Source organism: Electrona antarctica, assembly GCF_951216825.1.
Source record: "Electrona antarctica genome assembly, chromosome: 1".
NCBI lineage: Eukaryota > Metazoa > Chordata > Actinopteri > Myctophiformes > Myctophidae > Electrona > Electrona antarctica.
In genome coordinates, this window is record NC_136806.1 from 12,575,133 (window position 1) to 12,694,239 (window position 119,107).

Genomic DNA, 119,107 nt, shown 5'->3' on the forward strand with positions numbered 1-119,107 from the left:
ATGTTTTCATCGATTCGGTGGTGAGGATCGATCTGTCGAATGAATATATACACTGCACATACAACATACATGCTTTGACGTTTATCAGGGCCTATAGTCATCACCCTATATATCTCTCACTTTCCCAGTGTCCCTCTCACCAGCTTGAAGGTTAGGCTAGGACTCGTGCCCATAAGCTCCTCTCGTGTAATCATCACCAAGCTATACACATTCTTCAGATTTATCTGTTTAATATCTGCTGAGATCTGGCTTGGGGCTGATGCACTGAGCTTGAGCCACAAACATAGATGAGAGCCAATAAACTACACCCATGACACACTAGAGATCTCTGGAGTGATTTCTGGAGGACTCTATTTGCTGTAATGTGACTTGAATTCATGTCTGTCTGTTTGCCAAGTCTCGGGTCTCACTCACCCCTCAGTATGGCTAGCCTTTGGCCAGCGTGTTAATGATAATAATGAATTGCATTTTATAGTGCTTTTCCATGTGCTCAAAGCGCTTTCCAATGGTTCATTCATTCATGCATTCATTGGGAGGTTAAGCGGCGAACAGTTAACGCCAGCGTCCTCACTTCCCACATTCACACACCAATGGTGGCAAGCTCGCACCGACCAACTCATTGGAGGCAATGTAGGGTTCAGTGTCTTGCCCAAGGACACTTCGACATGTGGACAGGAGGAGCCGGGATTCGAACCGCCGACCCAGGGATCATTGGACGACCTGCTCTATACCTCCTGAGCCACAGCGGCCCTGTTAAGGCAATACATCTTGTAAAGGTACGTTTTCAGATATAATTGAGACAATATTTATGGTAGTTTTCTAAGTAAGACTGAACACAAGTTAATAAACTGCCCCCTCTTTACTGAACACAATCTCACCACATAGTTTATTATGCATAACCATCACCTGAAGAATTGATGTACTGTATTTGAAAGACTAGACATTGATTAGAAAGCTGGTGTTGTTTACAAAAGAATTTATTCATACAAATCTTACAACACGTTCATAACATTGAGAAATGTAACCCATTGACCATTTTCACATGGCAGCCATTTTCCCCTTACATCATATTCGTGGGATGGGACATAAAAGCAAAATGGACAACGTGTGAATATGGTCCATCCTGTGTGTAGAATGATGATACTTTTACTAAGTTCACTTTTTAAAACACATTGTTTTCAGATAGTAAGAGATCAACACATTGAAGTAAGGCGTTTGGCGCTTTCAGAAATATCAACAACAGGCGTTTTGCTTGGATCTGTTTTACAAGTCCATCAGGTTCAGAAATCAGTCCTAGGTGTGGAGATGCACATAACCATAACTTATGGATGGGGGATATCTTCTAATTAATCAATTACTGACCAATATTAAACAATCAACAACACCTCATAATCAACATCAATAAACACTGGTCATTGGTTCAACTTCACAACTCTCACAGATAATGAACACACACACACACACATACATACATACATAGAGACCTGCGGATGGCGGATTTAGCCGCGGTTGCCGCGGATAACCTCAGTTTAGGGTGGATTTGGGAAATAAAGGGAAGGAAATTAAATTAATTATAAATTGGAATAATTAATTAATGCGGTCGGATAACGGGTGGATTATAAACATGCACACGATTCGCAGGTCTCTATACATACGTGCGTACATAGGTACATATATACGTACATACGTACATACATACATACATACATACATACATACATACATACATACATACATACATACATACATACATACATGTTGCCTGCTCCATGGATTCTACTCTTTTTTCTCTCAATGAACATTGGCCATGCTTTAAAAACAAACAAACAAAGAAGCCTAGTTCTACTACTCTTGGGGCGGACCAAGCCAAACGTTTTTAACCACTTAAACCCCAGCGTCCTTATTGTGGGGAAGGCTTTTGCGGACAGTAGCATATCGGCTATTCTCAGCTAAAGCCTTCCCCACAAGCAGAAAACAGAAATGACACTACTAGCCCTGAGGCGAGCAGTTAATCAGAGTAAAAGGAAGTTTCATCGTAAGCTAATGGACTGCAGCATCATAGGGCCACTAAAATTGCCATCTTTCAAATGTGGCAATTTATTTGATTTTTTTTACTCATGTCGAAGCAAAAGGCACCAAAGCCAATCCACTTTTACATGCATTCACATTCAGCCACTCCTTCGCACAGACACAGACGTACGTGTACTTATACGCACACGCGCACACGCTCTCTCTCTCTCACACACACACACGCACGCACCCACCCACCCACCCACCCACCCACACACACACACACACACACACACACACACACACACACACACACACACACACACACACACACACACACACATCCACACACACACACACACACAGATATCCACTCCAGCACACATGCATACACGAAGCCTGCGGGAGAAAGCCAAATTGAGGAAAGATCGTATTGATACTTTGCGTGTGGCCATGGATTGAATTGCAGGAGTGCATAAAGCTGCATTTGCATTAATGTTGAATAAATACATGAGATATCTCTGTAGGCTACAGATATATAAGATAACTCAATATAGTGGCCAAGTCCAGCTGCTCTATTTTATCACCTTGTGCACATATACTGTACCAGTGCTCTCGTCAGAAAGGCCAAGTGAAGCGATTTCAAAGTTTAATGTCAGATACGGTTCTGATATCAGACCCATTGTCCCTGATCTCACTCTGTCAAGTGAGGTGAGGTGATCCCTTACAATTGCATGTGTCTCTCTTTTTGTGTGTGAGGATCTCTCTCTCTCTCTCTCTCTCTTTCTCTCTCTCTCTCTCTCTCTCTGGTTTGTCACTGCTGGAACTCATCTCTTATGTAACAGGCTCATTCATTTCTCTACCCTACCTTTTTCCTCTTAAGCTCACGCTCTCCCTTTCTCTCTAGCAGGCCCTGTCTTTCACTCTGACATTCATCTTCTCTTTTACGCTCTTCGTCGTTTGCTTTTTTTTTCTTCCTGTCTCACAGACACAGACACAGTCACTCACTCGCTCTCTCTCTCTCTCTCTCTCTCTCTCTTCTCTCTCTCACACACACACACACACACACACACACATGCTTGTGTGGATGCATGTGTGCGTGCGTGTGCGCATCTACTCTATTCCTCTCCCTATCTCTCCACACATGGACAGTTTCTCTAATCTCTCTCTCTCTCTCTCTCTCTCCCTCTCTATCTCTCTCTCTCTCACACACACACACACACACATACATATTCTGTCACATCGTCATTGCACACACTCCATGCATATAACTTAGGTCAGCGTTGTCAAAACGATAAAAGCCACACCACTGTGAAATCATCACACTACCACAGCGACCTGTACAGCGACTCTAAATCATAAGCGCGACTACCGGGACGACAAAGGCAATCTGCAAAGGGTGGGTTGGGGTGGGCATAGTGTCTCCTTCCCCATCATATCAACCATTAAAAATGATGGGAGCAGGGAAGTGAAATTCAACAAGTCAGTGCAGTACCAGTTTCCACCACCACCACCCGGATAACCCTCCTCAACTCCTTGGTCACATGTCCAGCACATCTGAGGGTGGGTCAGCGATGTTACAATACAGTTTGAGCACAAGATCACCACCCAGACATCATGATCCAAAACGGCACAAGAGCATGCTGTTACTAAGCAAAACAAAAAGTAAATCTCCACATGCACCGGTATAAGTAATTCAAATTATAGACACAAGTACAAAAAAAACAAGACTGGCAAGATCTTGGTAACTCTCCTCGATAACCTTAGCCCAAAAACGTCCTTCCCTGTATCTTAGTCTTGTGGATTCTGAACACTGGTAATACTGCCCAAATATAACCGGATATAACAGTTGAAATGTATTCTGTTTACAGAACACAAAAGAACATTGAGATGGATATGGACACTGTGTGTGTATATATATATATATTTATATATATATGTTTTTTTTTTTACACTTTACATACACACGCACACATACGAAACATTCTTCATCTGATGTAGCTGCTTGAACTCAAGTAAATGACAAGTAAACGACTGAGGCAAGTGAGCACGCATGCGTCATTGGGGATTTGGGGCACAGACTCGCAGAGTAAAATCTACATTGATGATTTTATGTGGCTATAAATATACTGCATGAGGTGACCTTTCCAAAGTCTACAACCAAATGTATGCCTATCCCCAAATAACCACCCTGATTTATTCTCTTTTTTTATCATGACCAGTTCCATGAATGACCATCCAAGTCAATCAGTCACCCATCAGATGAGAGACCCTCAGATCCCCCAGAATGGGAAGCAAGCCCACATTAAGGTCCCATTAAGGCAGTGGTTCCCCAAGTGGGGTCCAGGGACCCCCAGGGGTCCTTGAGTGAGTTGCAGGCGGTCCCCAGCTAAATGATAGTATAGGAACCAAATGGACCCTTATGGGTCTGTATAACTCAGAAAGTGTACAAATAGAACCAAATGGACACTAATGGTTCCATTTGGTTCCATTTGTACATTCTCTGTGTTAAAATAATATTGATTTTTTCCCCCCACTATTTTTACAATATATATTGGGGTCCCAGAGATAGAAATCCCATTAAATGGGGGGTCCGTACATATAGCCTAATTCATGTAAAACTGGGGGTCCTTGAAATTACAAAATAGTTGAGGAAATTGAGAAAATCTTCTCTCATGGGGGTCCCTGGCATATATTTTCAAATGGGGGTCCGTGGGCTAATAAGTGTCAATTTGGGAGTCCTTTTGAGAAAGTTTGAGAACCACTGCCTCAAGGGCATGAGGAGAGGGGGGGACATCTATCATTTTAGGAGAATCTGTGGATAATGCCTCACATGCGCATGCTCACTGCTTCTTTGGGCCTGTTTTCGAAAACAAACAACACTAAAAAAATATAGAACGTTGGTTACAAAAATAAGTATAACATTCAATACTTTGATTGTCTTTTTAAAATCTATTTATTTTCTGCATATAGATGACCTTAAGAGTTTTCAAGCGCATAACGTTGAAGGTGCACACTTATCTTTTTATTGTTTTTTTTTCTAATTTACCTTTTTATCTTTTTGTTTAGTTTTTCATTTCAACATGTTGACACGAAAATAAAATATTGGTCCACAAAGTATATAGGCTATAACTGTGCAGGTATATCAAGTGCTTTTTTTGTTGTTGTTTGTACAAAAAGAAAAAAACGAAAAATATTATTAAAATATTCATTTTTAATGGCTTTACTTCATACATAAATACATGTTTAAAAGAAATACACAGGCGCATATCCACTGTTTGGTCAAGGTATAATAATCTGTTGAGTTTTAACGACTTGATATTATATACACATCATTCAGGATCGAGGGGGGGGACTTTTGGGGTGGGGGGGGGGGGGTGGCGCTCATTGGGCTCACACAGAACGGTTGAGTTATTATAGGGCGCTACAAATAGGCGAGTCGACGTCCTTTGTTCCTAACCCTCGTTCTGTACCTTCGTCCCAGGACGGCGGCGAGGTATTTCTTGACGGCCATCTGTTTTCGATAGCGACTGTAGCTGTCGGTGAAGATCCCGTCCGAGTGCCTCTTGGACAAGGGCTGCTCCGACTGCGCCTGCGAGTCTTCCTCCACGCTGCTCTCCTCACTGCATGCGTGTGCACACACACACACACACACACACACACACACACACACACACACACACACACACACACACACACACACACACACACACACACACACACACACACACGCACACACACACGCACGAGGAAAAAAGAATGCGCGTCCGCCCCGCGTTAAAAAAAGGCTCGTTTACAAATATATAGGCTATACTTTCACTAGTTGCGTCGGTGGCGCTGCATGGCTGCCTGTCGGGCTCGCTCGCTGCAGTAAATAGCAGATATACAAGCTCACAACGCGTCACGTTCGTAACGCGTTGTGAGCTTGTAGATCTGCTGTTTACTGCACGCAACACCGCCAGGCATGCAACTAATAAGTAGGAAGTCGTGCAGGCTTTTATAACCTGTGTTAACTCAACACATAACTGCACTGTAGGTAGAATATATATATATATATATATATATATATATATATATATATATATATATATATATATATATATATATATATATATATGAGAAGATTACAACGGCATTTTAGTCCAGTTGACTCGACGCTGCTTTTGGAATTGTATTCCATCACAAAGTTATGTCTACAAGCGTTAAATTTGCTTATTTGCTTATTTATGTATAGGCCTACATGTGTGCATGAATTTATTTCGTTCGGCAAAAGGCAAAAAATAGGCCTTTAATGTCGAACAAAACAGTGGCTTAAGCCTTTAAATCGTCCGTTATAAATGATTAATTCACAGTGCATTATTATAGCCTATAGGCTACATGGTTCTTTGTTCTTTGCTACATTTATTATTTGGCTAATATAATTATTAGCCTGTTAATAGCTATCAGAACAATGTCTCTCTCTTGAAAGGGCAAGTATAATCTTGAACGCAACAATGCCAACAAAGAAAGTGTATATATGCGGAACACAGTATGTGCATTCTGTGGGTTCTGAGCGGGAGGGGGGGGGGGGGGGGGGGGGGGATCACGAAATTAAAAAATAAAAACACTCACAGAAATGAAACTAGACAAATGTATGTTAATTTCTAAGGACACATTAGCGCAGCAGCAAACCTGAACTTAATAAGGGGCGGCGGACAAACTAAAGATGATGCACGGACGGAGGCAGGTATAATAATATATATTAAACGCTTATATTAAGATAAATGCCCTTACCCTACTGTCTGTATTGTCATCAGAGAATGCAGATATTGCCTCGCTGTTAACTGCCCCAGGATCTCCCTCAAGGCTCTATCTAATTCCTTCTCTGCATGCTGCACTGTTCTGAGATGATAAAACGCCACAAACAACACATGTAGATCGTCAGTGATGGTGATGATGATGATGACCATAATAAGAAGCGCAAGACACACACAGACAATGATCAAACAAAAGTATAGCCTAAAATTATGTGCCCACCCCTCTCTCAAAGTTATACACGACGAAACAAAATCTATATAGCCTATAGTCTCTGCTGCTGCTCTGTGTACGCATGTGCATGTATGTATGTATGGGCTAATCACATTTTAGGCTGCTCATCGATCGTCTTGGGCTATTTTTGCATCGACATTTTTAGGCTACTGAATATGAAAATAACACTGAACAAATAAAACTCTGGGCGGAAACACAAAGCAAGCACATATATACACATTATGGCGACGCACATCAGCAGAAAGTCATCCACATGGATTTGCCCTGGTGTATATTATGTTAAATCAAATATATATATAGCCGAACTCACCTCTTTTCTGGTGGGTAGTAAAGCGTATAAACGTCGTCATCTAAGGACGGTGGGCTTCGTATAGAAATCTGATCGCTATCAAAACCCATTTCGGATAACGAGTTCCCAATGTTCCCATCCTCATCGAACGCGTCGTTGTCAAGCCTGCAATGCAACGGGGGAAATATAAATCATTAATGAGAATATGGAATCCTTTCATAAACCATTACATCATTTTTTTAGTCTGCATTTTGGTACAGACGTCTTATACAGCATTTAACTTAAGACCATTGAGACGTAAAATAAAATAAAAAGAAATAGGCTAAATAAATAAAAAATAACAAATGTGAATATGATACGCACATGTGACTAGTAGACTATAGAGAAATTAACGAAAGTTTGTATTATTGAAGGATATTGACTTATAATTACCATCGAATTATATAGATCAATTTGTGTTTATGAATAATTGAATATACTTTCAAATGGGATGCTATTTTTATTTATTTATTATACGGACCTCATTCATTATTTATAGGAATCGGGACAACGGATGATGTGAATATTTAGGATATTTATAGGCCTTCATGCACCAACATTTAATAAAAGATGATTTCAGTGAAAATTAGAGTCGGTGAAAAAAAAAAAAAAAAAGCCACGCCTATAAATTAAGAGCTTTCAATAGGAAAGGGAGGGGGGCATGTTAATGCATCTCATATAGAATGGAGCATTCCTATTGGTTTTTGCCTCGCCTCTCCATTGTGACGCCATCCCACCGTCATCCCGTCATGGGGCTATCCGTTGACTCTCATTTTTTAATAAGGGGACTTCTTCTACCTCTGTGAGCATGCCTGTCCCATCGGACACACAGATATATCTAGGCTATATATATACCACTATATGCAATCTCTCCACTCACTGGCATTTTCCACATTAGGCCTACCCAACCAACACATCGTGCAATATATTTTCCACGGACGGTACTATATATAGGCTAAAGGCTAAATGTTTGTTTAATGCTATATTTAAACGAATGTGCGCGCACGTTGTTGCATGTAAAAAATAAAATAAAATAAAACTATTACCGATCTTCTCACAACAACAATAATAAGAAGAAGAAGAAGAAGAAGAATACAAATATTAGTAGTAATAATAATAATAATAATACTTGAGATTATTGTTCCAACTATACTTGATTTTGAATCAAATCTCCATCGTTAAAAAAATAATCTTGTTTAAAAAAAATGCAATTCTACACACAAGACATCCACCCACCTAATCTTGGGGTAACTTAGTCCGATAGGTGTGCAGTAGACGCTGAAGTGCATTATGATCCCATAGATGAGCAAGACTAAAGTCGCTCTGCTCGACCTGGCCATGCTGTTAGAACATGAAAGAAAATAAAAACACACAAAGCAGTGTTATACAGGGAATTCCACTCCATCCATAACACTCACATGCACGCTTAATACAAACAAATATATATAGGCTATTGGCTATCATCCATATAGCATATACTATATGAGTTCAGTTTATTCAGTTTATAGGCTAACCTTTAAAGGCAATTATAGCTTAACATTTCCATTAGTGCTGAAATCACATTTTGTTTGCCCTGCTCTATTTCAGCCCAATTCCATACAAAAGTTTAAAGATCGAATGCGACACGAAATCCGTTTCCTTTGGGCACAGACAGTGGTAGCCTATATAAAAAAAAGAAGAACAAAAAAGAAAAAAAGGAAATTGGGTCCGCGCAAGGAAAAAAGAAGAAGAAGAAGGAAAAAAAAGAATTCCACAACTTAATCTTGATTGAGCTCCCATTTCTCCGAGTTTTTAAAAAAAGGAAAAAAAAGCAATTCCTGTTTGTGAAAGAAAGAAGCTGCAGAGAGAAGCACACAACATACCTAGAGGAGGAAGAAGAGAAGAGCAGCTGGTGCTGGACGAGATACGTGCCGCCGGGTGCGGTTGTGTTGTTGGTATAGTGTGTGTGCGTGAGTGTGTGTGAGTGCGTGTGTGTGTGTGTGTGTGTGTGTGTGAGTGTGTGTATGTATGTGTGTGTATGTGTGTGTATGTGTGTGTGTGCGTGTGTGTGAGAGAAAGATAGCGATCTTTCTCACGGCACCTCTCCTCCTTTCCTGGGCTGAAGGAAGCGCCTCCGCCGTCGGTTCCTTATAGTGGTCCCCTCAGTGCTGCCGGTCTTAGTTTTATAACACAACTATGTGACTAAACCAGTCGATTGCGCAAAAGAAGAGGTACGAGAAAAGAAACGCCGGTTGGTTCGTCTACATAGCTTTGTTCTAAACTTTTTTTTTGTGTCCTGCGAACTGATTGCCTTGGATTTTTATCCATGACTCGGTGAGCCTTGCCTTTTTTTCTCCTCTCCAATAAGTCACATTAGGGATGGTTATAGACGTCATCAAGCCTTCCTCCCGGAATATAATAGCGCGGTTGCTTCCTCATCGATGCCCCCCCCCCCCCCCCCCCCCGCCCGCCATACCTCCCCTCCCACCCCCAGAAGATGGAACTTTTACATAGAAACTTTTTCCCCTCCCTCCCTTCCTTCCTCCCTCCCTCCCTCCCTCCATCAAATTCTTTTGACAGGAGGTGAGTGCACACGTGTATGCACTTTAGTTTACACAAGAGGACGTGACGGTCAGCATTAATATTTTTTCTCCCTCACCACATGCATGCACCACCACGACCAGTGCGCGCGCCTCCCACGCGTCATCAATAACTCCTCTAATTAGGCCTTTATGATTATGGGCTAAGCTGGGAAATTCTAATCTTTTGGAGAAATGATGACCGTGGTTCCTTTTCTGTGAACCACGAGTGGTGCTGATGGGAAAGCAAACCTATCAGACCTCTAGATTAGAAGATGATCGGAGTTCAAGGCCCGTTGGGAGCTATCCAGTGCTGAAAACGAGTCGCCTTGGCAAGCAGCTTATTTTATTTTTTTGAAACCACGTTCATTTCACGAAGCTTTACTTTATATGCCTATATTGGAAATGGCTTTGAATAATGACCACCGTTTACTGGATATACCCAACGTAATATAGCCAGTCTAAACTGCACACAATCTGATCTGAACATTGCTTGCTGTGAGTGACGCATGCAGGAGGAAGAGAGCTCTAAAAGATGTGCATTTTTCTGGCATAGAATGAATATCTCCTGATGCTGTATACAGTTTTTTGTGTAAGGAGAACATTAGTGTGTTAGGCTATACGGAAAAGGAATTGGGCTATATAACCTATGGGCCTGTGAGAACTGATCAATTAATATTAAGAGTGGCCTATTTATAATTAAGCGACTGTAATTGATTGCCTTTTCCCATCAATACGGCTGAATCCTCATGTCAAGACGCCGGGAACTCGGGAAGCCACGGACGCGCCCATGCACCAACCTCAGGTCCAGGTTGTCCAATACCGTAGTCTAGTAGCCTAATACCTGCCATGCTATAGGCTACCCATACCATACCACAAAACGTGTTCGATGACCGATTCATTCACGTCATTATTTTTTGTTTAGTCTTCTCTGACGCAATATGACGAACGCGCAGAGTCATTGTGGTGGGGGGCCAATCCCCAAGTTTTGCTTGGACGTGATTCCAATGGAGAAAAAAAATCATCTAAACCCCATGTTGTGTTTTAAACTAAAATAGGCTGTTGATATCATGGCCCGATCACGGACTGTGCAAGTCTGATCAAACGGCGCCATCATGTGGAGAAGAGAATACCATACAAGATCCAGCTTTCTAACCTGCTGCTGTTTTTTCAACGAGCCGAAAAAGTATAGGCCTGCCTACTCAAATATTTTACTAGTAAAGTAAAAATACCAATACTAGAAATACTCCGTTACAAAAGACTTCAAACTTGCTAAAGTAACCCCACAAGAAAGGCAGCAAATTAGACCTTCCTTATAGGCTCCATCTCGAAAGTGATGGAAAAAATAAAATAGTCTGCACAGCTTGAAAAGTATCTTGCCAATAATAATAATAATTAAAAAAAAACGAATATACGAATTCCAATCTGGCTTCAGAACATCCCACTCCAATGACACATGCATGCCTCCTCTGAGGTGGATGCTGGAAAATACTGTGGCATGGTGGCTTTTGACACCGTAAACCACTCCATACTGATTAACAAGCTAAAAGCTATTGGTTTTGATGCACATCAGTGAGCTGGATGCAGGAAGGAAGTATATACTATAGGGCCTTTACTGTTCCTAATATATGTAAACAACATGACATCAGCTTGTGACTGCAATTGTTCCTGTTTGCGGATGACTCGGCACTGCTGGTCTTGGACAGGAACAAACTGCAGTTTGAAAAGTTCCTCAGCTCTGAACTCGATAGAATCTGCGCCTGGCTCGCTAATAACAAACTATTATTACACCTGAGAAAATTCAAAATGTAGTAAATTGAGTTTTTACTCAATACTTGAGTTTACTTGAGTTTTTACTCAAGTAAATTTGAAAGTACAAAAGTAGCTTATATTGGTATCAAAATGTACTGAAAGTACCAAAAGCAGATCTACAAGCTCACATTCTGAGCTTGTAGAACGGCTATTTTCAAATGACCGAAATGTATATAGGGCTGTGTTTAAGTGTTGTAAGTGTTTCAGCCTATTCAACATTTATATATATTTTTTTTATATTTATGTATATTTGTTTCTGTTCTTTTTTTCCCCACCTAAACAACATCATTGATGTTCATTGTTTATAGTCTTACAATGCCATTGGTCATGATGAGAGAAGGAGGCACTGGAGCAGCTCAGACAATTTAGGCCCTGCAGGGTACAAGTAAAAAGCGACGTTTTGATGTTTCAGTTACATCTTCGTCAGGTCATGAAGTAACTGAAACATCGAAACGTTGTCGCTTTTTACTCATACCCTGTCAATAAATTAAAGGCCTAAATTGTCTGAGCTGCTGCAGTGCCTCCTTCTCTCATGATACCTGTCCTGCTTCTGAGATGCACCAGACTGGCCTGCCATAGGCTAGAGGCGCGGTTGGAACTCCCTTCTCCATTGGTCATGATATTTGCATGATATTCCCCCACAGAGGCAGAAATCCACACAACTTCAAAATCTCTTGACTTTTTTAACCTTTAACCCTGAAAAAAGTAAGTAAAATGCCTGTAATATATATTTTTGAGTGGTGCAACCACTCCATTACGGAGCTTTGTGTGTCCCTGGGTCTGGGTCCCTGGGTCTGTCCGAGCACAAAAATAGCTTGGTTGGTTTTCACCATTTCTCAACCGTTTCGGACGCGGGGCGGCTTGCCGGAAACGGCCCGGGCCCGGGCCGGCCCGGCCCTCTGGGCGCATTCCTGGGGGTCTGGATGTTCCAGGGACCCCCCAGGGACTCCCGGGGACCCCCACACGGTAACTGTCATTTTTCGACCGTTTTGGACGCGGGGTGGCTCGCCGGAACCGGGCCAGCCCCCTGGGCACGTTCCTGGTGGTCTGGATGTTCCGGGGACCCCCCGGGGACCCCCAGGGATCCCCCGGGGACCCCCAGGGATCCCCCGGGGACCCCCATATGGTAACTCCATATTTGGGGCTGCATTGTGAACTCCTTATTATTATGGTTATGACCAGGCACGTGCAGAGAGTGTTAGAGGGGCAGGGGCTGAAATCCCTGCATAAGAGGCTGCATAAGAGGCTCACAACGCGTTGCGATGCGTTGAGAGCTTGTAAATCAGCTATTTTCCAGGCGCAACCCTGCACTCATTATCTACTGGAGATTCGGTGAATGTACGACATGGATTTCGAAACAAATTAGTTCAATGCAAAATGCTGCGTTCAAGTTCAGGAGATTCTCCTGAATGCTGCCTTCCAGCATGGCATGGAAAGGAGAGGAGGGCATTTGCATTTCTTTCACCATATAGTAAATGCTGCATTCGTGGTCTGGAGAGGGCAGTTGTTTTACAGACGGGTAAAAGGGCAGGTCAAAAAAAAGGGCAGGACCAGCTCAGTGGCCCTGTGGTTAGAGTGTCCGCCCTGAGACTGGGAGGTCGGGGTTCGAACCCCGGCCGGGTCATACCAATGACTCTAAAAATGGGACCCAGTGCCTCCCTGCATGACACTCGGCATCAAGGGTTGGATTGGGGGTAAGTCCCTGCGACATACTAGCGTCATGTCCAGGGGGTGTACTAAACTTTTACATCAAGCTGCCTCACGCTACAGAAACAGGAGATAGGCTCCCCTATGGGCCTCATGGCTCGGCAAGGCTACTTAAAAGGGCAGGGGCTGAAGCCCCCTTTGATATCTATGTGTGCACTTCCCTGGTTATGACATATGATGTCATATGATGGTGCCCTGGCCCTCCCGTAGGGCCCTTGCACTGAGTCATATGATGGTGCCCTGGCCCTCCCGTAGGGCCCTTGCACTGAGTCATATGATGGTGCCCTGGCCCTCCCGTAGAGCCCTTGCACTGAGTCATATGATGGTGCCCTGGCCCTCCCGTAGGGCCCTTGCACTGAGTCATATGATGGTGCCCTGGCCCTCCCATAGAGCCCTTGCACTGAGTCATATGATGGTGCCCTGGCCCTCCCGTAGGGCCCTTGCACTGAGTCATATGATGGTGCCCTGGCCCTCCCGTAGAGCCCTTGCACTGAGTCATATGATGGTGCCCTGGCCCTCCCGTAGGGCCCTTGCACTGAGTCATATGATGGTGCCCTGGCCCTCCCGTAGAGCCCTTGCACTGAGTCATATGATGGTGCCCTGGCCCTCCCGTAGGGCCCTTGCACTGTGTAAAATTGTAAATCCTATATAAACAGGTCTCTGCAGGTGCTCTCTTGACCTATATAAAATGCCTTATAATCTGAGTAGGCCTATGTGTGGTAGGGGTGGCCCGTGGACGTGGTCGTCAAATCAAATTGATAAATACAACAAAATATCTTCCCTCATGCTGTTGCACCTTCTTATGCCTTTATAGGCATATCCAGAAGAACTGCCAAACGATCATGGCCATACGGGACTGTGTCCGCAGCTTCAAACTCAATATGTATCACCAAAAGACCTTATTGCAGCACGTAGTTTACCCAGGATGTCGGGTCGGATCTGCGGACGCCTAAAATATAGATGAAACCACGAATCGCCATCTATGGAGCACACTGATATGATCAATATGACATCATAGGCCTCACTCACACCTAAGGCCTCACTCAGACCTACTGCATTGCTGTATGCTTGTTGGATGAATGTTGTGTAGTGTCATGGCCGCCCCAATGCATTTCCAATGGGAGTCACATGGTTTGACACAACATTTGTGTTGTATGAGGGGGAGGGGCGCAGTCGAAACACAGCCGAAAGCCATACAACAGCTTGTAGTCCAAAATGTGGACTACAAACCATGTGACTTCCATTGGAAATGCATTGGGGCGGCCATGACACTACACAACATTCATCCAACAAACATACAGCAATGCAGTAAAGGTCTGAGTGAGGCCTTAGACACACGCAAGACACTTGTGTCCTGTGTGTTCTGTGTGTCATGGCCGCCTCAATGCATTTCCAATGGGAGTCACATGGTTTGAAGACACAACCTTTGTTGCATGGGGGGAGGGCAGAAGACAGCCATGCAACAAGGTTGTGTCATGAAACCATGTGACTCCCATTGGAAATGCATTGAGGCGGCCATAACACACAGAAGACACAGGACACAAGTGTGTCTTGCGTGTGTCATAGGCCTCACTCACACGGTCGCAACACTGCATTGCTGTTGTGAGTGTCATGGCCGCCCTAATGCATTTCCAATGGAGGTCACATGGTCTGTTGTATGGCTTTCAGCTGTGTTTCAACTGCGCCCCTCCCCCTCATACAACACAATGTTGTGTCAAACCATGTGACCTCCATTGGAAATGCATTGGGGCGGCCATGACACTACACAACATTCATCCAACAAGCGCAGTAAAGGTGTGAGCTCAGCCTTAGGTGTGAGTGAGGCCATAGACTGACCTTTTAGGCTCCAAATTAATGTTCCCGACTAAATTGTTCCTCAGCAATATTCCTTACTCCTAAATACAGGTTTAATGTTTGTTTTTAGTTAAACAAACATTAAAAACGCCATTGACAATGGACAGAGTTTAATGTTTGTTTAGTCGCTAACACAAACATTAAATGCCATTAACAATAAAGAGAGTTTGTTTGTTTTCCTTGTGTTTGTTTTACATCACCATTACATCACCTAATCATAGCAACATGAGTTAGACTTCATAATATTAGCGTCCCTCACTTCACACAGGTGTGATTTTATTAAACTAAGGTAGCTACAGTATTACTATTAGTATTTTAGTAATATAGTGTAAGTGTGCTCTTTAGTCAGTAGGGGTCAGCAAATCACTTTGAAATTATTATGTTTGTAGAATGACTATATTTTGTTCATCGAGTACAATTACAATTTAGTCTCTCTCTCTCTCTCTCTCTCTCTCTCTCTCTCTCTCTCTCTCTCTCTCTCTCTCTCTCTCTCTCTCTCCCCGTTTAGTAACAGTGTGTCTCTCCAATAAGCTGAATTTACAGTTTCAGGTCAGGATGCCAATTTCATCAGGAGAATGATCGAACTACACTACACTCTCAATAGGTAAAGATCTAAAGGTCTATTTGGGTAACAACTCTCCATCATTTAGTTGCGGACCACCTGGAACCTCCTCAGGGACGGACCACTGGTTGAAAACCACTGGAGTAGACCAGCACGGTAGCAGAAGGCCTCTAGAGGGCGCCAAATGTCTGCACATTGCACAAGAAATTGGAGAAGGTTCAACGGTTAAGTCACAATGTGGGTATTTGTCTGTATATTGTAGGTGTAACCTAGTAATCTTAGACTTATTATAAGATCGAATGCTTTAGTTTGCATCATTACTTAACTATTCGAGGGTAACGCTCATACAAATGACCAAATCTCAGTCTGTAATGTAATGTCGGCCATATTGGACTAGTTGGGCATGGGCACAAGGGAAAACCATTCAATAGGGAATGATTCCGCCTTTGGTCTCATCGGCTCCTCGCTGTAGGCTACTAGGCTGAAGGTGGCTGGCTGGCTATTGTTATGTTGCTCTCAATGCAACCGGCTTCCACACTCGCCGATCTCGGGCCGTGATTTGTTTGACCATTTTTGCGCGGCCTTTATTCCCCTATCATGTGGATATAGCGTTGTCAATTGGAATTATATGCGGATTTAGTGGATCTCGATAAAAGATTCGGTGTATGGAGCTGGGAGTCGGTATGGGACAGACCGAGGACTGATCATTCAACTGCTTGTGTCGGTCGGTCGGTCGGTCGGGGTGATTCCTTTCGGATTGCACGATAACAATACGTGGAAGAAAAGACCTCGGAGGACGCATGTAGCCCAAACACAACACAGAAAAGTTTGTTTTTTAAGGTAAGAGACACTTAAAACACATATGTGTTATTTCTTTTCGTGAGTTACCTTTACAGGGCCTTTCTACTACTACTACTTGGGGCAAACGAATCGGAGAAAGTTGGGACAAAGATCAAGAGTTCTCACTCTCACAGCATGTTAGCGTACTTTGTAACAATGTAACAATCTTTGTGTTTTCAAAGCGCGAAGCGTAGGCTACTATGGTGATTCCCTTGGCTTCTGATAATTGTGCGTGTATGCTTAGCCTATCTACGTGTTTCTTCAGTTCCACACAAGTTTAAAGTCAACACACAAGGATGTGCTGATGCAGGCCCTAGTTGTGGTAGGCCACAGAATCAAGATATCATTCATTGCTCCTGGGGCTGGCTGAAATGAATAAGTAAGATATATATATATATATTAGGCCATGCAACTGTCTATAGCATTCTAGTAAATACACCATTCTAACTAGCAACATACCCATGCCCAAGTAAAACAACTCTTCAACTGAAATGAGCGATTCAGTCCACAGCATTTGAGTGGGGGTAGAAATAGTGCAGGACTAGGTCTGTAATGTTTACACGTAGCTTGCAACACTGTATCCGTGTGTGTGTGCGCGCGCGCGTGCTTGGGCTCATGTGCCATAGTAATCCCTCTCCATGGTGGTAATCCTACAGTAGTAGGATACACACAACCTGCATGGGATAGTCCCTCGTCTGACACACACACACACACACACACACACACACACACACACACACACACACACACACACACACACACACAGCTGGAGTGGAGTGGATAGGATGGTGAGTGCTGACTGGAAGCCTTTCTGGCACAGTGAAGTGAGGAGCCCTAACAGGTGGTGTTTGGCTGGGCAACAGGGACTATAAAGCCTCCGAATGGAGTCATGATTCACAGTCGTATTCTCGTCAGAACACCACTTTTGGGGTCACGGTGGCACAGTTGGTAGTGCTGTCGCCTCACAGCTAGAAGGTCCTGGGTTCGATTCCCGCTTGGGACGCTGTGGGCGCTGGCGGCGTGTCCTCTCCTCCGTGTCATCAGTGCCCATACCCGAGGTGGGGTTGGCGAAAGGGCCTTTCTGTGTGGAGTTTGCATGTTCTCCCTGTGTCCCCTAGGGTAGGTACCCTCACAAAAAACATGCAGTAATCCTGGTCTCTAAACTGCCTCCCCCTGGCCAGCCCGGGTGCCCGATGGAGGGGAAAGGAACTGGTTGGAATAACGTGTTCCTTCCACGCGCTACGTCCGACCAGGGATACTCCCCCCTGTCAGGTGCAAAAGAGCGACCTGGACACTCATGCATGAAGGAAGCAAGAGTTCAAGTCCGTTGCTCTCCCCAGGTTGGCAGAGGGTGTGTAGAGCCCAGGATCACATTAGATAATTGACACAGGGGTGAAAAATGGGTTACAAATTGGGATTGGGATAGAAAAAGAACACCACTTCTGTGTGTGTGTGTGTGTGTGTGTGTGTGTGTGTGTGTGTGTGTGTGTGTGTGTGTGTGTGTGTGTGTGTGTGTGTGTGTGTGTGTGTGTGTGTGTGTGTGTGTGTGTGTGTGTGTGTGTGTGTGTGTGTGTGTGTGTGTGTGTGTGTGTGTGTGTGTGTGTGAAACAACAAGCAAGGACAACAATTTATATTATAGGCATTTAGCAGACGCTCTTATTCCAGAGCGACTAACGGTAAGCAAGAACAACACGTGGTATTAGTAATACATCAAATACACACACTAGTAATCAACAGGCCTCTTAAAACAGTGTATCATGATCACAGTGCTCTGCGATTCATTACCGCCAATGGCTATTGGCACCCATCATTCTATTTTATATGAAAAAGTGCATGGTTGGCCATCTCTCGCAGTTCGTAGAGGGCAGCGCATTCTATTCGTTTATGGCCTTGTGTGGCAAGCTTCCTGTGCCTATCCTTGCTTTTAGATCCAAAAGTCACTGGACATTCAACCCTGCTCTAGTTCTAGTAGTCTACAGTACAGTGAGTACACACAATGGAACAAACTTCAGGACTCTGTGAAACTGGTTCGATTGGTGCTTCTTGAGGGCATGACTGCACCTGTTTCATGTAAATACTATATTTATTTGCATCTGTGACGTTGTGCTGTGGTTCAAATGTTTATGATCAGGGCCTCCTTGAAAAAGAGAGCTTGCTCTCAATGGGCTTCACTGAATAAAGGAAAAAAGAAAGGGACTCATAATGCACATTTGAACTATAATATGGCAGACACAACCAACATCATGTAAGTCGTTAATAATGTCAGAATGAGAATTTGTTTGTATTCATATGTATTGATGTAATTCATTTAGATATATCTTGTCCCTCTTCTGTGCTGGTTTAAAGAAATGAGAGGATAAAGGAGGCCTTTTCTTTTTGTATGTTGAAGATGGCTCTGCCTTAGTGCTTAATTTATATACTGTGTCACACTAGCACAAATTAGCAGATCTACAAACTCACAGCGCATCGCATCCGTGAAGCTTTGTAACCCCGTAGATCTATTTTTGGCACAGGACAAGAACAAATCAGGCTTTCTCTCGCTAGGCTTTGACAGGCACAGCAGGTGGCCCCTGAGTTATGAATGGGATCGGAAGGAAGTCCCCCCCCCCCCCCCCCCACCAGCCCCCTCTACTTACTCAGATAGGCAGAGATGGCAGGCTGCCCTGACGATAAGGCCGTACTACTGTGCCATGGAGAGTGTGCCAGTCAGTCAGAGGGTGATTACTGAGTTACATTGTGGGGCGGCTGTGGCTCAGGAGGTAGAGCAGGTCGTCCAATGATCCCTGGGTCGGCGGTTCGAATCCCGGCTCCCCCATGTCCATATGTCGAAGTGTCCTTGGGCAAGACACTGAACCCTACATTGCCTCCAATGAGTTGGTCGGTGTGAAGCTCGCCACCATTGGTGATGTGTGAATGTGGGTGAGGAAGTGAGGACGCTGGCTTCGGCTGTTCGCTGCTTCACCTCCCAATGTATGAATGAATGAACCATTGTAAAGTGCTCTGAGCACTTGGAATAGTGCTATAAAAATGCAATTCATTATTATTATTATTATTACTGCAGCCCTTATAGTCACTAAAAAGGCTGCTTCGCCAAAATGTATAACTCTAATCTCACTGGCTCAGTGGCACTATAGACGATATTCAGACCGCGGCCATCTTGCCAGCAAGGTGCTAACTAGGTGCAACTTCCCATTGACAGCCCATTCATCCAAACGGAAAAGTCCTATCTGATTGTATTAAACAACGTCAAACTCACCAACATTGCAAGCTTGAATTATCCTCTTTCTATCTGCAAAGTGATTGTTTCATAAAAATCCACCGTAGACATGTTATGTGCTACTTAACTTCCTGTCAAATAATTCCTTGCAGGTGATTTTTTTTCCCCTTGTTTGGAAGCACTCATTTTTAATAAAGCAACATCCTGCTGCCTCCTGTATTCTGTGCAAATTCAAAACAGGTGGTACGCAGGGCAGTTGAGTGATATCCAACGAGCACTCCCAAACTCTGTCACTTAAAAAGAAATATCATGCACAGAATTTCTTGACAGGAAGTAGCTCATAATATGTCTACGGTGGATTTTTCGGAAACAAAAACTTAACAGATTCTAAGAGGATAATTCAAGCTTTCCGTACAGCTGCAATGTTGGTGAGTTTCTTTTTGGATGAATGGGCTGGGAAGTTGCACCTAGTTAGCACCTTGTTGGCAAGATGGCTGCGGTCTGAATATCATCAATAGGCCTAGCCCCTCCTATAGTTGGGGAAACCTGATTAAAGCTGCTATAAGCAATAATATGTCAAAGTTTTAATGAAATTTTATTTTTTTTGGTATTCAGACAGCCAGCAATGGGTTTTTTCCTAGAAGCTTTGTCATTGGTCGATTTGCCTGTCTGCTTCCTGATTGGTTAGTCATTGCGACCGGCACATCTCCTTTAAATGTTCACTTATGTTAATCCCTGGAGAAGAAGAAAAAAGTCCTTATGCACACCTATGGGGGACAGGTGTGTCGGATAAATGAAGTAAAAGATTAGGAAAAGACTGGAATCCCACACTGTCTTCACTTACAGAATTTGAGCAGCAACGTTTCGGTCGGTCAGACCTTTGTCAGACATAGAGATACATATGATTTGATTTGATTTGATTGATTCTTTTTTTAAGTGTCATGCTTCCGAAGAAGCCCAGCCCATATGGACTTACAGGACACTTTTTACAGTTTACATAAACAATTACAATAAACCGACATGACGGTTTGCAAACAATGATCAAGTGAATACCAAACTGACACTCCAGATCCTTACGAGGCAGATTACATAATATACAACAAAATATTACATAAGATTACATAAAATACCATAAAATAAAATACACCATTAGGCCTACATCTCTGGAGAAGACCAATTTGGTTGAAATGTTGGTTTCTTATATAACATTGTGCAACTTATTCTTTCCAATTTTAATCCTTTGCACCAGTGAAGCCTGTTTGTTTGGCACTAAGACTGCTAATAGTTTCTGTCATAATGCACAAGTTCATTTTCAAAAGCTTTCAAGTCAGTATTGGATTCACAACCAGCCAACAACGGCTGGTGTACAGGACGTCAAAATGGGAGGAGGTATAAGTTCTGTCCTGACTCCTGACTAACTGCAAACATTACACAAGACGTAATTATGCTCAAAGGTTGCACGGCCTCTCCCTGCAGAACACCCAGAGGTTGCAACGTATCTGATTTAGTCAGAATGTGGGCTCGAGTCATGCTTGTTCTTGTTGGGAGGCTCGCACAAGCCTGCCAAACTGTATCCCATTAACTAACTCACTGCACCTCCTGTGCTATTAGATCTCCAAACCCTAAATAGCCGACCTTCAAGCTCAGTTGTGAGATTGTTAGATCCACTTTTTTTTATATACAGGTTTAATTTTGTTTTAGTTCAATGTTTGCTTTAAAAACGCCGTTGACAATGAAGATAAATTAATGTTTGTTTTGTCCCTAACACAAACATTAAATCCTTTTAACAATAAAGATAATTTGTTTTGACACCGTTTGTTTTACATCATCATTACATCACCTATCTATCCTGTTCTTGTAACCGCCCCCTTCTGATCATATGTGATGATGTTGCTATTTTTGACAACATGAAGACACAGTATTTTCAATCCAAAAATGTGAAGCTTTTTTTTTTGGACTGAAAATCTGGGCCGAGACACACACAAGTCAGTCCTGACCTTACAATGGCAGAACCGATTTTAAACCAATGACTTTAAAGGAATGTTTAGATTAGAGTCTGTATTTTGTTTAGTAATGCATATAGGCTATCGTTGTAAAATGTTTCACTATCAAATGTACTGCTGGCTGTCATAGTTGTGTCTAGTTGTGTGTGCCCACTGCCCACATGTGAGAGAGGGAGAGAGAGAGAGAGATTGAGCAAATTGCAGACGGCAGTCTGCTACATCGTCAGACTTTTGTGAAATAAATGTATAGGCAACAACGGTCAAAATGTATATAATCTAGTGACGACAGCTGTCGCTAAATGCTGACACTGACGCTACACATGTCATGCCTGATGCGTCTGATTATTATGGAACGCTGGAATGTCACATCGATGACATGTATAAGAACCCGTGGCTTTGTTTCTGTGTAGGCCTGCAACCATCGGTTATCTTCTTGGCGATTATCCAATGGATTACTTTTTTATATTATATTAATAGAATAACTGAAAAAAGGGCGTTAATTTTTAAACCACTTGAAACTCTGCATCCATATTCTGGAGAGCATCGGTTTGTTTTGATGGGCCAAAACAAATACAGCCCCAAACAAAACATCCCAGTCTAGTCTACCAAAAAAAAGAAAATCTGCAGGTAAACAACACCGGTCTGGTGGTGGTGTTTGCCTGCAGATTTTCTTTTCTTTTCAGTCCAGTGGCTGATAACTGCTGGTATTTAGAGGGAATTGATTTGTAAAATAAAATTATGTATTGTTTTGTTGTGCAAACACAGGGAAAGGTTACATAATATGCACTTAAGCCCTATTTTTACCGTGTCGCACAATGGTGTGATTTTACTTGCACATCCTTGTATTTATTCTATTTATTGTAGTGTAGGGTTTTATGGGGGTGGGGTGTTGAGCGATACCCCAGAAAATCTCCCCTTTTCACAGCCTAATGTTGGAAAGCATGAGATACCGGTTTCTGAATGACTAACAGCTGTCTGTGGAGACATCTGGGTAAGAAGAGTACTTGGGATTGATCAAAGGACTGCTCATTTACTGTTACTTTACATGACCCATTTGGGTGCCTCTGGCAATAGGCGGACTCATTAACATTTCAGATGTAGCATTAGCATGTGCATAGATTCAACAGTCCAGGCCAGGAAGGGAGAGCTGTTGGGAGTGCCCTGCTACATACAGGGGAATACCCAATGTCACTGTCATGTTAAATCCTTATCTTTTGTTGAGATGAATGGCTTTTACCAAAAGCCTGCTTCTGTAGGGAAAATGCTTGTATCTTATTTCTCAGATGGAAACTTTCTTATTCTTTTATTCAAAGTAATCGCCATGTTGAGAAAATTGGGATTGATTAATGACTAGCAACACTTGAGAAGACTGTGGTGACAGAAAATGTAAATCAATGCAGTGCTTATTATGGGAAAGAGCCAGAGGGGTGCTTGGGGTCAGCATACCATAGAGGCTACTAGGCTAGAGACACTGACAAAATGTCAACCTCCGCCTCAGAGGAATCTCCTTTTGTTCACTCCATGGTTCTCTGTGAAGACTGAAGACTATGTTGTTCACTCGCCATGTTTGCAGCATATCATTTGAGAGGAAGTATTTCAAAAAGCCTGGTTGGTAGCCATTTTTATCAATGGCAGTCTTGTTGTCTTATGAATGAATCATCATAATGCCCCAAGATAAATTGTGCATTTCACACCCGGCCAGCCCTTGGACTATGCCAAAGTAGTTGGCTAATGCCTGCCAAGATGATCATAACAGATCGACAATTTTAGCAGCTAATAATATTAAAGTAACCAAATATTTTATATGCAGAAAAGTAGAGTAGTGGATTTTGCAACCATATCATGCTTCAATCATGATTATCCTACAGTGCATGCAAATAAATCCTTTTATTGATTCAGCAAAATGGTTTCATGCCAGACAACACTTCAACAAGTTAATTGCCTTCTAAGGTAGTGGATGGAATTTACGTGATGATTAATAGTCCTAGAAAAACCTTAAAACCGGTATTACCCTTTTCATGTCACGCACCCCCTAGCACTAGCATGTCTGAGAGGTAATTTTGACCGTTTTTTGAGATTTTGAAGTTAATTATCTTTGCTCATGAAGCTTTCAGAATGTTCCCCATCCATGACCATCATCATCCATCACCATTCTATCATCTCAGCATTTTTTGACATCTGAAACATTTTCTAAATAAGCACATGCTACTTGTGTGACGTGTCTCATTTTACTTCAGTCATGCTAGTGCTAGCGACAAAATGTTCTACACCTGCCAACCCCGATGTTGAGGCTGTGTATGGGGCCGTTTAGCCACCCGTTGCCAAAGTCATCAATGCAATGAAATGGACAAAATCACGTTTAATCAGAGAGCATTCAATGCTGACCTACCTACCAGATCTCAGTAGGCTGCATTATGTGCGGTTGATCACGGCACACCCAGCGTCTCAGCTGACTACGTGGCCAGTTAAAACTGATATGACGTTAGGGGACTTACATGGCCGGTTAAGACTGAGGTTAGGTTTAGGGTTGGATTTAGTGTTAGGGTTTGTAACAGTGTTGTTTTCGTCGACTAAAACCATGACGAAAACTGAATAGAAACAAAATGATTCAACTAAGCTATGACGACTAAAACTAAGACTAAATATATTGACAATTTCGTCAACAAATAAAAACTAGACTAAAATGTTAGGAAGGGACTAGTGGACAAGTGATCCAGTATAAGTCATTTTACACTTGGTTGCATGCTGAAAATAGCCGATCTACAAGCTCACAACGCGTCGCCGGTGAGCTTGTAGATCGGTTATTTTCAGTAAATCTGTCATTACGACAGCATCAAAGCCCCGCCAAACACTTTTTGTTTGACTAAATCAACTGTAGAATTAGTCGACTAAAATCTTATGACATTCAGTCGACTAAAACTAGACTAACACTAAAACGTTCCAGGTGACTAAAATGTGACTAAATGAAAACCATTCAAAAGACTGACTAAAACTCAAATCTAATTTTGCTGCCAAAAACAACACACGTCACAATACAACGTTTCACGCTGGAGACGGTTGCGGTAGGTCAGTAGAGCATACTGGAGCATAGAATGCTCTGATTAAACGTGATTTTGTCTTTCAATGCATTAATGGCATTCAAATCCGCTAGTTTAGCTACAGTGACATGCCCTAATCAATGAATAGCATAGCATGGAAAGGTTGACAAGACAGGGTCAAAGGTACTGTTCAGGTTAGTACTAGTTTATTTCCTGAAGTCAGTAGCTTCTGTTCTGGTTTAATTTGTTACCATGTGAGTGTGACCTTAGTTTGCAGAAGTAATATGAAGGCAAGCACTGATAACGCATTGTGTCAAGCATTCCATGCTGATAAGTCCTGGGGCAACATGTTCAGATAGCCTACATGTTTATGCTTTCTCTCATTCTACTGGAGTCTTATTTGTGGCACGATGGTGTTTGCTGAAAATGACAGATTTTCAGGCTAGCTTGAAAAACTGAAGCATTTAGGGCTTTAGCGGTTAAGATGTAGTTGACAGATGGGCACGGTTCTGTAGTAAGCAATGTTACTATTTCCAGAAGATGTATCTGTTAAGTTTTCTTTTCTGAATAATTATTTATTTAAAAATAATTGAACAATAATCTTGTTTTAGTGAAAGCCACCCGCCCACCCTATGCCATTCTGGGCGGGAACCCCTTTTGGTGTTTATAGCATTATGTTATACTTTAGCTATTGAAAGCTCATAGCGCGGCACCGAGTGCCGCACTACAAGCTTGTAGTTCTGCTATTTTTTAAAAATCGTGAAAATGTGGCCCAAATGTTTGAATATATTCTTTCAGAGCGTTCGTTTTTAGCTCAAATCTTTGCTTCTGGGGGGTCCCTGGAACAACATATTTTCAGATGGGGGTCGGCGCTGCTCGGGGGCCAAATACATATAATTCTAGGGGTCCTTGACATTAAATAGTTTGAGAACCACTGACATAGAAACAGGGTTTTTCAGAAAACTGTCAGGATTTAGAAGGCATTTGTAGAATTGTCCTCGGGTCTAAATGGGTTAAAAGCAACCCATGCCTATTTTCTAATTGCAATAAGATTCAGGGTTAGTGGTCAACTGGTCACATGCTGTCAAAACAACGTAACCTTGAATAGAATGCCAGACCAAAGACAACCCCGTGTGTAGTCGTGTACTGTACATATTGTTAATTCGCCTGTACCACTGGGACAATGTACTGTACACATTGCTAATACTCTATATATGTACTACAGGGGCAGCGCTGCTTTTGTGTGCAAACAATCACAACATCCGCAGATGGCTATCGGTCTGCAATCTCACTTTCTCACATTTCAACCCACCACGTTATCTTTTACCGTTAATCCTCCCCTCCCCCAATATCTCTCTCTCTCTCTCTCTCTCTCTCTCTCTCTCTCTCTCCTTCATTACTCCATTGATTCCCACGCCTTTACTCACCCTGTCCCTTTTTAACCCACATCCTCTCCTCCAGTCCTTTATACCATTCCCCCCCCCCCCCCCCCCCTCTTCATCTCCCTCCATTTCTGCTGACTCAGCAATTGCTTTTCGGATCAATATTGTGTTGTGTTGAGCTGAAAGTTCATCAATAAACCATCCAGCTCAAATAACTGGATTTATAGATTGACGGCTCAGTGCATATGGTTGTATTAGAGTCGCGTTCTTCATATTAAGCCAAGTTGTGGTTCCGGTAGTGACCCAGACGCATAAACTTTATTTATTCATTTATTTTGCCTGTGTGCTGCATATTAAAACTTCCATATTTCTCATTTGTTCAGCTTAGGCACTGTGCACAACTAGGTGCTACGCTGTGTCCTAAGTATTATAGTGTTAGGGAAAACCCAGATGGTGGGGACCGGTCCATTATTTCTCCCTGCCTTAACATCATCCCATCTGTTTTACTGTTTGCACTCTAAAGTATGAATGAATGCAACCTCTCACCCCCTCACCAGTCAACCTTATCGTAGTGGAACTGTTGTAACGTGAGTCATCAGAAATGGGGATTGCCGGAAGGCTTTAGCTCATCTGTCACGAGCTGGCAGGCAGGCGTGTTCTCTAAGGTTATCAATAGACACACAGGTGCGTGCGTGCGTGCGTGCGTGCGTGCGTGGGTTGAGAATGCGGTGCACAAGCTCTGAAGTCGTGTTCACCAGGGTCATGTCTGAAAGCTGAGTCACCACATTGCTTTGATCACTGTGACACACACACACACACACACACACACATAAAATTCATTTTTAACCTATTATCATAAGTGTGCTGAACAGAGGTGAAACGTTGAGAGGACCCAGCGCCGAGTCAAAGATGTTGTGAGAATATTGGCGGTCCGTCCATTGAGATAATTTTGGATGATTACTTGAATTCCAATTTTAACAGCGGGCGACAGCCAAACAAAATTTCCGGAAGTTCACTATTTGTCAATGGGTGGGACTACTGGCGATAGCAGGCGAACCTTAGAGTATATATATTAATAGAGACGGAAGGAGGAGTGAAATCGCCTCATGCGCTTTTGAGCAACTTAATGCAAGGGAGGAGAAATCCGGTGACGTTTCGAACAGGCAATGGTCAAAAAGTGGGCGGAGGAACGTCGCCCGAAAATACGAAAATAATGTATCTTTTGGGCGTCATGGTCGGGCGATTTAATAGGTGATAGCCAATGAAATTCATGTGTCGCTCGCCGTTGTTCTCCCGCTGTTAAAACCCAGTGCTGAAGCCTTTGCGTTAAGACATTCTGGGCGGGAACCCCTTTTGGTGTTTTAATTAAGTTATTCTTTAGCTATTGAAAAATAGCAGATCTACAAGCTCGGTGCCGCGCTACGAGCTTGTAGGTCTGCTATTTTTGAAAAATAGTGAAAATGTGGTGCAAACCTTATATTCTTTCAGAGCGAACGTTTTTAACTCAAATCTTTGCTTCTGGGAGGTCCCTGGAACTACATATTTTCAGATGGGGGTCGGAGGCCAATTACATATAATCTTGGGGGTCCTTGACATGAAATATTGAGCACCAGAAACATACGTACCAGAAAAATAGGTATTTCAGAAAACTGTCAGAATTTAGAAGACATTTTTTTAATTTTGATGTCCGGCCTAAATGGTTTAAAACGCACTGTCACACCCAGTGCTGAAGCCTTTGTGTTAAGACATGTCACAGAGCCTTTCATTCATTCTCAATTTAACCCAACCATAAACCCTTAACTTTGCCAACACAATGTATGGAGAGTTGTTCCTCCTCAACTTCCTGCCCTTGTGAAATCAATTTGTAATTGTTGTGAACACTCTCAGAAAAATAGGCAATTATGGACAATCTTTTACAAAATGAATTGACCATTCCGCATTTCAGTTGCTGAGCTCTCTTGAGTGAGGCTCCTGGAACACGGTGGGGCTTGTTAGTTATGCTGCTCTGATCGTTGTTGTGGATGGGATAGCTAGCTTGATCTGAGGGACAGTTGAAATTGCCACGAGGCTGTAGTATGATGATATAGTTTCAGTTTGGCTGACTAAGCATTTGAGTCATGTGACAGAGCTTCAGCCAGACCAGTTCAGTCTAGACTGAATTGGTCGGCAACAAGAAGCTCGCCAATAACACAAACATCCCTTCACGGAGTTCACGCTGCCTTTGAGTGTTTCAGAGCTTGTTTAATTTTCAGCTCATATAAGCCCACTTTCCCGGTGTGTTACTTTAAGACAACTTTAAGACGATTTATGTTATTGCGTGGGTGAAATCGTCTCTCTCCCTCCCTCTTTCTTCCCATCCTCCTCTCTCCTTAATCTCTCTAGCTGTGTTTCCACTGGAATGCCTTCTAATAGATAACATATTTGAATGCTGTCATACATGACTCATGTAGGCCTACCAGACCAATCCTGCTAGTGTTTCAGTAGCGTCAAAAACACAGCTTTCATTGACAGCCTGCTCAAGCATGGAGGAAAGTTGTACAGTTGTACAGAATCAGAATACCCGCTCTAGTTGGAGAACAATCTATGATGTCATTAATATGTGTTATATCATGAGTTGCCCGTACATCTAAGTCTGTGTAGTTGAACTTGAGATACAGTGTACTTGATATGTGTACTGCCTGTACTGTAGCATACTTTATAGATGGGCTACGAGAGACATCTCAGCGCCAGCAAGGTCAGCATTGCTGCATTAGGCACGTTACTTTGTCTCATATCTTATTGTCACGTCATTATGATCCAGCACTATATATGTTCCTATTTGTGTAATAAACTTTGTGAACCTTTAGCCTGATACTGTCTCGTGTCGCGTTATTGTTCTCCCGGGCCCGCCGCCGCAGTCACCGTACCAAAGGAATAATTCAACCGGATTATCACCACCCAGCCTGCACACACTACCCGTCTGTCAGAACCAGACGAGGGTCCAGTTTAGAGAACACATATTTAACATTGATTGACAACAATATTTAATATTGATTCCGTCAGGAATCTCCATACATGGCATAAAAGGGAGTCGGGACAAAGACAGACCGATGCAGAGATCGCCCCATGTATTGGCAAAAAAGGCACAGACTTATAGAGCTTTGGGGATGTATAGATTTCTGAACAAGCCACCAAACCGACCGACTCTACTCTAGTGCTGCTCCAATTCATTTTAGTCACTCTTGTTAGAAGAGAGACTTTAAGAGAGGTTTAAGTCATGCACTTTGATGTTGTCTGTTTAAAGTTATAGTATAGTTGGCTCCAGGTGCAACATTTTTTTTTTCTTCTTTTTTTTTGTGGCTTTCGCCTTTTATTTTATATATTTTATGGAGGGACAGACAGTAGGCTGACAGGAAATGGGGAGAGAGATGGGGGGAAGACATGCAGTAAAGGCCGTCGGGATCGGGAGTCGAACCCGCGGCACACTGCCAGACCGGATTACCAGCCAAGGTGCCTGGACCACTGAGCCATGGCCCAGGCCCAGGTGCAACATTTTTAATGTAGTAATGTTCAGCAACTACATTATCGAGATTCACATTTTGAGCAAGAATCATGCAGCACTACTCTACTCCCTCGGGTCCTTCGTGATACACTTGCCAAGTGTGAAGTCGATTGGTTGGACAGTTCTTGAGATACGCTGGGGAAACACGGATAGAGAGAAACGACAGACACAGATTTTGCACATTTATACATTATTACCAGCCTGCCCTTTGCTGCCAGGGTTGGGTTGCATTCAATGCATTGACAACATGTCATCATCAATGTCCAGTCCAGCTATGGGCATTCTGTGTGTGCCCGCAACAGACGCACAGTGCAACTTTGACTTCATATAGCAGATGCACAGTAGAATGTATTGAGGGGTTTGTGTATCGTGTAATTATTCCACTTGTATATATGACTAATCTGGTGAAGCTAATGTTCCCCATCCGTCCTCTCTCCCAAGGCTTGAGGATGGGCTGTGTCAGGAGCAAAGAGGACAAGGGCCCGACGCTCAAGTACCGCCCAGACAACTCGACGGCCACACCGCTCAGCGCTCACATGGGCCACTATGGGCCGGACCCCACCCTCATGGGGCACTCCCCAGCCATGAAGGGCCAAAACAACAGCTACAATAGCCACGCTGCCGCTCTGACGCCTTTCGGAGGGGCTTCGTCGGTCATGACGCCGTTTGGTGGTGCCTCCACTTCCTTCACCTCGGTGTCAGTGAGCAGCCCCTTCCCTGCTGTTGTCGCAAGTGAGTTTTATTTTTATTTGTATTTGTTTGTGTGTGTTTGTTTACTGTGGGTGACACACACATTGGTGGCTCTTTTCTTATTAATTAGAAGTGGGAACTTGGCATTCCCAAGACACAGATTGGAGTGTTTAAACCGAAGTTTACGATGTCACATCAACATTGCTGTGCTCACCATCATAGTAGATGGCATGCTTTTGAGAACACATTTTAGTTTGTGCATGGTATGAGAGCAGGCAGCTTAAACATACAATATTACAATATAAAGTTACTTTCTGGTGCTTATGAGCAACAACAAAACTCGCACTATACTTGCCTGCAGCATTACGAGTACTAAACAGTTTATTGTGTTCCAAAGCCTATGGAGGGAATAAACTGAATGTGTGCTATCTGTTCTGAGACCTATGAAGTTACTCGACTAATGTATTGATTGGGATTTATCTGATTAAAATGGCGCAAGTACCTAACATGGTGCCAAAACCGATTCTAGTATGGTATCGGTTCTAGGTACTCAACCCCCCTCAGAGAACACTGAGCACATGCTACTTGGAGTTGCAAGGACCCAAGTTAAAATCGAACTACTCCCATCATGTAATGTCTCACATGTCTGCCCTCTCACTGCCTTATTAACCTCGCCTCACCAGGCTTTCCACCTCGGAGGAAAGCCTGGTCTCTGTTCTGTTCCCGTGTGAACCGGTCTGGAACGGATGATACCGTTACGTCATGTTGTAGTATTGTTTTGTAGTCATCGGGCAGGAACAAGGAACTTTTCCCTCAAACCGGAAGAATAACAATAAAAGCTCTCGTAGCCTGCAGCTTCGGTTTGAGGGAAAAGGAAGTTCCGGAAGATTACAAACTACAAAACAATACTCCCGACCGATCATGATCCCGAAATGGAATGGTGCCCAGGCTACTGCCTTATAGGTTTTCTGTCTCTCTATACTTAATTAAACCATATAATGCCCCCCAAAAGAATCTTGTAGAAAAATAATAAGAAATGCGTTATGAGCAACAGCTGTTATGCAAATTAGACCTTTGAAACAAGACAACAATACATACATCAAGACAGTTCTACCATCAGAACACCTGGCATAGTGTTTGGCAAAAAAGCTAATTGACCTGCATTGACTGATTAATCGGTGATGGTAATAAAGTGGTGCAGAGAAAATGGCTGAAATATAAAAAGCGATTGTATATAATAATAATAAAACGTTATTTGTATAGCACCTTTCATGACATGAAAGGCAGCTCAAAGTGCTTTACAGAATCAGATATGATGTGGTCCCTGTCCTGAAATGAAGAACAAATGCAATTGCTGCAACAAATGTCCAGACACAGAAACTTCTGTGTTTTGTCTCTGTCCATCTTCCTCCCTGACCCCTAATCTGATCCTGGGGGGGGGGCTGTTTAGATCCAATTTCCTCCTTCAGACAAGCATCAGACTTGGGTTGTCATTCTGCATTCTGTCACTCCATAGACACGTCACACGTTGATGAGAAGTATCATCTCTAAGCTTCCCTTGTGTCATTACAGCAGTGGTTCCCAAACTGGGGGATGGATGGGACCCAGATTATTTTTGGGGGTCCCCTGATGATCATTAGCTTAATGAGGTTAATCGTGTTCTCACTCAACAGTAAGCAAACCAACATGCAGTACAAGTGTATTCAGGGTATCTACTATCTGCACATTTTTAAAGTTACAATGTGTAATGACTTCTATATGACCTTTTTAATTCCAAATTAGAATTATCAAAGATTACAAAAGAAAGAGGCGTTGTGTACTTGTAGTTCTGCTATTTAGTATTTTCCCAACATTTATCGTCAAACTTAATTCCAAATTAGGGCGAATTATCAAAGATTACGAAAGCAAGAGGCGTTGTGTACTTGTAGTTCTGCTATTTAGTATTTTCCTAACATTTATCTGTGGAACGGAGTCAAACTAAATGTAATGCCTATAATTCCAGTGTTTGTGGGGACCGGGGTTCAAATATGATTCTTTTGTGGGTGTCTCTGCCTGAAAAGTTTGGCAACCCTTGCATTATGCACGAGGTTGTAGTAGTGACCATGTTGTCTTTTTAGTTTCCAGGACATTCTTTGTTCTTCTATGGACTTTGCAATGAAGTCATTTAAATGTCAACAGGCATTTAACAATGATACACCTTATCTCTTTATTTAAAAACATACTGAAAATGGTAACTTGTTTCCAAACCGATATATCGAGCCAAGCAACAGTGAGAAGGAACATCTGGACAAGTACAGTTCTTTGTGCTCTATTTAGTCTTCATACTATTAAGATTTACAAGCTCTATCAAAGTCATGCATACCTATCGTACCATCTCTAAAGGGTTATCCACGCCAAGCACTATAACTTATTTTAAATCACATCTTTTCCTTCATGTATTTGCCAGTTTATTTTTGTATTTTTGTGTATTATCATTCATGACTTTTCACCACTTTTGTCGTTTTAGTTGTGCTGTGGACTCTGCCGTCCACTTGAGTTCAAAACATTTCAAATTTATAATCAATATACATTAGTTCAAGTGCTTGCCTTGGCGTGAACTGCCCTTAAGACATCCTGTCTGCTTTTCAGGTGGAGTAACATTTTTCGTGGCCCTGTACGATTATGAAGCGAGGACGACAGACGATCTTTCATTCAACAAAGGAGATCGCTTCCAGATTATCAATAATACGTGAGTACATTAGCTATTCCTACTTGGATGAATAATATACCAGAACATGTACTCTATGCACCATAATACAGTGCTTCTCAAAGTAGGGTCTGGGTACCACCAGGTGTCCAAATGGACCCTTACCGGGTCTGTAACTCTCTTTTGTTCCAATTGTACACAAATATAATCAAATGGGTTCAGATCTGAGCCAAGTCTCCTGAGGGAGGGGGGAGAGAGAGAGAGAGACTGACACGGTGGGAAGGCGATATGGGACGGCAAGCGACGGGAGCTTGTCGCCACGAGTCTCCTGCCGACATGCTTTCAAACTGGCCGACAGCCGACCTTCTGTACTGTCTGGAGCTGCCTTTAAGAAACAAACTTCGAAACATGTTGGTTTAATAAAGTATTTTTCCTTTTTTTACTCTTGAGTGCCCGGATCTCCTCTTTTTTTTATCTGATGTTTTGTCCCGCTTGATCCAGGAGCACTTTTTTTTTAATACTATTTTAACCTTATTTATGACTTAGGTCTCCGGTGAGCACCTGGTCGTTTCATTGTCTCTAAATTGTAAAACAGCTTTATAATTTTTTTCTTAGTGTTTTTGATAGCATTTTACACTGTGTACTTTTTATTTATTTTCCCAGGAACCAGTTATTTGTTAGATGTGACTGTGTGCGCCGTGAAGTCCAACCAGTGTTTTCCTCTCCTGTCTTTCCAGGGAAGGTGACTGGTGGGAAGCTCGCTCCATCAACTCAGGACAGAAGGGCTACATCCCCAGTAACTATGTGGCCCCTGCCGACTCCATACAGGCTGAAGAGTAAGACCTTGTTTCCTTTCTCTATTCATTATTATTATTTTTATGGGGTGCTAGCCCCTCCTATGTCCAGCTTTCCAGGGTTTTGTATAAACCGTGAACATTTAAGACAAAAGTGAAGACGGAAAAGTGAGCACGCAACTTGTGATTGGCCGGCGTGATTGGGTGGGAGATGTGCCATTGACACCCGTTGTGTATATACAGGTGGCTGGTAGAGAGATGTCAGACATTGCGAAATACTCAAGAGATAAAACACTTGGACCTCTTAAGCTACGCCCGTGGCTGATGATAATAAGAGGATTGGCTGATTTTGGCTTTATTGTGAGGACGCAAATTGTGATTGGCCAGAATGAGCTGATGTATGATGATCAGAGCACCCTTCACTACACACGGGTGTGATGTCTTTTCTTTCTTCCTATCAACAATTCTTGGTTTAACTAGTTGTACCCCTTACTATCCATTTCCTCTCAGCCCCTTTTGAAGTCACGTCTCTCACTGTCTCTCTCGCTGTCACACTCACTCTGTGTTTCTCTGGCTGTCTCGCTGCTCGCCCGTATCTCTTCCTCTTGTCTGTCTCTCCCATCTCTTCCTTTTCCTCATCGCAGTACAGTCCCTTATTATTGAGTCACGCAGCTCTATCGGCTCGTGTCTAATTACAGATGGCATGATGGAGGCCTGGACGGTCACACATTGTGACTTACCCGCCATGCACACACATGAACAGGGGGACATAGAACACGAGACAATGGAGCGCTGTGCTGTTAGCTACGGCTGAGGGCATCCCCATGCCTGCCCAGTGCTGCCCACCCAGCGTGGCAGGGTGGCAGTGGACAGGCATCCCCATGCCTGCCCAGTGCTGCCCACCCAGCGTGGCAGTGGACAGGCATCCCCATGCCTGCCCAGTGCTGCCCACCCAGCGTGGCAGGGTGGCAGTGGACAGGCATCCCCATGCCTGCCCAGTGCTGCCCACCCAGCGTGGCAGGGTGGCAGTGGACAGGCATCCCCATGCCTGCCCAGTGTGGCCCACCCAGTGTGGCAGGGTGGCAGTGGACTGTGATGGTTTGGGGATTTCTAGCCTTATTTCTCATTGACTGGCCCTTTTTCCTCTCTCTCTCTCCCCACAATGATGCCTGCTGTTTTTCCTACAAAATGAATATAATTTTGTTTTTGGCCTGCAGTGTGACCTTGACTTTTAACCTTTTGTTTTGATCCAAAATCCTACTGATCCTTCCCACCAAGACAAATTAAATATCACCAAGCCGTTCTTGGTTTTGACCTTGACATTGAGTGTGACCTTGACCTTAGACCCTTTTTCTTCAAACTTTTTTTTTTTTTTTTTACTCAAAATGTAATCATCTCTCCAGGTCAGCATATTGATCATTCCCACCAACAGTCGTGAATATCTGCTAATTGGTTCTCAAATTTGTTCAGAGAGATGGGGCTGTTTTATAATTTCCTGCCACACATTGCTGCAGGCAGGTTGAATGGCTTGTAAAAGAGCAACGTTTCTTACAGTGTACGTTTTGCTGTTTGAGGTCTTTATGTAATAGAAATGCACTATTTATGAAGCTCAGTGGTGGAATGTAGCATTTACTCAAGTAGTACTGTACTTAACCCATTCTGGGCGGGAACCCCTTTTGGTGTTAGCATTATGTTATGCTTTAGCTATTGAAAAATAGCAGATCTACAAGCTCATAGCGCGCCTCCGAGTGGCGCGCTACGAGCTTGTAGGTCTGCTATGTTTTGAAAATTCGAAGAACGACTGACATAGAAACGTAGCTTTTTCAGAAAACTGTCAGGATGTAGAAGACATTTGTAGAATCTGATCTCAGGTCAAAATGGGTTAAGGGGTCGCCCAAGCTGAATGGGTAGAGAGGTTCTCCTCTGTGGGCAGCACTCGCCTGGGTGCAGCTGAATGGGTAGAGAGGTTCTCCTCTGTGGGCAGCACTCGCCTTGGTGCAGCTGAATGGGTAGAGAGGTTCTCCTCTGTGGGCAGCACTCGCCTTGGTGCAGCTGAATGGGTAGAGAGGTTCTCCTCTGTGGGCAGCACCCGCCCGGGTGAAGCTGAAAACCATACATTTTGTTTGACATACATTCATTTTGTCCAATTTTGAAAAAAACAAATTGTGAAATAAAGAATGCTTTTCCTTTGGTAGTCTCAGTATATTTGAATGTGATTACATTTGAAATATAGGACATTTACTTGCAATCCCGTCTCTTTGTATATTGTGGTATTGCTACTTTTACTTAAGTAAAAGGTCTTGAGTAGGCTACTTCTTCCACCACTGACAAAGCTGAGATCTAATGTAGCAAGATCAAAGCTCGCTGCCTAGAGCCATCTGTCTGCCATTTGTTTTGAATAGTAGCTAACGGCTACATTATGCAGTCTACTTGATTCAAATCTCACTTGAATTAAAATATTAATCTTTACATTTGCCCTAGTCAAATTACCTCATCTCTTGACTGTGTCTTCTAACTGGTCTCTTGACTGTGTCTTCCCGCCTTTTGACAGATGGTACTTTGGTAAAATGGGCCGCAAAGATGCTGAGCGTCTTCTGTTGGTTCCAGGAAACCAGCGAGGTACTTTCCTGGCACGGGAGAGCGAGACCACAAAAGGTATTCTTCTACACAACCAAGACCATAGCGAAGCACCATCATACACAATAGGCTTTAGCATTGATAACGTCTGTAACTGATGGCCATGGGGCAGCTCTATTGTAATGGGATTAACGCATGAAAACCACCTCAAGGAAATTAGCGCTACAATAATCTTTATTCATATTATCCACTTTCAGCCTGGAATCCTTTTTGTGTTGTGTTACACATTTTAAAACCTTGTTTAAATCGCACACAGAAAGAACACAGAAAAAAGGGGCAATAGTCGATCTAGATGGAAGCTGTAACTTTTCACTATTTTTTAAACATCATCATATGACAAACTGTAAAATAGGGCCTAAGTGGTTATGTAGTGTTCGCCATCACTGTGGACTTTCCCTGCCACTGACGTGACAACCTCTGAGCAAAACCTTATTTTAGAGGAATTACGTACCACCTAATCTGATTTGGTCTTTATTTTGTTTTCATGAAGGTGCCTACTCTCTCTCTATCCGGGACTGGGACGAGATGAAGGGAGACAACGTGAAGCATTACAAGATCCGTAAATTGGACAACGGTGGCTATTACATCACCACGCGAGCCCAGTTTGAGCATCTACAGAAGTTGGTGAAACATTACACAGGTATGCACATATATTAACCCAGTTACGTGACCTTAACGCTTAGTACAATTGCTGTTTACAACTGAACAGACATTCCGGCTTCCAGTCACCTTGTCAATTATTGAGGCTTATTATTATTTGAGTGCACCGTCCAAACCAAACATGTGTACTGCGAGCTAATGGACTGTTTGATAATGGCAGGCGCCTGGAATGTATCCGCGACAATGTTTAATGTTTGTGACTTGAGCTTCATTTTATGGTTCACTCACTGTTGTTGCATGCTGACTGTGTTTTTCACAGTTCAGCAGTGTAATGCTCAATGTGAAATAAATAAATAAATGAAAATGCATTATTCAACTGCAAATCTACCACCGCTGAATATTTTTATTTTATGCTGGATTTACTTTAATCTTTGTGATGCCCACCATAAAATAAAAATAAGCCGCACCATGTGGGATTAAGAAGAAATGTACAGAAATAAAACGTTTTTTATAAAATAAATATATATTTTAAGCCTGTCGTAATGTCTAGGATGACACTTAGGCAGTTGTGCAGGAAAACAAAGCCCACATTGTTACAGAAAAGCCACAAGTCTTATTGCTGTAAACAAACATCTAATGGCATGTCTCTGTGAGAACATAGTTTCTCCCACCAACTACAGTATGGGCTTAATAAACAACTGGCCGTTTGTTAAATTGACTCATCACATAAACATAATTTGAGGTTTCGAGTTGGCGTGGCCTTGTTTTGATTCTTTGCAACTTCATGTTGTCGTTCCCTCTGGCATTAATATGTTTGTAAAGTGTATGTAACTGAAGAGGTCATTATTACAAATATCGCTGTCTGGCGGAAACCATAAACTGTATCTATCTGGTGCATTCATTTTGTTTTTGCTGTATTTCCGTTTAGAGAAGCACTGTAATGACAACAGAACTATGAGATGTGTTTGAAATGAACGTGACTTTAATTGTGCATCATGTTGTGTTCTTTAAACACTACAGTACATAATGGCAATAATCCTACAGTGATTATATCAAGTGTATATTAGACCATGTTAAGCCTACAATTGAAAGTCTGATGTAAAGAACAATCGGTGACGGTGGTTAATCTTGTCCTTGTATATATGTACTAGAACATGCAGATGGACTGTGCTACCGGCTGACCTCCGTTTGCCCGACCGTGAAGCCTCAGACCCAGGGCCTGGCTAAGGATGCCTGGGAGATTCCACGGGATTCACTTCGCCTGGAGCTCAGACTGGGCCAGGGCTGCTTCGGAGAGGTCTGGTGTGGTAAGCTACTACTACAATGCCACATCTCATACATTCCACACATCATGTACTCTGCCCAAAAGTGACTGGCGTGACGTGCTAAAAGAACATTTTGAGCTGGCTTCAACTTTTTTTCAGCGCTCCAGTGGTGCGAAAATGTCTGGTGTGAATGCAAGAGAGCGATACGTTTCCCACATTTCGAGCGGCGGGATTCCTTTTATCCCATCTAGAGTGAAAGAACCTTAAACGCACGCACACGCACGCACGCACACACGATATATGGGATATGGAATGAAATATTCATACCCTGAAGAAGACAACCTGAAACGTTGGTAAAATAAAACGTTTTTTGGCATCGGGACTACGAGTTTTTGCGACCTCTCCTTTCCTTTTTAAAATATATCTCCCGTGTTCAGCACCTCCCTACCCTTGGTGTGCGCTCCTACCTCTTTGATTGCATGGAATTAAATATTAGCATACACAATTATTGTTTAGGTAACAACATTAACCGCCTTCTATACTTCCACATAAAATGTCCCTGTTTAATTATTCATTATTTATAGTTTTGAGTAATTGTGATATCACTAGGCCTGTCACAATTATTACATAATTGCCTGATCGCAATTGTTTTACATAAATCACAATTATTTAGCATAATCGTCGTAACACACAAAACAGCTTAATCGTCGTAACACACAAAACACAAACCGCTCAGTAATTACTGGTTAATTACCGCATGCTGGTATTCTGACCAGCCTGGAAGGCGAGGGCTATGGTGAGCACGTCACCTTCTTTCTTCACCAACTCTTTCATTAAGCCTGGTCTCCAGGCAAGCCCAAACCTGCCAGACCCTACTATGAAATCCCAGGAATTCCTTGTTTTCCCCTCTACTTGTTTCAAAACAATGTCTCCTTCAGCCAACCTCTCTACTGGTATTGGTTATCTATCTATCTATCTATCTATCTATCTATCTATCTATCTATCTATCTATCTATCTATCTATCTATCTATATATGCTGTGCATAGTGATGAATTGGCCTATTTATGTCTACTCAATGCCCTATCCTGTTTAGTTATTAAATAATTCATAGATGTATTGGTCGATTCGTGCATGTAATTGCTCCCGAGCTGTGGTCAAATTGATTCCTGCTTTCTCAAAGATTCCTCTGCTTCTTGAAGATACCATTCGCACGACTTCTCTCGCCAAGCCATAATGTTGGATCGCGTCATCGGTGCCCTACTTTGTCCTTCATTGTGTGCGTGTGTGTGTGGTGATTTCTTCAGCATGATTCATTCACGTAGGTCAGCCTCATGACGGAAGCGACAGATCTGCTGCTTCAGCTCTCTATGGGCAAGCGGGGCGTGAATAAGTGGCTCTGAACTAGGAAGTGACTGATTGTTTAGCCAGCATACAGTGTCCTTTCTCTCCTGAACAAACACTAAATGACAGTTACTTTATTTCACATGCTGTCACTCGATGCTGAAACGTCTCAGAAATGTGACGACGGTGTTTATCTTCTGTCCAGGTATTGTGGCTTTGGACTTTGTACTAACTTGCCTGCTATTGTTTGCTTTTGAGGCTGGCAATCTAGTACATTTACAGGAAGTGTGTTGGTCTGTATGGATAAGAGCCGCTGGCCAATGTGTAAATTGTCAAGATAAGTTGCAGTAAAAGGCAAAACAACTGTTTTTATGTCTACGTCATGGCTAGGGTATTGATTTTTTTACACAATATACTGTACTATAGTATTTGCATAACTCTTTTGACACAGGACATTGGAGGTCATATGTATTAGGGCGATTATCTTGAATTCGTTAATCGCAAGAGAAAAAAAAACATGACAACAGGATATTGTTGCCTCCTTGTTGCATTCCAATGCAACAGAAATGTGGTAAATGTTACGTCCTAATCAGTTAAGAATCATCTCTTGTTGTCCCATCAACCTTTTTTTTCAGGGTTCTTTTGTGCACGCTCCATCACATCGTGTGGTTCTAGACAGTGACCATGGAAATCCACAACACATTCCAGCAACACACTCATGCATTATCAACTGAAAACAAAAAGCAGAACTGTCCTGGCTGGCGGCGTTTTCTCCCACAATCTAACAAATGTACAAGTTATGATAATGAACCTGTGTTTACATACATAGTCGGGGCCATGAGAGCTGTGTCATAAACTACGGATAGGCCAAATGACACCCCCCACCACCACCACCCTTTTCCCAACCTCACTCCAGAACCCCACCCAACCACAACACTGACAATGCATACTTGTTGATATTATCATTATTGAAGGCAATGCACCAACCTCATTTCCCCACAAATTCCTGTGCACATAATTGCTAAACTAACCTTTTCCCTAATTTTGTCTGTCAATCTACCCATACAGTATTTTTGTTGTAATATAATCTGTAAAACCAATTTTTCGTGTTTATTTCATTCAGGCACATGGAATGGCACCACCAAGGTAGCGATCAAGACCCTGAAGCCAGGCACCATGTCCCCAGAGGCCTTCCTCCAGGAGGCTCAGATCATGAAGAAACTCCGACACGACAAACTGGTGCCTCTTTATGCTGTGGTGTCTGAGGAACCCATCTATATAGTCACTGAGTACATGGGGAAAGGTAAGGACAGCTATTAGTCACAGCCACCAAGTGGCCATCTACAAAACATATGCTTTGTTGTTGTATTGAACCACCTAGCAACTGAACACCCCTCTAGTGTTTTTTCTTTTCTTTGTTTTTTTCTTTTGTTTGAGTTTGGTGAAGCGCCAGCGCCAACAAATTGAATCAAACTGATCGTGATATAACTTTTCACCATCTTGTGCATGTGAAGTGTACTGAGTGCTTATGAAGTGGAGCTCAAAATGGCTCCTGCATCAGCCAGAATCAAATCGAATTAACACGTTTGCTATGAATTATTTATTTTTAAATAAGTGAATATATAAGTGAAAGCAAAGTGATCATGTGACTGGCAAGACCAACATGTAAATTAACCTGAACATTGAACAACACACTGATTCTTATCCTGACTGACATCCCCTAAACTAAGGGAAAGCGAAATGTACTTAATAGCAGAGTACTCGCTTGTACCCGCTATTGGAGTACCCAGTGTGGTACATGTTACCACAGTACTAATTCCATTTGATATTACAAACAATGGGTGATTTATAATCATGCTTGCTCCATATGTTTATGCAATTCTCTTCCACCCGCTTCGATTGTTTCAACCTATAATCGCCAGTATGTTCTTATCAAGGCCATTCAATGCAGCCAGTATTGACATTTCCTACATACTGCCTTGTCTGCCTACCACGAGTAGGTGATTAGGAAATGCAGAAGTGAAATGACTGCCGTCGTAGCGAAAACATCGTGAAACTGACTTACATGGCTGGTTAAGACTGATATGGGGGAATTAGGGAATGTTAATGTTAAGACTACGGTTAGAGTTGGGGTCAGATTTTGCCGTTCCGTTAGTAATAGTCACCACGTCGGACAATGACTGGCAAACACATCAGTATGTGAAAATGTCCATACTGACTTCATTGAATGGTGTTGATAACGACTGATGGCCGTCATTAAATACGGAGATAACATCCAAAACCGCTCAATTCTCCTTGTCAAGTTGGACTACAAACCTAGTTTAACCCATTCTGCGTGGGAACCCCTTTTGGTGTTAGCATTATGTTATGCTTTAGCTATTGAAAAATAGCAGATCTACAAGCTCATAGCGCGCCACCGAGTGGCGCGCTACGAGCTTGTAGGTCTGCTATTTTTGAAAAATCGAAGAACGACTGACATAGAAACATAGCTTTTTCAGAAAACTGTCAGGATGTAGAAGACATTTTTAGAATCTGATCTCAGGTCAAAATGGGTTGGTGGTAAACTGACAGCATGGATTTTAATTCCTGTGTTCACAGGGAGTTTACTGGACTTCCTGAAGGAGGGAGATGGAAAATACCTGAAGCTGCCCCAGCTGGTGGACATGGCAGCACAGGTAGGAGAACTTGGCACCGCCTCAGACAGAGACTCAATACTTCTCAGTGGAATACTAACTAGAGCTGGCACAGACCTGCCTCTGCACCCGCCACAGCTGCTCTGACGGCCTGCGTGCACGGCTGCTCTGACGGCCTGCGTGCACGGCTGCACGCGAGTGAGGAAGATGCAGAGAAGGAAAGAATCAGAGCAGAAAAGGGAGACCTAATGATGGAGGGCATGAAGGGGAATATGAGGGAAAGTGAAATGGATATAAGGAAGAGGAACAGGTAGAGAGAGGAGGGCAGATGGAGAGAAAATGATGATGCAAAAGAGGCTTCACCAGCAGAGGCCGTGTGTGGGGGCTATTTGTTTATTTATTTCCCAGTTGTGTGTGTGAGCGAGAGCGTGTGTGTGCGTGCATGTCTGTCTGTTTGTTTGTTTGTATATGCGCATGTGCACACATTTGCATAGGTGTGTATGACAGGATTTACTCAACCGTGCCAGGTCCAGTGTGTTGAGGATTCCGTTTTGTTCTCCATCTGGCTGCCATGTTAATTTAATATCCTGGTCTTGCATAATCTGTACCTAACGCGTCTCCGCCCAGGCGCCCACCGACACTCTCACCCCCCCTCCTTTTGGCTGTGGGTCCTCTCACGCTCCACCACTCATCTGCCTCAAGCACTTCAAGCACTACTCCTCGGGGGCCACTTAGGCTCGGCGGGTCGACCGCGAACTCTGTGATCTGCGCTTAATACGCCCCTCCATAGAAGTGTCAGGGAATTAGAGGACAGAAGACTCGGGAGTGCCTTTCAGGGAGTTTGTAGACGGTCGTGATGCTGCGAATGTAGATTTCATTTAGAGATTCGTGTGCATTTGCTGTCACTGTCTGCTCCCTTCACCTGAATTATGTCCCTGTTTTTTTGTCAGTCAGTGATTATGTTTAGCATTTGCCGGGCCATTATTGTAAATACTTTTTTTTCCTTCTTAATTATTTGGTTAAATAAAGGTTACAATTAGGTTTGGCATGTGGGATCATTTGGATGATGAGGTATTTATTTAGTTGAAGGAGATTTTGAACATGTCAAAGTCAATCTAGGTTTCTTTTGTAAGTGGTTCTCAATTTGTGACACTGATACACATCTGATCTGAATTGCCCTGATGTATAGTCTGCAGTGGAACCCTCCCAATCTCTGCTTAATCCCTGCTCAACCACTTCAGAAGTAATAGTAAGCTATTAAGCAATATTACACAAGAGCGTGTGCTTTACCCTGATGTTTGGCACGACGGTGATGCGGTCAGGAACGGTGTGCTTTACGCTGATTTTTGGCACGACAGTGATGCGGTCAGGAACTCGAAGCATCAACTGTGACTGAAGTGCCAATAATCAAGGTAAAGCACACCCTCAAGTGTAATATTGCGATTATACAGTTACCAACGAAACACATCTAAATGTATTCATATTGTGGGGCAATTCACATTCAAAATAAAAAAATAATGTTTCAACCTATGTGTCCCTGTAAATGGTACCTTTATCCAAGGCGCTTTACATTGATTGTGCATTACATTCACCCAGTCACACACACATTCATACACCGATGACGGCGGAAACCATGCAATGGCACCAACCAGCACACCAGGAGCAATTATGGGTTCAGTGTCTTGCTCAAGGACACTTCGACACTAACTCTGGGGGAGCCCGCGTTCGAACTGGCAACCTTGCGGTTACCATCCAGCCACTCTATCCCTGAGCCACTGCCGCCCACTAAATAGAGTTCATTAACTTCATTTGACTGAGACATTAATCCCTGTTGATTCAAAGTAGCAGCGCAGCGCTCAGCTGTCACAGAGGCGCCGTCTCACTAATCAACGCAGCTGAGCTGAAAATTTTTGTTGTTCTCTGGTGCTTGCAAGCTGTTGTTGTTTTTGGTTTTTCCTCCAGTAGGCTAGGACAGTGCGGCGCAGCCAGGCGCGCAGCTGTGCCATATATGGTCTGATCAGGTGTGGACTGTGGAGTGATTTTATGAATGTGATTAGGCCCAGGGCTAGGGCATCATGTTGGTTTAAGCACGGGTAGCGGGCCTATTTCAACCAATCAGATTGCTTGGTCGGAACTACCTGTTGTATATTTGCTAATAGTATTGGCAGACAACTATTTGTGGTTGGTATGATCTATCCCAGCTGTTAGATCCCAGCTCAGCCTTTTGTGGATCAGGGGCCACTTGAAAGGTGTTTGTGGCGGCTGTTCACAGTTAATAAGTGGTCAAATGGGTTGCATTTCACCAGTCAATCGACTGGTTCAATGGAACTAACGTAGTGCACATGCAGAATATCATCGTCCACCAGTGTGATGGGCCCACAGGTTGAGAATCACTGATCTATCCCAAATTCCAATTTAAGATTGCCAAGATCCAAATCTGGCTTAAACCAATCGGACCCCTCGGCCCTCTGACCCCGCTGGTAACCCTCTGATGTTTTTTATTTTTATTTTTTTATCTCAAGAACGATGGGTTCACAGATTGGTTTGTTTTAACCCATTTTGGGGCGGGAACCCCTTTTGGTGTTTTAAGCATCGTTATACTTTAGCCATTGAAAAATAGCAGATCTACAAGCTACGAGCTTGTAGGTCTGCCATTTTTGAAAAATCGTGAAAATGTGGTGCAAATTTGGAATACATATTCTTTCAGAGCGACCATTTTTAACTCAAATGTTTGCTTCTGGGGAGGGTCCCTGGAACAACATATTTTCAGATGGGGGTCAGGGGCTAATTACATATAATTTTGGGGGTCCTTGACATGAAATAGTTTGAGAACCACTGATATTAACCGTGCATCCGTGTCTGTCCCAGATTGCAGATGGAATGGCCTTCATAGAGAGGATGAATTACATCCACAGGGATCTGAGAGCTGCCAACATCCTGGTCGCCGACAACCTGGTGTGTAAGATCGCCGACTTTGGCCTGGCCCGACTGATCGAGGATAACGAGTACACCGCTAGACAAGGTCAGTCACACACACGCATACTGTACACACACACACACACCAGTGTTGTTTTCGTCGACTAAAACTAAGATGAAAAATGTTCGTCGACTACCTTTTTTCACTGACGAAAACTACATGAAAACTAAGCTATGATGTTTAAAACTAAGACTAAATATACTGACAATTTCGTCGACAAATAAAAACTAGACTAAAACTGTTAGGAAGGGACTAGTGGACAAGAGATCCAGTATAAGTCATTTTACACTGGGTTGCATGCTGAAAATAGCAGATCTACAAGCTCACTACGCGACGCGTTGTGAGCTTGTAGATGTGATATTTTCAGCAAGTGTAAAAAAAAGTCATTACGATGGCATCAAGGCCCATGCATTTTTTGGCCCTTTTTGGCATCAAGGCCCACCAAAAAGATATTCCAGGTGACTAAAATGTGACTATTCAAGAGACTATGACTAAAACAAAAATTTGCTGCCAAAAACAACACCTTCACACACACACACACACACACACACCGTTTTGCTTGTATTACTACTTGTGCTGTGAGGATGTCTGTTGACTGTTTGTTCCCCCATCTATTAACATGTGATGTTTTCCAGTATACGCCTAACCGTCAACGTTAATATAATCCTAATATCTTAACACAAACTAAAATTATTATTATTACTTTTATGGAGAGACATTTAAGGGCGCACACCACATACACACACACCCACTCGAGCGAGCGAGCACCACGCGCGCACACACACACAGCATTTTAATGGTGATTTTCTGAAATTGATCCATGACCTTTAATTTATTTTATTTTTTTGCACATCACGACTGTATGAATGATTCATAGAGCTGGGACTCCCTCCTCCTCAATGACATTTGCTTTGCTTTTCCAGGTGCCAAGTTCCCCATCAAATGGACAGCCCCTGAGGCTGCTCTATACGGACGCTTCACTATCAAGTCGGATGTCTGGTCATTTGGAATACTACTGACTGAACTGGTGACAAAGGGCAGAGTGCCCTACCCCGGTAAGAAAGAAGAACAAAATGGGGAAATACTATTCAGAATATGCAGCGAACATCATTGGCTTGTGAGTTTCCATGGATGTTTCTGGCTTCTTAGGAGTTCCTGGTCAAATTGGTCAATCTTGAGCACCGGATATCTTCATGTGGAAAAGTTGTTGTACAGACATGTCCCCTGTATCATTTTAGCCAATAGGCCTATGCTATTCTGAGCAAGAATGAAAATGTAAAATGACAACTTGCATTTTATCACACTTGAGAATAGAACCCTGCAAGGCACATGCGAAAGCATGTGAAAGCACTACTGTCCCTCCCAGTATGTGATTTGGTCATGGCAAGTCCAGGTCACTCATGGCCTATACGGCATGTCTGTCACCTCACCACTGACACCTGCTGCCCAAGAATGTCAATGCAGCGAGTCTGCGACCAAGGTTCCATATCGAGTGACTAGCACTGATTACAGGGTGTGCCATATGGCAGTCCTAACAGTTAGCACTTGTACTGTACCATCTGGCTCTCTGTGGCCTGCTTGGCTCTCAGCATGCAGCCTTCAGTCTAATTAATGCACCCTGAAGCTGGCTGACTGATTGAACCTCCTCTCCGAGTGTGGGTTGGGCATGGCGAGAGCATGTGCAGGCTCCTGCCATCATGCCATCTAGCCTTTTCGGGAGTTGATTTAGCATCATAGGAACCTTTTTATAGCGCAAGGGAAAAAAGGGAAACGACATGCACATCCCCAACCCAAACTTGGGCAGGTGCTGAGCGACGGACATTAAGCAGAGAGACATAAACACTCTGAGGGCTCCAACGCGACAGATGCTTTACTGCACCACCAACAAAAGCTGTGATGTCTCGAGCTCAAAGCTCTTCCTCAGACCTTTTATAGCGCAAAATAAATGGGAAGGGAGTGCACTTGAGTGCATTCATTGCAAGGCATCCTAATAGGAATGCTATTTTCGCCCATTTGGATGGATGAACCGATATGTTATGGGAAGCGAGACATTCACTACTCGTTGGACATAACCCATGCCAAGTTGCCAACACCTCGGCATCCGACATACCGATACCCCTGTCTCAGACTTGGCCGCTAAGCAGTTGCTCCAGTGTCCAGACCCCTCTCCTCTTTCAGTGTGTGTGTGTGTGTGTGTGTGTGTGTGTGTGTGTGTGTGTGTGTGTGTGTGTGTGTGTGTGTGTGTGTGTGTGTGTGTGTGTGTGTGTGTGTGTGTGTGTGTGTGTGTGTGTGTGTGTGTGTGTGTGTGTGTGTGTGTGTGTGTGTGTGTGTGTGTGTGTGTGTGTGTGTGTGTGTGTGTGTGTGTGTGTGTGTGTGTGTGTGTGTGTGCGTGCGTGCGTGTGTGTCAGAACCTCTTTTAGCTACAGAACAGCTCCCCAGGGGACCATGCTGTGTGTCATTGGGGTCCCCAGGGGACCATGCTGTGTGTCACTGGGTTCTTCCTGTTCTGGAGGCGTATGTACGTACTCTGTCGTACACTGTGCTTTGTACAGGTCTGAAGAGGATCCATTAGGGTAGACGGTGAAGTCATAATGGGGTTTGATAGTGATGTGTACGGTAACATGAAAAGGATATCTTATTACGGCGCTCTAGGGGACAAGCCTTCTAGGAAAGGGTCTGTGTCGACTCGATCAGTGCCGGATGTCTTGTGCACGCCAAGGAAGTAACTCCCTGCACTGTTTCCACGTTTTATATATTTGATATATTTAACTAATGGAATTCGGTGGTGGGCATATCCGGCTGAAACCATGAGATCACTGATGTCTGCATTATGATGTTATAATGTCACAGTAGACTCAACTCAACATCATAGACTGGCTGCATGATGTCCAACATCCACATTGAAGCCACCTTAGTTATTAAATGGTGCATTTATATAGCGCTTTACATAAGATTGTGCATTACATTCACCCATTCACACACACATTCACACACCGATGGCGGCGGAAACCATGCAAGGCACCAACCAGCACATCAGGAGCAATTAGGGGTTTAGTGTCTTGCTCAAGGACACCTCAACACTAACTCTGGGGGAGCCCGGGTTCGAACTGGCAACCATGCGGTTACCATCCAGCCACTCTACCCCTGAGCCAAGCTGCATGCTTGTTTCTAAATGTGTTTTAGCCCATTCTGGACGGGAACCCCTTTTGGTGTTTTAACTAAGCATTATGTTCTACTTTAGCTATTGAAAAATAGCAGATCTACAAGCTCATAGCACACCACCAAGTGGCGCGCTACGAGCTTGTAGGTCTGCTATTTTTGAAAAATCGTAAAAATGCGGCACAAATCTTTGAATATATATTCTTTGTTTTATTTCGACGTCAGGCCTAAATGTGTTTTAGTATCCAGCGCCTGGTCAGGATGTTGAACGTATTCTGATGGCCCATCGTTCAATCTTATCTTCCCGCTGTCTTCGTTTGGCCAGGCATGGTGAACCGGGAGGTGCTGGAGCAGGTGGAGAGAGGCTATCGCATGCCGTGTCCCCAGGGCTGCCCTGAGTCCCTCCACGAGATGATGAGGGTGTGCTGGAAGAAGGAGGCGGACGAAAGGCCCACCTTCGAGTACCTCCAGTCCTTCCTGGAGGATTACTTCACCGCGACGGAGCCGCAGTATCAGCCGGGCGACAACCTGTAGCGCCACTGTGATGGATACGTGGCAGTAAACTCTTAACCTAACCGTACACTACCGTACACTACACACAGGCATGTCAACAGAGGGCCAGGTTTGGGACAATAAGATAATAACCACCACCAGGCCACTCTAATGACCAACCCCCCCCCCCCCCCCCCCCCTGCAGGCTGAACTGTGGATCAAGCCATTTTAGTGCTAGAAAACTACAAAGTTAGTCGCCAAATCACTACGCACACACACACACACACACACACACACACACACACACACACACACACACACACACACAGATAAATGGTTCTCTTCCTGTTTTGTGTCCCAGTCAGCATTCGAGGACACAGAGTGGTACTAGTAGTAGAGTACGTCCTTTGGAACCCTGTGTAAGTTTATAGACTTAACCTGAACACTGTGATTAATTCAAGGAGGAGGAGATTGAATCCCGAGTCTGTGGTTCATTTGCCACTGCACAGATTTTGTTTCTTTTTCCCCCACATGTTCCTCCTTGGGGTGCAGTCACACAGAACCTTTGCCTATGAGGCCAGATTCTGCCAATGCTTTTCAATGGGGATGGACCGTTTATTTCGCATAATGGCAACAAACCATTCCCATTGAAAAGCATTGACAGTAACTGCCCTCATAGGCAGAATTAAAGTACTATGAGACCGCACATCCGCACCCTTAACCTTATTTTTATTATATTGTCTTTTCCCACTTCTAAAATAATTTGAAAACTATTTTGAACAAAACATTTCGTTATTGTACAGGATTTGGTTTGGTTTGTGGTATTTAGAATGATAGTGGGGTTTTTTTATTTCTTTTTTTTTTATTGACCAATAACTGTGTCTGAAAAGTATGTGCCACGACTGTAAAGCTTGATGGAGAGAGCTCTGGTAGAGAAAGAGTAATTGAACAGGATGTATACTATAGTATGTATTTGAGAATGTACCAAGTGAGAGATAAAGTAGCAAAGCATATACGGTATGTAAGAGGACATTTATTTTTGAGCATGTATGGTCAGTCTGACAAAAGTGAGTAATGTAAGTGATTTGTGCGTATCTTTTAATGAGGTGACTTGAATGGCAAATCATGTGCTTTTATTGTGCTTTTTTTTATTGTTAATTTTACCTGTGGGGTTTTAAGTTGTGAACTTGAAATCAGAAGAGGCATTTTTAATTATTTTTTAGGGCAAAGAAAATTCTGTAACATTTTATAAATGTTTTTAAACAGAGACATTGGAGCTGTGAACATTTCAAGTGACGAGATTACATTCATCAATGTCTGAAATTTGCATTTTGTCTTTTGTTCAGTCTAGAGCTTTTTTTGTGGAATATAGCTCCTTCTTTGTTGCATACATCTGCTTAAATTTAACTTTGCACCAACCAGAGATAAGATTTGTTTGTTTGTCATTGTTTTGTAGTCATCAGGCCGGAACCCTCTAAACCAGAACATCCTTTCCCTCAAACCGGAAGAATAATACCTTCCCAATAAAAGCCTTGATGTGGCGTAGTGCAAGTCACGCTTTTATTGTGGAAGGTTTTATCAAATCTTCCGGTTTGAGTGAAAGGAAGTTCTGGTTTAGAGGGTTCCGGCCTGATGACTACAACATGACTTAAACGATATCATCCACTCCCGACTGGATCATGAACCCGAAAAGGAATGCTGCCCAGGCTAGCACAGAGCAGACATTGAATTGAAAAATTCTACCAGGTAATGAGAGAGAGCGAGAGGTTTAACTTTGTACTCATCAGATATGTATGCAAGTGGGGCCTAGTGCCGGTGGCCTAGTGGTCAACCACATATAGGCTCTAATGCAGTCTGACAGTGAGTCGTGGGTTCGATTTCCGAGCCCGATGATCTTTGCTGCGTGACACTCCGTCTCTCTCCCCGTTTCCTGTCTACTGTGTTGCTAGTTGCTGAGAGAGTGAGGTCTAGCCAACACCAACTCGGGATTCCTAGATCGCTGCCCTCCACAAATTCCTATCCAACATCAGGTTCTTGAGCTCTTCAGTGTTGTCAGCCAAGCTGTCGCGCCGCAGCACGTCTACATAGGTAGTAGGCTTCTTTCCCCTCCTGGCTTTGCCCTGGGTTGGCTCCCATAGGGTCAATTTACTTGCCTCACGTTCTGGGTGCCTGACGCAGTGCCCTGCCAGCCTCATCCTTCTCTCTCTGACTTTGTCCGTGACGTGTGGTAGGTCCCCATAGAGGTCCACATTTCTGATGCGGTCCGTCCATGTGACACCTAGTGCCATTCGTAGCATTCTTGTGTAGACTCCATCCAGGGCTTTTTCCTGTTGTACTGTGAGGGTCCATGTATCGGCCCCATACAGCAGTACTGACTCCACAGTAGCTATGAACAGCCACCTCTTAAGGTCTTCTCCGATGTGTGTAGCAGAGTGGCTCAGAGCCTCAGCCGGATGGCCTCAAAAGTTAAGATAGTGGACTTTCATGCGGGAGACTGAGTTCAAGTCCTGGGCGTTGCATATCCAAGTATTTTGGGAAAAAAAGAAGCTTGATCCTGATTCAAAATAAATTCTCCACATTTAAACTATGCAAATCTAGTGGGGATCGAGATAATGAATGTATTACTTAGAATATAAACTAATGTGATTTTGTACAGTTAAAATACAAACAATACATGTTTTACAGTACTTTTCTAGCAATCACAAACTGATTTATCGCTAATGACGAACGCCACAGAAATCAGGAATGTACAAAACAAATATTTTAAAGACCAATTTATTTTTGGATCATGTTGGTGTCATCACTTTGATCTACGACTTTCATGTGAATTGAAGGAATAATTCATACATACATGCATGAACACAATTTGACAACATCTGATAAAATACAGAATCACATTTCATTGATAAAATACTATACAGTAGGTCATAATACAATACGATGACATTTGATGGAGACTGCACTGATGGAAGGATGTTTTCCACAGACCTAATTATCTTCATGCCTGTAAAGCAAAACAAAAAGTGTCAGAAGTGTTGACCTGACAAAAATGGTGTCAGATGTAGGTCTCTGTGTGAATCAATATCACATCAATGTTAGACTTGTGCCTTGACCACAACTTGGTGTGAGTTTATGGATTAGCCTCAGAAACCCAGACGTTTTTATTTCCACTTATGGATTGGCTAATTTCACACTCCTGAGTAGGCTACTTTTTAAAGTACATTTAATTCATACCAATACTTTTGTACTTTTGCTCAAGTCACTTTTGAATTCTGGTCTTTTTTACTTTGTAGCAGTGTATATTTCTACATTGCTACCGGTAAATGCTTTTCATACTTAGGTAAAGAAATGTTGAGTACTTTTCCCCCAGTACCACTGATCATCATATTACCTGACCATCTCCTTGTACATGGCCAGGGCCTCCAGGGTGACGTACTGGATGAAGGCGGGGTCATCGAGCTCCAGATCCCCCGGGACGGAGAGGACCAGTGGGGGAGAGTTGAGGATGTTCACCTCTACCTTGGTCTCGGGTACCGCATTCACCACATCATCATCATCATCGTTATCACCACTGTTCTTTGGCGCCACCTGGTGGAGGTGAACGGTCATAATAATTTATTTGTATTTATTTTTTGGTTGGTTTGTTTCTCATTCTCATCATCTAACGTTACATTACTTATAATAAAACCGTTCCCATGTTATGAACTGTCTGTGACTACGGATGGTGGCATTGTGGCACATCAGGATGGGAATAGTAGGCCTATGTGTCAGTGAGGTGAGTGCACCTTTTTATCTGTATTTGAGTTGTACAGTATTTTTGTTATATATAATAGGCCTACTTTTTCCATTTCATTGTGTTTATTTTCTTACTTATGAGATTATTTAGCTGACCATGGCCTGCACTAAAACACAATCCATGCCAGTACACTACAATAGAAATGCAGACCAGTGGCCAGCGTTTCTATTGTAAAAAAAAAGTTTTGAAAAAAGAAAGAAAAATTAAACCTTTTTTCTTTTTAACGCAAAATTACGTCCTGGCACAGGGGGTTATAGTGCTTAAAACGTAACCTGTCGTTCCTTGGCTTGGATTGGGTTAAGACAATAATTAACTAGAAAATGTCCATCTGCAGAACAATAATAAAACCACAGTGTGTATATACAAATCAAATCCACAATAACAATTTGCCCATCTGTAAATGGCAAATGGTGCATTTATATAGCGGTTTTATCCAAAGCGCTTTACATAGATTGTGCATTACATGCATCAGGAGCCATTCGGGGTTCAGAGTCTTGCTCAAGGGCACTTCAATACTAACCCTGGGGGAGCCCGGGATCGAACCGGTTCCCCTCCGGCTGCTCTACAGGCCACTCTATCCGCTGGGCCACTCCCATCTGTGCTACAGTTACTCTGTGAACGTGCATTCTGTCCTCTCTCCTACAACACACACACCACCACGCTGGGCACAATGAACGCTGAAGAGTGCATTGCTGGAATTTGGCGGAAGTAGCAGGAGTTTGGCGTTGACGCTTTTTGACGTTGATGCTTTACAAATCTGTTTAAATCCTCTGTGTATGAAACAAGTGTTGTGATTGGTCGAAAAATATCGTATCCGGGGGAAATAAATCTGACGGATGTCTCCGGCCCGACATTTCCGGCTATGCACTCTATGCCTTATATTGTGACCAGGCTTTTCTCTTCACAGATGAGTAAGCCTGTATAGGGACCGAGGCTATAACAACACACCCTACTCACCCCACTACTACTACTAACTTCCACTTACCGCGGCGATGTGGAAGAAGTTGTCGTGGGTGGTGAGGGTGACATTGCTGCTCGCCAGCTCGGCCACCCAGCTGAACTCGGCGGCCATGTTGCTGAGCCAGTCGACGGTCTGGTCGGTGTGGCGCTGCACGATGGACAGGATCTCCTCGTACTGCTCCTTGGCCACGTCCTGCAGCTGGGACACCTCGTCAAGCTCCACGTGCAGCTCGCGCACGCTGGGGCACTCTGGGAACAGGAGGCGTAGCGTTAAGGGCCTTTCAAACGGGAAGCGAGGAGCACAGGCGTTGTTGACCCATTGACCCCTGTCTGAGTACAGATCCACGCATAAGACCCTTTGACCTATGCAGCTGGGCATTCACATTGAGCAGGGGTTGATTGGTGCGCACGCACGCACGCACACACAGTAACTAACAATATGTTTCTTGTTGATACTGCATTTGTTATTCCACATTAATCCACAACTGGAAGTTTCAGTAGTTATAGATGATGGTGTGTTTGTGCTTTTGCTGGTCTAACTGACCTCTCTGCCGCTGTGTGTGTGCGTGCGTGCGTGCGTGTGTGTTCGCGTGTGTGTTCGCGTGCGTGCGTGCGTGCGTGCGTGGTATACCAACCTGCTCAAACTGTTAAGGGTTCAGTCAGTGTCTTGCTCAAGGACACAGCCGGGGATCGAACCAGAGACGGCCAACGGGCCACTCTACATCCTGAACCACTTCCACGCGAGTGCATGTGTGTGCATCACGTGCTCTCGTGTGTGCGAGAGAGAGAGCCTCACCTGAGAGCAGCGCCCCCTGGCAGGCCTCACACTGGTTCTGCAGCTGCCAGCACTCTGAGGTCTGTCTGCGCAGGTCTCTGCACAGCTTCCTAAAGCTCTGCAGGAAGCGGGGCAGCGCGTCCTTCTCTGCAGGCAGGCAGCAGATATACAGAACAAAGTGTTAGTTAGTGTCCGTCCGTCCCTCTCTGCAGGCAGGCAGCAGACACACAGAACAAAGTGTTAGTTAGTGTCCGTGCGACCCTTTTAGTTGTTGCTGTTAATTGACGGTCCTCGCGACCTTTCCTGGGATTAACGCCATTAAGACCTGAGGACCTGATTCTACAACGTGTCTTCTATTAAAATCCTAACAGGGTATAGGTACCCTCACACAAAACATGTAGCAATCCTGGTCTCTAAACTGCCTCCCCCTGGTCAACCGGGGCGCCTGATGGAGGGGAAAGGAACTGGTTGGAATAACGTGTTCCCCCCACGCGCTACGTCCAACCAGGGAAACTCCCCCCTGTCAGGTGTAAAGGAGCGACTTGGACACTCATGCATGAAGGAAGCATGAGTCCTTTCAAGTTTGTTGCTCTCCCTAGGTTGGCGGAGGGTGTGTAGAGCCCAGGATCACATTAGATAACTGAGTACCACAGACGAAAAACTGTCTTAAGTCCAAATTTCATTCTGACCCCTCCACGAAAAGGCCTCGTTGTCCTGACCCCTTATCTATCATTTATACATTATGGATAAATAGTGTGGACTTAGACTGTTTTTCGTCTGTGGCATTATTGACACAGTGGTGACAAATGGGTTACAAAATCGTGGGATAAAAATTATAATAATAATAAAAAAGAAAAAAAAGAAATCCTAACAGTTTTCTGAAATCAGTGGTTCTCAAACTAATTGGACTAACTACTAAAATGATATGTAATTGGCCGTCCAACCGTACTACAGCCGTACTTTAGTTGTAACTGTAGTACAGTCCAACAGGCATTAGTTCCGACACCCTACCCAAAACCCAAACCCAAGCCTAAACCTAACCTCACAGGAAGCCAAGGGTTAGTTTTAACCTGCCCACAGGTTAGTTTTAACCCGGCCATGGGTTAGTTTTAACCTGCCACGCATGTCGGGATGCCACGGGTGAGTTTTAACCCGGCCATGGGTTAGTTGTAACCGGCCATGCATGTCGGTGTTGTCGGACTGTTAGTATGTCTAACCAACGTATGCACCCCATTGATGTGACATTAACAGTTTTGGACGTCACCTCACTTTAAATCCAGTTATCTATTTCAACATCCCCACCTTTCTCCTTCTCCTCCTCAAAGACCTGAGTCACCACGGCTCCAAACTCCTCCACAACGCTCCTGCCGAAGTCAAAGAAGGACTCCAGCACCTCGTCCAAGCCCACGCCTTGCAGGAAGCCCGAATCCCGGGCAGGGTAGAAGGGGTCCGTCGTGGACTCCTCTTGCGGCTCCGTGTCGTTGAAGAAGGCCGTCTGCAGGACTCGGTCCAGCTTGCCGCTCATCTTGGAGACCAGGACGACGCTGCGGTTCACCACCATTCCCACCCTGCTCATCAGACGGTTGAAGGACTCCTCGATGTGGATCACGTCCGTGTTGGGCTTCTCGTCTGTGCTCCGGTTCACCAAGATGTCTCCTGCCTCCACGGGGGGCGCGCGCGTACCAAATTGTCTGGACACTCTGTGGAAGAAGTTCTCCACCTATGATGAGACGGGAGTTTTGTTAGTCTTGGATTAGTCTCTCGAGACAGACTGTTGACTCGCATAAATAAATAATCAATCAATTCAAAGGAAAAGAGGGTGCTGTTTTTCCTTTCTTTTTTTAACTGCAGGTTTGTAACTGAAAGGTTACCTGCATGGTCGACTCCCTGGACCAGCACAACAAATCTGGGTGGGGTCCGTTGCCTAAATTTGCATACCAAACTGGGGGTCCTTGAAATAAAAAAAAAGTTTGAGAACCACTGCAGTTGGTCTCCTCTGTCTTTAAGCTGTTTAACTCTTGCTTAACACTTGGTCAGCTAATACGCCCTTGGGAGGAACATCGATCTATAGGTCTTAGGGATTTTGTTCCACCCAAGATAATATTCTATGTCAGTGGTTTTCAAACCTTTTCATATAAAGGCCCATTATTTATTCCGCATTTGAGCCACGGACCACCATGAGATTTAGCTTCTCAAACCCAAAACTAAAATAATATTTTGTTATCGTTGGATAAGATTTTGTCCACAGTTCCATGCTGTATTGATGTCTGTGGCACCATAGGAGAGATAACAGCAAACATTGGTCAAAATAAAATAAAACATTTTAAATAATGAATTTACAAGAAGTCTACACAATTAGATAATTTACATTCTCTAATTGTGTAGACTTCTTGTAAATTAAGTAATGCAGATGTTTAACAATAACGTAACTCTCAAGAGTTAAAGATCTATAAGGGTCCATTTGGCTACCAACTTGCTGGGGGCCACCTGGAACCCCCACAAGGACCACTGGTGGTCCCCGGACACTGGTTAAAAACCACTGTTCTATGTACTTGGATGAAATTGACCAACACATGCTATTATGTCCTACAGTTGGGGTGGTTTAGCTTTAGGCAGTAGGTGTATCTTGTCCGTAGCTACCTTGGCCCCGAACGTGGCGAAGCCCCTGCGGCAGGTGGAAGTGTAGAAGGTCTTGCAGGCGTCCTCGAGGCAAGGTCGACACTCCTCCCACTCCGACTGCAGGGAGAACTTGCATTGCTCCTCTGCCTCCTCCAGCTTCTCATTCACCTCCTGGGCCAGCTGGGCTGCCCCCTGGTGGCAGCAAAGGGAATATTTCTTTCTTTCTTTCTTTCTTTCTTTGGCATTTAACATCTGATTGTTAAGCTGTAAGCGCTGGTGTGCAGCTGCACACATGTCCTTGTTCTTGTTATGTGCGTGCATGCGCCTACCTAGCTACTACATACCTCCAAGTGCATTGTTCGTTTCACTGGTCTTCAACAGGGGGTCCTCAGAGTTACTACAGGGCCAAGTTACTACAGCCAAATCTTTGTGTCATATCGACTTTTTTTCTTCTTCTTTTTACATAACCTCTTGAACTCTAACCTCCCTATTTTGGTGGGAATATTTGCCGAAAATAGCAGATCTATAACTGTGAGCATGGTGTAGAGGGAAAAAAGAGAAGATCAAGAAAGTACAGAGCCCATGGTCAAGTTTACTAAGTAATGAGAGTATTGAGAGAGGCCACAGATAGTAATGATTGATAGTGCTGTCAAACAAGTCTCCAGCTGTGAGTCACACCTGGAGACTGACCCAATATCGTTAAAGACGGCTCATGTCATCTTCACTCATTTATCTTCTTTATTGTTCAACCCATTTCTGTCACACGTGTAACAAGAAACTACCACAGCAACCACTGTTGTTGGTGCAACCACTCCTGACAGCTATGTGTGTCCCTGCGGCTGTGTCCCTGGCTGGCTGCACGAAAATAGCGTTTGGTTGGGCCAGCCCCCGTTCCTGGAGGTCTGGATGTTCTGGGGACCCCCCGGGGACCCCCACACGGTAACTCTGTCATTTCTCGACCGTTTCTGATGCGGGCGGTTCGGGTTAGGTTAGGGTATCACCTGCTGCTTGTCCTGGCAGTGGTGTAGAGACTTCATGAGTCGCTGGTGTCTATGCTCGCTAGGGTTAGGGTTAGGGTCACACCTGCTTCTTGTCCTGGCTGTGGCGTAGAGACTTCATGAGGTGCTGGTGTTAGGTTTCTGGTTTAAGGACTTCAGTGATTTGTACTATACTATTATTTTTTTTATTTTTTTTAGGGAAAGGGCAATTTTTTGTGGGGGCCAATAAGGGCTTGTGGGGGGCCAATAAGGGCTTGTGTGGGGGGGGGGAAACAAGGGCTTATTTGGGGGGCAAATAAGGGCTTGTGTGGGGGGGCAATAAGGGCTTATGTGGGGGCCAAAAGGGGCTTGTGTGGGGGGCCAATAAGGGCTTGTGTGGGGGGGCAATAAGGGACATTGGCCCATCAAAACGAACATTTGACAAGTAATGATAAATTCCACTATCATAATGAATTATCTTTTAATCTGCCATCAGTCAGTTTTTGTTTCAGACTAATGAGAACATATTGCTTATTTTACTGTCCAATGACATGAAATGGCACAAGGGAAGGACTCCACAAAAAGACCACCCCCAAAAATCGGCGCACGCTACGCGCGCCCACACATGTGCCCTTTTCTGGAGTTTGAGCCCCTGCCCCCCCAGTGCTCTCTGCACGGCCCTGTTTAGTCTTACTAGAAACACTAAACGTTTCTAAATCTTATATTTAGATTTAGTCTGGCTTAATCTAGTCACCTCTGAGGTAAGGTTACTGGAGGTCAATGCTTAAAGTGTGATTACCTTTGAGGGGATTAATGAGGGGACTTCATGAGGTGCTGGTGTTAGGGTTAGGGTTTGGGTATCACCTGCTTCTTGTCCTGGCTGTGGCGTAGAGACTTCATGAGGTGCTTGTGTTAGGGTTAGGGTTAGGGTTCGGGTTAGGGTATCACCTGCTTCTTGTCCTGGCTGTGGCGTAGAGACTTCATAAGGTGCTTGTGTTAAGGTTAGGGTTAGGGTATCACCTGCTTCTTGTCCTGGCTGTGGCGCAGAGACTTCATGAGGTGCTTGTGTTTGTGCTCGTTCCTCAGCATCACCTCCCTCATCTCCTTCACGCCGTACAGAGCCCTCCTCACCTCCTCGTCCACCAGCTTCTCTCCGTCCAGGGACAGCTCTGGCCAGTGGTGAGGAAAGGTATGCTCACATCAGTGTTGTTTTTGGCAGCACATTTCTATTTTAGTTTTAGTCATAGTCTCTTGAATAGTTTTCATTTAGTTTTTGTCACATTTTAGTCACCTGGAATGATTTAGTGTTAGTCTAGTTTTAGTCGACTAAATGTCATAAGATTTTAGTCGACTAAATCTACAGTTGATTTAGTCGACTAAAATTAATTTTGGCGGGCCTCGATGCCGTCGTAATGACTGATTTTACACTTGCTGAAAATCTACAAGCTCGAGCTTGTAGATCTGCAATTTTCAGCATGCAACCAAGTGTAAAATTACTTATATTGGATCTCTTGTCCGGTAGTCCCTTCCTAACATTTTAGTCTAGTTTTTAGCTGTTGACGAAATTGTCAATACAGTATTAGTTTTAGTCATCATAGCTTAGTTTTCATTTAGTTTCCATTTAGTTTTCGTCAGTGGAAAAAGGTAGTTGACGAACATTCTTCGTCTTAGTTTTAGTCGACAAAAACAACACTGGCTCACATTATGTTTAAAATAAGTAAAAGTATATTATGTTTAAAATAAATAAAAGTAGCAACACATGCAATGTAGAAATAGGCCAGTGGTTTTTCAACCTTTTTCATATCAAGGCTCATTATTTATTCAGCATTTGAGCCACGGACCACCATTTGAAGAGATTTAGGTTCTCAGACCCAAAACGGAACATATTGTGTTGCCGTTGAAAGATGTTATCCACAATTCCATGCTGTATTGATATGGTACCATTAGGAGAGATAACAGGCAAACATTGATTAAAATAACAATTCTTCTACATTCCACCGGTTGGATCCCAATGTTAACCGGTTCAGTTATTTTTGGTTAGTCCATGAGCCAGAGCTCCAAAATTGGTGGGAAAAACTAGACCTATATTAAATTGTTTATAGGATCAATAACAATACATGTAAATGAATACATGATAACCCTTCCACAGTAGTAGCTTTTTCAAGTTTTCTATTATTTTGCATATTTTCCTACATAATACCTAATTTGCATATTTAAAAATGTAAAATTTGTAATACAATAAATCATTTTCTTCGTGTAAGTAATCAATTGGGGAAGTGTCATGGTGATAACAATCTAATATAGGTATAGTTTTGCCCACTCAATTCATAATTAACGATCCAATTTTGGAGCTCTGGCTCATGGACTAAGAAACAAAAAGAACTGTACCGGTTCCCATTGGGAACCAACCGGTGGAAAAGGGGCCACAGAGTTCCGGGTCGGGGGCACGGCCTTGACATTAAAATAAAAAGTTTGAGAACCACTGCAAAACTAAATGGAAGTTATGGAACTGAGCCTTAATTAGTACAGGGTGCATGATAAAAAGGTTCACACTTTCTTTCCAGTACAGCTGTTCTGTTGTGCCATATCATAATAATAATAATAATAATAATTAATTGCATTTTATAGCGCTTTTCCAAGTGCTCAAAGCGCTTTACAATGGTTCATTCATTCATACATTGGGAGGTGAAGCGGCGAACAGTCGACGCCAGCGTCCTCACTTCCCACATTCACACACCAATGGTGGCAAGCTCACACCGACCGACTCATTGGAGGCAATGTAGGGTTCAGTGTCTTGCCCAAGGACACTTCGACATGTGGACAGGAGGAGCCGGGATTCGAACCGCCGACCCAGGGATCATTGGACGACCTGCTCTACCTCCTGAGCCACAGCCGCCCAATATATATATAGAGCCTATATTTATTTAGGCCTGCAAAACAACTCACGTTTCAGTGTTTCGTCTGAGACTTCGGTTATGTCCTGAGAGTTGAGAACGCCCACCGCTGCCAACACTACTGCCACACACAGCAGCATCTTCATTTGGGACGTCATTCCCAGTCAATTGGTTGACTGCAAAACCCACTCTGAAAGCACAGGGTTCATATTCGTTATGTGATTGTCTGTTAATCTGGTTGCCTCCAAAACTGCTCAGCACCAGTGGTGGAAAAAGTACTAAAATGTACTCACATTTACTTAACCCATTCAGAACGGGAACACCTTTTGGTGTTTTAAGCATTATGTCATATAGGCCTACTTATTAAAAAATAGCAGTGCCACGCTACGAACTTGTAGATCTGCTATTTTTGAAAAATCGTGAAAATGGGGCGCAAATCTTTGAATATATTCTTTCAGAGCGAACATATTTAACTCAAATGTTTGTTTCTTGGGGGGTCCCTGGAAAAACATATTTTCAGATGGGGGGTCGGTGGCCAAGTACAGATAATTCTGGGGGTCCTTGACATGAAAATGTTTGTTTGAGAACGACTGACACATATAGAAACATAGGTTTTTTCAGAAAACTGTCAGGATTTAGAAGACATTTGTAGAATCGTCCTCAGGTCTAAATTAAAGTACCAAAAGTAACTCATTATGCAGTGTTCAAAATGTATACAAATCTTTTTCAAAATGGTAGATCATCATTATCGGGAAGTCTTGTAGATCGGGAATTTTCTGTTTTTGTAATTAATTATAATCTAAATAATTGTAATGGATAAAAGTACATTTTCCCTGAGAAGCTGAGATCATGTAATGGAAAATTGGAAATACTCCAGTTAAATAAAAGTACCACAACATTATACTTTATAGAGTACTTGAGTTGAGTAGTTACTTTCCACCGCTTCTCAGCACTACAGACTGGTCACGTGTGCAATATGCAACTAAGATGGAACGCATGCAAAAGCATGTAGCTATTGTACAGTCATGCAGTAGGTATGTTACACACACACACACACACACACACACACACACACACACACACACACACACACACACAATATTAAAAAAGCAGTGGGTGCCACCACCACCCACCCAACAACTAATCTAACCCAGAAAGATAATAGGATTTCAGTTTCAGCAGGAGTTGCTACTTAGCAATATCACATGGTCTATATACCCCCCCCACCACATGGTGGCACTACGCATCCATCTGCACTATGAAGAATATGCCAGCCGGGGTAAGTAGGCTACATAAGTTAAGGAGCAGGGTCTCGCTTCACTGGTTAGGCAGATATATAAAGTACTGGGGGTCCCTTGTACCTACCATATGCTTCATTTGGCCATCTGTCCTCTTAAGGGGATTCATTCATTTCAGTGTAGGATAGCTACTACATTGATACTCGATACTAAACATGATGGATATAGGCTAGCCTGTTTTCTGGGATTTAGCAACAACAGGTCTTTGTGGTGAGATTGAACTAGCTGGTCTTTAAATAGATATATTTTTTATTTATTTCTTGGCCAAGATCAGCCTCAAGCCATTTAACACAACTCACTTCCTTCTATGCATGCAGGCTGCAAACACTTACCAAAACCATATAGCCTAATTGACAGGCTGACAGCCATATTGGTCTTGGCTGTTTGCTTTAAGGCACACCGCCGTCCTAGCTAGTAGGTAGGCTATCTGTAGGGAGCGAAGCACCCAGCATGGAGCATTGTTTTCTTTGCATTCCATTTATGTGACCTTTTTACCCTGTCCTTTGATAACTAGGGTTCAGGCCCGCTAGGCCCTGCATGTTCTTTCACTTTTGTGAAGTCACTCATTAGAGCTCTGCTAGATTCATGAATTGTAAATTGTACAATAGGAACCATCTGATTTCAAAATGGTCACTTCTTGTGACTATACTAGCTTTGTTTCTTTTTCTCTCAGGGGCCATTATGGCCATATAGGGACAATTAACATGTCAAACGTCTCACTCACAAATGAAATACTCACTGCCACCACAACATCATTCTTGTTTTTACATGTTGCAGCCAGCCTGTCATTGTAGAACTCCCTTCGCCGGCCAGTAGGAATTGGCCCACTTCACTTATGCACTTACACAATTTACACAGTTACATAATTTGGCACCCGCTCGGGCTTACTGTAAATGGGGATAGGCCTATACAGTACTTCGTTATCCCACATGTCATTATATCTCTGACATGCCAAGAGGCAGAGGTTGTGTTTCCGTCTGTCTGTCTGGTCACTGCTGGACCGATTAGCTTTATATGAGGAGGGGTCAATTTAAAAAAAACAACAACACACCCGTGTGAAGTGAGGGGCGCTCTTATCATCATACATCACATTCCGTGGTCAACCAATCAAATGATCACAAATGTCATTCTGGGCATGATAGGCCCCTCAAAAACAAAGGCAAACATCCTGAACGCAGCATGCTATTTATTATTTTATAGGCTATTTTTGTACGCCGAAATTGGGGAGTGCTTGTTTTTGTTTCAAGCCTCGCCCGTGTGTGGCTTCTAAAGAACCGGCTGTGTGGGGGTTTCTAAAAGGGGTCGTGGTCATTGGTTACAGCTTCAAATATCATTCAGAGCACAGGTGGAGCAGCGACTTCGGTCGTTTGGCTACTAAGCCGCGTCACTCCGTCGTCCTTGTCCAGAACCGCCTATCCGACCGATACGTCCATACAGTACATACAGCGCTCTCCATATATGGGCATAAGTAGAACAAGGACATACACATTCAGAGATCTCCATAGGCTATATGGGCATAATGGGGACACATGCAGACAGGAAGATCCATCAGGGATATCAGAGGGCACGCAAGAGACACAGACAGACAGAAAGGTGCTGCATCGTTCCAGAGTAGATCGGCACCAGTCTAGTATCATGAATGCAGCATCCAATCGATCCCAAATTGGAATGGCATGTGGAAATGCCCGTAGCGGATGCCACAAACTAGGGCTGCACAATATGGACACAATGTCATATCTCTGTATTTATGCCAAATATTGCGATGTCGATACGATATTACTGTTAAAATGTCATATTCTATATTTTAAGTGTTGCAACGCTTAACACTAAACATTATTCAAAAATATCAAGTCAATATCGAATCACAATATATCGATATATTGACGATATCATATTGCGATACCGGTGTTGCCTTTTTGCAATACTGATATTGTGCATGTTCATACCTCGATAGCGATATACGGTATTGTGCAGCCTTACCACAAACGCAAACAGTTGCACTGTATGTTATGGAAATGCTATCACCCCGGTGATTCCTTGTGTTCTTGACAGCTGAAACCCAATGCCTGGGCAGTGACAACAACAAATTAACATTTTTAAGATTTGGGATGTGAAAAATAATGTGCAGCTTAGGCTACCGGTCGGTATATTGCAATAACCTTTAAATGAATGTCTGATTGTATTTCTTTCATATCCATGAACAACAATTGACTCGGCATAATGTCAACCAGTCTTGAAAATAAATATGTCTTGATAAAAACAAAACAAAGTAATGCAAATAAAAGCATCTAAACTGAAGCTACAGGAGTATGAGAGAATTAAACATGGTCAAAAGACTATAGTGCATGTATTCAAGATTAAATATTTAATTTGTATTTGTTACATGCCTAGTTGCCTACACAGGAGTAGGCCTACAATTTGTTTGTTCAATACTACAATATTGAGGAAGCGAGAAAAGCTTCCTCAATATTGTAGGTCAGCAATATAATAACAATAACAAAATAAACAAACACATTGTGACCCTTAACTTACCAGTGGTTGAATGCAGGCGCTGCTGTACTGGCAGAGAGCAGATCCGTGGGACGTGTATGTTTACAACGATGGCGCAGTTATCTAATGTAATACCTGGTCCTGTCTATTTGCGCTCAGTCCATGCCGGCCTTATCCTATTAGAGAGTATTTGCCTGCAGGTGATGCCCGCTAATCCAGCAGTCAACACACTGTCACAGACAGAACTTTGTTTTGCATAATGGTTTACAGAGATTACTTCGTCATGGTAGCCTATACGTACACAAACACACTGGAGGTATTGATGATGATATATTATACGCATACACAATACAGGACCAAAGCACCAACAAGACACTGCTCGTATAGATGATAGCAAGATTCTGATTGCAATTATATATATTTTCCATATATGAATCTGTCGATCTGTCTGTTTGATGAATACTTTTATTATTACATTATGTTATACTTTAAAGCAGCGGTTCCCAAACCTTTTTGGCCCCCTGATACCTCCTGACCATAATTGCATAAGATATATAGAGACATACAGTACCTTTCCTATTTATCCACATATATGCACACATATGAACCTGAATATGGCATATATGCAGCATAGGCTATATTCTGCATATACTTGCCATATATTGGTATAATATGTTAATATATAAAGTATTTAAAATAAAACCATAGCACAACCATTAGCCTTAACCACAGTTTGGGAACGACTGCTTTAAAGTCTTCAATGTATAAAATGTATCAAATAAGCACCGTGATTGTATACCTCCGCAAGCTGTGTCTGTGACTCCAGACTCATAGTAGTGAATGAAGACTTTTTAAAATGTAATGACTACTTCTAACTACTTAAGTTCTAATCAGTTCATTCTTGACTCAAATTGTGTTGTGCCAAATGTCATGGAATTCCCTCAAGGTGTCTCTGAGATATAGTGTTCGCCATGTTGGGACAGACCTGAGGTCACACTGACCACGACCTTTGGCCTTTATCCACCTACTTCTAGTCAGTTCTTCCACACTGCTGTTTGTTGTTGGCAGAGGCATGCAAATCTGAACGGTAGGCCTTTGAAGGTCTACATTTGTACAATAACCACTTCTGTTGTTATTTCTGTTACTTCCACTGACTATTAAGAAGTGCAAGTTTCTTGCGTCTATGTGTTGTAATGATCAACACTGTGTGTGCAGACGGTCACTTGGAGCCAAAACAGAGTAAACACATGGCGTAATCACACGGAGGAACTTGGATTTGACCTCGCTTTTTCCACACAAACACAACTCTTGCATCCAAACATTCCACAATGGGAACAGATGGAAGTATGCAGACTATTTTTAAGTATCGCTGAGGGATCATTTTGTGCTCTAAAAGTGATCATCCCATCTCTGTTTCTCCTCTATTTTTATACCTCCAGGTTGGTTTCGTTGGAATAAACCAAGGATTTGAATCGTAATGGCATAGCCTCCAGTGACACATCCTACTGACATGCACCGGATCAGAAGAAGTCACATGATCAGCATATATTCTTCTACTGGACTAGCTGAGCCAGATGGTTGATCTCAGTCATCATATCTGCCACAGGAATTCATTATTTTAACATGTAGGTGATTGCATGCTCAAGATAATCTATGACCATCCACACATTTAAAAAGAACGCACACAAATGGATAACAATTACAATTTTAACCTTCAATCGCAAGCGCAAAATAGGAACACCACATTTAAAGTGGTTAAAACATATGTTTATAGGGTATAGTATTGCCTCTGTATTAGTCCATGAGCCAGACAAGTTTTCATTACGAAATGAGTGGGCAAAACCATACCTATATTAAATTGTTTAGAAGGTCAATATAAGTAAATTAATATATGATAACACTTCCACAGGAGCAGCTTTTTCATATTTATCACACATTTTGTTATTTTCACCTATATACATGATGGGTGAATAGGATGAAAAAACTTAAGAACTAGTGATCACCATGAAACTTCCCTAGTAGGCCACATTGAAATGCTCTGATGTATGATTACATCTATCTAGAACACTCTAATATACACATTCATATTGATACAGAGTATTAAATAATTAATGCACAAAATCATACACACGTCCATCTAGTAGACCATGGGTTTTCAACAGGTGGTCCGTGGACCACTGGTGGTCCGTGGAGGTATTGCATGTGGTCCCTGACCATGCATTTAGTAATGTAGGATTTGTTGATTTGTTTTAAATGTTCTTTCCACTAGTTGAGAAACCGTGAACTGAATGACCTGGTGACCTATGATGAGTCCATCCATGTCATTTACTGACAAGTTGGAGTTCAAGAAATTCAACAGAAAAAGGGAGTTAGAATCTCAAGAAAGGGGAAGTGCACTGAATGACCTGGTGACCTATGATGAGTCCATTCATGTAGTCATTTAATGACAAGTTGGAGTTCAAGAAATTCAACAGAAAAAGGGAGTTAGAATCTCAAGAAAGGGGAAGTGCACCGGATTGTCTGGTTGAGTCATTATTATTAGGACATTTTACCAGTAGTAGTCAACGGTTGAGAAACAGTGGGATGTTGTATACACATGGGATGCATAGCAAGTGTTAAGTTACAAAAGCACTAATCTTAGCCCATATCCCCACCCAACACAATAGTGGTCCCCAGGTTGATTTGAAAAAATGCATTGAATGAGTAGTGCCCATGACGCGGGAACGAAATTCATTTTCTAGGCACTTTTTCTGGGGTCCCAACACGGCCTATAGTTGATTAATTACATGAAAACAATGATTTATTGTATTACAAGTTTTCTGAAATTGTATATTTAAATATGCAAATTAGGCATTATATAGGAAAATATGCCTGATTTTGCATGACTCTGTCAATTGAATATTGTATTGACAGAGTCAACATTCTTATTTCATGTCAAAATCAAAGGTTTTAAATGAGGGAATATTCAATGTCCATATAGTAGCCAATGTATCATCTAACTATAAATGCAAAGTCTCTGTGTCTGTACAGCTGTACGTCTGTAATACATGTAACACCAAAACCGTTCGCCCCACCTACTTCAAATTCGACACACGCGTTCTACACCCCCACAGGGAGTGCAGTGCCCGGTGTCGAGTTGGTCGGACCCATGGTTGTCCAGAACCGCCACAAAAGGCCTCTGCCCGGGCCACAGCTGACATCACAAGGCCTCTGCCTCTGCAACTCCATATTTGGGCATGCCTAAATACGGGTTCGTCCCACCGACTTCTGACATCTGCATAGACCCCATATTTGGGCATGCCTGACAAAGATGGGCATAAAAGGTGATACCGCTGACATCACTTCTGACATCATCATGACTTGACCAGCTCAACAGAACGATGAATTGGCTAATAGATGGCAGTTACAGATCACCTTTTTTACATGCCAATATGCCCAAAGGTACCCAAGCCTATACTGCAACCGGATGCGTGACGCACAACAACGTGCATAGAGAGCTGAGTCAGACAAAGCATGAGATGCACGCCTAAAGCTGCAAGATCTGTGGTTGGTGTCAATGCGGGATGCACTCTCAGTCCACGGCCACGCATCACCCTGTGTCCAACCAACATCATCTATCCATTCACTCTGCCCCACCAGTTTCCAGTGAGACCCTGCTTCGGCATGACTGTCAATAAGTCTCAGGGCCAGACACTACACCGTGTTGGGGTCTTCTGCATGAGGAACTTCTTCAGCCAGCCCGGTGTCGAGTTTTAAGCATATATGAAAGTATTGAATAAGTAAAATGACTATTCCAGTCAATTACCCATACTTGAATTATGCAGAAAGGTGTGATTATAGGTCTCTACACAATAATGGCTCAAACGTTTATCATATATTTTTGTAAGAATGTGTGTGGTAATATAGGGGGCCACATATTCAATGCATGATAACGACCACTAAGCTATGTGTCTGCAATGGTTATCATGCCAAACTGTGAAGTAGAGATGCACAACAAGTCAAAAAAATCACACCAGCTTTGCCCACCGATTTGATTCTATAGCTATGGCCCTGGCTCGTGTTATCACACTATAATAGTGTTTCTGATTGTATCTCTAGAGTTACAAAACGTACAAACACATGTTACCACTCATATTAAAGCTTAGAATGGTGAGCGGTTTTCTATAGCCATTAGGAACATGTTGGTTCTTAGCACACACTTCCAAAATGGGGATATTTGCAAGCCTTATTTTAAATTTCTTAGATGTGTGTGCAAAATACTGCATTAAAAGCCCATTTAAGCATATATGGAAGTTTTGTGGAAGTAAAATAACCATTCCAATCAATTCCCCATATTTGAATTATGCAGAAAAGTGGTTTCATTGGTCTCTGCACAAAGTAAGGTTCAAAAGTTGATCATATATTTGTTGTCACAATTTGCATGTGGCAATATAGGGGTGCATGTACTCAATGCATGATAACAACCACTAAGCTGCTAGTCTGCGATTGTTATCATACAAAAATGTGAAGTAGAGATGTACAGCTAGTCAAAAATTCAAACTTTTGCCCACCCATTTCGTAATTAACGCGCAAATTAGGGGGGTCTGGCTCATGGACTATATTGGGAAGTGAGTGCACACAAAGTTACAACATTAAAAGATAATTTTCATGACTGAGTATAGTCGTATAACATTGCAATGATGATTGTGGGTTGTCCCAAGGCACACGAGACTTGTCTCACGGCACAGTGTGCCTGTGGCCTGTGCCTAAATTGGCACACTGGTGGATTGAGAACCACTGGTTTAGACCAGTGGTTCTCAATCTCAAACTTTTTCGTGTCAAGGACCCCCAAATTGACACTAAATAGCCCGCGGACCTCCTTTTGAAAAGATATGCCAGGGCCCCCCATAAGAGAAGGTTTTTACGGCTCTATAGCAGTGATTTTCAACCCGTTTAATTTCAAGGACCCCCAGTTTGACATGCATTAGGCTATGGACCCCCATTTAATAGCATTTCTATCTCTGGGACCCCCAATTTATATTGTAAAATCAATGCTAATTTAACTCTGAGAGCGTACAAATGGAACGGGTCCATTTGGTTCCAAATAATCATTTAGCTGGGTCCCCCCTGGAACTCCCTCAAGTACCCCTTGGGGTCCCCGGACCTCACTTTGGGAACCACTGGTCTAAACGCAGAGATCACCATGCAACACACTGCAACCCCAGGATATAATTTGTAAAGAAAGCATGTCTCTTCACAGGTAGCATCATGTTTAGCGTCTCGACCACTGATGGAATGTGAAGGGCATGGGGTGAAAGAGTTCCTCTGTCCTCATCTCCTCATTGGTGCCCCGGCTCCCTTTTAAAAATGTGCCCTCTTTGCATTCTGTGACCCAGAAAATAGGGTCCTCTCCATGCAGCTAATAATCAGAAACAGCCAAAGCTATACACCAAGTCCTAGGCCATGCTGCCCCACTCAACACCTGGATCCTATAAGAGAATCGGGGGCAAGGTCTTCCCATGTTCTTCAGCGGTTGACCTCGGCTCCAGAGGCCGAACCATAAAAAAGTCTCTTTCAAGGGGATGCCTGCATGGTGGCTTATAGCCAGTTCACAAGCACTCGAGTTTGAATCCAACACAGTCATGCCTCACATCAAGTATCATCATATCATATCATCCCAATTTGAGCCACTAGAGGCCAAATGGTCCACATGCCATCCTAACGGTCTCCTAAGTGGGCACCGTCTGATGTTTACTGGTGCTAAATCCTGCAAGAGTGTGTTGCTGGGACAGAGAAAGGACGATAATAAAGTAGATTTTCTCCTGATTTGACTCTCTGAAAAAAAGCCATTTTAGTATGAAAATCTTGGGGAGATTGTGTGGCTTGAGACGATCAGGTCCTATATTTAATTCAGTGATTTGTTCAGAATCTGTGTACTCCATTCACTGTTCCATTGAAAATAATAGATTCCAACGTGCTTCCGGTACCCTAAAAATGCGGCCCAGGAAAAGGCACCATGCAGATGAGATATGGGGAGTAAACCGGAGATGGCATACCGCATCTTTCTTTTTTTTGTCTTGGACTGTAGTCTCAGATTTTCAGAAGATGACATAGGCCTACCGGTGTCCTGTTCCGGGTCACTTTCCCATGCATTTGATTGGCTCAGCAGATTTGAACTGGACACATGTGAAGGTATCATTTTTGTTTCTGGTGCAAATCATCTGCTGCTGAGCCTTTCAAATGGAGCTATATATGGCTGGGAAACTGATTTGCGGAACAGGGAACAGGTATGGCACCCAGTGTTGATTTTGTCGACTAAAACTAAGATGAAAAATATTTGTTGACTATACCTTTTTTCACTGACAAACTAAATGGAAACTAAATGAAAACTAAGCTACGGACTAAGACTAAATATATTGACATTTTCGTCAACAAATAAAAACTAGACTGTTATGAATGTTAGGAAGGGACTAGTGGACAAGAGATCCAGTATAAGTCATTTTACACTTGGTTGCATGCTGAAAATAGCAGATCTACAAGCTGCGTCGCAGCGCAACGCGTTGTGAGCTTGTAGATCGGCTATTTTCAGCAAGTGTAAGTGTAGCAAGTGTAGATTTAGTCGACTAAAATCGCATGACACTTAGTCGACTAAAACTAGACTAACACTAAAACATTCCAGGTGACTAAAATATGACTACAACTAAATGAAGTTTCATTCCAACGACTATGACTAAACTAAAATACAAAATTGCTGCCAAAAACAACACTGATGCCACCTTCTGGAAACCCACGAGACAGTTATGCACACAGAGCCTATTTCAGTTAACGACGTACTTAAGCCATATGTGCCTTAGTGCCTATAGGCTACACTTTGTCGTACGGCTGTGTCACGCAGCAAAAACAGATAATCAGATCTGATATTTTTTGATAATGTTTCAACATTTTAGCCTATAATGAAATGCCAAAAATAGAGACACCAAGTTGGAAGTATAAGGTCAGGTCAAAAGGTCAAGGTTGGTATAGCACTTCTGTTCCTATCTAGTATACGTGTTATGTACTGATTTACACAGTTTATTATTATTATTAATATTATTATATTTATTATTATTTTTTTATTCTTTTCTAATCCTACTCTTAACCCTAAATCGGATTATCGGTGCTGCATCATGCAAAAATAAAGAAATGGCACATTAAAAGATGTTAAGAGTGATTGAAAGAACAAATGGGGACTGATTGGAAACAGCACTAGGATGACTAATGCTTATTTTGGGATACAGCTTAACCAATGAATGGATTTGAATCGTTTGTCATTTGGCAACCATTGCGGCTGCTTAGCTAACAGCAGATGTTATGAATAAATATACTTGAGAATTGGCACAAGCAAGGAGTTGTTTTGGGACAAAGCCCATTCGACAAAGTTTAAAAAGAATTGTGCTTATATAAAACGTGTGATACTTTTCTGGCATATGTTGGCATGTTATAATACAGTAGATGATGTCCAACATATGAAGAGGTGATGTACATACAGGTGTATAAAGAACTTATGCATTTGGGGTTTGAGATTTTACATTTGTTTAAAGGTTCTGCCATGTTGCATCATAGCTATGTTTATGTGAATTGGAAGACAAAAGGCCCCCATGGGAAATGCTATTTTTAATTTTAATGTGTGCATATATTGACTCAGCACAATTTTGACCGCAAGCGTTAATCACATTTTTACATTTGACTGTTCTTTTCAACTGTTAAAAAAAACCTGGCATTCAAGTGGCATGCACCCAAATGCTCATTAGCACAGTTAATATATCCACCATGCTTTGATTTGTCCATTTACTAAAACAGTAAAACAACACCAAATTGATGTTGTTTAACCAATAAGTGCTAGTGCATGCTAGTTTTTCAGTTTGCCAAAGGTACTATCATGATCAGGGACATGCAGGGACAGGTCCCCCAAGATTTCAAACTGGCCAAAGTAACCCCCCTGCACAAGAAAGGGAGCAAATTAGGCCCCGGCAACTAAGCTCTAAGCTCCATCTCGAAAGTGATGGAAATAATAGTCTGAACAGGTTGAATCCATTCTCTTTGGATCGAATAATAATCTCAGCAAGGCAGATATGGCTTCTTTGTTAGAGTGGGTGACAATATTATCACACGGAAAGATGAAATTACCTACCTACCTACCTACCTACCGAGGCAAATCTTTCCAGTGATACACTGGCCACCAACGTAATCAAAAAAGTCAACCAAAGAACAAGATTCCTATACAGGATCTCCTCACTGGTCAACAAAAACACCCTGAAGATCCTTACAGGAGCCCTCGTACAAGGTTTCTTCGACTATGCATGCACCTTGGTAGCACCTCAAGGTATTTTGTGCTAAGAACCAACATGTTCCTAATGGCTATAGAAAACTGCTCACCATTCTAAGCTTTAATATGAGTGGTAACATGTGTTTGTACGTTTTGTAACTCTAGAGATACAATCAGAAACACTATTATAGTGTGATAACACGAGCCAGGGCCATAGCTATAGAATCAAATCGGTGGGCAAAGCTGGTGTGATTTTTTTTGACTTGTTGTGCATCTCTACTTCACAGTTTGGCATGATAACCATTGCAGACACATAGCTTAGTGGTCGTTATCATGCATTGAATATGTGGCCCCCTATATTACCACACACATTCATACAAAAATATATGATAAACGTTTGAGCCATTATTGTGTAGAGACCTATAATCACACCTTTCTGCATAATTCAAGTATGGGTAATTGACTGGAATAGTCATTTTACTTATTCAATACTTTCATATATGCTTAAAACTCGACACCGGCTGAAGAAGTTCCTCATGCAGAAGACCCCAACACGTTGTAGTGTCTGGCCCTTAGACTTATTGACAGTCATGCCGAAGCAGGGTCTCACTGGAAACTGGTGGGGCAGAGTGAATGGATAGATGATGTTGGTTGGACACAGGGTGATGCGTGGCCGTGGACTGAGAGTGCATCCCGCATTGACACCAACCACAGATCTTGCAGCTTTAGGCGTGCATCTCGTGCTTTGTCTGACTCAGCTCTCTATGCACGTTGTTGTGCGTCACGCATCCGGTTGCAGTATAGGCTCGGGTACCTTTGGGCATATTGGCATGTAAAAAAGGTGATCTGTAACTGCCATCTATTAGCCAATTCATCGTTCTGTTGAGCTGGTCAAGTCATGGTGATGTCAGCGGTATCACCTTTTATGCCCATCTTTGTCAGGCATGCCCAAATATGGGGTCTATGCAGATGTCAGAAGTCGGTGGGACGAACCCGTATTTAGGCATGCCCAAATATGGAGTTGCAGAGGCAGAGGCCTTGTGATGTCAGCTGTGGCCCGGGCAGAGGCCTTTTGTGGCGGTTCTGGACAATCATGGGTCCGACCAACTCAACACCGGGCACTGCACTCCCTGTGGGGGTGTAGAACGCGTGTGTCGAATTTGAAGTAGGTGGGGCGAACGGTTTTGGTGTTACATGTATTACAGACATACAGCTGTACAGACACAGAGACTTTGCATTTATAGTTAGATGATACATTGGCTACTATATGGACATTGAATATTCCCTCATTTAAAACCTTTGATTTTGACATGTTAACAAAATGAAATAAGAATGTTGACTCTGTCAATACAATATTCAATTGACTTGACTTACTTGACTTATTCCTGTAGGCTCCTAGGTGGAGCATAGGGCCGCAATCACACTCCGCCATCGGACTCTGTTTTGAGCAGTTTTCTTCAGCTGGGCCCACGATAATCCGGTCGTCTTTGCCTCACTCTCCACTGATCTTCTCCACGTCTGTTTTGGCCTCCCCACTTTTCTTTTGCCCTGTGGGTTCCAGTCCAGTGCTTGCCTAGTGATGTTGTCAGTAGGTTTTCGGAGGGTGTGTCCAATCCACCCCCACTTTCTCTTCTTCACATCCTGGCTGATGGAGTTTTGGTTGGTTTTCTCCAACAGGCTGGCATTTGATATTGTATCGGGCCACCTGATGTTCAGAATGCGCCTTAGGCATCTGTTGACAAATGTCTGGAGTTTGTTGGTGGAAGTATTTGTCACTCTCCATGTCTCTGATCCATAGAGGAGAACTGACTTGACGTTGGTGTTAAATATTCTGGTCTTATTTCGGAGGGACAGTGCCTTGGAGTTCCAGATGGGTCGTAGCGTGGTGAAAACGTGTCTGGCCTTGTTTATTCTGCTTTTGATGTCATCATCTGATCCACCATCCTTGCCCAGTATGCTCCCGAGATATGTGAAGCGGTCAGTCTCTTTGATGTTGTCTCCCTGTAGTTGGACTGGGAGATCCTGTTTGTTGTTTACCTTCATGAGTTCTGTCTTTTTCACATTTATCTTGAGGCCAGTCTTTGCTGCCTCTTCGGAGAGTAGTGTTAGCTTTGACTGTGCGTGTTGGTGTTTGTGAGAAAGAAGACAGATATCGTCTGCAAAGTCAAGGTCTTCGAGTTGTTGGGTGAAGGTCCACTGGATGCCAGTCTTACTGGCCATGGTTGTGTTTTTCATGATCCAGTCGATGGCCATCAAGAAAATTGTTGGTGAGAGCATGCAGCCTTGTCTCACCCCGGTCTTAACTTCAAGAGGGCAAGTTAGCTTTCCATTGTGGATGATCTGGCAGTCGGAGTCTTCATACAGCTTTTGGATGATGTTGATGAATTTCTGAGGGATTCCGTAGTGTTGCATCAGCTTCCAGATGGTATCTCGGTCCACACTGTCGAAGGCCTTCTCAAAATCCACAAATGTTAGGTAGAGAGAAGTCTGCCATTCAATGGACTGTTCGATTATCATACGCAGAGTAGCGATGTGGTCTGTACAGGACCTGTCCTGGCGAAACCCTGCTTGCTCTGGTCTTAATCTCTTGTCCAGTGCTTCTCTCAATCTATCCAGGATGACTCTGGTCAGGACCTTGCTTGGGACAGATAGGAGCATGATCCCTCGCCAATTACCACATTGCGACAAGTCGCCTTTTTTGGGTAGTTTGACCAGGTGGCCTCGCCTCCAGTCAGCTGGGACTTGTTCCTGCTCCCAGATCTTTTTTAGGAGGGGCTGTAGCATCTCTGCTGCCGTTGTTGGGTCTGCCGTGAGTGCCTCAGGCGGGATGCCATCTGGACCCCCAGCCTTGCCGTTCTTCATCCTTTTGATGGCCTTGATGATTTCGGCTTTGGTTGGGGGGTTTGTATTCACATTAAGCTGTTCAGTAGCTGGTGGTATATTGGGAATAGTCAATGGAGGTGGTCGGTTTAGGACTTCCTTGAAGTGTTCCACCCACCGGTCTCTCTGTTCTGCATCGCTGGTGATGGTCTTGCCGTCCTTATCCTTTACTGGCTTACTTGGGTTGGTGTTCTTTCCTGACAGAGTCCGTGTTATTTCATACAGTCTCTTCATGTTTTTTTGTCTGGCTGCCATTTCTGCTTCTTCTGTCATATCATGGATGAATCGCCTTTTGTCGCCTCTTGCATTTTTCTTTACTTGACGGTTTGCTTCCCTGTACTTTGCTTGCAGGTCTATTTTCTTGTGTGGATCTTGACACTGGTTGATCTTCTGTTTCAGCTCTTTCCTCTGTTCTATCTTATCCCATGTCTCTGGTGTTAGCCACACTTTTTGTTCTCGCACCTTCTTGCCTAAAACTTCTGCACAAGTGGTCGTCCAGGTGTTTTTAAGTTCTGTCCAGTGGTTTTCAATAGATGTTTCATTTGATCCTGCTGCTACCTCAAGGTTATTCTTGATTTTGCAGTTGAACTCTTCTCTTTTCCTGGTGTTCCTTAGAAACTGGACATTGAACTTATGATGTGGTCTGTCAGTTGTGGTGTGGAAAGATCTCATTTTGACTTTCATTGTTGCCACTAGTAGCTGGTGATCTGATGCTACGTCCGCTCCACGCCTCACCTTGACATCCAGTAGGCTTCTTCTCCACTTGCGGGAAACTGTGATGTGATCAATCTGGTTTTCGGTTTTTCCATCTGGCGAGATCCAGGTAGTCTTATGGATTCTCTTGTGTGGAAAAATGGTACCTCCAATGACCAAATCATTGAAGGAGCAGAGGTCCGTAAACAGCTCACCATTTTCGTTGCAGATGCCAATGCCATGTCTTCCCATGATGAATTCTTTGCCTGTGTTGTCCTCCCCCACCTTCGCATTTAGGTCTCCCATGACGATTTTCAGGTCTCTCCTTGGTGTGCGATCAATCAGAGATTGTAGAGAACTATAGAACATTTCCTTTTCCTCTTCTCTGGCCGCGTTGGTTGGTGCGTAGCACTGGATGACTGTGCACTTTCTTCCCTTTGAGTTGAATCTTGCTGACAAGAGTCGTGATGAAACTGGTTCCCATGCCATCATTGCCTTTGTGGCATCTGGTGTCATCATCAGGGCTACTCCTTGGGTGTGGTCATGGCCTAGGTCTTCATGGCCGGAATAGATGATGGTCTCCCCTGAAGTTAGTCTGGTTTGGCCACTTCCATTCCATCGTGTTTCGCATAAACCAAGGATTGTGAGGTTATATCTCTTCATTTCGCTTGCCACTTGCGCTGATTTGCTGCTCTCATATAGGGTTCTGATGTTCCAGGTCCCTATCCTGGTTTTTGCCTTTGTCTTCAGTAGATTTATCGGTGAGCTGGCTTCCCTTAGGCTTTCACCAGTACACGTCATGGCCTCGTTTTCAGAGGAATCTCTCCGACTAGGCTCTTCCTGGGGTAGTGTTCTTGCGGTTTCTGTAGCATACGTAGTTTTTTACGAGTTGGGGTTGCTAGCCCCAAGCCCAACCTTCCACCATTTCTGGCTTCCGGTGTGTTTGGAGTTGGTTTGTTAGTCCCCTTCCCCTAACCTATTGTCTTCCAGGCAATGGATTACAATCTCATACCACGTGAGACCAGACAGGTTTTGGGTTGTGTACAGCTGTCCCGGCACGTCAAGCCCAACCAACTCCAGCTACTGTGTAGTGAAAGCCGCAGACAAGGCAAGCATTTCACACCAGCAGCACGAGACATTCAATTGACAGTCATGCAAAATCAGGCATATTTTCCTATATAATGCCTAATTTGCATATTTAAATATACAATTTCAGAAAACTTGTAATACAATAAATCATTGTTTTCATGTAATTAATCAACTATAGGCCGTGTTGGGACCCCAGAAAAAGTGCCTAGAAAATGAATTTCGTTCCCGCGTCATGGGCACTACTCATTCAATGCATTTTTTCAAATCAACCTGGGGACCACTATTGTGTTGGGTAGGGATATGGGCTAAGATTAGTGCTTTTGTAACTTAACACTTGCTATGCATCCCATGTGTATACAACATCCCACTGTTTCTCAACCGTTGACTACTACTGGTAAAATGTCCTAATAATAATGACTCAACCAGACAATCCGGTGCACTTCCCCTTTCTTGAGATTCTAACTCCCTTTTTCTGTTGAATTTCTTGAACTCCAACTTGTCAGTAAATGACTACATGGATGGACTCATCATAGGTCACCAGGTCATTCAGTGCACTTCCCCTTTCTTGAGATTCTAACTCCCTTTTTCTGTTGAATTTCTTGAACTCCAACTTGTCAGTAAATGACATGGATGGACTCATCATAGGTCACCAGGTCATTCAGTTCACGGTTTCTCAACTAGTGGAAAGAAAGAGGAATCAACAAATCCTACATTACTAAATGCATGGTCAGGGACCACATGCAATACCTCCACGGACCACCAGTGGTCCACGGACCACCTGTTGAAAACCCATGGTCTACTAGATGGACGTGTGTATGCACGTACAGAGATTTTGTGCATTCATTATTTAATACTCCTATCTGTATCAATATGAATGTGTATATTAGAGTGTTCTAGATAGATGTAATCATACATCAGAGCATTTCAATGTGGCCTACTATGGAAGTTTCATGGTGATCACTAGTTCTTAAGTTTTTTCATCCTATTCACATGTATATAGGTGAAAATAACAAAATGTGTGATAAATATGAAAAAGCTGCTCCTGTGGAAGTGTTATCATATATTAATTTACTTATATTTACCTTCTAAACAATTTAATATAGGTATGGTTTTGCCCACTCATTTCGTAATGAAAACTTGTCTGGCTCATGGACTATATGTGTGTGGCTTGCTGGGTCTGAGCACTATGTGTGTGGCTGGCTGGCTGGCTGGGTCTGAGCACTATGTGTGTGGCTTGCTGGCTGGCTGGCTGGCTGGGTCTGAGCACTATGTGTGTGGCTTGCTGGCTGGCTGGCTGGGTCTGAGCACTATGTGTGTGGCTTGCTGGCTGGCTGGCTGGCTGGCTGGGTCTGAGCACGAAAACAGCGTGGTGGTTTTTCACCACCTGTGCGCAACCAAACGCAAACACAAACACACATGCACATATTAACTGTATGATGATTTCGGGTGTGCCAGTACAGTACAGTACAGTACAGTACAGTACAGTACAGTACAGTACAGTACAGTACAGTACAGTACAGTACAGTACAGTACAGTAGTGGGTCATTTCTCTACCGTTTCGGACGCGGGGTGGCTCGCAGGAACCGGCCCGGCACCCTGGGCTCTATCCTGTGGGTCTGAACCCCCCCCCCCCCCCCCCCCGGGGACCCCCACACGGAGTTGCACCACTCTAGGGTGGGATGTCTGTATTCCTCTAAAATTGGCCTTTTTTAACATTGATTTAGAGTCTAAATCAATGTTAAAAAAGGCCAAATCGACATTAAAAAAGGCCAATTTTTTTCCGCCGCCGCCCGGTGGGCGGCGTCGAACACATTAAGACACTAAGGTCTCACTCTTGGCATTTTCTGAAACTTGGCAGCCCTGAATAATGCATGCCAGCCTCGTGAAATATTACTCACAGAAAATATGACATTGTTGACTATAAAGGCAAGGGTATGCATGCATAGACCTTAACTGTACAGTACACCCCCCCCCCCCCCCCCCAACACACACACACACACACACACACACACACACACACACAGGAGTGTAGACCGGGCGCACAGATGTAAGGAGCACGTGGTCTCTCCCCTTCAAGCCCTACGGGTGCTCGACTTCCTCTCCCGTTTGGGGCACTCTTGTTGGAGTTCTCCAGTTACAGCTGCGGGTATAGTACCAGAGTGCGTGTATAGCTACAACTGTATTGTATGTGTCATGTGTGTGTGCGGCTGCTGTGCGCGTGTGTGTATGAGACGGAGATACAGCCTCACCTCTGCTGCAGTTCCCCCAGCAAACTTTGTCTTTTTGGTTTGAAAGAAGAAGCGGCTCTTTTTCTGGTCACATTTGCAACTCAAGCTTTGTTGATTATAGGCTTTTTTCCATTTAGAACTGACTGAGTCTGCATGAGTTTATTTGTAATTGTCAGCATCTGAATTAAAGTGCAACATTGTAACGTTACCTGCGTTGAGGAGGAGTTTTTCCCCCCTCGCAAAAGTTACTGATGGAGGAGCTGTGAGGTCTTTTTCTCCCAATCTATTATTTGGACGCCAGCCCAGGACACAGTGGATATTGGGATTATTCAGGGGTCAAAACTGCAGTGGCGCTCAAGAGATGTTTTGAGCATAAATGCCATTGCAATGCTGTGGTGGATGTAACTTCCAAGACGAGAGTTTCCGCAACGGTAGAGTTCTGCGAAGCACAATGAAAGGTATGGAGACTTTGGAGAGAGTCACACAATTTATGGTCAAATAAGCTATAGCCTACGTGCTAAATAAAGGAACCCTTTTCTGTTTAATTGTAGCATATTTGTGCGCCAATAATTTGCATCGCAAGCACACAAGAAAAACGGAGCGATAACTCAGTTTTTACCCTTCTTTCTTTTGCTCTAGACATAAGGAATGCGTAGGCTACACGTTGCGTGACATCTGGCTTCAATTTAAGCGCTCGTGGGGACTAGATTTGGGATTGTTTTGCATCTGGCGGCCGCTGCACATGATCAAACAGCACTGAGCATGAACTCTGCACAAAACAGATATTAAAGATAGCCTATACGATTAACGCACATTGTGCATCTAAGGCTATTTGGAACCCATTTGTCAAAATTACGTAGCCTACTTGAATGGCCTATATTCTTATTTTGTACCATTTTGATTTCATTCATAATTTCTTGTATTCACACCTGACGCACACACGCGCAGTATTTTCCGTAAAAATCATGCAGGTTTGCAGATTTCAATTTCAATGTGCTCCACTCCAGGAAATAATGAGTCAGACCTCTGCTATTTAATTTCCCTACATTCTACAAGCTCAACAGTTTTTTTTGCTCCCAAAGATGTGTTTGCATAACATCTTTCAAAGTGAAAAAAGTTCACTTAAATTACACCGTTCAAGCGAAACAAATAAGCTTACAGGAGTGAAGATACTGCATGGTGAAGTGGTAGGCCTACTACTACTAACTATGACAGCTGTGTTGTGTATTTTTGTGCTGCGGACCTGCTGGCCATAGCTGTGGTGTGGACCGTCATTCAAACTACTATCAATGGGAATAGTCTGATAACAGCAAGCACACATTGATTGTGTTGCAAGTTTACAATCACTGTGTACTGCCACCTTGTGGTCTGACTCAGTCATTTTCACGGAATAATTGATTGTACTTCAAAGGACATTATTAATAGGGCCCTAGTAGGTTAATTCACGCCGGTCACCAGCACTATGCTAAAATGTCTAGGTTTGTGTGGACTCAAGTCAATACAATGTATGTTTTATTTAATTGTTGTACTTTTTAATCAGCATTATATTATAACTATGTGAATAATTCTCAAATATAAGTTGAATTAGCAAACTTGGCAATGAAGTTGGGAAGTTGTTGAATAGGAAGACAGCCATGTGAAGCAGTACATTTATGTGTCAGGGCTCAGGAAAACCTAATGCTTAATTTAATACTTAATTTAAACAGGCTACTGTTGTGATGTGAAACCCCTAGTCACTAGTGACTATAGTCCTTCCAAGTGGAGAAGAATGAAGTCGTTTCTTAAAGTTAAAATCTGCATTTTCGTTGCACAATATTCATTTGACCTCTGCTTCACCAAAACCATTGTATAGTCAGTCTCAGTCATAGCATATTAGCATAATCAAAAAATAGAATGCATTTTCAACAGATCTCATTTCATATGGAGTTCGCCCACAGTTTCCTGTGCAAAATGTGATGAAATGAGTTTCCCAGAAAGGCCATGAGGAGGCCAAGCACACCTACGGAGACCTTATTGTTATAGCGAGAGACGCAGAAACATGTTCCACAGAAACAGAAACAACGCATGAGTGCCAGAGTTTTCAAAACAGCTGGGATTATTCTTGTCAGCTTTCAACTCACTCTGCTCGTCTCTTGTGGGATTTCTGCTTTAGAACAACTATGAACGCTAGGCTTGCCAGACGCCAAGGCTGATAAACCATTCCTTGGAGAGTCAGTGCTACGCATACTAGAGCATCTGCTATAAAGGGTAGCCGATTATGGCAGTGATAATCAAACATGTTCATGTCAAGAACCCCCAAAGTGTTCACACATTATGCCAAAGACCCCCTTTTGAAAAGATGTTCCCATGGGACCCCAATAAGAGAAGGCTTTTAGTTACAGTAGATTAGGTTTAGTACAGAATTCTACAGCTATCTGTGGCATATGAAACGCGGGTCCTTGAAATTAAACAGGGTGATGACAATCACTGCAATAACAGATGACCCATGCACCACCTACCCTATTTTCATTTTTTATTGGCTGACCACTTCCCCACATGCAGTGGTGGTGGGTCAAGTGTAGGGATGGAGCTCGAAAGTCGAAACCCGATACCCGAAAAAACCTGATAAGCTTATTGAATACCCGGTATCAATAAGCTTTGGGCTTATCAAGCCTGTTATCGAGCATAGCGGCCCATGATGTGATGTTTAAACAATCAAGACAAGAGGCGATCAAGAAATAAATCTAATCGTCCATGGTGGCACAAACATGTCGGGTACACACATTAACCTGCAGTTAACACTTTCTTCAATATTATTTTCCAAAAGTAAAAAGGTAAATTGCCTTCTGTCTGTTAGAAAAGCAGCCTACTGTATTTGAAGGCCCTAGTAAAAGACACTGGTTCTGTTCAGAATGTATTGTCGTCTCCCGTCTTTCCACAAAATAATAGAAAATGCTCGATAGTGGGCTCGATAAGAACCCGGCTCGATAGGCCTGATTGATAAGGTGCTCGTTATCAATAAAAATTAACAAGCTCCATCCCATGTCAAGTGTCTATGATATATCACTGACTGTTTGCAGTAGGCTACTCGTTCTCATCTCTCTCTACTGTGGAATGCACTCCCCGTTGCAATCAGAACTGCAGCATCACTCCCAATCTTCCGCCGTAGTCTGAAGACCCACCTTTTCAGACTCCATCATGGCCCATAGCACTTATCCTACCCCCTTAGATAGCACTTTTTAGACTTAGATAGCATTTGAAACAGACTTATAGCATGTCATGTAGACAGCACAATAATTGCATTGTATGTAGTCATAGCACATCATAGAACATATGTATAGCATAGTATAGTATATATGTATAGTTAATATGTATAGCGTCATATAGATATGTTCTAGTTACGTTCTTAGCTTACGCATGTTTCTTGATAAATGCATTTTATATATGTGATGTATTCCCATACTTTTGTTCTTGCCTAATGTAAATCGCTCTGGATTAAGAGCGTCTGCTAAATGCCTAAATTGTAAATTGTAATTCACGGCCCACTCCTTCACTGCTCTTGGCATGCTTGGAGTACGAGAGTGGTGGTGATCTCTGGGACATGTGGTCTTTCTTTATTTTCACTGGCCAAGCACGATGACACAAGGAACGGCCTTGAAGTCAGCTTTCCCACGGGCATGGCCGGCCACATGAAAGAAGATCGCACCGACGGCCCTACATATATGGCCATGGGAGATCATGGCAGCAGCCCCAGGAAGAGGGTGTTTTACTGGAAGAGATCTCAGCTAATTGAAGCAAAAGATCAGGTTCACTTGTTCTCTAGTCTAGTTAGTGCACTGACAGAGGCACATGGTTAACACAAGGAGACACCGTGAGGGATTACGATACGGAAATAAAACCCATTTTGAAAGTGTTCTCCACAATGTGGTCGGGGGGAAAAATGCAGTGTTTATCCTGGCCAATTTGGTCAAGCTGAGTTCTAAAAAAACAATGTGTAAGCTTGTGGTTTTTTCCACTTTGAAAGGTCATAATTTCAACCAGAATGGTTACACACTTCTCTGGTGATCGAAACCTACATTTGTGATATAACTTTGTATTGTATTGTGTTATTATTGCAGTGATATTGTTTGGCACACGTTCTAGTCATTGTACCTTGAGATCTTGTTGATTGTCGATTTGTTTCCCTGTGCTCTTTTTGTGCTGTCCATTGGTCCAGACGACTTTGCTGATGAGGAGGAGGTGCAGTCCTTTGGCTACAAGAGGTTTGGTGAGTACCCACTCGCCTCTCCTAGTCATTCATTATGTTTATTCTCTGTCCATAAGAGCAGTAAACAACATGTTGTTAAATCACCAAACCATGAAATGACTTCTTGTTATTGTTACTTACCGGTACTTCAGTTCATTCGGGAAATTAAACCAAAATCTGAATGTGTGAAACAATACGTACGTATGTACTGTTACTGTATATGCATAACATTTTTTTATATAAAACATACTTTTCCGTGGATGATATTCCTGTGACCTTAAAGTTACTTCAGAGCAGCATTGCATTTTCAAGTAACACGTACGCTGTGTTTCCCAGAAATGAGCCAATATATGGGATTATTTTGATTGGCCTTTGAGCCTTTTCTTTATTGCTCGGTATTAAAACATCAGGAATGTATGGAGTGGATGGAAGGAACCACAGCACCCTGGGTGTTTCTGGACACTGGACACATTACCGTCAGATCATATTAGTCCTTTGTTGTCTTTTTCCACTCAGCGCTGTTTGGCGTTGTTCAACACCATTAAGGCCGCACTTTCACTATGCCACTTTTTTCTCCCCATTACGCTTTCTTTCATACCGGCATTCAGAGCACGCTGTGTTGTTGTAGCATCTCCCCACTGTTTCCCAGAGGAGAGATCATTTTTCCAGACATTGGGTCGAAGCGGTCACGGGGGTCACCCGGGTCACTCAGGTTCACTAGGTGTTTTGGAGTGTTTCGTGTCATACACGGGCTCAGCAGTCATACAGTATGTAAGCCAGTGTGAAAGTGATGGTTGTGCACGCTGTGTGTCATCAGGATCACAACACACTTCGCTGACACCGTGTGAGGTGAGTGGATGGGCTTGTGTGACGGGGTTGGGGGTAATTTATATGGTGGTGTGAGTGTGTCTTTGTGTGCATGCGTTGGTGTGTTGGTTGATTCAGCTCCCCATTCAAGAATTCAATAGAACATTTCCCTGGGTCCTAGCTCCAAACCCAACATACTCTGATGACAGTAGCATAGCTATAAATCCATGGAAATAAACAAAGATGTCAATATGTTTGGTCCAACCAACAACACTTATAGGTCCCAATTAAACAGGATGTCTCTAAAACTACTGGATGTATCGCTATGGAATTTTTTGTGCACCTTCATTCTCAAAGGAAGATGAATCCTACTGACTTTGGGGAAATTATTGCCAAAACATCCAATTGGTAAGAAAATAAATTGCACGCTCCAGTGGTAGACGTCAACCGACTATGACAATTTACAAATTCCCACACTTATCTAAAAATCTAACAAACCCAGATGAATTGCCATGCAACTTAATGGGTGCATTCACACTCCAGTGAGGACGAATGTGAACCCTATACCGATTTTGGTGACCCCATGACCTTTCCTTTAGTGTCACACTCAGGCCAAAATGTCAACTTTGCACACAAGATAACTCAAAATCTTATCGCCGGATTGCCATGTGTGTCCAAATTGGTCCCAAGCGAGCTATCTCGAAAACTACTACCTGAGGTGTAAGGAAGCAGCACAACAGAAAAGTTTGCCAAGAATACACAGACTTTTTGCAGCAACAGCTTACCACTACAACCACAATATTATACTGTGGGGAGAGTGCAACTCATGTGCTGTCCTCGTCCAGATTGTTCTGGTTGGGTTGAACTATCTACAACACAATATAACAATGCATCATGTCGATCACTGCTGAAATAGAGTAGTAATATGACACCTTGACCTTGTCCATTCTACTGAAGAGACACGGAAAAGAGAAATGGTGTCTCAGACTGAGTTGGACATCTGCTTGTAGAGAGAGAGGTCTATTATTCCTTTGAGAGTATCTCCAAACCTGAGAAGTTGCTGAGCTCCTTCCTGTGCCCATACTGGAAGTTTATTTAGTGCAAGTCTATATACCCTGTGGACTCCACTGGGAGAGAGAGAGAGAGAGAGAGAGAGAGACAGAGAGAGAGAGAGAGAGAGAGACAGAGAGATGGAAAATAAAAATAAAGAGAAACAAGAGAGGCGCCGGGAGAAACAGACAGAAACAGCGAGGGAAGGTGGAGACAGAGATACACATCATGTGACATTACGGTAAAAAAGTTAAATTAACACAGAGGAATTTACTGTGTAGAGAGTAGACACAGGGAGGGAGGGAGAGCGATGGATGTCTGTGATGAGGAGGTGGGAGGTGAGACAGAAGGCATGGAGGTCCCTGCCTGCACTCTGCTGTGTCAGCAATACCTCCATGAGGGAGGGGATGGGAGTGCGTTCTGTGGGCCTGGGTGCTGCCTGCCTCCAAAAGGAAAAAGTGGCCCCTTCAAAATACAACTTCAAGTGGATCTTTTTTTGTTCTTGTTCGGGCCAGGATATTACAACTGTTTTAACTCATTATGAGAGAGGCTAAAAACCATACCAGAACAGGAGAAATACTGTACCCAATTCCCAGTGCCTGTTTTGAATTTAGACAATGGGGATGTGACGGTGTCTTGTACTTTACAATGTACATGTTGTGTGTGTGTGTGTGTGTGTGTGTGTGTGTGTGTGTGTGTGTGTGTGTGTGTGTGTGTGTGTGTGTGTGTGTGTGTGTGTGTGTGTGTGTGTGTGTGTGTGTGTGTGTGTGTGTGTGTGTGTGTGTGTGTGTGTGTGTGTGTGTGTGTGTGTGTGTGTGTGTGGAGGGGGGGGGGGGATTAAGAACAACCATAGGGGAGGTCATATGTACGTGTCTCCTTGCTAGGTTTTTTTTATTTCTTTAAACCGATACCTAAAATAGACTTGAGGTTTATTTTATCGTGTGGTTTTTATGAATGAGAGTCAAGTGATGGACACCCCATCGTTGTTTTAAATAGCAAGTGGGCGTTATTAACGAGTTGATTTAGTTTAGAACATTTCTCAATGCCTATTCCTGGAATGCTTTTCTGTTGTTGTGTTGTTTTCTTATTGGGGGAGGGTGGGTGTGGGTATCTAGGGGGGGGGGGGGGGGGGGGTGTGAAACAGCGAGTGGTTTTAATTTACATGGACTTTATTACCAGAGAAGAATGTTTTCTGAATTCCTGCTTATTACTCTCCCCCCCAGGGTGTGCATGCACGCAGTCTGAGTTCTGTTGTCCCGATGTAAGATTACTGGCTCGTGTTTTCAATAAAAAAAAAAGAGTAGAGTGAGAGTGGGAGGAGAAGAGTTATAGGAAACTTGAAAGGAGTAAAAAAAGAAAAGCTAAGCCAGCGACGCCGAAGTACTGCCATGCAGAAAACAACAGCGTATTAAAAGGACAGACAAAGAAAGTGAAAACAACACATCCCCAGGGTGTTGTTTTTTATTTATTCCTAAACTATACCCTGATCTGTTAAAGTTGGTCTCTCGTGGCACACTGACCCGCGATTGGTGAGACGAACAGTGGGTCAGTCCGTGCTTGACCAATGACAAGCAGACAGGAATTCTTCCCCAGACAGAGCACAAATCACTGTGTCCTGTTGGGGGCCATGCCTGAAGCACGGGTCAACCGCGGGTCGACCCAATGGGCCCCTGCTCTTAAGATCACCCCTTTGTTTAACCCTTGACTTAAAGGCCACTGATAAAAAAAAACTGAAGTGCAGATGCAGATTAAGTATAAAGCATGGCTCTTTGGCAGCACATGTTACCAGACAGTATACAGAGACATGTGTGGATGTAGGAGGGGTGTTTTGTTGGAGGTTGAGTGCAGGTCAGTGCTGAGTGTTCTCAAGTATTGCACGTGAATGTTATGCAAGGAGTTCAATCTTATCACACTCAGAGATCACCATGGGGTTCCAAGCTGTCATTGTTATACGTCGCCATTCCATCTGGCCAACAAGCTGTCATTGTTATACGTCGCCATTCCATCTGGCCAACAAGCACTTATTATTGTGGGGGGGAAAAGGTTGCAGCCAGCCAGGCGGGCATTTAGTGTATAGGGGACGGCGGGCTCCACTGATATGCTAACTTAACATATCACGACTCCAAGTTACAGTCGGGTTTCTCAGGGCTGTCAGTCACTGATTATATACAAGTATGGTCATTATTGGTTTGAGATTGGGCTAAGTGTCTCACCATATACTTCTGAATTTCTGGTTCTGGCCACGGGTCCCCAAGGGACACGTTGGCCAACCATAACGACACCCCTGCAACAAAATGTCACCCGATAGGATGACTTTCCCTCACATGATGGATGTTCGGTGAGCCTCTCCTTCACAGCAGGCTTTGGCTGGGTTGCAAGAACAACACACACACTAGTGGTGGAGTAGTCTGACTCCATTTTCTTCCAGCCCTCCCTATAAAGGATAGAAGACAGGCAGGCACGAGAACTGTGGCATGTGCCTCAACTTCAGTCTGATATATTAATGAAAGTATTTTGGCTCTGGCAACGGCCAAAGTCAACCTCAAGGCTTCCTGTCCTTGAAAAGAGACAGAAGGCAAAAATGAAAGATGTGTATTTTTCTTTGTTCACTTCTAAGTTGGAGCACCATCCCCGTTTCAGGCTGGGCCAAGACAGGGGCTCGGCGTGTTTGTTGCTTTGTCTGTGATTATATTGGCCACAAACCATTGCACCCCTCCATATTATTTTTGCTTAGGTTGTCCTCACTTTTTTCAGGGAGATGTTCAAAAATTGCACCACAAGTTGTGAGAAGAAGTTACCACATTAGATTTTTCCAGTGACTCAGCCCTCCAGTGTTTTAAAATGTAAGTTTCAAGTGAGGCATTTGTTTGTGTTTTCACATCTGCACATCTGCTGCAGGGGAAAATGTGTGCTCTCTCACTGTCTGTTTGAGCATACCTAAACCAACTGTTATGTCTCTAGTAGAAACAGCATGCAGTTGAATTCTGTGTGTGGTGCAAAGGAAATGTATTTCCATCAAGATCATTTGAATGTGGCAAATAAATACTACATAGAAGGAACATTTTAGTCAATAATACAATATTATATAACCCACTTCCTAGTTATAGATGTGGTCCACAAAACAACCACAATGGCCTTTACCAGGCAGTTGCATCCCACCTTCTCAGTGGCCCCAGCATCTTTTTTCCGCTAATCATAGCTAAGGCCACACTTGGCTGGGCAGACAAGCTGGTTCCACATTGTGGTTTCACTGGTTTTCGTTGGGTGATGAAGCTTGAAAATAGCTGCTTCGCATGATTCGATAGGAGTACCGCAAGCAAGCAGCTAGTCCATTCTGTACAGACTCGCCAGGTCCATACTGTACTGTCAAGGAGCGCGGCGTTGAGTGTTGCTGATTCAGTATCTATCTGCCATGATGGTGGGCCACCCAGCAGGCCCGGCCACACTAAACCCAACAGCACAGATGGTTTGCGGAGTAACGGAGCCCTCGTATACAACTCAACTGCTTTGCATAGAACAGTATACCCAGGCAGTGGTTTTGGGTTTGCATGAGTACGTAATGAAATGCTTTTTTTTTTTAACCCACACGATACAACATGTTTGAGCGTATTTGGGTTCATGTTGTTGTGGTGGGCTGGGGATTAGGGAGTCGGGTCTTTTTGTTTGATGTTGCTGAGTTTTATTTTTGGGTGTCTTCCAAGACACAGTTAACACATAGGCAATTCATTCTGGAAAGAATCTTAACCCATTTAGGACTGAGGCTGATTCTAAAAAAAATGTCTTCTAAATCCTAAAAGTTTTCTGAAAAACTTATGTTTATATGTCAGTGGTGCTCAACCTTTTTCATGTCAAGGACCCCCAGAATTATCTGTATTTAGCCCCCCCCCCCCCCCCCCCCCCAAAGATTTGAGTTAAAAATGTTCGCTCTGAAAATTTGTGCCACATTTTCCTGATTTAAAAAAAAAATAGCACAACTACAAGCTCGTAGCGCGGCACTTGGTGCCGTGCTACGAGCTTGTAGATCTGCTAAAGTACCAAAAGGGGTTCTCGTCCTGAACGGCTTAAGTCCTGGAATTGTCTCCGCTTCAGGGTCGAACCTCAGACACAGCACCATCATCATTTAAATTGCTATTCAGTTGTGAACTGGGAAAGATGGTTTACAGTCTGAGAGTGATAAAAGACCACAGTCTCACACATGCAGCCATTGCAGATGTCTCACTCTTTACCGTGTGCTTTTCTAACTAATGCTGTACTTTTGCACTTTTTAATTGTTTAGAAAACTTAGGTTTGGCTTGTTCTTTCTTTCTTTCTTTCTTTCTTTCTTTCTTTCTTTCTTTCTTTCTTTCTTTCGTTTTTGTATTTTAGTTGTACTAATTTAGCTATACTGTATAATATCATTCAATAATAGTTCTCTGAACTGTTGGCCTATATACGGTATCTCAAATTGATGTGCACCTTTTAAGGGCATTTTGTTATGTATGCAGATGCATAAACAGTATTGCCTGCAGGCTTTATTTATAATAATAATAAAAAAAAAGAAAACTCATGTACTCATTTTGGTATTTTAACTAAAATGAGAGTGCTGTGGATTTAGCATTTTGATCTAAATCATGTTGTGATAAATATTGATACACAGATCAGATCATAGATTAACATTACCATCAACGAGGACCTGCTTCAGCGAACAAAAGATGGTCTCTGGGAATTCCTGAAGGAGTGTGTGAGGAAGGAATTGGCTGTGGACATGGCAGGTGCTGCTGCCATGTCCTCGTCCTTGATGGTATGCTGTGATTGCTGGTAGCTGTTTTCCAGTCTGTGTTTTGGTTCCTTTGCACCCAGATACACTGCAGTGTCTTCTTAATTGTCTATGAATTGTTCTACCCCACCATCCCATCCACAGCAAACCCATTTAGACCTGAGACCAGATTCTACAAATGTCTTCTAAATCATGACAGTTTTCTGAAAATCCTATCTCTCTATGTCAGTGGTTCTCAAACTAGTTCATGTCAATAAGGAACCCCAAAAATGGTATGTATTTGGCCGCCGACCCCCTCTGAAAATATGTTGTAATCTGAAAGAATATATATTCAAAGATTTGTGCCACATTTGAATGACTCTTCAAGATGAAAATTGGAAATATCTCTGTAACGTATAAAAATATACAATCACAATTGTACTTACTGTAAGTACAGTACTTAAATGTACTTGGTTACATTCCATCACTGATCACCCTCTCTGTCTTTTTCCCACTACAATGTACAGTACATGTCCTTCACCCTGTGTACTCTCTGCTGCCCCATCTGGCGAAGTCAGGTTATACATGTCCTTCACCCAGGACAAATAATGGCTGGGTATGTTTTGTTACTGTTCTTATTGATTAACCCATTTTGGGCGGGAACCCCTTTTGGTGTTTTAAGCATTGTGTTATACTTTAGCTATACAAAAAACAGCAGACCTACAAGCTCATAGCGCGGCACCGAGTGCCGCGCTATGAGCTTGTAGATCTGCTATTTCTTTTTAATCGTGAAAATGTGGCGCAAATCTTTGAATATATTCTTTCAGAGCGAGCGTTTTTAACTCAAATCTTAAATTTGCTTCTGGGTGGTCACTGGAACAACATATTTTCAGATGGGGGTCGGCAGCCAATTATATATTTTTGGGGATCCTTGACATGAAAATGTTTGAGAACGACATGGGTTTTTCAGAAAACTGTGTTGTTTTAGAAGACATTAAGAATCGTCCTCATGTCTAAATGGTTTAATGGACAAGTTTTCTTGTGTGATCAATCAGAAGCAGAATCACAGATCATTACTGTGTATAAGTAGATTGAATGTTAAATCAATACACTACTAGTTGCCCAAATTGTGCACTTTGTCTTCAGGGCCAGTGTGTGGAAACCTGGTATCTGATGTCATCACTTGGTTATATTTATTACACAAATACAGTATGTACAGACATATCTTCATAGATTATACATCAAAGACTTCTCCTCAGAATCTCAGAGAGGATTTGTGACATAAGTCCATGTCCATTGTGTAATTTTGTTCTGCCTGTGCCCTGTGTTTTTAACATAGAGTATATAAAAGGATAGAGACTGAACTGGCACGAAGCTCCGCCCCCCCCCCCAGCTATTCATGTCAGTGGAAGTTGCTCAGTGGCGTTTTGAAGCACCCGGAAGACTGCCGGAAGTACCGTCTCAGAACGTCTACTTCCGCATTTGACCACCACATTTTGGTGGTCAAATGCGGAAGTGCAACTGAGCGCTCAATGTTAAAGCCCAGCTCCACGGGTCCGCCTGTAGTCCCTCCTCCTACCACTAGGGCCCAGAGCTTCAACGTTGAATAGCCTCACTGGCCCCTTGGTTTTTAACCACATGAAACCTGGCGTCCCTATTCTGGGAGGGGGTGAACATTCGGCAGAAATAGCCGATATACAAACTCACACCGCGTCACGTTGCAATGCTTTGTGAGCTTGTGGATCGGCTATTTTCACGGAATGTTCGATCGTAGAGGGGAAAAAAAGGACTGGGTCCTTTTATATAGGACTCCAAGAGTGCTTCAACTTGGACTCTTTCCAAAAATGTGTGAATGGCATATTAATTATCTTTCTTTCTTTCTTTCTTTCTTTCTCTTTCTTATCTCTCCCTCTCTTGTGCTTTCTGACGAGGGTTCTCATGGGCCTACTTTACTTGAGATTACCTCATTCTGAAATGCCAGCACTGGAACACGAGCAGAAGGAGCCAGGGGGTCTCACTTGCTCTCTACACAGGCCAATAAAATTACTTTATTGCCTCCATGTTGTTGTTCAGAGTACATGCATGTGAATGATGGTAATCGAGAATGCTCTGTCCCAAAGGACAGCTTTTTTCTTATTGAAAATGTCCTGCATAGAACGTTGGAGATATACGGTTCCAGGTGCACATACTGTTAAAGTTGGCATTGCAAAGCGCTGCACGTACAGTTCCTTTTAGTATAGGAACACTGTGTGCATACTAGACCCCTTGGAATTCAATGCACAACCGTTCTCAAATGCTGACTCACCATTGTGCTTCTTGGCCCCTAAAGAAAAATGGATTCCAGCTATTACACCAGTGTTGGACTGAAGTGTGCATTCATTTGCTGGATAATGGATTCTTAGGTTTGACGTGTACTAGCCTAAGCCATGACCATGTAGTGTAAAGTTTAACCATGGCACAGTTGTATTCATTAGTCCCTTGGTAGCCGAGGTCTCCAGAAAAAAAGCCAGAATAGTCTTTCTCTACTTCAAGCAAGGGCTTGAGTCCTGTCTTAAAACAAGGTGTTTAGAGTGTTGTGCTGTCCGAATTATTAGCAAACTGTGGATTAACTAATTAAATATAGATTATTATGTCAATGGTTTGTTTTGTGTGCATGTGTATGTGGATGTATGTGTGCACATATAAGAGGGAGAGGGAGAGAACATTCCTTTTTAATCATGCAGATACAGGTGCTTTTTGAGTCCAAATTTTACAGCTTGTCCTGGGAATATTAATTCATAATTAACTAAAAAGGTCTCCTGCCAAGACCACCTTGGAGCTGGATCAGTTGTAGTATTCTGTAACACGGTCAGCGGTATGTGCTTTTCTGCCCTAAATCTTGTGGCAGCTAAAGAGTGGGGTTGTGTGTGTTTGTCTGAGAGATGGCTTCACACACTGAGGTCCTGGGTTATCTGAAATAACCCAGGAAAGCTGATAATGTGGTGCTTTAATTTCTCTTTCTGCCATTGCCAGGGTTATTGCATTGCTTCAATAATGCATTGCTTCACCTATTCAAGTTTCGATACCCAGAATTGCGTGGGTGAAATAGGCTCTCTCTACCATGCCATATGCCATGGCAGAGTGAGCCTGGCGTGGCATGGCATATAACAGTTGACCAGCCTTGTTAATGAGGCACAGTCACAGCTTTCCAGCTCATCTCTCAAGATAAAGATAAGAGACCTATTTGTCATAGTGTGTCTTCCTTTAACCAAACGCAGATGAGATGTCAAAACCAGACCAGGTCCACCGTAAACCTATTCCCTGGATCTTAACTCCCTTTTTAATAGACCCTTTATACTGTACTCTCTAGTATTTAGGGCTTTGTTTGTACCTTTTAGCACTTCCTGAACCTCAAAGAAACAGCTGACTGCTCAGATAACAAGTGTGCCGTAAAGCTCTATAGCTCCATTTGGTCTGTAAGTTACCACTACATTCCATGCTTTTTCCCCTCTCACGAATCCTTCAACAGATTTATCACTGTCAGAACCAGGCTCTCAATGAAGGTTCCAAGAACTACTCATCTTTCATTACATGATTTCCATCCCATTGTGAAGCTATTAGCTCCTCGTGCACCTGATGAACGTCTCACATGAGTCCATAAACATGCTAATGTCCGCCTTTACATGAGCTCTGACTGAACTATGTCAAAAAAAGACTAGACCAATTAAGACGGGCGACGGTGGCTCAGGGGTAGAGTGGCTGGATGGTAACCACAAGGTTGCCAGTTCGAACCCGGGCTCCCCCAGAGTTAGTGTCGAAGTGTCCTTGAGCAAGACACTGAACCCCTAATTGCTCCCGATGTGCTGATTGGTGCCTTGCATGGTTTCCGCCGCCATCGGTGTATGAATGTGTGTGTGAATGGGTGAATGTAATGCACAATCTATGTAAAGCGCCTTGGATAAAGGCGCTATATAAATGCACCATTTACCATTTACCATTTAAGGTATAGGAAAGTAAAAAGCCTTTAACACATTTGTTGCTATTGACAGTTATACCCGTCCTATAAAGTAATTACGTGGGGCGCTCATGGCGAGTAGGCTCGTCTTAAGGCATTTGATATTTGATATAAGAAAGCCTCGCTGTGTTATATTTTTGGAATCGCTCCGGACGCTTGCTAAGGTCTCGCCAGCACTGCTTGTGTTTCTCCATAGCCATTAGCTTCTGTATTAGCCGCTCTTTTCTCGGAAATTACGGCGCTGTCCGTGGTTTTGAAATGCTAATGCATAGAGCACCGAAGTCTGATGTCAATATCAGTAGAATCCTTGGGTTCATGTACTTTTTATTTGTAATCCCCATAGGGGGATTTTAGATCGCCTCATATAAGAACTGTGTTTGAAAAATAGACATGTCATCCTGGCCGTTACACAAAGCATTATTACTTGACAACACTGAAAATGAGTTTGATTACTCAGTGTAATTTCGAGAATAAACAAAACGAACGAACGAACGAACGAACGAACGAACGAACGAACGAACGAACGAACGAACGAACGAACGAACGAACGAACGAACGAACGAACGAACGAATGAATGAATGAATGAATGAATGAATGAATGAACGAACGAATGAATGAATGAATGAATGGTTTGTGGGATGCACATAAGATTGTTCCTTGATGGGGTTCCTCCTTTTTACCCCTTTTATGGTCTGTAGCCAGACTTTTCAAAGGATGCTAATATGCTCTGTCAACAGCACTGGCCAAGACGGGGGATTATCCCATTCAGATGTACAGTTATCCAGTTCATCGGTTATATTTCTGCAAACAACATTAACATGCAGTTTGCTGACTGCAACCCACTGATCTCCTTTATTATATTATGAAAAGGAAATTGAGTCTTACAAAAGTATAATCTTTATTTAAAAAAAAAAGAAAAGAAAAAAACATTGTGTTGAAATATTGCAGGAGAGATCAGATCATATCCAACATCTTAGACGTTTGTTCTCGTGCCTGGTACACGATGGGGTGATGTATCAGATGTTCGCGTGCATCCTTTGATTTGGCTGCATCGTAACAAGGTCCAGATGCCTCAGTGGACCGGACTCAATTTAAAGTGTCATAAACCTGTTAGCAGCGAGAGAATGAAAAAAAAAGAAAGAAAAAAAGTGCTGCCATGGCATGTAGGGCTAGCTCAGCGGTTCAAGGATACTAATGGCCCAGTAATTTGTCTCAGTGGTATAACTTCCCCTGTGTGAGTGTTTACTTGTTAACATTCCATTGGGAGACTGTTAATGCCAGGGTATCAGACCCAGAGCAGTGCACCACACTGACACCATCCATGGGGCACCATGCTGCCCAATGAGAGGTTCCAGTCACCACACTGACACCATCCATGGGGCATCATGCTGCCCAATGAGAGGTTCCAGTCACCAGACTGACACCATGGGGCACCATGCTGCCCAATGAGAGGTTCCAGTCACCACACTGACACCATGGGGCACCATGCTGCCCAATGAGAGGTTCCAGTCACCACACTGACACCATCCATGGGACATCATGCTGCCCAATGAGAGGTTCCAGTCACCACACTGACACCATCCATGGGACATCATGCTGCCCAATGAGAGGTTCCAGTCACCACACTGACACCATCCATGGGACATCATGCTGCCCAATGAGAGGTTACAGTTACGCATTTGTCTGGACTGTAGTTTGGAGTTTATAGAGGTGCCCCTTCTATCTACTCAAATTCAACAATGTCAGTGTGGTCTTAAAGGACCACTTCACCACTTTTCAACCTACAGTATCTTCATATAATAATCATGAAGATACTGTGTGATACTGTGTCTCATAGGAGCGCTGTGGGCAGTTCAGAAACCCGTCCACCAGTGCCATCATCGATGGGGAATCCAAGCTAATAGAAACTGCAGGCTTTCTAGTCCTGAAAACAGAAGCCATCGTTCTCGCGATACTATAAGTCTAAACATTTTTGTAAAAATATATTGTTTAAAAAAATAATCTGCCTAACGATGATGTCACTGGTGGACGGGTTTCTGAGCTGCCCACAGCCCTGAGACAGACTGAGTTGAAAAAAAAAATCCTTTTTTCACCAAAACATGTCTTTTTAGTATTCAATTGCCTTCCTTGGTACATTTAGTTTGACCCACATTGGTTTGTCTGTAGCATTGTGTTTTGGTCTGCTCTGAAGCAGTTTGGTAATCATTTTAGCATGAGACGGATTAAAGCAATTACAAAACCGTGTAATTACTATAGCTTTATGGGACAGCATATCCCTCTGTAGACAAATGTTGGTAGCAGTACAAGAAAAGAAAAACAAAAAAAAAACCCTAAAAACGAAACACATTGTTAAAACGCATGTTTCTTTGGGGCAAAAGTATATGAGAAGGGCAAAACATTTCCATCGTAATTCCAGCATAGATGTTCTAATCTCACTGCCCTCTCTTTCCAGTCTCCGTTCTCAGGGCACACGTACAAAAATAAAGCACATCCCTTATAAATCACCTTTTAAAAGCCAGTCGAGTACGGTATAGCTGGCCGCTGGTCCATGTGTGACCACTGAATAGCTTGTGCCTGTGTGCAGGTCTTTGTTTTCTGAAAAACCCATGTTTCTATGTCAGTCGTTCTCAAACATTTTCATGTCAAGGACCCCCAAAAAATATCTGCATTTCGGCCACCGACCCCCATCTGAAAATGTGTTGTTCCAGTGTCACCCCCCCCCCCCCAGAAGCAAAGATTTGAGTTAAAAACGTTCGCTCTGAAAGAATATATATTCAAAGATTTGCGCCACAGCCCACATGTTCAACAATTTTTCAAAAATAGCAGATCTACAAGCTAGTGCCGCGCTACGAGCTTGTAGATCTGCTATTTTTCAATAGCTAAAGTATAACACGATGCTTCAAACACAGTACACTTCTTCACACAGCGTTGATCGTTGTCACTCGCCAAAAAAAAAAGTCAGATCTACAAGCTTGCTGATTTGGGTGAGCAGCACCACTGTATGACTGTACATAAATCAAGCATGAACCATCACAGTAGGCTACTGTATATAACAGTGTTTAGCGCTCGGCACAAAAGCGCTTTACACAAAATGTGATCTGTGGTCTGTACAGGCTTTCTTTGTGTTGCCATGGAAATTTCCACTGCCAGCCACTCCGTGAGACTGGGCAAGCAAACGGTTCCTATTGCAGGTACATGGAGTGAAGGAAAAACTGCAAGGAATTTTCTTTGACCGACCCACAGAGTCCAAATTAAATACAGCTGTTTTACATACACCGGGGCAGGCAGAAACAACTCTCTTTCTCGCTCTCCTTTCTCTCGCTCTCCTTTCCTCTCTCTCTCTCTCTCGCTCTCCTCTCTCTCTCTCTCTCTCTCTCTCTCTCTCTCTCTCTCTCTCTCGACCACGCTCTCTCTCGCCCACGCTCTCTCCCTGACACACACACGCACACACACACACACACACACACACACACACACACACACACACACACACACACACACACACACACACACACACACACACACACAATGTTACAGGAATATTGATTTAAATGATCTCCGTACTGTACGTGACCTCTTAAACAGAGGGCTACTTCTTGTGCCAGAGGTAAGAGAGAGTAGAATCCTCGATGACGTGTCTTACTTGTCTTCTGTACAACACATACAGTATAATAGTATGTAAGTAGCACCTTTAGCCATGCCCCAGCTCATTGTAGGCTTTTCTGCTATTTATTGACCTCTGGGGGATTGCCAGGCCCGCTTCCAGCTTGTTGATTGGGACACCCTGGCTGAAGTCCAGACGCAGAGCTCTCAAGCTTAAATCCCCTGCATGCGCTGCCTGTACCATACCATGTTGGTTTGAGCATTGTGCCTCTTTCACATAGCTTGTCGTTGTGACATGTAAATTGTATCAGCATGCGTATTGGCCATGTGGCATGTTCTCCACACACATTTATTTTTATTTTTTATGACTATACTCAATTTCACACCTGCGTGTCACACATTGTTCTCCTCAAAACTTTAACATCTTTCAAATCTTTATTCATACTTTCACGTATACTTGACTAAGAGATGCTTGCCTTTTTTTCTCCTCACAATTGGGTCTTTATGCCAATTCGGTCACGTACTAACCACGCATGTTTGTATCCTGTTGCACCATACTGGCTCACTTGCCGGTGACGAGCCCCCACTGGTGCGTATAGCGTATAGAGTATTAAAAGGATAGAGACTGAACCGGAGCGATAGCCCCACCCCCCCGCTATTCGTTTCAGTGAAAGTTGCTCAGTGGCGTTTTGAAGCACCCGGAAGAACCGTCTACTTCCGCATTTTTTCGATTTGGGCACCAAAATTTGGTGCCCAAAATGCGGATGTGCAAACGCGCTCAACGTTAAAGCCCGCAGCTGCACGGGGTTTCCTCGTCATAACTCCACGGGTCCGCCTGCAGTCCCTCCTCTTATCACTAGGGCCCAGTGCTTCAACGTTGGAGAGCCTCACTGGGGCCTTGGTATAGCGTCTCCAACTCTCCATACTACTCCTTCTCTTCAACATTCCCCAATGACCCCCATGTGCCCCGCCACCCAGCCCATAGCCTAGGAGTACGTACAGCGACAAATATCAGCCTCCCCCCTCCCGATCACAGGCTAATTGTGTTCGGCTATGCCAAACTAGATGCACCCCGAAGCTGAATTCCAATACCCAAAATCTTGGCCAGTCGCTCACTCACACTTAATTTTGTTAATTGGCAGAGTTCAACCTAGCTGTATTTAGGCCACATATTTAAAGTCCTCCATGTAAGTTATGTGAAGTCCACAAGAATAACATTCTGGAGTGAGTGAGTGAGTGAGTGGTGGACACTGGACATGCATACTGTCTAAGACTCTATAGGCTACTTTACCACTGCACCACCCGAGTGCCAGTGGCGGTTAGAGTGTTCCACGGGCCCTGAGGCGAGATTGACAGCCCGGGCCTCCCACCCCTCCCCTGCTACTAGACAGCCCCCCCCTCCCCACACCCCCGCCGAACACCGAACGGGACCGTAAATACCACTTCGGACTAAACCCCTCAACGTGGCTCAGTTGCAGCATACCTTAGGCAATGAATACACATAATGTAGCCTCACAGGTTGCATATCGGAAATCACGTTACATGTCGAAATGGTAAAAAAAAAGATGGGTTTGTCTATCAGTGACACCACAAAATGGCAGCCACTGCTATGCCCTATAGCGCTAGCCTATATACAGACCTCTGGAGAGCTTCGGCCTTATAATGCTTGTTACTTCAGTGACCCGTTAAGATAAGAACAACAAACAATCGTTTGGACCCATTGATTCAATAGCATGTTTGGTACTACCACTCAGTTCGGTCTACGTGTGGTCCTGTACTCGTAGAATGCCACCATTCACTCCAGTCTTATTTTGAAAGCCGTTTCTCTCGGAAACTGAGAAACAGGAAGTGATAATCGCTATGCAACAGGTCCCGCAAATGTTATTTAATTCTCCACACTGGCCCGCAAGCAGTGGTGGAAAAAGTACTCACATTTTGTACTTAAGTAAAAGTACCAATACTGCAATATAGAGATACAAGAGATACAAGTTTATGGAATTCAAAATGTAGGACTTGAGTATAGGGATCAAAATGTACTTAAAGCACCAAAAGTAAAAGTACTCATGCGGAATGTCCCATTTCATGTTTTGAATGCAAATCTTTTGAAAATAGCAGATCTACAAGCTCCCAATGTAAGTAAATGTACTTAGCTACTTTCCACCACTGCCCGCAACATGAGGCCCTCAGTACACACAAGGACAACAGTTCCCCCCCCCCCCCCCCCATATCCATGTCCAGGGCCGCGGCTGGGCCCCTTTGAGGCGGTCAGCCATGATGTTTTCACAGATGTGTAGGTCCAAGGGCGAGAGGCCAAACCCTCCTTCACCCCCCTGGTGGTCTCTGGCCCGCCCCTGGCGAGAGGAAGAGGACTCTCCCGTGGCTACAGCCTCAGCCCCCTAACCAGGGAGGACATGGTATCGCTGCAGGCTAGCTGGCAAAAAGCAAAGGGGACAATCTGGAAATAGAGCAGGGCTGGCTCTGATGCTATTAGGAGGAGGAAGTCGGGCAAGGATGTTGAGTCCAGCTGTGGAATGTTTGAAGCCTCGATCTCTCTCTGCTCTTGGAAGACAGAGGAGGTTTATTTAGCACCGCGACACCCAGAATACCACAGGGCATGATGCCAGTCTCATGCCCACATGAGAGCATACATGCATGATGCTGACGTCCCTTCTCTGTAAAGACGTCAGGTTAAATTACATTGGAACTAATGAAATCACACTTTAATTTGCTATTCACTATTTCACTATTTGGTCACACAAACAAACTGAAGGAAAGTCCCTGTAAGTTATTTTTCCCAGTGTGTGCATCTCTAGAAACGCAACGGTCAGTTATCTGCACCTCATAATATAGTAATTTTTTTTCAACTTAAATTGTATTCATTTTTCATGAACAAGAATAGACATACAGAAAGCAATAAGACAAACAATTGGACATTACAGTATGTGTCGCCAGGATAATAATAAAATGGAAACAATATATGAACACACACACACACACACACACACACACACACACACACACACACACACACACGCACACACACGCACACACTCACACAAACAAAAGTAATATTGGACAATAAAGTACCGTATATAAAGACAATAGATAACAGATATCCCATCTATGTGGTTACTCCTTAGAAATGTAAGCATCTATATGTATCATATAAACATGGGTATTTGTTTCAAGGATTCAACTGCATCATATAGTAATTTGATGTCAAATGTTTTTTTTACATCATGAAACAACTTGTTTTACTCAAAATCAGAAATCACAGACAGTACAGTACTGGTGTTTTCCATGTGGACAACACAGAAAAACCCCACATTTACCCTTTAAATGCCTACATTGCATATGGTTAAGGACCTTGACTGACTGGGGTAAACAACCAAATTGCCCAATTTTACAAGTCTGTGTAAAACATGCCCTGCGTGTTTCACATGGGAAAAGAATGCTAAAGTCGCACCTTATCCCTGCCATTACCATGACTGGGTGATTGTGATGAATAGAAGATATTTCTAAGACCTTTGAACCATGCAGTGTTTAATATGTTCATTAGAGTATCATGTTATTACAGCAATTACAGTGTACTTATGATCTAGCACTATTGCTCTGACTAAAAAAAATAATCATTTCCATTTAGTTCCGTATGCAATATATAATTCGCAAACAACACGTTCAGACTCTTTTGGCTGCGGGCATATTCCACAGCAAAAGTTCAAGCCAAGAGAAAGTGCCTCTTATTGCCTGTCAGGGGTACCAGCTGCTTGATGTTGATCTGCTTGCCAGAGGCCACGGGGTCATTTCTCATGAAGTCAAGCAAACTTCCTGCATGGCCCATATTGGAACCCGTGATGTTTTAGCATTGCAACATAACATATGGAGCAGTAGGTGGGTTTCTGTTTCAGAAGAGTTCTCGACCCTCTACCACTGAGCGCTGTGCAGCATGTAGACCAGTGGTTCCCAAACATTTTAGCCTTTGACCCTAAAGACAAATTAGCCGAAAAATATTAGCTGAAAATATTTTCTGAAAATAGCCGATCTACAAGCTCACAACGTGCCGCTTCGCGCCACGTTATTAGCTTGTAGATCGGCTATTTTCACTACTGCTAGGCAGATGTTTAATATTTAAAAAAATATATATATTTCGATTTTTATTATCGTGAGAACAATGGCTTCCATTGCAGTTTCTGTTAGCTTGGATTCCTCATCGATGATGTCACTGGTGGACGGGTTTCTGAACTGCCCACAGCCCTCCTATGAGACACAGACTGGTTTCTGAACTGCCCACAGCCCTGCTATGAGACACAGGCTGGTTTCTGAACTACCCACAGCCCTCCTATGAGACACAGACTGGTTTCTGAACTGCCCACAGCCCTCCTATGAGACAGACTGGTTTCTGAACTGCCCACAGCCCTCCTATGTTTCTGAACTGCCTACAGCCCTCCTGTGTTTCTGAACTGCCCACAGCCATCCTATGAGACACAGACTGAGTAGAAAAAACTGGTGCTATTTGATTGCTACATGATTATTAGTGAGGACCAATTATATGAAGATAGGTTGAAAAGTGGTGAAGTGGTCCTTTAAACATTTGTTTTCTATGATGGAATGTCTTAGATTTTTATTTTCTTTATTCATGATATGACTTAGAAAAAAAATAAAAAAAATAAATTGAGAATGATTTTTGAAAATGTTTTGAAACAAAATGTAGGAAACAAAATAAAATAAAAGGACCCATACAAATGTGTCCGCGACCCACAGATGGGTCCCGACCCAGTGTTTGGGAACCAGTGACGTGGACAACCCAATGAGTTCACAGCTGAGGTAGTTTCAGGTTGGCTGCCAATGAGCAGTGACACAGAATGAGAATGGTGCCATTTTGTTTGGTTTTTGGCTCCACTGTCGTATGGCCAACACATGTGTTCTCTCTTTAATAGGACGTCTTTTGACTATTCATGAGGACAAATGTTTCCAATTGACACTTGGCTAAAGAGAAGCACAGTTTGTCCCTCTCGATGCCGCACTAGACAGAAAAGAAGAATATGAGATTTTTTAATGAAAACATTTGGCTTCTTTTTCGTAAACGCTTCTTAGGCTGTATATTATACACGGTAATTTAACTGACGGAGTGTGGAAAATGGAAGAAAATGGACCTGCATAAGAGTGCACACTGTCTCATGCAGTTCATTTAGACCTGATGCAACCTATACGTTGTTTTACCTTTGAATCCGGATGCTACCTCTGTGTCTCATTAGTTATTGCTATGCATGTCGTTTTTTGAATAAGAATTTTAAGTTTTATTTTATTCAGAAACCTTAGGTTAGGTTTTAGAAGCCTTTTTTTTTTTAAAGAATTGGCCTCCGGTCTAAATGGATTAGATTAACACAAAGGATTGTTTGAGTCAGTATTGCTTCTTAACACTGCAGTCTCACTTCAGCGTACAGTAATGTGACCTCCAGAGCACTATGCTTAACTCCTGTGAGGGTATTAATTTGTGCTACTGTGCTCTTGTGTTGCAGGAATCCAGGAGGGGACAGAATGTACAAAGTGTAAAAATGACTGGGCCTTGAGGGCTGCAATCGCACTGCTCTACGTGCTATGTGCCCTCCTCACCATAGCAGTAGCTGTCCTTGGATACAAAGGTACGCTCAGATTTAAGTCACCAATTACTGCAACAGCCACATATTTTAATGTGCTTTTCATCACATTTTTGCAAGGCACACATGCTTAAACATTCCAATAATTTGTGACCTGAAAGAAAACAGGCCTAGTGGCTAAGGCTCTTGCATTCATTCGATTAACCCCTACAGTGGTAGAAAATCAAAGTACAGAATAGCATTAAGACGACTGGTTTTAAGCTTAATCTGATTGTACACATTGTATATTCCACCTGGTTTAAAAAGTAGACCATCAAAGCAGCATGAAGGATTCAAGGATGTCTTTGTTCAAGAGAGCAGCCTGAAACAGCTGTGTTCAAACTCTGCTTTCACACGTGCAGAAGTTATCTAGACATTATACAGCGGCAGCTGCGGCGCTGTATGTGAGCACAAATGACTCAATTATGACCTGACATGCAACAGACTTGAGTCTGCCAGCTCCTTATTAATAATAAGTCGGTGTAATGTCCGACTACGCCAGACGAAATCTAGCCTGTTGAGTGTCTAAACAGAAGTATTGCTATTTGGCGGAATTCAGTACCACCCAAGGGAGTCACACATCTGTACACTCCCGTGTTGTGATTGGTCGAAAAAGAGAGTTTCCGGGGGAAGTATATACGAAGTCTTGCCCATATAGACACACTCTCGCTCTGCATTGGGTGGTTAATCGTTACCAGGCTATTCTCCTTGGAGATGAGCAAAGGCTATAGGAACAAGATTATTTTGTCCGACTGAGGCCCATCGGCTTAATGTGTCAATGAATGGACCAGGTCCAGTGAATTCACAGCAAGCAAGTGGGCATGTGGATGGGATTTCTATTGCTGAGGAGGACTTTGGCGCAAGAGATGCTGCAATTTGAACTTCCGTGATCAATGGCTAACACAAAACACCTCTTCCCTATACCGTAGTGAGGTAGTAATGCACTACTACTACTACAACCTAATTCTCATTTCAGACGGTCCCTATTCCCTACGGTCAACACATCTGTCTGAACTTCCAGTGAACATCCAATGACCTAACAACTCAGCTATCCCAGTGCTGTTATTTACAGTGTAGAGCTGCTGTGTATACAGAGTATGCGCATGCATAAAATGAGTGGCAAAGTGAGTTTAACGTAGTTTAACATTGTATAATGCAATCAGATAGAACTTGTTTGGATGGATGGGCTGTCAAGGCCAGAAAGCAGTTATTGCCACTCAGTGGGCATTCCTGCACAACTTCTATGTATGATGATGATGATGTCACGCGCATACCGTCTAATAATGGCATGTTTCTGTAAATGATTGTTTAATCAATCATAAAATATGTTGTCGATTGGATCCCCAAACACATGCTTGCCAGATTGAGTTCGGGACTCAGTGAAGAAAATACCTCACCTGGTTCAGCTTATTCATGACTAAAGCTTGCAAGCTTATCAAGATGTCTACGGATGTCAATGTTGAAAACTACATTAGGGTGTGGATGAGATGTACGTGCGTGATTTCTGCTTGTGAGTCGCCATGTGATGTAATTAGACCTTAATATGTGCAGAGAAAAACATTTTGGTTATATTTATGGAATACACACAACTCCATTACATGAAAACTGAAGATAGCACATCATAACACTGTCATTATATTGATACATGTGATGAAAATAAAAAATAAAAACCTTTTAGAGGACATATTTCTGGGCAAATTGATACTGCAATGCAATGTTTGTGAATTAATGAGTAGAAGAATAAACTACATTAATTTATCCTGCTGCTAATGTTGGTGATTTACTGTGCATCGACTCATATTAAGGTAAAAACAAAACTTTTGAAGTTGTGTCTTTAAGTGTACAATCAGTCGCGCAGATAGGGGGGGGGGGACGGGGGGATTCGACCCCCTCCGTTTCATGAGGAGGGGGGATTATCCCCCCCCCCCAAAAAATGCCTTGTACCGTGGCTGCATGCGTTTTGCTGTGTTGGCAGTGTTTTGCCCGTGAAATCTGTAAAAAAACCGCGGAAAATCTGCATAATTATGCACAAAAGTGGGGGGGATATCCCCCCTTCTCAAGAAGTTTTTCGCGCGCGCTTTGCACACGCAGATAGCCCCCAAATATGTCCCCCCCCAGTTATAAAATGCTATCTGCGCCCCTGTCTACAATTAATGCTTTGGCAAGTGCAAAATAGTCGAGCATCACATAATGCATATTGGAAGCATGCCATTAATTAGTTCCTAAGGGCCTTCTGAATGGCATGCCCCAAGGCCATGCCTGTCCCCTCTCCCTCAGAGGGAGTCTGATGTTAGCCTTGTTACTGGCAAGAGAATAGACGCTAAACCCAGCCAAGTGAGGAGAATTCCGGCATCTCTTGAGTTCTACCACTTGAACACTAGACTTCCTAGTTGACAGAATACCTTGTTTACTCTGGGAAGAGTTGACATTTTTCAAAAGATTAACCATCTCCAGAGGAGACCCGACAACACATTTCTTATACAACATTATCCTTGTTGCAACATTTATACTGTTTCTGATCAGTCTTAATTCAAGTTGTTTGACACATGGCTGCAGCGTTCCACTGAAACAGGAAGCCCTTCCAAATGCTATCATGCGTGGCCATCACCGTGGAATGTATTCTCAGCATCAGCCCAGCTTAAACATCTCTAAACAGATCATAATAAATTACGCTGCAATGAGAGGAACCATGTTCCATGTTATGGCCACAAGTATAAGCGTGAAGACATGAAACTCATCCCAAATACTTAACAAGTCATGTTGTGTCAGCCATGTCAATATCGTTGGCATTGTTGTGGGTTCGGACTTTGGGGCAACTGTCGAGCACATGATGCTCTTGGCTAGCGTGGAGCCCATGTGATTTTGATGGTTTGAGTCTAATGTCTCCCAGATGACCATGCAGCGACCACCCTTGCTTAACAACCTCAAGAGGAGATTTTATGGCTTGGTAGCAATTTGTTGTCTCATGAACCACAGGTTGACTCACAAATGGCCGCAAGTGTCCAAAATAGTCTGTGTTTGCATTAAATCACCACAGACTGGGCTCCGTGCCTGTCTTTCAAATCACTCACAGTAGAGTATGCCGTATGCACCGCGCCTCGCTATCAACACACACTAGACCACAACTTTCACAGCTCATCCAGCTGTTTGACAGCGTTGGCACGAGGTCCCACTTCCCCCGTGGTCACTCACTGCTGTCTTCTTTTGTTTTTCCTGCTGTGCCCCTCCATTTGTCACAGACAGAATGCTTAATCACTCTCCAATTATGCTGTAGAATCAGAGCTCATTCAACTGTATGCTAAAGGAAAGCTTATTACCGGTATGTGTGCAACTGTGTGCGGGGTGCACATGAGGGGGTGGTGGTGGTAGGAGGTGGGAGTAAGAGTGAGGGGTTGATGGTAAGAGGGAAAAAATGGGAGAAAGAATGTTACATGGATGTCAAGAGGAGGGGAGATTCTTGTGAGTGATGGAGGGTGAAGGAGATGAAGAGAGATAATAGTATGTGAGAGGAGCAGAGGGTACGTGTATATTATGAAGGAAGGAGTGAGGGCATCCAGAGGAGAGTGTACACCAGTTGACCTCCCATGTGCAGTGTCCCGCTGTAGACTAACACAGCCTTTTGAAACAGACCCCTGTGTTTTTTGTTTTTTCCCGATAGCATATTATTGTTTTTGCTGCATCTGGAATGATAACAGCAAGGGCTGTCCATGTTTTCCAGTCAGTGTTTCTCTTTTTTTTCAGCCCCATGCAGATATAGGACAATATAAACTTTGAAGAGGAGTCGGAATCACTCGATGCAGTTGCAAGGAGTGGGGAAAAAAAGGGATTTGAGCTTGTTTGGCTAAGGTTTTGTGTGACTCACAAATACCTATTGCTTGATGTATGCGTTGTTTGTTGAGTAAGTGAATTTAGCTGAATGCTGCTGGAAGTGACACAGTTACAGTATTACAAGCAGCTTAGGAAAGGATGATCTGGTATTATTCTTTGGACCTTGGTTTTGCAGAATGAACACCAGCGCCCTCCAGTGTTCACTGTTCAAAATCGCCAGATGTCCTCTTCTTGCTGCTATAAGATTCCATCCCATCAGTCTGTGTGAGACTGAGTTGTGGGTATTGGATATGGCTCAAAGGAAAGATTTGTTGAAAACAATTTGGACGGCTGCTATATTATATGTTTAACCTATTGTAGCTTGGCGAGTCAATACAATACATGCCCTGCAACCCACATCACTGATTCCACTCATTATGTTTAATTATACAAAAATAGGAATTTAAAAAATTCCAAAAAGGTACCACATCCAAAAATTAAACAAACAGCCGAAGGCTGCATAGCAGAAACACGTAAGCATTCCTTTTTGGTGTGTGCCAATAAAGAAATGGAAACGTGAGTACTTTGTCCGCCGTTTGTTTAAGTTTTGGATTTAAATTCCTATTTTTTGATGTATACTGGATTTGGGTTTGGCACTCCACTGAAAACCATTGCTGATGCGCAACCTCTTTTTCTCATTTATGTTTAATTATGTTTTCCATAAACCAGGTACAGATAAATATACTAATAGACAAGCAAACATATGTAGCAGACACACAGAGGAACAGGATAGTGCACTGTGCAGTAAACACCATAATAACATGCTCTGCAGTATGGAGTAGAGAACCCCCACTGAAACTCATATGGTCAATAACAGGCCACATTCCAAAGGAAATGCATTTCCTGTTAGTGTCTTAGTGTTTTAACAGTGAGCTTACATCCGTGCCCTTAGCACCTGACATGTGAAAGGAATGCTATGCTGAAACTATCATTCATCAACAATGTATATTCCATAGTCAAATCTTCTCTGGACATGATTTATTTTACATTACATGCATTTGTTCATAGTTTACCAACAGACACCTCTGCTCTGACCCTTTCCCCCTAATCTTTCTTAGTGGTTCAGAGGATGGACAATGTTACGGAGGGCATGCAGAACTACAGAGGCAAGATAAATGAGGTGGAGACAGGTCTAAAGAAACTAGGTAAGTTATATTTTTGTTGTTAGTTGTTTAGTTCTAATCATAGTTTTTATTTGTGGTTGCTGGTCAACTATTTTTGAATTGTAAGTGTGCTGTGCATGGGGCGGCCATTGCTGAATGCCGTCTGGGAATCTGAAGATCCTCGGGTCACCCTCGGCCATGTCAAAGTGTCTCCTAGTCGGGGAATCTGAAGATCCTCGGGTCACCCTCGGCCATGTCAAAGTGTCTCCTAGTCCTAACTGCTCCCCAGGAGCTGTATGAATAGATCCTCGGGTCACCCTCGGCCATGTCAAAGTGTCTCCTAGTCCTAACTGCTCCCCAGGAGCTGTATGAATAGATCCTCGGGTCACCCTCGGCCATGTCAAAGTGTCTCCTAGTCCTAACTGCTCCCCAGGAGCTGTATGAATAGATCCTCGGGTCACCCTCGGCCATGTCAAAGTGTCTCCTAGTCCTAACTGCTCCCCAAGAGCTGTATGAATAGATCCTCGGGTCACCCTCGGCCATGTCAAAGTGTCTCCTAGTCCTAACTGCTCCCCAGGGGCTGTATGAATAGAGCATAGCAGTGGCTGTGGTTTTCTGGACCCACTGAAAAATCGGCCATTCCCCAGCGAGCACGGTCGGGACCTGGATTAATTAGTGACGTCTCCATTGTGGCCAGATCGAGTCAAACCACGACTAGTCGGATCTGGCCCCAGAATATCACCTGATTTCAACCAACATAAATTCTGCCCACTAAGACGGATGTCTCTGGATGAATCAGAGAGTGTCCAATCGAGGCCAGATCAACTTAGGTCATATCATAACTGGTCAGACCTGGCCCAGAATAAGCTGTGTTACTTCAACTGGTGAAGACGTCCTGGAAATGACTAAAATATCATCCCCATATGGGTTGTGATCTGGCCTAGTCCTGAACGTCACCGGAGGACGTCATCATAACGTTATCATGACGACATTTGGCTTGCTGGGTCATTTTCTCCATAGAGATTTATATCAATTGTTTTAAGCCTAGAATCCAGCCATCCAGGATCCTGGTGAGTCATGACCATAAAACCATTGATTCGGTGAAAAAATGAAAATGAAAAACGCTAAACAAAGGCTATTTATTCAATGTAGTGTATCATAGGTCTATAATTATTATTATTATTTTATTATCCCCCCCCCCCCCCCCCCCCCCCACATAATCAAAGGTTTTATGGTCATAATTCACCAGGATCCTGGATGCCTTGACTCTAGACTTATTAATAATTCATATAAATATCTTTGTAATGGCAGTGGTTTTCAACCCTTTTCATAGCAAGGCCCATTATTTATCCGGCATTTGAGTCACGGTCCACCTCTCAGACCCCAAACTAAAGAATATTTTGATGTCATTGGATACGATTTTGTCCACATTTGCACGCTGTATCTACGTGGTACCATTGGGAGAGATAACAGGCAAACGTCAATCAAAATAATAATTCTTCTAACTCTTGAGAGCGGGTCCATTTGGTTTCATTTTACGCTCTCAAGAGTTAAAGATCTATAAGAGCCCATTTGGTCACCAACTCTCCATCATTTAGCTGGGGACCACCTGGAACCCCCTCAAGGACCACTGGTGGTCCCCGGACCACTGGTTGAAAACCACTGCTCTATGGGAAAAAATGCATTGGAGAGTTTTCAGTGGGGCCAGAAAACCACGCCCACTGCTATTTATTGACCTTTATTTAACACATTTAGGACGATTCTACAAATGTCTTCTAAATCCTGACCGTTTTCACAAAAACCCTATGTTTCTATGTCAGTCTTTCTCAAACATTTTCATGTCAAGGACCCCCAAAACTATATGTAATTGGCCACCGACCCCCATCTGAAAATATGTAGTTCCAGGGACCCCCCAGAAGCAAAGATTTGAGTTAAAAACGTGAATATATATTCATTCAATGTGGTGCATATATATTGAATATATGCACCACATTTTCACGATTTAAAAAAAATAGCAGACCTACAAGCTCGTAGCGCGGCACTCTTGCAGATCTGCTATTTTTCAATAGCTAAAGTATAACATCATGCTTAAAACACCAAAAGGGGTACGGTTCCTGCCCAAAATGGATAATCAGGGAAGACCATTGAGAGATCATAATATTGGGGCTATAAAAAACACTGAAACACTGTCGATATGTGTTGCCTCCTCGAGTAGTGCCTTATATGACTCTATAGAGACCAGATTGTCCAGCGCTCTATATAGCGCCCAGTGCTACAATTAGGATGGGTGGACAAATTGTGGGGACTAAATCATCGCATGTTCTTTTGTATGGCTAACAAACGTGTATGTATTGTTCTATGTGCCGTCATCCTCCCAGACGATCAGGCTGGGGAGAAGTCAGACAATGCTACCAGTGAGTTCCAGACGTTCAAGTCAGACCTGCAGACACTACAGGACCAACTCAAAGACATTGCCGTGAGAGCTACCAGCAACCGGGCCATGCTGGAAGACCTTCAGGTGACCGGGGAAGATGTGCAGACTGGACACGTTTCCCTTCAGAGTGTCCTGGATGGCAACGCCGCCTCGCTGCGCGGGGTCAACCGGACACTGGCCTCGTACAGTAATGTCATAGACGACCTCAAAACGGATACGGTGCGACTCCAGTCGGATCTTCAGGGCCAGGCCAAGGAGCAAGGTCAGGCGCAGGTCGGCATCAACGCTCTGAACATCTCCCAGGCCCAGCAGCGCAACATCCTCAGCACCCTGCAAAGGACAGTGGAGGACACGGGCCAGGCCGTGCAGAAACTGAAGAACGATTACCAAGGTCTGCAGCAGACTTCCAGGCAGAACCGCGCTGATGCAGACTGGTTAAAGGAGAAGGTCCAGAACCTCCAAGTGCTGTCAGCCAACAACACAGTACTGGCCAAGTCCAATGGCGACTCCCTCGACGACATGGGATCTCAGCTCAGTGTGCTGGCCATCCAGATCCAAAACACCTCAACTGTCACCGAAGGACATGACCAGAGCATGCACGAACTGATGGACCGCCAGCGAGACCACGACAACGCCACATCAGCCAGGTTCGACGAGCTGGAAACACGACTGGACAGGCACGAGGGAGACATGGACCGCGTGACCGGAAATGTGAGCTTTGCCACGCAGCTCCTGGGTGCCATCAGCTCGGACCTCAACGGCCTGAGGTCCTGCGCGGAGACGGTGATACAGCACACCGAGCTGATCGTGGAGCTGAACAACAGCGTGGCTGAAGCCAGGTCAGACAGCAGTGAGCTGCGCTCCCAACAGGACGAGCTGACAGCTCGCCTGGACAAAGAGGTCAGCAGCCTGTCTGTGGTCATGGAGGAGATGAAGCTGGTAGACAGCTCGCACTCACAGCTAATAACCAACTTCACCATCCTGCAAGGTAAGAGTAAAGAATGTACAGGTGTACTCTTGTTACTAAAATCAGTCATTCTTACTTTGATTTTTGTTGAAGTATTACTCCTTTTGTAAGGGCAAGGATTACAGAACCTACAGTACAGTTGCTAGTACAGTACGCAATATTTTCCATTGTATGGCAATCATTGAGAAAGATGGTCCCACTCTCTACTGTGCAAAGCATCACTGCAGAGGGATTGGTTTAGTAGATCACGTTCTATTGAAATGGTTCCGGCCGCGATGCCCCACTGGCTCTTTCACGGTAACCATAGTCAATGTTACTCAGAATAGTCGTTTTATTTGTATTTCTTTGTTTTTACTTGAGTAGTTTTCAACTCAACTAATCTCACATCTACTTGAGTAATATTTAAGTCAAGTGACATTTCTTCTACTTGAGCAGGATTTTCTGTTGCCGTTACTCTTTCCACCTCTGATTAAGTAATCGGTTGATTTACACTGTTAAACTAAGCACATTCTAGAGTTTGAAGCTCACACAGTAAAATCCTCAGTGTTCATTTCACTGAATATTTGAATGTCTAGATTCACTTCACAGTGTCTAACCACTAACCAGACCACCTTTATAGTGGTACATCTTAAGGGGCAGTGTCCAACTTAAGGGCTTGAGTCAACCTAGTCATTAATGACCTGAATTTCAATCGTTACCAAACCACAACCATGAGAAGTCTGTGTTCACAGTGGTTTCAGCTAGGCTATTTGTGCTAATAACGCAATGACATTTTAGCACATCAGTGGTTGATACGTTTGAACGTTATGTGTTCCAGGTCCACCTGGTCCGAAGGGCACCAGAGGGGACAAGGGACAACAGGGGTCAGTCGGCCAGCAGGGGCTGAAGGGTGACCGGGGAGACAAAGGCGTTCCGGGAGTACCAGGATCTAGAGGAGAGAAGGGTGCTGCAGGGCTGACCGGGGGGGCAGGTCTTAAGGGAGCGCCTGGGGCCAGGGGTGGCCCTGGTCCTAAAGGATCCAGAGGATCGGGAGGCCGACCTGGGATTCCCGGCGACAAAGGTGAGCCTGGCGCTCCAGGGCTCATTGGAAGGGATGGACAACCCGGGCCACAGGGACCACAGGGGGCCCAGGGGCCCAGAGGAGCAGCCGGCGCACCAGGGGTGGACGGACCTCGTGGCCCTGTTGGACCCATTGGTCCTCCTGGTCCCCCGGGACTGCCAGGGCTCCCTGCGGTGCCTCCCCAACCCCCTCTGCCTCCCCAACTCCCTCAGCCTCCCCAAATCCCTCAACCTCCCCAAATCCCTCAACCTCCCCAAATTCCTCAACCTCCCCAAATTCCTCAACCTCCCCAAATCCCTCAACCTCCCCAAATTCCTCAGCCTCCCCAAATCCCTCAGCCTCCCCAAATCCCTGAGCCTCCCCAAATCCCTCAGCCTCCCCAAATCCCTGAGCCTCCCCAGTCTCATCAGCTACCCCTGCCTCCCCAGCCACCTCAGTCACCTCAGCCTCCCAAGTCTACTCAGCCCCCTCAGGCTGCTCAGCCTCCCCAACGCCCCAAGCCTCCACAAATCCCCAAACAACCACAAGAACCACAAGCCTCTGTGTCTCGACAGGTCCAGCCGCCTGTTGCTACTACCCCAGTGCCTGGTGAGTAAAGTTACTACGTATGGGTAAAGTGTATGTGTGCGTGTGTGAACTAGACCCAACTGTAAATGAAAGACAAATATGATATTTACAGTATACTAGCAGTTAAATCCTTGTTAACCAACAGTTGCCGAGCCATATGAGGCCCACACTGTAGGTCAGGAGCCTGTCACCTGCTCTTTAGCGGGATGACATGATGCTAGGATGTTACAGGGTCTTACCCCCCAACGTTTGATGCCGAGTGCCAAGCAGGAAGGCACTGGGTACCATTGTTATAGTCTTTGGTATGACTTAGCCAGGGATTGAACCCCAACCTCCCAGTCTCAGGGTAGACAGGGCAGATACTCTAACCACAAGGCCACTGAGCTGTCAAACAGAATACATATACAGTATACATGTATAAATAAATGTATGACCTAAACAGGATAAAGGATAGAAACATCTTCAGCCATTAGCCATCCTCCAAAGGGGATGGGTAGGATTGTATCAGCAAAGGACTAAACGATTAGAGAGTGACTCTATTTTAGAATAGATACTGTACACTGTACAGTACGGCATGGACATGAATGTGGATGGATCATTCAATCTCAGATTATTTTGGAATTGTTTTCCTTGTGGTACTAGGATGGAGGGGAAAAAAGCATATTCATTATTTTGCTTACTATCTTACTATATTGTATAACACTGTTAATTCATTTCTATAGGTTGTCCACCTCAGTGGAGAGGATTTGAAGACAGCTGCTACTACTTCTCCTCAGGTGCACAGAGACTCAATTACGATGAGGTCTCTGAGTTTTGTACCAACCAGACGTCCTCTATGCTCATTATCAACAACAATGGCGAACAGGTAAATTCAAGTGGACCAGCGATGATGACTTTCATTTCTTTACAACACTAGTTTGTTTAGCTTGTTTACTAATGATGATGATGGTAATGATACTACTACTACTACTATTATTATTATTATTATTATTATTATTATTATTATTATTATTATTATTATTATTATTATTATTATTATTATTATTATTATTATATTGTTATTACTTGCGCAAGCAGAGCGCACACGTACTGCGATCGGCTGCGTATGTATGTCGGTGTTGTCCACCGGCCAATAAGTATGTACTGTATGTATGTCGGTGTTACGTCCACCGGCCAATAAGGGACCTCCATTCTTGATGACGTAACTAAGGTACGTCTGGTGATCGGCTGGATATGCATGCATGTATGTCGGGGTATATGGTGGTCCCTTATTGGCCAGTGGACGTAACTACGGTACGTTTCAACTAAGGTTGGTATAAGGTCAATAACAGACATTAGTAGCAGTTCTTGCGCGCTATGCTTGCGCACAAGTAGGCCATTTATGTCCTACCTGTGTGCAAGGCGCAAGTTGGCACCTCGACAGAGTGCATTTCTAGTTATTATTGTTGTTGTTGTTATTTGAAAATATTGCAAATTAATTTCCATCATATAATGTTCCTCCTTCCTCAGCAATGGGTAAAAAAACAAATTCAAGGAAAGGGTTACTTCTGGCTGGGCCTGAACGACAGGGAGGAAGAGGATGTGTGGAAGTGGGTTGATGGAACGTTGCCCATCTTTACGTGAGTTAATCAGACTGTCTAAACCTAAAACATCCCTATGGCTGATTACCATAGCAGTGATTAAATCCATCGCTCATCCAATCAGTCAACTAATTAATCACCATCAATCAAGCCATTTCTTGTTGTTTTTTTTGTGGCTTTCGCCTTTATTTTATATTTTTTTATGGAGGGACAGACAGTAGGCTGACAGGAAATGGGGAGAAAGATGGGGGGAAGACATGCAGTAAAGGCCGTCGGGATCGGGAGTCGAACCCGCGGAACACACACAAGGTGCCTGGACCACTGAGCCATGGCCCAGGCCAATCAAGCCATTTCTAAAGACAATGTTCTAACTCTGTGGTTTTCAACCAGTGGTCCGAGGACCACCAGTGGTCCTTGAGGGGGTTCCAGGCGGCCCCCAGATAAATGATGGAGAGTTGGTAACCAAATTGACCCTTATAGATCTTTAACTCTTGAGAGAGTGTAAAATTAAAAATTATTTGGTTTCATTTTACACTCTCTAAATTGTTGTTTTTGACCAATTATAAGAAGTCTACACAATTGATCAACATTTTCCTGTTATCTCTCCTATGGTACAGCATGGACATGTGTACATATTATTTGTTTTGTTTTGGGTCTGCATGGCTTAATCTCATCAAATAGTGGTCCATGGCCTTGATAAGATATGAAAATGGGTTGAAAAGCACCATTCTTCTAACTCTTCTTCTACTGTTTTAGCAAATGGAAGCCAGGCCAGCCGGACAACTGGGCCCACGGCCATGAGGAGGGAGAGGACTGTGCCGGTCTCATTCACGAGGCCAACTGGAACGACTTCTTCTGCACTGACCGTATCGGTTTCATCTGTGAACGACCCTCTGACTGTTAGTACCCTTTCTACTGGGAAGCTTCATCTTTACAGTATATTGGCGTCTTCATTGTACTTACTGACTGATAATATGCTCTGGCTTCATCTTCCCGGATAAAGCCGCCTATAGACGGATCCACAGACACTGAGGGCTGCTGCCCTGTAGGCCAGCTGTATGCAATCAATGCTGCGGCGTCAAGCTGACCTCAATGTGACACCGCAGCATTGATTGCATGCAGCTGCGGGCAGCACGAATTTGTCTATATACCCATATCTGATTATGTAAATTATCTTTATTCTGTATGACCTGCATGCAGTTGTAAATAATGTATCTCTCTCTCTCTCTCTCTCTCTCTCTCTGTAGTGAAAGTACCAGTATTATAGCATTCATCATTGCACAACTGGCCTCTGGGAGAGAAGTCGAAGAGGAACAAATAGTAGAATAATGAAGGACTTCTGGAGCAGCTCTAGATCTAGTAGAGGACTCTGATAAAGCACTCATCGCAGCGTGGCCTACAGCATCACTGAGACTAGAGCGGGTCTTTGTTTCTCTGCAGTTCCACAAGACACTTTTTGCTTCAGTACAGTGCAAAGACAGAAAGTGCACAAATCTGCTTCCAGTGTTGCTCTGACACAATATTTGGACTGAAGGAAATATAGAGAATGTAGTCATTCCATTAGGCTATGCTAAAGCATTCTTTAGCACAGCCACACTTGATGTATAGTTGTTTGTGTAAATAATACTTTTCAAAGGACACAGTGTTGGTTGGGATAGTTTCATTGTCTAAAGCCCAACACACACCGTCTGTGAAGCGGGTGCGCAGCGACGCGGCACAGTATTGCCGCGTGTCATAGCCGCACAGCAACACCCACAGGACGCGGTGCGCTACCGCGCGGCTGGCCAGCCACGCCCACGGATTCCCGGATGGAGGCCGCGCGGCAACGCCTGGAAAAAAAAACAGCGGCGTATCGGAGCGTCAGGCGAGGTGTGAACGCGCGCCAGCGTGCGTCTGACGCCGCCGGTGTGGGATAGGTTCATTGAAAATAACGGAGGCGGCTGTTTTGACGCGTGGCGTTCACAGGCGGTGTGTGTTGGCCTTTAAAGTTCTAAAATCTGTACCTGTGAAAGATGTTAATAAAGTGGTACTTTTGTCCCAATGGCTCACATACATATTCAGCAATATGATCAACATAAATAAACTCTAGATAAAATGCCACACTAATAATATAATATGTCAGCTCTTTCAGTAATTTAATACATTCCAAAACTTAGTTTTTTATTATATATATTGTCCATGTTGAAATGACAAACCTTTTTTTCCATGAGAAAGTATGCTGAAAGTGAGCCTCAGTAGAAAAGGACTGTACTTTTTTATATTTTTTCTTTTTCTTTTTTTCCCCTTTTTTTTTACTTTAGACTGCCAGTATGAAGCTTATAAATATTAACCATACATTAACATTATGTAATGTCTGTGATATAGCCACCACAAAGTGATTTTTTTTCATTATGTTCAAATACAATATGTAAAAGATGTTACAGTTTTATATATATTTGTTTTTGCATAGTTTTAATCAATGGTTTATATGATTGACCTTTGTGAACCAGTTGATGTTTACCCTGCTCATGGTACAGAGTTCAGATGGTTGACACATCTGGCTCAGGAATATGATGCTGGTAATCAATTACCAGGTCCCCATGGACCAACTAAATACAGAACACTTATTACAATAAAATGGGAAACAAATGGTGTGTGTGTGTAATGTATGTGTGTGTAATCAACATATCCTGATAGCCTAATGCCATGTGGACTGAATACTTTTTTCCCACGTTTTTCTGCGTGCCTATGTCTGAAATAGTGGCTATTTCTCTTGAACCCCAGCATCCCTAATTCTGGGTGGAACATTCATGTGGCAGCGGTGGCCGAACGGTTTGCGGAGCGGTCTTGATACCGGAAGGTCGCCAGTTCGTATCCCCGGACCGGCACGTTAAAATTACCACCGCTGAAGTGCCCTTGAGCAAGGCATTGAACCACTACCATGAAATGTTCTATGAGCAGGGCCTGGCTGTAAACAAGTATCTGATGCTTAGTCCAGTTACCCTGGGTAAATATAGTAACTTTGCTTTGCTTTTATGTATAAGCCCTCCCGCCCTCTAGTTAAGGTAAGTGAGTGGGCACCAAGGGAGAGTGCCTGCATGGGCACCTGTAGGCCTACTCAAAACATGTAGGCTATATTATCCAGTCATTTGGGGACAAACAAGTTGAAGGATAAAATTAAGTCTGATATTGAAGTACCGTGCATGTTCACATAATATATAATTTACATTATTTATGACAAATATTGTTTATTTTTTTTACATTTTGGACAAATTATAGCCAATTTTGGACAAAATATAGCCAAGTTCATCAGTCTCAGGGATAGATCAGGGATATATTTACTAGCCTCGGGTTTTCTTTA

General features: G+C 43.3%; 4 protein-coding genes across 14 annotated transcripts; 2 read left to right on the top strand and 2 right to left on the bottom strand.

Moving 5' to 3' along the window:
• Positions 1 to 5,278: 5,278 nt before the first annotated feature.
• Positions 5,279 to 9,574, bottom strand: adcyap1b (adenylate cyclase activating polypeptide 1b). 3 transcript variants are annotated; one of them, XM_079503851.1, is made up of 5 exons: positions 9,442 to 9,574; positions 8,603 to 8,707; positions 7,349 to 7,492; positions 6,784 to 6,891; positions 5,279 to 5,633 (listed from the first exon to the last, which is right to left on the bottom strand). In XM_079503851.1, the coding sequence occupies exons 2-5, from the start codon at positions 8,704 to 8,706 to the stop codon at positions 5,435 to 5,437; spliced, it is 555 nt and encodes a 184-aa protein (XP_079359977.1). In that variant the 5' UTR covers position 8,707; positions 9,442 to 9,574; the 3' UTR covers positions 5,279 to 5,434. The 3 variants fall into 3 exon arrangements, with proteins under 3 accessions (XP_079359977.1, XP_079359976.1, XP_079359978.1); XM_079503850.1 differs by lacking the exon at positions 9,442 to 9,574 and adding an exon at positions 9,229 to 9,350; XM_079503852.1 differs by lacking the exons at positions 6,784 to 6,891; positions 9,442 to 9,574 and adding an exon at positions 9,229 to 9,350.
• A 6,461-nt stretch (positions 9,575 to 16,035) lies between these two features.
• yes1 (YES proto-oncogene 1, Src family tyrosine kinase) lies at positions 16,036 to 50,478 on the top strand. 2 transcript variants are annotated; one of them, XM_079501067.1, is made up of 12 exons: positions 16,036 to 16,096; positions 30,322 to 30,612; positions 33,199 to 33,298; positions 33,994 to 34,092; positions 36,602 to 36,705; positions 37,178 to 37,327; positions 38,439 to 38,594; positions 41,018 to 41,197; positions 42,493 to 42,569; positions 45,396 to 45,549; positions 46,428 to 46,559; positions 48,989 to 50,478. In XM_079501067.1, the coding sequence occupies exons 2-12, from the start codon at positions 30,330 to 30,332 to the stop codon at positions 49,195 to 49,197; spliced, it is 1,644 nt and encodes a 547-aa protein (XP_079357193.1). In that variant the 5' UTR covers positions 16,036 to 16,096; positions 30,322 to 30,329; the 3' UTR covers positions 49,198 to 50,478. The 2 variants fall into 2 exon arrangements, with proteins under 2 accessions (XP_079357193.1, XP_079357192.1); XM_079501066.1 differs by lacking the exon at positions 16,036 to 16,096 and adding an exon at positions 16,253 to 16,699.
• Positions 50,479 to 51,915: 1,437 nt separating this feature from the next.
• Positions 51,916 to 65,103, bottom strand: clul1 (clusterin-like 1 (retinal); the record flags this gene model as incomplete). 6 transcript variants are annotated; one of them, XM_079515733.1, is made up of 9 exons in its annotated part: positions 65,007 to 65,103; positions 61,229 to 61,366; positions 59,303 to 59,451; positions 57,327 to 57,497; positions 55,989 to 56,406; positions 54,708 to 54,833; positions 53,937 to 54,160; positions 52,547 to 52,743; positions 51,916 to 52,159 (listed from the first exon to the last, which is right to left on the bottom strand). In XM_079515733.1, exons 2-9 carry the CDS (start codon positions 61,332 to 61,334, stop codon positions 52,144 to 52,146), a joined length of 1,407 nt encoding a protein of 468 aa, XP_079371859.1. In that variant the 5' UTR covers positions 61,335 to 61,366; positions 65,007 to 65,103. The 6 variants fall into 6 exon arrangements, with proteins under 6 accessions (XP_079371859.1, XP_079371862.1, XP_079371860.1 ...); XM_079515736.1 differs by lacking the exon at positions 65,007 to 65,103 and adding an exon at positions 63,214 to 63,336; XM_079515734.1 differs by lacking the exon at positions 65,007 to 65,103 and adding an exon at positions 62,542 to 62,752.
• LOC306932691 (collectin-12-like) lies at positions 62,134 to 118,396 on the top strand. 3 transcript variants are annotated; one of them, XM_079514586.1, is made up of 11 exons: positions 62,134 to 62,210; positions 66,404 to 66,589; positions 84,334 to 84,384; positions 104,073 to 104,195; positions 109,115 to 109,201; positions 111,538 to 112,581; positions 113,378 to 114,208; positions 114,910 to 115,052; positions 115,697 to 115,806; positions 116,524 to 116,666; positions 117,015 to 118,396. In XM_079514586.1, the coding sequence occupies exons 5-11, from the start codon at positions 109,126 to 109,128 to the stop codon at positions 117,032 to 117,034; spliced, it is 2,367 nt and encodes a 788-aa protein (XP_079370712.1). In that variant the 5' UTR covers positions 62,134 to 62,210; positions 66,404 to 66,589; positions 84,334 to 84,384; positions 104,073 to 104,195; positions 109,115 to 109,125; the 3' UTR covers positions 117,035 to 118,396. The 3 variants fall into 3 exon arrangements, with proteins under 3 accessions (XP_079370712.1, XP_079370711.1, XP_079370710.1); XM_079514585.1 differs by lacking the exon at positions 62,134 to 62,210 and adding an exon at positions 62,417 to 62,455; XM_079514584.1 differs by lacking the exons at positions 62,134 to 62,210; positions 66,404 to 66,589 and adding an exon at positions 80,071 to 80,596.
• Positions 118,397 to 119,107: the final 711 nt, after the last annotated feature.

What these genes read in the sequence shown, in the direction of transcription:
- adcyap1b (XM_079503851.1), bottom strand. Translation starts at nt 8,706, where the DNA reads ATGGCCAGGTCGAGCAGAGCGACTTTAGTCTTGCTCATCTATGGGATC. An exon ending in TACTACCCACCAGAAAAGAG is followed by an intron (nt 6,892 to 7,348) that starts GTGAGTTCGGCT and finishes TTATCATCTCAG; the next exon opens with AACAGTGCAGCATGCAGAGA. An exon ending in ATGACAATACAGACAGTAGG is followed by an intron (nt 5,634 to 6,783) that starts GTAAGGGCATTT and finishes ACACGCATGCAG; the next exon opens with TGAGGAGAGCAGCGTGGAGG.
- LOC306932691 (XM_079514584.1), top strand. Translation starts at nt 80,515, where the DNA reads ATGCCATTGCAATGCTGTGGTGGATGTAACTTCCAAGACGAGAGTTTC. An exon ending in CTTTGGCTACAAGAGGTTTG is followed by an intron (nt 84,385 to 104,072) that starts GTGAGTACCCAC and finishes CTTGTGTTGCAG; the next exon opens with GAATCCAGGAGGGGACAGAA. An exon ending in CTGTGAACGACCCTCTGACT is followed by an intron (nt 116,667 to 117,014) that starts GTTAGTACCCTT and finishes CTCTCTCTGTAG; the next exon opens with TGAAAGTACCAGTATTATAG.
- yes1 (XM_079501067.1), top strand. Translation starts at nt 30,330, where the DNA reads ATGGGCTGTGTCAGGAGCAAAGAGGACAAGGGCCCGACGCTCAAGTAC. An exon ending in CACTGAGTACATGGGGAAAG is followed by an intron (nt 41,198 to 42,492) that starts GTAAGGACAGCT and finishes CTGTGTTCACAG; the next exon opens with GGAGTTTACTGGACTTCCTG. An exon ending in GGGCAGAGTGCCCTACCCCG is followed by an intron (nt 46,560 to 48,988) that starts GTAAGAAAGAAG and finishes TCGTTTGGCCAG; the next exon opens with GCATGGTGAACCGGGAGGTG.